The following is a 115,967-nucleotide window of genomic DNA, read 5'->3' on the forward strand; positions in this document are numbered from 1 at the left end:
CAGCGCACTGGTTGGACTATGGGAGGTAACTCCATAGTTGTGTGAGACTAAGACTAAGCTTTTTTATTCAACACAAGGGGCATCACTTGAGTTTCTGTTTGTTTATTCCCAACTGTTGTATTGAGTCTAAAACTGCATATATTTGCTTGCTTCCTGGGATCCCAAAGAGCATTGACTGCCTAGTTATCTTTGATTTTATATGTAGTTAGGAGTCTGTTTTCACTGTTATAGGTTCATAAAAGTAACATTCATTTTGTACGAAAGTGAAATTATGAAATAATAATAGGCGGTCTCAGCTAAGAATACTAATAATTGCTTTTTTTTATACTGGAAAGTCTGGCCCCTACAGTATCTGCTGAGAAAAATTCTGGCCTTCGACAAATGTAGTTGAGGACCCCTGCCTTCTCATGAATAGGCTACAATATGCTGTGAAGTGTAACATTTTCTAATTCGCAAAAAAATACCCAGTGTAGCTGCAGATCATTCGCAGTGATCATGTCCCCAGATGAATGTGGTTTTAATGTGGCTTATTTCCCTATAGTTGACACTATTGTCATGGCAACTGCCGGAGAGAGTGTTGTGTGTTGATGCTACCGAGTTCACACATTAACGCTACACTGGAGAATTTGATATCAGCTCCTGAATTGCAGAAGGTGTCTAGTTCTCTCTAGGACACAATTTCTACAACTGGCGTAAATGTATTTGTAAGAACATGTGTGAGTCAGAAATAAATATGGACTAACTGTCTGAGCCTCGTCTGTCTTGGTTTCATGCTGACCCATTCACTATAAATATGACATTCATTAATTGATTAAATGTTATTTTGTTATCAGCAATTGTTCTGGACCTCTGACCTTGAATGAAAATCAGATGCAGACCTTGAAGAAATAGGCTTGAGAATCCCTGCTGTAGAAGCTTTCAGTGCAGCTGCAGAGCTCATGTGCTTCCTGTGAATGAAATGCCACACTTTATGATTAAATGAAAAGTAAATTCAGGCTATACAGTTGCCTACTGAAACTACACCTGCCATGCTTGTTTTTGTTGATAATGCCACATTTGCACTTACTCACCTGCTTTGCATAGAGCACAGGAGAAATGACATTATATCACAATGCAGAAGAGAAATGCCAGGTGTAAATTCAAAGGGCGTGATCAGACTGTTCATTAACCACCATGTACTATCCTGAGTTACACTAGAGTTTTAGTGTGATATTGTCTGAATGAGTGGTCTTTTCCTCCATGAACTCTGTGGGGGAATTTACCTCTTCAGCCTCCAGAAAGCTGTATTGGCTGAACCCTCAGGGTCACAATGATTGATTGATTTTTCAGCCCTAATTAAACATTTAGAGCCAAAAGCTCCCTGTTGTTGAATGTAATTTTCTCTAAATTCAGAAGTGGCGGAGGCAAAGAAATCATTATTATTTGCACCAGAAACTTGGGCCATAACAATGAGGGGATGAGAGCAATTTAGCCAAATCCAGCCTGGCTTGCCCTTCATCAGACTGAGGATCGAAGGGAGACAGAGATGGTTGAGGAGGAAACAGGAGAAATCACAGAGGGGGGACTGTGTTAGAAAACACAGGTTTCAGCCCCAATGATGTTGCATTCATGCACATAGTAGTGCAGTGTAGTGTATTGTGTGGACTTCTGGATATTGTGCAGGATCAGTGGAAGTCTGCAGAGCCTCCACTTGGTAACCTTCATTAATAGGTTTGGGTTTTAGAGGGGAGGTGTATTGGCAGAGGAAAGATTCTTGAATTTTATCAGGAAAAGATGCAAAGACTATATGGCACGAAGGGTGAATGGCACAAATATAGCCATGGGGATCAGGTTTTGCTCAAAACTCAGAACTCAGAAGTTTCAGAACTCAGCTACTTGATTGAGATGTCCCATAAAAGGAAACCGACAAAAATCCATCATGTAAACTTATGCAAATCCTATCATTCTCATCCCTCTGCTTCCAGTGAATCTATTGTGTGTGGTAATTCCAACCTTCTAGCCAGTGTTGTGGACAACCAATTTCATGGATATTCGTAATGTTGCTGCTAAGGCTGCTGAGGTTAGCAGTAACATTATGAGTACCCCAATCTCTCTCTTCCTCTGTGTGTGTGTGTGTGTGTGTGTGTGTGTATATATATATATATGTATGTGTTATTAATAATTCAATTTGTGTATTCATTTTCTTATACTCACATGGGTGTTCAATGTCTATATTTAAATGAAAATGGAAAAGCTTTTTATTATATTAGTTAATTTTCAAAAACTTAAAGGAGGCATACTAAGGAAAGTTCACTTGTTCAGTGGTTGTGCAGACACATTTAAAATAGACACCCAGAGCAACTCCTCCATCCATCCAACACGTTCTAATTCCAACATCACACAAAGTTTGCCTGCAAAAGAGCCATTCTAATGCATGGATAATGAAGTGAAACTGTCGCAGTTTTGTCAGGTTTTGGCACCAAAACTACTTGCTTCCAAACTACTTGTTTAAGTATATGCATCAAAAGTACTTCGTTAGGTCCGGGCAAAAAGTCATGTCTTTGTTTGACCGATCATTCACCCCACCTCCCTCTTTATGGACTTTCTTGCTCTTTATACTACGTTACCTCGTTCTTGGCATCTAATATTTCCACTGATGGGTTTACAGTGTAATTAGTTGAAAGCCTGGTATATGACATACAGACACTAAAGGGTTGCGTGTGTATGAGGCACCGAGGGGCGTGACAAAGCACTGGCATTTGATGCCCTGGGAATGAGACCAGACTGGGGATTCAACAAGCCTTTCAGAATTGGCTCCCTTTCCTACGTGAAGTGCAGGCTCATCCTGACACAACTGCTCATCTGAGTATCCCCACCCACGCCTTAAGAACTACCTTTGCCATTTTCTTTCTCCCACGCGCCGGAACTGAGATCATTATGTTGAAGCTGAGAGCAACAACTGCTCTGCTGCCAGCTGCACAGACCAACATAATCTCTACATCGGCCCCAAGTATCAGAGAAGAGAAGAGCTGAGTGGATTAACTTTACTTTGGTTGAACTGTTTACCAACAACAGGAAAATTCTTATATGTGCACATAAATTGTTTTACCCCTGACTGCTTTCTGAATGATGGCGAGTATAAAGGATTAATGATGGTCCAAGATGGATTGATACTGACCTCAAACTTGGAAGCTCTAAGTTTTTTCATTTTATGTTGCTTTACAGTTTATTTTGCATGTTAGCCTGTTGAACCTAGTATTAGTATGTTGTGTGGCTAATCTGGTTGTTGTCTATGGTAGGGCCACACCTTTAACAATGTTGAAGTGTTTAATATTGAGGGACAGTTAATTGAAACTGTGGGAAGGTTGAATCTCATTTGAAGAGGATTAAAACCGAACCAAGTAGATTTTAGTGCCTAAAACTAACAGAAGTGTTTCGCAGTATTCATGTATTTATTATTGTTCTCAGCAAATTTGTTTTAAAAGTTGAACTGGACATTGCTAACTGGACGCTTGTATATTTACTATTGCTAATTTGACTACAGAGCCCTGCATCTTGAACAGTGATGCGAAAGGGTTTACCCAGTGCCTTAAAATGTGACGCCAAGGGGTCCTGACCAAGTGTCCTTATATGTGACGAGCTGAGACTGAAAACGTCTTGAAAAAACAAATGGTCAAACTGCAAGGAATTCCTTTGCTTGGCAATCATGTAACTTTGATGAGTCACTAACTGTCTCATAGCCTAAAGCTATACTGACCCACTGGATGTGTGTTATGCCGATGCCAATACAACCATTCAGATTCACAGATACATTTAACGTTACTATATATTAGCCATCTCCACTGCAGTTTCAGTATAAAATACATATAACAATACAGCCTTCGGTCCTTCCTCTTGTATTACATTGCATGTATTGCATTATGAACAACACAGAGCCTTAGAAAACTAGGCTTGGATTAATGAACTTTTGCTCAGAACTCCAGTTACAGTGTATTAACATTTATGGAATAGGTATGTCCTCAACTGGACAGGAGGAACTTTTATTTTATAAAAGATGTCTTGAGTAGGTGATGGCAATCATATCTGTTGATAGGGATATGTGACACATATGTATAATACTGTGTGTGCGCTAAAATAAGCTCTTTTCGTCCTTCGTCCTGACAGAGGAAGTCAAATATTCTATGTTAGCACTTTCTTCCTCCATTCTTGGTAAATATGATTTATGATTTTTTGCACCGGTATTATTACCAGAAATACCAACAGTTATGCAGCCGATCAAGTAAATGATCAACGTGGTCAAAGTCAGCAGTAAAATTTAGTAGAATGGAGTATTCACCTTTATCTGCACAGATAAGAATATCAATGTCTGATATCGTTGTTCATCCAAGGGGCTGCATTAATAACTGGGACAGTCCTGGAAGCGAATGAGAAATGTCAAGGGCTGATGTACCCAAATCATCAAACCACCTAACCTGGTCATTAATATCAGTGAAGTGAGCAGAGAAGACTTGTTAACTTATGTAACTTATGAGACTGTTTTAACCCCATATAAGAGTGTGGTGACGTGTAAATGTAAATGCAATAGACCTGAGCCGCGGTTTTGCCGATTGCATATTGTCCTTTTCAGAGCAGGTTAAGTCTTAGTAAGTAAAATGAACTGCAATAGCCTTTCCATATTCATTTTACTTTGATCATTAGACCACCAATACAAGTGTGTGAAAATGAAAATGCTAATTTTTGCTCAAATTCAACTCAATTCAGTTCTGTTTTATTTATAATAGTGCCAAATCACAACAAAGTTGTTTCAGTCAACTTTCCACATAGAGCTGGTACAGACCATAGTATTAATGTACAGAGACCGAACAATTCTCCCATGAGCAAGGACTTAACGACAGTGGTGACTAAAAATGGGTAAAAATCTGAAGCAGGACCAGGCTCTGGGTGGGCAGCCATCTGCCTCAACCAGTTGGTTATAAACGTAGAGGGGTAGGGAGAGTATGAGCGAGTCAGGGGAGAGAGAGAGATAGAGAGAGACGCAAACAATACATAGTATGTGGAAAATCATAATGGTATTGTGGAAGTATATTTTGTCAAGTTTGCATTATCATCTTAATATAGTGCTCTATGGGCTTGCATATATAAAGCTCAAGGATGGATTGAGACTGGCTGTCCATGATACAATTTCAAATTTGGAAGCTGTAAATTTTCCAGTGTTTTCTGTTGTATTAATGTTTATATTGTACACTGGCTTTGGTTGCCATTACCATATTGTTTAACTAATGTGGATACTCCCACAGGCATGGGGGATGTTAGACTAATGTTGTAATATTGAGGGACAGTCAAGAGAAACTGTGAATATTGGGTGTCAGTTGAAGCCAGACAACCCCTATTCCAAAAAAGTTGGGGCAGCGTGTAAAACATAAATGAAAACAGAATGAAATTATTTGCAAACAAACTATGTTTACCAACAACAGTTTTAAAATGTTCCCAAGCCCATGTAGTAATATCCTTTATATGTATTTCACCAAGTGGTGAATCTCGCACCATCCTTGCTTGTGACTGAGCCTTTCGAGGATGCCCATTTTAAACCCAATTATGATGCTACCACCTGTTACCAATGAATTTGTTTATCTGTGAAATATTCCAAACAGGTGTTGTTTGAGTGTTCCTCATCTTTCCAGGTCCCCTTTTGTTGCCCCTGTCCCAACTTGTTTGAAACGTGTTGTTAGCATCAAATTCAGAATAAGCATACAGTTCCAAAAATCAGTGAAACTGATGAGGTAAAACAGCAAATATATTCCCTTTGTACAACACTGTTTCCAAAAAAGTTGGGACACTACCTAAAATATGTATAGAGACACAATGTGATTCCTCACAAAACACTGAAACCCCATATTTAATTGCAAATAGGACAGAGACCATTTGGGAACTGAGGAGACCAATTGCTGTAATTTTGAAAGTGGAATGTTTTCCCATTCTTGCTTAATGTACGATTTCAGCTGCTCAACAGTTCAGGATGCGCTGAACATTTTCAATGGGTGACAAGTTGGGTCTGCAGTCAAGCCAGTTTAGCACCGAGGCTCTTTTACTACAGTGAAAGATTGAATAACTGCAAAATGTGGTTTGGCATTGCTTTTCTGAAATAAGCAAGACCTTCCCTGAAAAAGACGTCATCTACTTGGAAGCATATGTTGCTCCAAAACCTGCATATATCATACAGCATTAATGGTGCTTTCACAAATGTGCAGCTTACCCATCACATGTGCACTAGTGCACGCCATTACATTACGAATGCTGCCTTTTGAATTGCATGCTGATAACAAGCCGGATAGTAGTTCTTCTCTTTAGCTTGGAGGACATGACGTCCAGAATTTCTAATTTTTTCCACCTCACCCAAGTCCATCTTAAATGAGCTCGGGACCAGAGAAGGCAGCAGTACTTCTGGATCTGGTTTCCTCTTTGCATGGTAGACTGTCAGCCTGCATTTGTGGATGCAGCGATGAACTGTATTCACAGACAATGGAAATTTTTGGAAGTGTTCTGAGGCCATGCAGTGATGTTCACTACAGAGTCGTGTCTGTTTTCAGTGCAGTGACATCAAAGGGCTCGAAGATCATGGCCATCCAGTGTTGGATTTGGCCTTGTCCCTTGTGTCCTTGCACTTGTGCACTTGAGTTTTCTTCAGATTCTCTGAATCTTTTAATGACATTATGTATAGGAGACAATGAAATCCCCAAATTCTTTGCAATTTTACATTGAGAAACATTTTTCTTAAATTTTCAGAGTGGTGAACCCCTCCCCATCTTTACTTCACAAAGACTCAGCCTCTCTGGGATGACCTAATCCACTGTGAGTTGTTCCACCAGGTGTTTTTTTTTTCTTTTCCAGTCTGTTGTTGCCACTGTCTCAACTTTTTTTGAAGCGTGTTGCTGGCATCAAATTCTAGATGAGGATATTGTTTTCAAAAAATGTGAAGTTTCTCAGTTTTGACATTTGGTATGTTGTCTTTGTGCTATTTTCAATAAAATATGGGTTTTCAGTGTTTTGCAAATCATCACGTTCTGTTTCTATTTCACAGAGTCCGGATTTTTTTGGAAACAGGGTTGTACTGTATTCAGTTGAGAATATGTCAGAAAGACTGAGCATATTAGTTTACATAGTGTCCCAACCTTTTGAGACTTATTGTGGTGATATTCATGGTAGAGGAACCACACTTCTCATGATTCTCTGCCTGCCTGTGGGATCTGACCAATCAGGCTGGGATATTCGGGCAGTGGGCTGTAAAGAGAATAAAATGTGAGCATTTCAGGCAGAGGGTGAATTGAAGTTTGTAGGCTTAGACCCCGTTTATACGAAGACGATTGCGAATGAAAACGACAAAATATTTCATCGGAAGTGCCTTTCGTTTACACGGCGACGGCGCCGTCGAGGTCTGAAACCGCAAAAATCTGAAGATGCCTTCCAGAGTGCAGAGTTTTGAAGACGACTCGGGTTGCGTCTCCGTTTAAACGGCAAGAAGCGCAAAACCACGTCGCGTCACGTCACGTCGCATAGCAACTACACCTTACGTCACACTCAAAGCGCCAAGCCAGTAAAACAACAACAAACAATATGTCTGACTACGTGGATCCCACCGATGTTCAAGCTGTGCTAGCAGCTGTAGTCAACATACAAGAGTCATTTCAACAATTGTATAGAATGTATACGGATACTATAGGCGAACAGAGACGTGTATACAATTACATGTGTCAAATTTTGGATGCCCCAGCACGTTGTAGGCGCTCTATCACAGTACCACCTAGCGGCCTGGCATGCCTATCCAATCGAATTCGCCCACTTTTGCGTCTTCGTATAAACAAACAATTCCTGCTGAGAACGCTCGTCTAAGCGCGGATAAAAAATTGAAGACGACACGCCACTTTTACATCTTCTGTTTTCATCGCCTCCGTATAAACGTAGCATCAGACCCAAACAAAAATATGCATCGGGAAAATGAGCATAACATGCCATGTGCAGCTCTCTCCTCTTCATCTTTCCCTTGAGTTAATAAAAGCTTTGATAGACAGTTGAACATGGATGTGTTTCCTTGCCATAATATCAAAACCTAATATTTTAAGAAATAAATGAATACATTAACGCACATGCTCAAGTTTTTGACTGCTTTCATGGAAAGAATAGCCTTCTCATAACATAATGGTTTTGTTTGTTTGTTTGTTTTTATGTGTGTTTTTCAAAGATGTTCCGTCAGTGTGATGGTGATGGTATTTAGCTCTGCCAGACATAAACCTGAGATTTGTAAAGCTTTAAACCATTTAAAAAGTTGGAGGGAAAAAAATAATCAATGATGATTTAAGTTTTATTCAATTTGCTTGAAAGTGGTTGTGGTGTGTGTGTGTGTGTGTGTGTGTGTGTGTGTGTGCGTGCGTGCGTGCGTGTGTGCATGTGTGCATGTGTGCGTTCCATGTCTCATAGTATGAGGAATGTCTTCTAGTTAAACTGGCTGCCTTGTAACATTAACAAGACAAATCCTCAAATGACATGGGATGGATGGGAAATGGCCACCTGATCGGTTATACTGCCTCCTTAACAACATTACAGCAGTGTGAGTGGAACGATGCAATCAATCAACCCACAGCATGAGGGTACAGTGGCTGGAGATTTCTACAAGAACCAAACTGGAAAAAGGCAAAAAAATCATATTCACGTACTCAAGGGCTCACACAGTGACCGTTACTCTGCAAGACTCTGTGTGTGTGTGTGTGTGTGTGTGTGTGTGTGTGTGCGTGTGCGTGCATGCGTGGGTGTGCGTGTGTGTCCATGCATTACTCACATTGTGGGGTCATGAATCTGTTCACACAGTCACATTGCGTGGACTCACCATACTTGTGGGGACAAAATGCAGGTCCCCACAATGTAAATCATTCAATTTTAGGGCGAAGACTTGGGTTAATGTTAGGGTTAGGCAAGTCGTGGTTGTGGTTAGGGTAAATCTTCAGGAAATAAATGTAAGTCTATGTAATGTCCCCAAAGTGATGAAAAACTAACATATACATGTGTATAAACCGAGTGATGAAGTTTCGTTCGTTAGTTTGTTTCTGTAGCTCCTTTTCTTTTTCCTAATTTGTCAAACCACTGGCAGGAGGCCTTTTTAAAGCTGCTGATAATCAGTGTGTTTCAGCATTTGATCATCTACAGCAAAGGTGGTTTGTTTTGTTTGTTTGGGTGTGACCCCACTAATTGTATTTTGTCTCTACTCTTTCAGAGGCTGAGAGCCTAAAGTGGTGGTGGTATCCCCCTGCCTGTGTACTGATTTGATTTGAGCACCCCTGACTTGGACCTTCACCGTGTGTGTGTGTGTGTGTGTGTGTGTGTGTGCGCGCGCGCGCACATGACACACGTGTGATTGGGCTGACTCTTCTTCACCCCAGCTTTCCAATTACCATGTTTTTTCCAGTCTTGTCACTTAAAGTCTCTTTGACTTACCTCTGACTTACTGTCAGCAATCATCTAAATGGTTGATGACGACAGTACCTGACAAAGACCTCTGTCTAAATGTAAATCTACAGGGAGCTATTAGTACAGTGTGCAGATCTTCTGTTTGACTCTGGAAGGCCACAATCAAGCCAGGGTTGTCGTTTCTCACACTTTTGGTGCACACCTGTTCTCAAGCCATGTTTTGCATCTTTGTGGTGATGTTATGCTGCCGTAGGTTAACTATCTTTTTCTGACCTTGGTGTTTAAAAAACTCCAACCTTTCCTCTCAATCTGTTGATGATCTGATACATGGACAGTGAATTACTTTTCTACCGCTCTGTTGGTGAGTTTTTCAATGTTTTAATAAAAAAAAGAGTAAGATCCAAGAATGCTTCTGGTGCCTTGATTTGATGTATATATATATATATATATATATATTATTAAGACAAAGTCTGTCTTTACCCGCGCATCCCATTTCGGGGTTGCAGGGGGCTGGAGCCTATCCCAGCTAGCAATGGGCGAGAGGCGGGGTACACCCTGAACCGGTCGCCAGCCGATCGCAGGGCAACATACACAGCCACACAGACAGACAACTCACACACTCACACTCACACCTACAGACAATTTTAGAGACCAATTAACCTAACGAGCATGTTTTTGGTCTGTGGGAGGAAGCCGGAGTGCCCGGAGAGAACCCACGCATGCACGGGAAGAACATGCAAACTTCACACAGAAAGGCCCTGCCCGACCCCGGGTTCGAACCAGCAACCTTCTTGCTGTGAGGCACGCGCACTACCTGCTGCTCCACCGTGCCGCCCATAAATTAATTTATTTATTTATTTATTTATTTTTTTTTTTTTTTCAATTACAGTCTTTCAGCGTCTAGGCTTTTTTGCTAGTTATAAGAATTCTTGCTGACCCCATTGCCAGATTTTTTCCTTAATACAAGAAGATTTCCCTATATTTAGGAATATTTCACTTATTTCAAGTGGGGCTGTTTTTGCAGTGTGAAACCATGGTACAAGAATGCACCAGTAACTCTCTTGTTTTTAAATTGTGTGTGTATGAGATGAGATGCTGTGTCCACTCTCCTCCTACTACATGTGCAGGGTCGGTTTACTCAAATTGCAAAACTCCATCTGCTGGTCTGATGGGGGATGTTGACAATTTTCCCTAAACAACCCTTGAAAAATGCTTCTCTTATTCAGCAGCATGCTATGTTCATACATGGATTGTCTAATTCCAGGAAGTTCAAAGTTTTTGCAAGCTGATTTTCAAACCATAACCATTAACACCATAACAAGGCCGGGTCACAAATGCATTTAAAGTCACTTCATTTCAATTGAATTGCTGCGACCAGCAACACCAAAATGTCTCAGTATAATGTTTTCTGTAGTTTTAACTTAAATAATCAGTATCAACCTCCAGATTTGTATATCAGTTCCAAACCTCTAACCCTAACAGCTCAGGTCTGGATCCTGATGTTACCTCCCATCCCATCCACAAGCATCCCTGCTTTCACCTGCAGCTGATAGCATGTTATTACCTTTAGCCTGCTGGTCCAAAGCAAAGAGACAACCTTATCCATCTCAATCTCTTCCAGTGTGCTGCCATTATGGCCCTGATTATTAGAGCCCAAATTAAATTCGGACCGGATATTAGCAATACACAAGCTCTCGTCAACAGTGTCATTTCCCTGGCATATGTAGGACATTATCCAGAAAGCATTGCTGTCAGCCCAATTAATCCCCCGCCACTGCAAATTCACACACACGCAACCACAAAGTACATAAACACTTACACATACTTGCCGGGCTCAATACAGTCCAATGTTATGCCATCCTATGACTAGAAAACACAAAGAGCACAGCAGCCAGCCAAACAGTGTGAACAATGCTGCAGTGATTAGTGATTTGGGATTGTTTTTCAGGGCGTGTAAATTGAAAAATTCCAGCTGGTAAGCATGCAGAATTGATTCTGCGGAGGAGGCCAGGCTGATGTGTTTAGCAATTGTCCACACAAGCAAAATAATTCAATGGTAATAGGAATGGCAGCTCGAGAGGGAGGGGAAGAATTGCATTTAAGTGGAAAGAACATTGAGTCAACATTTCTGTCTTTGTTGTTGGAGAGTGGAGTGTACACTGTGGCTTTATGAGAATCTCTCTTTGCTTTATGCATGAATGTGTGTGTGTGTGTGTGTGTGTGTGTGTGTGTGTGTGTGTGTGTATGTGGGTGTCTGTGTGTCTGTGTCTGTGTGTGAGAGAAAGAGAGAGAGTGAGAGAGACAGAGAGGTTGGCCACATAGAGATGTACATTGTGTTTTCCCCCTCACGGAGCGCTTTGATGATAGATGAGTTGGGGCCAACTGTCTTTGGGCAGGTCAGTGCTCATATTTTTGTGCCAGCCTTCACTATCTTAATCAGGAGTTACACTTTTTTATTCAAATTCAAACTTACATAAATTGAATCTTTTTTTATGGTATGGGGAGCTCTACAGTTTTTCCACAAGGACACCCCCCCACCCCCCCACCACACACACACACACACACACACACACACACACACACACACACACACACACAATGACTCAGCAGCTATGATGACACAGAGCATTTGGCTTATGCACTAAGTGAGTAGGCACCTGCTCTTCGAGTGTATCCATGGTGGATATTCACCACAGACACACAGGATATCTAAAATTTGATTGTCTAGCTTCTCATGTTTCTTGACCTGTCACACTTCTTTTTGTTAATATCACATCCCAGATATGGGCAAATCACTGGGTGATTTATACATTTCTTTTTGATGATGATATCATTGCCCAAAACCTTAGAATAAAAATAAAGTTTAAGTTGTAGTAACCTTGAATGATCATTTAATGATTCCTCTCCTTCAAGGATAAATCTGGTGATAATAACTTCACAAAACAGTTGTCCCCTGGAGTTTTTAACAAACTCAAACTGGAGCAAAAAGTGCATTTATTGGGGAATATTTCCACCAGCAGATTAATCTACATTTGATTCTCAAGTGAGTATTTGTGGCAGCAGGATGGTGTGTGTAGGACTGAGTCAAAATAAACTACAATGTGTGTTCATGGTAATGAAAGAACATGTCACGCAGTGCAACAGTGTGGCTCACTGATGTGTTTTTAATGGTTTTTGGACAACAATGGATTCTGTGACACAGAAGAACAAGATAAATCAGCTTTTGGACACCCACACAACACTTGTTAATGGAATCAATTCAGTTTCTTTATATGGGGTTTGTTGAAATACATTTTATCAGCGCATTTATTCCTTTTAGTGAACAAAAATAAAAGGGGGGGGGGAATGTATGCAGCTATTTTGCAGCTGTGGTAGGAGAAGTGAATGACACCAACTGACTTGCAGTTTTTATTAAAAAGCCAATATTGGCTCTATGATTTTATCTTTCCAGTAAACCTTTGTGCAGACAGTGAGAAGACAATGCTTGGCTATATGCACCAGCCTGAGCCGGATGGTCTCTGATTACGTTAACAAATAGCATTCCCCACTCAAGTCAACAGAAAGGTTTTCAATGACAGCTAGCATGACAAAAGGTCAGCGGCAGGCTCAGCACTGCTAATTAAGTCCAATCGCTGAATGTCAGATCCACAAAGGGCAACGCTAATCCCAAGTCCTGCCTAAATAGGGATCTCTTGTGTGTGTGTGTGTGTGTGTGTGTCTTTGTATGTGTGTGTGTATGTGTGTGCGCGCATGCACGTAAGAGGATAGTTGAGACAGGGAGTGAGTTGATGGGCAGAGGTGCGTGTTTGGGGGAATACGATGCACTCAGGCAGTGTGGTGTGTACATTCAGTGTATATGTACTGCAAGAGCAGGGGGGCAGTTGAGCACTGAGGAGGTCTACTGAGGTCTTGATTAAATTACATTGAATTGATTCAAAATTCTGAAAAGGTGAATAAATAACCAAGGTGGATGGATTTATAACAGGTTAGAGTTGCAATATGACTTAATGTTATCATTTATTTTTCAGTTTCACTTCATTTACTAAGTCCATCCCATACATCTATAATGTCAGCCTATAGTTTTTGTATTTTTTTAATTTCATATGATTTTTTTACTCTCATTCATTCCACTTAGTGCATAAAGCTAATTTGAAGTTATACTTTTCTTTTTGCTGCCAATTTATTTATTTATTCAATACTTTATTATTAATGGGATTACTCCCAGTGTTGCAGTGTTCTGATTCATTTAAACAGAAAACCCTTAAAACATTATTTATGAAAGAATAATAAATAAGAACGAAGGAATCTTGAGTTCAAATGTTGGGCATCGGCCATTTCAGTCAGTGCCCCATTCAAGAGAAAATGTCCACAGTAGCCCTCATAGATATTATGGTGGGAGCAAAGGAGGAAGACAGGTGACATAGTTATGGCAACAAAGTTCACAGGGGCAGGTGGATGTTTGGTTCAACCAAACATCAGACCAAATCACAAAGGAAGCTGCCTCAGGACACTTTCCATTTAGAGCTGGTAAAAACCATACTCTTCATCTACAGAGACCCAACAATTCCCCCATGAGCAAGCGCTTGGTTGGGTCAGAGTGAATTTGGACTGGGACAAAGGAAAGCTGTCATTGTTTGGTCCTGGCATGAACACACACATACATACCTTCACACACACTCTCACTGAGAAGATGTTTCCACTCTTTTACAATCGTGATCCTCTGAAGATGTTATCACTGAAGGTCTGTGTGACAGTGGGAGTTAGAGGATGATTGCATTTATTTCTCACAGGGAAAAGAGACTGAATTTAACCTGTTAAGCTGCACCTGTTCCTACTGCTGTCTCATTATTCCATTGATATGTTCATTTTTGTTTGTTATTTTATTTCCTCTTTCTCTTTAGTTTGACAATATGCTTCTAGTTTCTATGGTCAACCTCTTCAGGAGTAAAGTTTTTTTTTTTTTTTTTTAATTTCTACCAGTTCTCCTAACCTTAACAAAGTCATTTTAACCTAAACAACAATCTTTCCCTTCACCTAACCAAGTCATTTTTGTGCCTAAACCTAACCAAACCTTAGCCACAGCATGGTCATATCACAAAACACATTTATATCTCCTACAGTGATTTCTAACAGTTTTGGAAGGCACCATATTGAACCTGAATGACATTCCGCCAGTTTTTTGTTTGTTTGTTTGTTTGTTTGTTTTTTCAAAAATAGTATATTTGCAGTTTACATAATACAATTGAAATTTGTTAAACACTTCATTCAACCCTTGCTGAAGAGAGCCAATAAAAACAAATGGGATGGTCAAAGTTGTCATCTTGACATTTGAGGTGTATTGATTGATTTATGATGTTAACTCATGCAAAGAAAAAGTCCATTTTAAAAGTTCCCAGCAGCTGCTTGTAACCTTTGAGTGATACAGTGAATTTAATTGTTTCATTCTGCAGTCTATAACTGGCTAACATTAACTAAGAAAGATGAAATAGCAGCAAAACATCCATTCATTCACTCTTCTGATGGTTTCTTTATTTGGGATGCATTTGCAAAGACACATTTCAAAGTCAGCACGATAAACTTGGCCAACTCGTGCTGCATCCACAATGCCTGCAGGAAATGAGAGCTTGCATAGCTACATTTTCATAGACTATTAATCCGTGTATCACCTAATACTAATGTTACTTAGCTAGATGTTTTGCTGACTGCTGTGTAATATTCTCAACATGGTCAAACTATCCATAAAGTCAGTCTAATATTTGACACATTTAATCGTGTGGTCAGTTAACATTGACTCATGTACGTAAACTTGCCACCATGGGAACAGTGGTTACATAACCTACAAAATGAGCCACAACTTAATCATGCACATGCGTAAGCACGCTCCGGTACTTAAACAAGTAGCACTACACCTACACCTGCACACAGACAAATGATGTTGCCCAGCTGGTATCAGAAAAGAAAATGCTGGAAGTATAGAAGTAGTTTATCATTTCATCTGGAGGACTTGTTGCCGAAAACATAAATCATTTCCTGGTTGTTCTCCACACTTCAAGCATGTTAGTTCAGGTCTTTTCTTCAGGTGATGGAATATCTATTGATATAATATTTAATAATGGTTTGAACATTCAGGTATATTTCATTCAATATTTCATTCTCAATATATTATCTGAGCTCAGATTCTGATTTCTTTGTTTGTATAGAATTACCATGGGCGTCATATAATTTTGCTCAAGATTTATTGTTCATTATGTATAAATAGAATTCAATGGGTGGGTGTTCTTGTTATTATCTACTAGTTATTTCTTCAATAGAAAATAAATACAAATTAACAAATTTATTAACTTCTGACTTTATCACATGGAAGCCTGAGCTCAGTTCATAAAATAATTAGATTCTAACTCTTTTTATTACTTGAATGCTTTAATTCATGAAAACCATTTGAACTAAAGTTTTTATTAACAAATAGACAAGCCATATCTATTTATTTATCTTTACACAAAATCTTAAGTCCAGGTCTTGCTATCTTTTTGTGGAGCTTTCAATTCCATCCTAGGATTTCCCCTCAGTGTTAGCACTGTTGTGATGTAACCTAAATCCCATCTTTCCAAGGTCCAGACTGAACTTTCATTCTCATTTTTTGTGTTCATACCTGAGTCTTTCATGGAAAGCTCACACAGTTGCCATCTGCTTCCAGTCTATGCTAAGATAGACTAACCACATCCTGACTTCATACTGAATGTACAGGCATGAGATTAATATGAATTTTAGTAAAGAAGGTGGACAGTGTGCACATCCAACTCCATTTGGGTACAGAACAAAAACAGGATAAAGGAAAATGTCTCATCTGTCTTGAGTCTTCTTCTTCTTCATTTTCTTCTTCTTTCTTCTACTTTCGTCTGCTCCCCTTCAGGGGTCAACACAGCAGATCCTCTGATCTCACTGGCAAACCGGGCCTCACCCAACACTGCATGGAAATCTGATTTTATGATTTGATTTGACAGAGGCTTTTTACACTGGTTGGTCTTCCTGACACAACCCTGCCAATATCCAGGCTAGGGACCAGCAATTAGGAATGCATTGGCTTGTACATCCCCAGTGGCTGGGGAGCAGCCGAAGTTCAGTGTCTCGCCCACAGACACATCTCATTCTCAGAGAGAAATACTAACAAGTATGTCCCAAAATGGGGAATTATTTCTTGAAAGGATTGTTTGACCAAATCATACTAACAAAACAAACTTTTTTTTTCTACTTCCCTCTTGTGGTATCTGTTCTTTCAGTTTTGACAGTTCTTGTCTTATTTATACAGGTTTTTAGAAGCAGTATCTGTCTCTTTTGTTAACACAACAATAACATCTCTTTCCAAAAACAATATTGTTATGAAACTCCCTGGCTAGATTGGTACCACCAGAGGTAATTGAGCAAATAGGTTGTTTTCTTTTTTGTCTTTTTTGTAATGGGTGAACTGACCCTTTGAAGCCACAGAATGGGACTCAAAGCCATGTATCACAATACGCTTTAGTCAAATTAACACATAGAGGGGAAAAGTATTTTTTGAATTTGATTAATTTTAAGAGGATCATATAATACTACATCTTCGGAAGTGATTAATGAGAGAGAAAGTTAAAATGTGAAGCTAGTATCCCTTCTTATGAACTAGTTATAAGGTCCTAATTGAGACAATAGCTAAAAATAGACTGGTTTCTCCTTGATCTCTTTTCCAACTTTTCTCCCCAGTGTAAATTCACAGATATAGCACTACCTAGCCCTGTGGAAAGACTTCGCGCCCACTGTGTGAACTTTAATCAGGGGTGAAGTGTTGACAGTATTTACTTTCTCCTGCTGTTTTTATCCAGAAATGCAGATTGGTAAATGCCTCGGCCTTCTCCCTCTTTCCTGACTGTGTTGAGGTCACCGTGGGAGGAACGTGTGCGTTGGTGCAATGTTTGATTAGCAAGTCTCTCTGGAGAAGTGTGTGCGTGTCTGTGAGTGTGTGTGTGACAGTGTGGCCACATGTAGCCTCTAATGAGCCCCAGTGGTGGCCCTCCAGTGGGCCTGCCTATTGATCATTAGCCTGCTGTCCACACTCTAATTTCCAACAAGAAAGCGGCAGTTGTAACGAGAGGCCGGTCAGATTGCCTCTTACTGAGTGTGTGTGTGTGTGTGTGTGTGTGTGTGTGTGTGTGTGTGTGTGTGTGTGTATGGTGGTGGTGGTGGTGGTGGTGGGGGGGGGGGGGGGGGTGTTACATTTAGCTACGTGTTCAGAGGGTGCAGTCTGATGTGGAATGTCAAGGAATGTTGATGTGTGTGATGCATGTGGCAAGACAGCAGGTTGCCTCTATGTTTAAACTCAGAAAACCAGAGGTTAGCAAGTTATGGGGGACCCATGCTGGTATTGTGGGCCAATACTGACTTTTACTTTCAGTATTTTAACATGGTGGAGTCACTGTCATCCACCCCATGTATGATGGAGCTGCCTCCCTGACCGCAGCTGCTTGGTATTATTCATTTGACACAGCAGAAATAAACAGAACTGTTGATAGCATGTTCATTTTAGAGCACTTCTCCTTAAGCTGAATAAACCATCTAAAAACCCAGAGGATAATAAAATGCATTGTAACATGAAAGGCTGATGTTTTGATAATGCAAGGTTTTCACGGACCATCAAGTTTCTCGATTAGTACTACACTACTGCATATACTGTATGTGTTATTCTCAGAACATACTTCTGTGCATAGCACAGTAGTACTATATATAAACTTGCATGAAATAAAGCAATTTAGAAGAACATTTTAGGTAAGGATTCTCCTATTATTTCAAACAAGTGCAGTGATGAAATCATCACTCAGTGTCACAGAGCATTCAGCCTCTTACTTACTTGTATTGCTGTATGTTTCCATGGACAGTAATTCCGCGCAGTCAAGGAGACCACACCACAGACCATCTTTGAACAGAGACAATAGTCATATGTGACCACCAGTTATCATGTGACAGAACATTCACTCTTAAGTCTTGAGATAACAGCTGAGCCAACCACATGTTATCTGGGCAAACTCCATTTGCTGATGAAGGCAGTGAGATGTTGTTAAAAGCTTGGTAAAAACCTTGCAGTGAGCCTTGAGGACATGATATTTTGTCAGTCTATAGATTCATGAATGCAACAGATTATAATGAAGATGCATGCATTATGTGTGGACATGTTTTCCTCATGAATGTCTTTGTCAACAATTCTAAAATGTCTAAAAACTTATGTTATCAATTAAAAACATTCTTGATAAGACAGTGTCCCGTAGATATTACATTTCATGACATCTGATTAAACACATTAACAAACACTTACAGTGTTATAACTATTTATACTGTTTATACACATGTACAAAGATTCATTCACAGCCGGGTTTCAAACTGGTCACTAACATTTAAAACTCATGAGAACATGTTGAGCATGAAGGTTCATTGTGGACCTTGGAAAAAGGACAAAAACTCTGTGTCCATCTTTTGTATTTGTTTCTGAGCTTTCAGTGATGTTTAATGGCTTTCATCAGCGAATGGAATTTTCTATGTTTTCATGGAGAGGGAAGCAAATAATTTACTAATTAATTAAATTATGTAACTAAGTTTAAGGTTTTATTATGAACTACATTAAATAAATACTTCACATGTCATATTAATATCAGATATGAAAACCTTATTTATCTGTTTACAACTGTGTTGGATTATTGCAGTGTTTCATCATCAGGTGTACCGTGGAAGATTATTCAGTTTCACCTGATTGGTGCTCTAAGGCTTAGATGTTACTTTGAGTGCCGTCTTTTCATTTTGTTTGTTGTTCTGTGCAGACTCCAGGTAGACAAGTGAGCACTTAAGGAGAAAGAGTGAAATATACTGAATATAAATGCTAAATAAGTGGTTTAGATTAAAGTGTTAATATTTACTGAATCCTAATTGTTAATTATTTAACAATTTATTTGTGCTTCTTTCACATTCTGACGGTTTCATTTCATATTTGTCAGCATTGAGCAGCAGTGCAGATGTTCACCTACACATGAATGCTTCTACATCATAGAAGACCAATGAAAACATCTCCTAAAGGTATTCATTGGTATTCATTTTCAACTTCAGTATTTATCTTCAGTCATGAAATATTCTTTTCAAAAGCTTATATAATAGCATCAGTATGATTTCATACTGTACGCACTTAACAGCTGCATAACAACAATGAAATATGCACATCACCAAACTCTTCATTATCATGAGAAATCTACATACCATATGCACACTGTATACAGCCCCGACCCCGACAGGTGCATACACACATTTACAGACACAAATGGACACACCTAGGAGCTGTTGCACAGAGATGCACAATACAAACATGCACACACACACACACACACACACACACAAATGCACCTGATTTCCATGACAATTAAAGCGGCTGTGTTGAATGCAGGAGAGTGTTTGCGCAGCAGGAGGCTAATGCAGATCCCTGCATGCTTGGCCAGGTGGCTACATCCTCCCCCTCTGCCACCCACACTGTGTGAGGAAGAGACAGACCGGGTGGGGGTTTATCAAAATGGTTGTCATTGTCTTTGAGCAGCGCAATGATAACCATAGATGCTATAATAAATGGACGGAGTCTGCAATGTCTGAAAACTGGTTGCAAAAAGAGGTCTGATATGTATGTAAGGTTAAGAGAAAATGACCATACTTCTGAGTAGATTTATTTCCTCAGTAAACATTTTCCAAGGTTTCTTCAATACAAAAGGTCTCATTTAGAGTAAAACAATAAATCAGGGTATTCTTCACAGCGTGGCCACCTTGTGACTGACAAGTCGCGAGCACTGGGTTCTCAGTCAGATCCAATCAGGATAGAGGTGTAGCAATGGGCACCCTCCCCAGCTCCACCTTCTCATCCACATATGGTCACTACTGTCTCTATCATTTTAAAATTTCAGACATAAGTCAGTAAAAGCATCTTAGTGTGATAACATATTTCACAGTGAAACAGAATATGTTGATACCACTTTCTGAGACTCTTTCAGTTTTTGATAGTATTAGAGACGTGTCTGAACTAGCCACTAGCTCCATACATGTACTAGCCTCTTTTGTCGACCTGGTGTTAAATCTGTGATGGAGCTTGCAGCTGAAAACAAAAATATTGAATGAATACAAGTTTTGAAAAAGACTGTCCTTATCTATGGAGTGAACCACATGACAGTGTTGTGCTGGCATCAACCTACAACTCAGGATCTCACTCAGGGAACAAAGGACAAAGAAACTGACTCTTGATCGATTGATCCCAAAAAAATACTCTGAGGCTCCAGGAAGCTCCAGCCAAGAGGAAGACCCACATCAGCTGACCAAGCTGCTACATGCGACTGAACACACCCAAAAACCCGAGACTGATCAGTGCAGGGAAAACCAAAGAGCTGGTTGTGGTGCAAGCGCTCTCCTCCTATACCAGCAAACATCCAGGGAATGGACATTGGAATGGCGTAATCTTACACCATCCAGTTTATTATTCGGCTGAACACCTGTATTGACTGACAACACAAATTGTACTATTGAAGAAAAGCCAGAGCAGACTCTACCTGCTGTGGAGACTTTTTTGGAGCTCAGAGGGCACTAATGAGGATCTTTTTTATCTCTGTGGTGGCACCAGTCATCTTCTGTGAACCTATCTGCTGGGGCAGCAGCATCTAAACTGCTGACAGATTGGGTTAAGAAGGCCAGCTCTGTCCTGGGATGCCCCCTCAACCCAGTGGAAGTAGTGGGAGAAAGAACAATGAAACTATCATCCTTGATGGAGAACATGCCCCACCCCATGGAGGACACTCTGACAGCTCCATCAGTGTCAGGCTGCTTCATCCACTGTGTGTGAAGAAGATATACCACAGGTCCTTCCTTCCTGCTGCTGTCAGACTTCACAACCAACAATGCTCCCAGTAGACCACACACACTGAAAGTGACAAACTCACTTGTGTATTATCAGTGTGTACTAAACTGTGCAATATCAATACAATAATTTTAATTCTGCAATTGTCTGTTTTACTTATTATAGTTTTTACTTACTTGTATTTTCTTTGGGATTAACAGAGGATTATTTTATCTTATTTTATGTTATTCACTTTTAGTTTATTTTATTTTACCTTAGATTAGTTTATCTTATCATTTCTAACCTTAAACATTACTGCTATGTGACAAATGAAAGCAAAAGTTCAATGTATCAACATTTTTATTAATGAGCACTGGAATTCAAATCTAATTTTTGAACCAATAGCCTATTATTGACATCTCAGTTTTTTCCAGTGGGACAGAGTTATATCATGGTGTCTGATTAAAACCCTGTATGCACTTTAATCTCTCATTACAGTATTCCAGTTCAAGTTATAAGGTCTGCCTATTGCTATCAGGACAATTTATATGCTTATAGGTGCAGGCAAAACAATTTCTGGGAGTTATTCCAGTAAGAGCTGTGCTGAGGCTTGCTGCTGTCCATGGCCCACTGTTTCACTCTGTAACTGGAGTTTCTGTGGATCATTCAGTCCTTATAGATGCTCCATTGCCCTCTGATCTCATAGAGAACAGTGAAGTGGAACCCAGAGGCCTCAGAGCTGAGTGATAAACCTTCCTTCATCTCATCCTGCCTCATTTTAGCATTCCAGCAGAGTACTAGACCCACTTTATCCACTGTGTGTCTAAGCCATCCAAGGCCACTGCCAGGAAGTGGACCAAATACCTTTTTGACATCCCTTTTGCTCATGTAATTTCCCTGCTGTGGGACTAATAAAGGATTAACTTATCTTATATGCTATAATATAGGTCATCCATCCATCTATCATCATCATTTCAAAATGTTCAGCACCACCAACCTGAGACAATTTTATAGGAATGGCTTCACATTTTGGTTTTATTTCTCATGACTTTACATCCATCTTTTTTTTTTTTTCTTTATTTCACTACTTATGTTCTGGATAAAAGTAATGGCAATTCTTATGACTTCATTTTTCAAATAAAAGTTCTCTGTTTCTGTTGAGTGCAAGCCCCACAGCCCTATTCCCCTGCAATGATACTTTAGGTTTATCTTATGTATCATTTGATTGGAAAACAGAAGAATTACTTTTACTAAAGTCAGCTCAAGGCCCAGCAGATAAGCAGATTTCCTCATAGGGGTTGAAATCTTAACTTCGAGGACAACTTAAGGAAGCCTCGACACATAGAATTGACCATATTTGGACAAGAGGGTGGAGCTGGGGAGGATAGAGGATAAAGAAGACACATCATGTTAGTGACTTGTCAGTCACAAGGCAAGCATCCCCCAATGCATACCCTACTGTCAGTGGTGTTGCTAGGGTCTCTTGGGGCTCCAAGCAAGAAATCCCTGGGGCCCCCACCCCACCCATGCACGCTGCAAAAATTTGGTTTTTGCACACATAAATGCACAATTTCGGGGACATTTGAGATATTTTGTCCTCATTTTTCATGGTTATATTGTAATATTCCCTTTTGAATCCATGTGGCTTTTTGTCTGTATTCTGGGGGAAAATGTTATCTTTCACCTGTATAGGCCCCCTTGTTACCATTTAGCACAGTTCAGTATGGCTCAGGACACTTGGCCATTTTGCAGGGTCTTCTGAAATCAAATCTTTTGGGCATGATACATCATCTTCCTCTTCAACTTTGGGTCTTGATGGAACTGAGGACGAAAAAAACAACAACAACAGGGTATATTTGTTATAAATAATCTTTAAAGAGCATGGGCTAAATACAGTTGTTATTGTTGTGCTGAAACACACCCAGTGGTTTGAAGCCCTACAGTTACTATTATTGTTGTTGTTGTTGTTGTTGTTATATGTTCTCAATGCAAGTAGAAACAATTGAACTCACGGTCGTCAGTATCAGTATTTGGAATTGACGCTTGATCATCTGTCTCTGTTGAATCTTCCTGCTAATGTAAGGCAGGAGGTAGGGGAGCTGTTGTTGTGCTGCTGGAGGTGGACGTTGACGGAACTGATACAAAAAACAAGAAGAACAACAACAGGGCATATAAGAATCTTTAAGGACAGGCATATGATTATGTATGTACACAGAACTTTCTACTACTACTACTACTACTTTAAACTACTGTCATAAAGAATATTTAGAGAGCATAGCATACATTATCAATTAAAGTGGAATACTGAACTTACAGTTTTCATTATCACTGTTGGGGCTCCAAGCAACTGCCTGGCTTGCCTGTGCGCAAGCCCCGCCCCTGCCTGATGTATTGTCTATTTTACTCAAAAGGGGATCATAATTTACAAAATGAACATCATGCTACTGACTTGAAACTAGTTAGACCATAAACTCATTAGGAAACTGTCTACCAAGGTAATATATCAAGTGAGAAGTAGTGTCATTTTCTCATAAGCTCACTTGTTTTTGCAGGCAGTGGAGGCACCCTCTGCTGGCCATTAAAAAGAATGTGGGTTTAAGACACTTCTGCATTGACCTCATTTTTCAGACTTGAAAGCTCCATCAACTATCTATGCAAATACAAAAGAAGTGCAAAAAGATTCTCTAGACAGCAAGTACTTACTCTAATGCTCACTTACTCAATACTCACATTTTCATCACTCACAGTGATGAAAAAGGCCTTTCTTGACATTTTGGGTGCCCAACAAGCAGCTTTCACAAGACCACAGACAAAGACAGTGTTAGGCAGGCAAGTATTGTGATGACTAAATGAATAGCTAAGAAGCTGAAACTTCATTCAGAAGGAGAAGCTATGAAGGAGTGCTTTGTTGTTGTTTGGAGACTGATAGCATTAGACAAAGTAAAATTGTTCCAACAACAACAAAAAAATAGTTTGTGCAAGTATCTCACCAAATTGGGGCTGAAACGATTCCCTGTGTAACTTGATTACAAAAAATCAAATCCTCGATGCAAGAAATTGCATTCGTTTAATCCGCACAGTTCTTGTGAAGAACTTTTCCTCCAGTGCAGGGCTTTCTGCCAGAAACATACACAGCTGATCGTGCTTCACACGGATGACTGTTGCTGTGGCACAACGAGTGTACGCAGTGGACACACGCAAAGAAGTTAAGTTAGTGGTGCTGATTTCAAAATAGAGACAGAGAGAGCAAACTGAGGGAGCCAAGAGAGGAGGCAGGGCAGAGAAAACGACAGAAAATGTCCAAAGTTTGGGATCATTTCAAATTGAAGAAAAATGAAAACTCTGTGGAGTGTGTCGATTGCAAATCTCAGCTAGCTTACCACAATAGCACAACGTCAAAGCACCCAGCATATGTGTCCACTCCACAGAGCGGACTAGACAGAAGGTATGGTGAATATCAAGGACAGAATATGATAGCTACTTAACACAAAGGCTAGTCAAGAATGTACGTTAACATTGTGGCTGTATGTAATGGCTAGTTAACAACGTTGCCTAACTTAGCTAACCAAGAAGTTTTGGTTTGTGCGCATACCCTTTTTAAAGTAATTTTATTATTTCTTGTTTGTTTGTTTTTGCATTTCAGAAAGGGGTTTCCTTAAGATCCAGGGTGATACATGGCCCTGAAGCCCACTAAATGGGTTCCGTTTTGATGGACAAATATGCAAATTTAAGCATACAAATGCAAATTTTTCTAAAAAGGAAACAAATCAGTTGTTTGTTTTTAGAGACCTGTCTTATTTCCTTTTTGTATATTCACAGTTGCTCTTTATTAAAGCAAAAGTATATCCTATTCAATTACTCAATAAATCCATCAAATAATTAGTAGAATAATCAATTACTAAAATAATGGATAGCTGCAGCTCTACACCAAAAGGTAGGAGGCTTACCTGTACTTAATTTACATCTTTACTTAATTTAGCATCTTTACTGATGCTGCTGTATTCTGAAATTTCCCCTCGCGGGACAAATAAAGGAATATTGATTGATTGATTGATTGATTAATAAAGAGCAACATCAGTCAATGTCATGCTTTTTGTAAAATATGCGACACAGATTTTAGTTTATCATACAGAGGGAAAAGCGATGTGAGCCAGCATGACATCTGCTAAGCATAAGAGGTATAGAAATATGCTCCAGCAGTAACTGTATTTATATTGTCTCTGCCATCCATTTTCATTATCAACCATTTGTTTCAGTTGCCAGTAGCCTCTCTCAAAGTCACAACTGAATCATAATGTGTAAGTGATGTGTACGTAGCCTTCAATTAATACATAAATAAACTGCTGATAAGTGCTGAATTTATATGTCCTTTTGTGTTTTCATTTCCATAATGCAGGGATGTTCACAGCATTTCAGGTAAATCAGGTATCTGATTCTGACCACCTAATTGTAGTCACTTAACAAATGACCCCAGTGGGTTTTTTTTTTTTTTTTTTTTTTTTTTTTTGCAATATCTTTGTCATTTAAATTTTTTATCATTTGATCTTCCATGTATTCCTCAAACAGGTTGTCTTTGACATGAGGCCATTTGGATTTGTATCTAATTGTTATATTTTTTAAGTAATTGCATTTTTTGTATCAGTACCACACTTTTCCATACGTGGGGTCAAAAATGACCCCAAGCATTTTCTTTGGAATTTCAAAGTTTAACCCTAGGAACCTTTGATTTTTATCAACTGTGACTGTCACGTATACATTTACTGTCAATCCACACATCTTATGCCAGCAGTCTCACCACCCTGAAGGTTATTTTTACACAGCAGCATACCTGGAAGTATAATCATCATTATTATCTCATAATATATGTGCTGTTATAAAATCTGAATTTATTTTCCACATCCATGAATTTTGTGCGATAGTGTTGCGTTATCATCATCAAATTACTACTTTGTAGTTAGCTACACTAGCTAACTAAGCTAACACTAAGCAAACTAAGCTAACTAAGCTAACACTAGGTAACCAAGCTAGCAAACATCATTACATTTGTTGTGTAGAGAAACAGACTCTTACTATGATATTTATAGCTTCCTGTAGTAAAATCTAACACATTAGGTGGCCTATTATACTATTATTGGTTACTCAATGATATCATAAGTGTGTGTGCGTGCACATGTATGTGTATGTGTGTGCATGTACTTATGCAGCTACATATTGATTCATAGTTTTGTGTGCCAATCAAAAAATCTTCCTTCATGTTCTCATCTAGAGTATCATGGCTGCTAGGATGCCTGCAAAGATTTCTTTGGACCTTGCCATTAAAATGATCCTGGAAGATGATGAACCCATCATGAGGTTTGACTCAGGATCTGACAGGCCATCTAGACATGCAGGGTCACAAAGACATCAACCAACCCCCCGTGAGCAATTAACATGTAAAATATGAAATCATTCTCATGTTGGGATCATTTTTGGATGTTTACCTTTTTTACCTTTCTCAAAGTTGTTTTACGATAAAATGTTAATTAAAAGTGATAAAGGAACATGTCAAACATGAAATAATTCTTTTGTTGACCAAAATATAATAAAAATAATCATCTTTGACAAGAAGGAAAAAAAATTCTTAGGTTTACAGCTTAAAAATGCATTTATTCTAATTGGGGTCATTTTTGACTCCACTCATGGAAGAGTGTAGCAGCAGTTAGCAGTTATCCTACAGATTTGTTGCCTCTCATTTGTTTGCACAGATCTCAGCAATTTAGTGAGTACAATGTTATCATATCCATTATTAATGATGGCCTGGGACTATGAGAATAAGACCAGGTTCCCTTAAAGTTCACTCATTAAGCTGCTCTCAAACTTTATCTCAGTATATGCAGGTCATGGTCAAGAATGGGTGAAGTTTTGATACATCTTTATCCTTTAACAAACTGTTACACATCTGTTTGAGTTAACTGTAGCTGGTTGTCTTGCATTTGCTCCCACATCATACTTGTATTTGTTATATCATATTTTGCGGTTGCATATAAGCTAATTTTCCCACAGGGATCACTGAGGCTTCAGTGTGTCCAACAGCAAAAAGAGAGCACTGAGCATTTTATTTATCATCTCCTGCTAGCCTTCCTCAAGACACTGGACGTTGACTCAGAGTCTGTGTTGCTGAATGAGCAGTGATCTAATGAGGTGAACTTCCCCGCAGCTTCCTAGCAGCTCCATGATACACTTCCTGCTCACTCTGTGTCATTTTAGACTCATATTTCAGAAGTACAACTGGAGTAACTGGAATTGACCCGGTTGGAGGTGACTAAGATGATTACTAGATAGGACAACAGATGAAATATACCTGAGTGAACTCGACGAGCTTGTGAATCTGACAGGAACAAAATAAAGCAACACAGCTGTATTGTATAATACACTGCACTGCTCCCTTAAATACAGGGTCGCAAATTTGGGAAAAACACATTTTCATGTCTTGATGGCAAAATCTTGATGTCTATCCACGCATACCCAAAGTAAATTGAAAGCAGTTCTTGAATCATTTGGAGTACATGCATGATTTTGGTGTCAACTGAAATGTAACACAATTTTATCCCCAGTAGTCAGAATCATTGTAAGTGCTTCTGGCATTGAGTAATAAAAGTTTGACACACTGAAGCAGAAGATTTTTATTTCTGCCAACATATTTTCTTGCAAATAAATACCTGCAGATGATTATATATGGGTCTTATTAACTGGAAAACACAATGAGACCAGAGCATTAAGCCTTACTGTTCAATAAAAATTGATATCAATACCACTAAAAAAGTGAATACTTTATGTGAATGCGTATGTTTTCCTAATGGTATGCGTTGGTGTTTTCCCCCAAAAAATGGCCATTTATTATATTTATAGATTCTGTCAATATTTACATTCAGGCAATCTATGTTTAGGCCATCTATTTTCACATGTGGGGTATCTGTACTCATACATAGACTATATATCTTTATGTTGAGGCCACTTACTATATTTATCATTTCAAAAAAATACAATTAGGTGGTCAGAATCAGATACCTGATTTACCTGAAATGCTGTGAACATCCCTGCATTATGGAAATGAAAACACAAAAGGACATATAAAGTCAGCATTTATCAGCAGTATATTCATGTATTAATTGAAGGCTATGTACACATCTGCAGCATTTTCTCATTTCCAGAATTTCATTGGTTATATAAAGCACCATTCATATATGCAATCGGTTGCAACTGGCTTGATCTTTACATAAAAGAAGAGAGGCCCTTCCTGTCAATGTTGCCTCTTGTTGGCTATTGTTGGCTGAAGCGATGACATGGAAAATTCTAACTGGTCAAGTGAGGTGACAATTAAGGAGTCTTTAGAGGTTATGATCCTGTTTTCCTGACTGACAAGTCTCTAAGTCTATCATAGTTACTGGTAAAAAAAAAAAAAAAAAACTCTTATTGCTGCAACACACACCGGACATGTTTTGAAGCGTCATATCAACTGCTGGTTGTACAGGCCAATTCAACAAGTACTCTAATCTAAAAAACAAAAAAGGTCATTTGTCATTGCCTTCCAAAATGATGAAGATTTTGTGACTGCTGCTACTGCCAGCAAGCTAACATGCTCATAATGGCAATACTAGCATGCTGATGTGAAGTAGGTATAATGTTTACCTTGTTCAACATAGCATAGAGTGTTAGCTTACTCACCCAAAGTACAGCAGAGCCTGTCAGAAAGGTATTTTTGCGGTATTTGGTCATATACCAAAGTCCTGGAAAAATGAAATATGTGGCCTGATGATGGTGTTAAATGAGAGGGACATGAATGCGCAAACAAAATGTAAACAACCCAGTAGTTACAGAGATATTCTCATGGTGGCACTAGAGAAATGGTCGGAGTCATTTAGGTACATCATCTGGGAATCATGTATGTCTGTTCAAATTTGCGCGACAATCCATCCAGAAAAAAACTTGGTTAAGGTGAAGAAACAATCATTGTCATGGTGAAAAGACAAACTACTATGTTAGAGAAAGATAATGGTCAACCAATCATGACCGTTACAAGTTACAGACATGTTTTATACTTGCTTGTGCCCATTCCTTCACCCCAACTTCCTGCCTAATGCCGCCTTAAATTGACTTATGATGATGAACAGAAGAAACATACCTCTCATTCTTTCCAATTTAGCCAGCCCACAGTGTGGTGCTGAGGGAGCAGGTCCAGCAAAGCAATGCAACTACCTCAGCCACACTGTCATGTGGAAATGTGTTGCATTGGCTAAACACACATGCAAGGACACATTTCTGGTGGATCATTTTGTAACTTCAACAGTATTTCTACTGTTTACCTTGCAATCTTTGTGACAAAAGCTAAAATAATTATGATAAGTTGTAAAATCTTGTCTGTGAGAATTTCACCTCTGTGCAGTGTTTTGCTTTAAACACATTAATCTGTTACTCCAACTCGATCAACTTCCTGGATCAGATTTCCCACACAGCCTCCTGCACTGTCAACAACCAGCTACTACCACTGTTGAAACTGAGACACAACAATCATAGTTCACTTCAAAGTTCAGTTTTGACAGTGAAAACAGCAACAGAAAACAGCAGTCATTTTTGTAGCTTTTCTGGATTTGTGGTCATATCACATGATCATCAGCAAATAGGGTTCACACAGTTGCTATGAAGTTGTAGATCAAATTTCTTTGTTTTCTTTTTTGTAGCGCTTTGAGGACTTTTCCGTGTTGGCTATCATGACAGTATGGCAACTGACGAAGATCATTTGACATAATCAAAAGCCTTTATTAGGTTAATAGCATCAGAGAAGTTTATTTTATTTATTTCTTTATTTTTTACATAACCTCTTTCAAGAGTGAACTTATGGCAAGTAAATAAAACACTAACAGAATCTTTTTGTTTACCTCAGTTGCACTGGTGATTCAGAACAAATACTGTTTCTGTGGAAAGAAAGAAAGTCTTAACACTCTGAAAAACCCATATAAAATAAGAATACAAAATGGAAAAAAAAATCAAATATATATACTGTATATAAACACACACACACACGCCTCGATAGAAATACTATCTCAGTTAAAGGACTGAATGAAGATGCAATATTGCACATTGACTGAACTCATTTTAAAAGGTGGAAATTGTGTGTTTTATTTGAAATTGACTGAGATATACTGTTTGTTTTTGTTGTATTTTTGAGACTGTGGACCTCTGTATTGATGAAATAACACTTGAATTTGGGGCACAAAATACAGGAAACAAAGGTGATCAATTTCAAAATTTTGTTAAATTCTGCTGAGCGAAGCTGTACTGAAAAGGAGCACTGTTACCTCATTTATTCTCTTGTATTTAGAGGACCTATATCTGTTACGGGTCCTCAGCCTTGGACCTGTTACACATTCATGGGGGCTTGTCCAGGATCGGCGACACCTGTTGATTGGGAACATCGTTGATCCAGTGATTCCTGAACCTGTGGACCAGTGTGTGACTCATCATTGGAGAAAGGGACTGCACGTACTCAGGGCATCTGACTGTTGCCAGAGTGAGTGAGGAACATGCAAACACTGCACTGTGGACACTTTCGGGTTTTTCTCTAATTGTAGGGAAGTGGGGGATGGCTTGAGGAGAATTGGGGGGGGGGGGGGGGGGCAGAGAAAGAAAGAGGGTGAGAGGGAGAGAGGAAAGGAAAGGAGAAAAGGATGCAATACAGGACATACACGTTGCTGTCCCCTCCCCCTCTCTTCTCCCTCTCATCTGCCCCTTCCCCACTTTATAAATAATGCAGAACGCGGCGCCCCCCGGTGTTGTGAAGTGTTTGTTAATGGCTGTGCTAATTGCAATAAACAGGAGTGGTGTTTGAGCCCTCTAACAGGCACAACACTCCTAATTAGGTTGGCTTGGCCTGATGGGACACTGGGTGAAGAGAGGAAGAGGGAGGGAGACAGAGAGAGGATGAAGGAAAGGACAGGACGAGAGGTCAGAGTGAAGGAGGAAAAGGAGATGGAAAGTGGGAGAATGGAGAGAGAATGTCGCATAGAGAGACACTTGTAGACAAGAGGGAGTAGATGAGGAGGAGGGGGACACTGAGAAGACAAAGAGGAAGAAGGAGAAGAGGAAGAGGACAATGTTGAGGGTGAGAGAGAGAGAGTCAGATGAAGGGGCTAATGTTTGAGAGGAGGAGGGGAGGAAAATAATGCCAGGAAGGAATCAGACAAAAGAGGAAGAGGAGAGGAGAGGTTAAGGAAGAGAAAGGTCACATCATATCTTCCTTCATGATCAGAGGTCTAATCTTGAAGGAACACTGGGAGGAGGAGGTGAACACAAGAAGCCCTGCTGCCCACAGACTGAAACTGCTAATCAATTAAAAGTGCAACTGGTGTATGTACCAAAACTTTATTATGCTAATAAAGCACAACAACACCAACGCACAGTAGTGTTATAAGCCTTTAGCTTTACATTATTCCAAAACAGATTTGTGAGGCTATTTATGCTCAGCACTTTTTTTAGAAATTGTGATTTATGGATTCATATTCTCTGATTAATTTCTATGTAGTAGCTTTGATTATTAGTGATGGAGTCCATCATTCATGTGGAGCAGGATTCAGACACACAAGGGAGTCATGGGAAACAATGCCTCATGTAATTCAGCATTACAGGCTGTAATTTTATCTCATTGATGGAAGCCTCCCCAGTCACTGATCACTCTCTGACAGCCATATCAGAGCAAAATGAAGTTATATCGCTAATGCTAACTCTACATTTCCTACTGCTGCTGCTTCTCATTAAAAGCATTCAACTGGCTTTTATTGTGAAGTGACTAAAAAAGCTATTTATTTTTCACCAAGGTGAGTGCTGACAGCTATTAATCCCGAAAAATCAGCCTACAAATAAACACATCATTTACCGTGTTTTCATTGGCAGATCTTTTTGATTTATGAAAAGGAGGAATCTTGTTGTAGTGAGAGCCAGCACTACACCAAGCTGAACAAGTTCTACTGTGCCATGCCCCATGTGGAAAACTACACAGACAGCAGCATGCAAAGAGCAGCATGAGGTCAAATTTCACTCACTCATAGCATGATCGTAAAGGGCCAATTAATGATGAGTCAGTGACAAAGCCCTCTAGTGGCTGTGATAATTATGGCAGGAGCAAAAGAGGACGTAGGTCCATAGATGGAGGAGGTCAGGTGGGTACATGGATGGATTACCAAAACATCGGCCTTTATTTACCATTTTGGACCAACAGTCAACATTTTTTAAACATGACCACAATTTTTCCATATGATCTGTTACAGATTTTGAAAGCTTAGATGAAGTTGTCTATTGTCAGATCAGAAAACACTATGTTATAAATGACATATTTTGTCATCTAATTTGGAGGAATTATTGGCACTTTGTTGTTTTTATGAAATGCTCTACTTTTGTGTATTTATTATTACTGACTGCTGTCTTTAAGCCAAATTGCCCCAATGGGCCTTAAAGTGTTCTTCTTCTTTCTTCTTTTCCTACAGGTGAATGTCTGAGCTTCACTCTGTAGAATTATGTATGTGCAGAGAAAAATAAAGCAATTACAAATCTACAGGTTACTCTGCTAATCTGGCTGTCTAGTTTTTGTGACAGGAGTCTGTGTTTTATGTAAAATCTATAATGTTTGTGAGTTGGGTCTGTTACAATGAAGTACATCTTGTGTCCAGCAGTTAAACCTGTGACATGTAAAATAGTTAACTATTCATATATGTGTAATGTGGTGATGTTCTTTTTCTGCAAAAACAATGTCAGACACACATTAGACTATTTTTATGTATGCCTTAATGTGTGTTAAGAACGCACATGCAAATACACAACAATAGATATTATCACACATGAAGCATAGGGGGCAACCCATTTTTACAACCTTGTGCACACATATATACACATAAATGACACACACTAACATGAAACATGTAAAATGAAAACAAAAAACTCACCATCTCATTCAAAAAAGTCGTACACAAATGAAGTGTCTGCGCCTACATACACAAGGCACTGTTACTCATACACAAGAACATCCTAACAGTGTGTGTTCGACATATCCACACAGTGTACAGCACTCCAGACTAATGATGTCTGAAGGCTTCTCATGTCTTTTGATGAGCGTGTTGCTCGGCTGCTAGCGCCTTGTGTTCCATTGAGTCCGAGCAGGTAGCATCACATGGCTTTTTGGCTGAGTGTTTGAACCCCGACTTTGATGTTTAGCAATCAGTGCAGCCTCAAAACTAAAGGCGACATGCTAATGTGAGCAGATGAAAAGCTGCAGGGTCCACTTATGCTGCATTCATGTCATATTGGGTTTACCATGAATACAACCTAAAACAATTTTCACACCAGCTTTTTGATGTGTGTAGTTTGAAACCAAGCACAAAGAGGCACACAGAGAAAGGTAGGTGTTTCAAAGGTAGAGTACAGGAACAAGACGATTTTGTAAACCATTATTCTTCTGCATAAAACTAGACATACCATTACATTTTCAAATAAAATGCAGTACTCAAATAATGGCTTAGGCTCAATAAAATGGAATGAAGGGTGAGCAGCATGAGCAAATAAATGTGGATTCCTAATAAATGTTAAAAAATGTGAATGGGAGGTGATGTTGCCCATACTACAAATTCAGTATAATGTACATTTCTACAGCACTAATTCCATCTGTACAACAGTCATGTTACACACACCATTCTGCTGCTGTTTTTACTCACAATTCCACTATTTTTGACTGACATATAGCCATAAGGTTAAAAAGACTATCTTTGGCGCAAAGTTATGTACGGAATAAACTAGCTCACAACACTTTGTGTATGGTCTGCATCCACATTAATTAAAACATCTTTTCACCCATCTATGTACATAATACATGTTTTACTGCTAATATAATTTAGAGTGAATTAGTTGTTACACAATAATAAGCCATTGTGGACAAGGTTCACATAACTGTTTTAGTCAGGTCCTCAGATGAGTCTTAATAAACATGATCTTCCTCACTGTGATCTGCCTGAACTTCCTGTCTGGTAGATGTTGAACATGTCTCTATCCACAGGTCAACAGCTGGTTTAGGGTCTAATGTCTCTGTGTTCATCTTTGGCAGGTGAATGTGCATCAGGGCTGAGAGACGAGTATGAGAGAGACGAGATCTGTACTTTTTTTTTTGGAGATGTGAGAATCTTCTTTCACATGTTGCCCTGGTCAATGGCATTGGAAGAGACACCTTGTTGATGTTGGAGTAACACTCTGGATTGATGACTCTAAGTGCATCCGTTCTCTCATAGTGGAGTCTCTGTCAAGTTTCCAGGTGTTTTTTTGTGACATTTTCCTATCTATCAAAAAGCATCCCTCAAAATTCAGAGAACTGCAACTTTGCTTTAAACACCCCACTGATAGTTCAAGTGAATAACATGTACCTAATGCTCAGAGTAACATTAACTAACCATTTTCTCGCTACTAAAACAGAGACAGCATGTTTCTGGCAAGCAAGAGTTATCTTCAGTCTAATGCATTAATAATGCCATACTATAACTAACAACAACAACAAAATTAACTTTTATTTAAATATAACTTATGTCAGGTGCACAATGACATTGCCTTGACTTCCATGCAAAACTTTGATGTATGTCCCTGCATGACTGGTGGCATCAGCCAGTATCAGAGCCCAATAGTCGCACCAATAGCAATAGTTAATAAAATATCTTATTAGTGCATATTAATTGGCCATACAAATTAATCACTAGTTTAAAGCCAGGGCAAATCTTGCAGCCACTTTTCAAAGAAACGTCTTCTCTACTGCTTGGGTTTGGTTTGACATTTCTTTGTAGGTGGCAGAACGTCAAAGCAGCCGCTTAATGTCAGTTGTTTTTTGGACAACTCTCTCATCAGGTTACTTCACTGAGTCAAATGTGTTGACAAGAAACACTTAGCGTAGCTGAGAAATGCCTTCTTCTGTTGAGTTTTATGGCAGCTGACATCCAAAAGTGTTGCGTTACCACTATCTGCTGGATTGTAACAGCTTCTCAGTGCAAACTATTTACAGTGTCTTCCCAAAGTAATCCCATGAAACAGTTATGCATTTCTGATCTTTGTCACACATGCATACCTGCATAACATACCAGTTATGTGCACCCCTGATTATAAACACATATAAACACAATAAAGCACAAATATCAACACATTCTGATCAGTCACCATGACTATTATAGCAGTAAGATGACTAGCAGATCGATTGCTATGTGAGAGAGCTGATCTAATTAGCCCAGCTATTTCCTTTTTGCTCAAAAATAATGTTATTATTGAGTAACAATAAAACTGCTGTGTCTAAACAATAAAGAAACATGTCCTCAAGTGAAATACAGTTTTCTTCACTGTTACATGAATAGGCCATGTCTGAAACAACTGGCTCATTCATCACTCCCATGAAGAATACTCATTTGTTAATTCCATAAAATATTGCTCACAGAGTGAGCAGTAAATGTTGTGTGTTTTACAGAGATGGAGCCTATCCCGCCCTGCTTAGGGTAAGAGGTGACATCACATCATAACAGGTGCGGGCAACATTACATCAGTGAAGCAGCAAGGACCCTGGACAAGAGACTGAATGAAGCCCAGAAACAGGTAAACATCATCTGTCTGTGAACACCAGACCAAAATCACTCCCAGCATCCACTGGGAAGAGTTCAAAGGTCATGGACCAGGAGTCAGTCTACAAATAGAGAGGAATCAAGGAGGACATTGACATCTGACACAGGAGACATCTTTGAACAGAGACAGGGGAAACCATCTCCACCCATATAAAACCACCTGTTGTCATGTGACTGAATATCCACACTGAGGTCGTGTGATGGCCCAGAGCCATTTCCTTTTCCTGAAGGAGGCCATGAGACACTGTTGAAAGCTCCAAAAAGGGCTTTTAAAAGCACCTTAAGTTGAAATTATTTTTTTCATTCATGTCATTTGAATTTCATTCAACAGTTAAGTCAAAGGACACATTAAGGACACGTAGCACAGCCTATGACAGATACTGATCTTTTTCATGACTGTTGATCCACAGGCACTAGATTTTTTAGTTACTTTTTTTTAAATTCACAAAAAATGAAAGAAAGAAAAAAAATCATCTCTTAGGTTGGAGCCAGCTTTCATTATTAACTTAATAGATTCATTTGTGACAACATATCACTACTGTAACATTTGTAATACATTAGCCCCAACAGTGGTTTTCATACAATGATTTTTTTAATCTCATGTACATAATAACAGTAATAGGGGGCGGCAGTGGCTCAGGAGGCAGAACAGTTGTCCACTTATCAGGGGGTCGGTGGTTTGATCCCTGGCCTGCAGTCTACATGGCAGAGTATCCTTGGGCCAGATACTGAACCGTAAATTGCTCCAGATGGTCAGTGTGTGAGCGTGCATGTGAATGGTTACAGCTCATAATTAGCAGGTGACACCTAGCCACCGGTTAATGAACATGAGTGTGTGTGAATGGGTGAATGCTGCCAACTGTCATAAAAAGCACTTTGAGTGGTTGTTAAGACTTGAAAAGTGAACATAAATGCAGATCATTTAATATTTCTAGAATATCTAAAATGAACTTGCCAAAATATTCTGATTCTAAAAATATTACATGTTATAAATTTGTTGATAATTTGTAATTATTATTTTAGTTGTTACACAGCTTCCCATGTTTGTTTATGTAAATCACTAGGAAGAGAACAAAAACATTTTACAGATTTATACTGTATGATCAATATGAATTTAATATTATTGATATTTTATGAATTTTGATTTAAATTGACTGAGATTTGTAGCCTAATGCTCATTTGAAGCGTGATATATGGATGTTTAGTATAGCAGGAGGTGTTATGTTGCTGCAGTTTAACATTTCAGGCAAATAAGGAAAATGTTTGTCTGAGAACAATTCTTGTTAAGGTCTGGACGTTGCCCTGTATGCAGCATTAATGTTCTTCATCAGTCACATGCCTGTTTAAATGCACTACTTGTGATTGTTTTTAGAGATGGTAACAGGTGTTTTATACTCTTGCTATGATTCTGTGGTTTGTGCTACAAAACTCAGGCTCTGTAGCACCAGTGGTATGTGCAAATAAAGTTAATGTACAGAACTGGTGTTTGTGTGTTTTTGTCCTCTGAAACATTCTAAAGATTAAACATGGCTGGATCCCCAAGATCAGCACTTTGTTTTCCTGAGTAATTAATGCCCATAAACATCACTACTCTGCGTGACTCTCTCTCTCCCTCTCTCTCTCTCTCTCTCTCTCTCTCTCTCTCTCTCTCTCTCTCTCTGTGTGTGTGTGTGTGTGTGTGTGTGTGTGTGTGTGTGTGTGTGACACAGGCAGGACTACAACATGCTCTGCCATAATGAGTCCTTCTGGATGCAGAAGAGCAGGGAGGAGACATGGAAGAAAGAAGAGGGTAGAAGAAAGGAAATGGAGAGGAGATAGACAGAGGCAAAAATAAGACAGGAATTAGATGGGTAAAGGAGGTAAGGGTGTGACCAACAAGAAAGGATGTAGAAGAGGAGCAGGTAGAGAAGGAAAAGAGAGTGGGAAGGCCAGGAATGATGGTGGCACACTAAGGAAGGGAGGAAGCTACTGAAGAATGGACAGGAAGGAGAATGGGAGCAGAAGGCATGCAAGAGTAATGGAGGAAGAAAAGTAAAGGCTTTAATTGAATGAGGAAGAAAAGAAAACAGCAGTTATCTACTCCCGTTCTCTAGAAAGTGGGAGTAGGACTGATGGAAAAGGAAGGAAAGAAACAGGCCTGATGTAAAAACGACGCTCCCACTGCAGCCCTGTTGTTTGATGAATTCTAATTTAGATGTATTGAGGGGCTGCTTACCCTGATGCATGATTCACAACATTGTTTGGATGTTCTAACATGCTGTAGCTTTTTCCACTGTCCATATTCACACAACTACTATGGCTAATATGACTTTTGTGTTTTAAGTAGTCCTACCCTTGAGCAAAGCAACACACTGCATCAAAAACACTGAGCAGCTGCTCTGTCTCTGTTGTTCCTGCTCAGCTAGCTTTACCACAGCTACCTGCTGTCTCCACTAGCTTCAGCAGAGAAGCTAATGATAATTGTAAATGTAATGATATTAGCGAACATGTCAAGAAAGCATTAAGTGGTCGACCGCTGGCATTATTCCTGGAACATACTCAATTCCTCTGACAGCAAGACGAAAAATAGCCAACTGAAAGTAACGTCGATATTACATCCACAGCGCTGATTAAGTTACGTTACCTTTCATAATAGATAACTTCACTGACAGAGACAGGACATTATTGAATGCAAGATGCTTTCTACTAACAGTAGTGCAACAGATTAAGTGGCTAAATCAACTGCTGAACAAGAGATATTTTTGGTGTTTCATCTATATCTGTGATTGTCGTTGACCATACTTATATTGCAGCACTTGACCCCCCAAATCTCAACAAATCTATCTGGATTTTTGTTATTGGAGTCTTTATTGCCGTTAGGGTTAAAAAAAAAAAAAAAAAACAAGTCCAAGGCTGCCTCTTAATCCATGTCACAGAATAGAGATTCCTGGTAATCTTGGTGCTCAAATGTCTGTGTCATGGATTATGAATCACCCTCTGGATTGACCAAAGAGGGGTCTGGAAGGAGGGAAGGGGTTGCTGCTAACAAAGGAGTAGTGAGGAACAAGGTACAATGAAATGATGAACAATTGGAAGAAAAAAGGTGATAGGATGAACAGAAAGGAAAGAAGAAACATGTGAAGAGGAGGTAGGAGTGAAGGTTACAAGAAGAAACAGAAGATGAAACCAGATACAGAGGAGAAAATAAGGAAAGATAGGAAATGAGCAAAGTAAACAGGGAAGATAGGAAAAGAGGAGGGAGGAAGATTGGAGGAGGAGTAGTCAGGAGGAGGCATGAAGGGAAGAGGAGAACAAGGAGAAGAGGTGAATGAAGGAAGGAAACAGGAAGAGAGGAAGAAGAACATGTGGATAAAGAGGACTAGTCTCTCTTTATCCACGCAAAGAGAGATTTTATATGTTCAATATTAACCCCCCTTAGCTATGTTTGGGAATGGAGATATCTTTATTACATTCACTCGTTAAATTCGTTTTAACTCATCTTTGTTAATGGCATTAATTCATTTGGCAGATCGAAAATAAATTCTTTGTCTGGGTGCTCTGAGTCACGCTGTGCCAAGTCTTATCAGCCGACATTCGATGCGTTCATGCAGAACTTTGTTATTAGGATCTGTGATGTGAGAGGTGGTGGTGAATCGTGGGGATGAATAATTCTCACAGTTGTTAATTATTTCCAGAGGGGATTTGGAACAAGAAGCCTGAAGGTTGGATAAAAAAAAATCGACAAGTTGACCTGTCGACCTGATGAAGTGAGGTGCATCGTCCCGCATAGTTCCCTGTGCTGTATGAGTGTATTTAGGCCTAGAGTGAGATTTCACTTCAGGCTCTAAACAGCTGCCTCCATAATATCAGAATGAAAGAGCCTGGCTCACAAAGCAACATAGTCAGTCTTAGTACGATAACCTGGATAACTGGCCAGCTGGATATCAACTGATGGAAGGGAAAATTGGTTTCCCTCTGATCCTACTACTAACTGATCATTACATTCTGTAATGTACATTCTGCTTACTCATGATAGAGATTACTCATCGTGGTACAGATTTTAGGTCATTTTGGGATGGAACCATATGGCAGACATCTTACCTGGATACACTTTTAAACTTTCTCTAACCGGAACCTATGGTGAAAGAGGTTTTTGCTGTCCAATCATTATATTTTTCCACCAATACACCAGCACTGTTTTTTATGTCTGAAATTAACATATAAGAACTATCTGAATGGCTAATATATATATATAATTTTTTTTTTCTCTTGCTGGATTTTGAAATCTTCTGAAATGAGATTTCAGAATGGCGAGCACTTCTTGCCGTTAACTGTGAACATCCCTGTATTATTTAGATCGAAACAGAAAAGGACATATGATTCCAGCACTAACTTTATTTATGTATTACTTGAAGGATATGTACACATCACTTCCACATTACGATTGAGTTGTAATTTTGAGAGAAGCGACTGGCAAAAGAGACAATGGGTAGCAGAGGGTGAATATGAAAATGGATGGCAGAGATATAAATACAGTCATTGGTGGAGTATGTTTCTCTGCCTCTCGGGTGCATTTATGATTGGCAGATTCATCACTTTTCACTCGGTGTGATACACTGAAATCTGTGTGGCATATTTTACAAAAAGCAAGTTTGACTGAAGTTGCTCTTCATTAAGTACGGGTAAGCTTCCTCCCATTTGGTGAGATACTTTGTCTTCTTCTCTTCTCTTTGTTTTATTGGTGGGTGCCATTTGAGTGAATGACTCCTTGTCAATGTATGTTACAGCTAATGTTCTACATACTGCCACCTGCTGTACTAATGGGCCTTTCTTTTTTTAAATAAAGGTCAGAAATACATGAGACAAAATTATCTTTTCAAACTCTCAAATATCGGTATTTGCTTCAAAAATCCATTATCACTCACGTTCTGTTTAAAAGCAAAAGCACTTTATGGAATGGGATGAAAACCCACATCTAGCTCAGTCACACATTAATGTCTTTTGGTGAGATAGATCCGAGGAAACAGGCTGGTCCTATTTACAAGGCTATAGAGGATTTCATGTGTTTAATTCAGCAACAACAGATCTTTACCTCACCATGCAACCATTTAGCTGCAAAACAATTTTACACCACTGTAGACATGTTTGATATTGTGAATGAATGAATGAAATGCGAATACAATGCCTGGAACTGTATTGGCCTCCAAGAACTCAGAGTTAAATTGAATATTATAGTTTCAGCAGACGGGTAAAGAGACAAACGCAACATATTGGAGGGAGAAGAAGTGAATAGAATAAAAAGTAAAGAGGTATGGGAATGAAGGGACAAAAGAATAAAGTAAAAATGAATCAAGACAGACAAAGGTCACAATGACTGGGGGGGGGGGGGGCAGGGCAGACAGACAGACAGATTTTAGAGACACAGAAAGCTTAATAGAGAGAAAGATGGAGAAAGTGGGTGGGGTAGAGAAAGACAATAAATAAAAGAATCAATGTTATTGTGATAGAGTACTGCTGCATACACAGGTAGCAGGTGGACAAGTGGATTGGGTTTAGATGCTTTCAGGCCCAAAGCTAATGGAGGGATTGGGGGTGGGGTGAGTATCATTAGAGAAACAGCAGTGGAAACACTCCTAATCCCCATGCTGTTGTGTCACTTTATTAATCCTCCCCTGTGATTTAAATTCTCTCCCATGTTCTGCATGCAAACAAATGCTGATTGTGGTATAACCTAAAATAAGACGTGCTTCATGGAGCTTTCACAGTGGCTCTGTGGTTGAAGGTGATGGTGTGTCCCACATCTCAACTGACTTCAATTTTAATTATTTTGGACTAAGTTGTTGAAGACCACGTTAACATCGTGGGCAATTTCAAAGTGGTTTAGGCCAGTTGAATCAAACTCTGGTTTGCTTTGCACCTTGGTACAATTTGTTTGAACAGATCTAAACACAGCAATTGTCTTAGATGTGGACCAAAACAACAAGATGGGACAACAAAAGCAGGCCTTCTTTTGATTATTAAGGCTGACCTTTGTCGTACCGAACGTTCACCCTCAAATTGTTTGCATTGTGAAATAGTTGCAGTTTCCCTCGGTTTAGGCAGCAAAACTGCTTGGTTAGGTTTGGGCAACAAAAGTAACGTTTAGGAAAAGATCACAGGTTAAATTAAGAATGTTACCATTACGTGCATGATGTAACTTGAATACTTCAGGTAACTCCAAATGGGTTAACGCTGACTCTCGATTTCACACGGTGAAAGTCCTGTTTTTGGTTGATCCATCCATCCATCTCTTCTTCCTCCAGATGCCGACTTTCTTGCTGTTTGCATCATGTCATTTGACTTCCGTCTTCACTCCTATACAGCCACAAGGTCACCGCCCAACAATAAACATAACTGTGGGTCATTATAACCTACTTGCAAGATAATATAATAATATTTTTGTACTGAGGACGGGCTCTTGCTTGTGGTGGGAATATGATCTAACAAGCACTTACACTGATTGAAATGTCAGTAATACTTCTGTTCACACAAAAACTTTGTGCACACAACTGAAGGAAGTACTGCACCTTCTGCTCCCCTGTGAACTCTTTACTACTTAGGAAGTGGGCCAAACACCCACCGGCATTGGTGCTGTTAAGATTCACAGCTGGTGAATATTACAGCTGCTCAGTGTTGCCAAACAGTCCTGAGAACAGCTATTACCACCTCATCACACAGTGACCATGCTGTTGTTCTGAAATGAAAAAAGCAGCTTTCCTGCCATCATCAACAGCAGTTCAACAATGTGGTGGATTCCTTTTAAGATGTTTTCCAGACTATCCCTGACCACATCAACTGTCTCCACATCATCCATACCCTTATTGGGAGTGGAGAGGGGTGGTGGGCAGGCAGCAGCTCAGTGATGTGTGAAGACCTCTAGATTCAGTTCACTGACAGAAGCAACCCCTCACTCAGGATGGGTGAGCTGATGGAACATCAGGAGCTGTTTCATGTTTGGAGCCACCATCTCAATACTCTAATCCTTCTGTGTTTTCTCAGAGCATGTTTGTCCATGTAACAGCTAGAATGAGAAATGTGTTTTGGCATTGGTGCTGTTATGTTAATGTTTAGAGTCAGCAAGTCACAGTTGCAGCAATAGCTGATGTTATAGCGATAGCAATAGCCACACAGCTACAGTAATGACCATTAACCACCACAATTGCTGCATCCATAGCTAACTACAGCTGCAGCCACTGAGATAGCCAGAGCAACAGAATGGCTAAAGCCACAGCATTGGGCACCTGCACTTGCATTATGGCCACATTCAGTGGCTATGGCTACAATCAGAGCTCAGCTTTCCTCATGAAATATGGTACAGACATTCATTGACATGGAGGCTCTGTTTTTAGCATTTTAACTCTTGGTTGAAGATACTTTGTGCCTGTGCTACAGTTTTCTATGGACACAAACTATGCAAATATATTATGAAACTGCAAGAAATTGGTTTTAAATTGCCAAAATGTTTCTGAAGATGCAACTTCCCCAGAGTGGGACCTCACTGCAAATGTTGGCTAATATGTCTACAGGGACACAAACATACACACACACACACACACACACACACACACACACACACACACACACACACACATGTGTAACAGCAGGTGAAGAATGACTATGTTTGAAGGAGTTGACAACTGCAGTCACATTTGCTAGAGTCCATGCATGTCAAATAAAGGCATTTTATACAGTACCTTTGTTTTACTGTACATGCATAATCTTTGAACAGTAAAATACTGTAGTGTACATACACATATTCAACCATATTGGCTTTTGGGGCATTCTAGGGAGTGTCAGTGTCAACCAACAAAGCATCTATTTATCCCAATTTCCAAGCCCATGCCCCCCAAATTAGCCTCACAAGGGATGTAGTCTGTATACTAACATGTCTTTGTACACATGCTTAGAGATATGTTTCCACATAGATATAGTGTGATCACACTTCAAATAATGAACTGATCATACTAACGTGTGTGTGTGTGTGTGTGTGCGTGCGTGCGTGCGTGCGTGTGTGTGTGTGTGTGTGTGTGTGTGTGTAAAACCTGATATATCTTATGTTGCAGTCACATGAATTCAGGCAGAGGATAGACGACAGTCAGACAACACCTCCTGGACAGCAGAGGAAAAACAAAAACGAAACACACATGACAATATGTTGCTATGGTGATATTGTAGTGTTTACAGAGAATGAGTAATAATTAGATTAAATATGAATTACTAATAATGCTTAGCTTCTAATTGTCCCGGTCACCCATGTCTTGTGTGAGGGAGCTCCGGTTCTGTCATGGAGGATGACAAAAAGTTTGAATTTTTTAATTGTTACCGTTGCTGATGTCCTCTGTCAGCCTCACCAAATTTTACCGTCCTGCTGTCTTCTACTGAAATGAAATCCGGGTTGCCATCTCCTGTCTGCCTGAAGTCATACGAGAGAGGCATTATTCCTCTATGCCATAAAGCTCCTCCACTGCTGTACAAAACCTATTAGAAAGACATCAGTGACTGTTGCACTAGGTGACATGTTCTTTCATTATTGTGAATACACACACACTTTATTTAAACAGTTTATTTTTACTCAATCCTAAATATACCATAATGCTGCCAGAAAAGCACTGCATGAGATCTGCTTTCAAATGTCTATATTCAACAGGAAGCAATGGTCTTTAGGACTCAGAACAAGGTGGGAAAGTAACAAATTGTTGGTTTGTCTTTCAGTGGGATTTGTTGACAGTAAGAAAGATACTAAATAATGCCTGCTATTCCTTAAAGCAAGATTATGTCACTCTTACTCAACAGCAGCCTCTGTGGCCACAAGTGACAATTACAGAATACTGCTAAATGTTAAATACAGTGGAATTATAGCATTGAGGGAGAGGTCTTAAAGTCAGTAATGTCAGTAACAATTTAATATTTACCTCGAATATGCTAACATTAGTCGCTATAAGCTACTGGTCATACCAGGGCTGTAGCAGTAAAAGTCATGAGTGCATTAAGGTGAGCAAAGTCAGTGTTGTGTCCCAGCAATAAATTTACATGCGACTACCAGAACATATGTTTCCACTGCAGCTCAGAGAGCCAACACATTCTGTAGAAACACAGAGAATTTTGTACTAAAAATATTGTGCCTTTGGACAATGCCCACTCAATTTGGGAATTTTATGTATAGCCACACCATGAAGGGATAGCCTCAGGGCTCCATGAACAAATAGTCATGAGATTATTGCATTAAGATTGAGTAGGAAAAAAGACCTGATTCTTTCCTTTAAAACAGGGGTAGAATGTCCGTAACCACCAGGTCCACAATGTTTATTCTAATGAGATATTATCATTAAATTGTATAAACTACATCCTGATTAAAAAACAAAAAGATCTCTGGGGAGCAAAATATTTCAATTTGTGCAAATCTATTCCATGTCCCCACTCCATTCTAAAATGTAGTAAGTGGGTGGCCACACTGGCAGCCCAGAAAGTCTCTCTGTTGTCTGTTGTCTTCTGTCTGCTGGGTTGTTTCTCAAAGTCATTGTGGTGGGCAGAGCAGAAGTACTGCAAAAGAAAACACTGATGCCCATGCGTCTGTGCCCATCACAGTGTGTTTTATTGAGGAAGTGAAAAGAATAGACCATACATCATAAATTATGATGAATTAAATAAACAAGGCTAAAAGCCTCTCTTGTGGCCCACAGACACTGCTAAACGATAGAACAGCACATAGAAATGTTGTGATATTCTAAAGCTAAACATATTGCAGGAAAGGTCACAGGGTCATTAAATCAAAGACCTATTCTGTTATGAAACAGAAATGTGCTAAACTAATCTTTATGAGGAATTCTGTCAGTTGGATTATGACATTTCTTGCATCCAAAGTTGACATTTTTCCTGAGAGTCGTTTCTGGTTAGGTTAAGAGAAGGACAGATTGCATCGTGTAATCAGACGTGTCCCGGTTGTTCATGTCTTTGCTGTCTTATACTTCTGACTGAGCATTCCTCTAAATATGAAACGCAGTAGTTAAAACAGTCTAGCAAAGCACTATATCATTGTGACAGCAGGATCAACAACATGGCTGCCATTCAGCCACCCAAAGTGTCAGGGAATAGACAAATCCTCAGTTCCAATGTCCAGTTCAGTCGTCTCCATCAGAATACAATTACAATTAGTCATTTAGCAGACACTGTTATCCAAAGCGACGCACATATGATTTCGCACACTGATGGCACAGCATCGGGGGCCCAGGGCTACTTTGGCATGTGGACTGCCAAGGCCAGGGATCGAACCACCACCTCCTGATTGGTGAATGGGCGCTCTACCTCCTGAGCCACAGCCGCCGACTAAATACTGGTCCAAACACTGCACACCTGCTGAGAATCAAAACAAACGTCTCATTTTGACAGATGTATTTAGGCCTATTGTGCTGGTCCATGTCTGAATAAAACACTATTTACCACCACATTATCATTATGTGGGCATGTAAGCAGAGGATGAAAAACAATGGTGGAGGAAAAAACACTAACACAAATATGAAACAATGTGTGAGGAGGGAAAAAAAAGTGGTGCCCTTCAACAGAAAAGCCCCTCTGGCCTGCATGTGGTCTTAATTAGAAGGCAAAGCTTTTTGACGGCAAATTGATTTTTAATTGTTCAGTCCCTGTATTCATCCAGGTGGCCGAGTTCCCCCATTTAATCTCTCTCTGCGTCTGTCTTTCTCTCTCTCTCTTTGAGTGGAACATGTTTGGAGCTGCCTGCCACTGTTAGCAGCAATTTCCTGAACAAGAGCAATTCATTCAGCATTAGACAGAAAGAGATGGAGAGGAAAAAAACATTGGAAACTGACAAAAACAAGAGTTGTGCCATAATTGTGAGTAATGCTTTTCTACTTTAGTCATTTTGGATGTGGTACAGGGCAAATAGTCACCGTGGATGTTTTCCATTTGCTTTGATTTTTTTTCCCCTTCCGTCTTAGCAATAAGCCACTCAGGCCTGTGCAGGCTAATGGCCATGACAGTGTGTAAAAGCAGTTTGACAGCAGTGATCTACGTAAGCCATTGTTGAAGGAGGCCTGGGGATTGGTTGATCTGATTATTATGCTGCTGCTGGTGGCTGTGCATGGATCCTGATACTGTGCCAGTTATCTGGTGAGTGGAGAACATGGGGAGTCTGTTTTAGCAGGGTTACACCAATAAATCCATTTGTCAATACTGGTCCTTTATAACAAATCAGCTGTGATACAAAGCTCCTCTCACATGATGAGGTTCCTCTATCATATCGACATGTAGTCAACGTGTTTATTATTAGGGAAAGGTTGAAGGAGAAATAAATAAATAAAACTGCATGTGTGTGTATGAGTATGTAAATAGTGTGTGTGATGAATGCCAAATTATGGTGTTCATATGTGTAGTTATTTTTTGCTTACAGTAGGTATTGCTATCAGTTGTGCTATCGTGCACGCGAGCAACGTAGTGTTATGGAGTGGCCAATATGTATGTAAATACTGCCACTCAAGACTGTGTGTTCACGTCGGACAGATGACAGCAGCCTACATCACTGCTATTACTAAAGCAAGCACAATAAAAGTGATTTTGTGACAATTACCACCTTGGTGGTATTCACTTCACTGCACCCACCAGCAAAAACATAAATCCGGGCCAATGGTTATATATATGTCAGATCAATCAATTCCATCATTTTGCTGTTGAAGGATTTTACTGCACAAACCTGTGATGAAACATGCCTCACTCTGTCTTAAAGGCACAGTCAGTACTGACCATATAATTTACTTGTATGTTCTCAGATGAAAAATACATATATAGATCACAATCTAGCATTTATTTGGTCTTTTTTTATTCCATTTTAACACACTGAACTAGCATGGATTAAGCTGTTTTTTCCTTGAAACCAACTTGGAGCTCATGTGAGTAAACATTTGTTTCATGAAACAAAATTACCAGTTCAATCAGGCTTACTTCTGTAAATCAGCCATGATCCTCAGGGGTGTTTGATAAAGACGGCTGAGAAAAGCAGGGTTTATTATTAGAAGCCCACCTTGAGAGACCCTAACAAACTGAAGCTGTTTCATAATAACAAGTCAGAACTGATGAGTTCAGACTAAGACAACTACAAGCGTGCTTAAAGAAGTGCAGCTCATTGAATATGAGCTTGAATATGGCTGATATATGACAATTTGCTCGTTAAATTTTGAAATTTCTTGTGTCAGAGTGTAAATGATGATGCCTGATTGTAGCACCAGATGAGAAGTCAGGGTGTCATCACAGACAGGACTTATCCTCTGAGGACCAGGAACATCCTCAACAGATTTTATCAAAGTTTTTCTGCGTATTCTTTTTTTTTTTTTTCATCGACCAAAATGCTCATCAGAGGGAAATTCTGCACGGACCCATTCTTTCAACAAGGTTCGACTAATCCAGATTGATATGTTCATCTTGGATGAAAATATCTTCAATAGCAGTGAGCTTTGACTGTGAAAAAGGACATTGCTGATCATTATTATATCATACTCCTATGTGCAATATCAATACTCCAGTCAGGAGTGCTATCATCCAATGTGCAATATTGGTATTTCCTCTGTGCCATGGTGTAAACTTGAAAACACTATATATTGTTACCACTCCCATATTTTACATTTCCCCATACTAGGTTGCTAGTTTCTGTATTCCCCCTCGTTTAAATTGTTCATATTTTTCAATATTTCTTGTTTATATTGTTTATATTGCTTGTTTGCTATTTAATGTCTTTTTACTGCTGCCCTCTATTTTTTGCTATCCACTTTGCTACTGCAATACTGGAAATTTCCCCACTGTGGGACTAATAAAGGAATATCTTATCTTATCTTATATGATAGCACTCATGATGGCTGACATGGCACAATGGCCACAGTGTTCAGAACCTTTTCCTGTTTCCTCAGTTCTACAACTCTGATTCCAAAAAAGTCAGGGCAAAAACAGAATACAGTAATTTTTACAAAGTGTTCCTGAGACCATGTAGTAATATCCTTCATACAATCAGGTGTTCACAAAGTGGCAAACCTCTCTCCATCCATCCACTATTTGAGATTAAAAGTGAGGGAAACATCAAAATCATATAGATAGGCCAACGAACTGACCCACATTGCCATCAATTGACCTCGTATGGCAATTTAAGATAGGGGAAAGGACAGTCCAATAAGATGTAAATGAAACAAAAACAGAAAAAAAGCAAGCATGATTCAGTGTTAAACTGATCACATAATACATTGTATAGACATCAAAATACTAAATACATAGAAATTGTCTAATGAATCAACAGGTCTCTGTCCTGTCTTAGCTTGAGAGCAGCAGAGCTTCACTGCCACAAACACTCCTCAGTTTTTACACTTCCATGTTAAAGCCAGCGCATTGACCGATTTGATTTCCACACCTGCTCAGAAGGAGCGCACAGCATCACAGTGAACCCAGACAAAACTCAGCCACCCGTATGGCAGCAAGCTCTCGTCATCATCACCATCAGAAGCAAGGAAACTAGACGTCTCTCTTCCCGTCTAACACTCACAAAGCACTAACAACACACCCTGCCCCTCCTCCCCCTCCATTCTCCTTGCTTTCACTGCAAAAGAAAAAGCAGCCACACTGAGCCTTGGAGGAGGTGAAGCTTTATTTTTAAAAATCAATCAGACAGACAAACTGGTATGAAATGGCAGGGAGATAATGCAATGGTGTGGCGTGGTGACCTTTAAACACAGCCTGCCGCTACATCCCAACCACTGAAAAACCCTGACCTTTGTAGAACCATTACAGAGGCCTCTAATCTGAAAGGTGGGGGACGGGGAGACACACACGCGCACACACACACACACACACACACACATAATTTGCACAGGCACACACACCACATACAAGCATGTATTGCCTCTGCTTCATGCATATGTACCACTAAAGACACCCACAGAAAGCATGCACCCATGTAGATGTGCACACTCACGTGCATGCATGAAAACAATTAACACAGACACACAGGGTACAAACATGCAATCAAACTGAAACATGCAGGCAAACACAAACACACACACACTTAGCAGCCTTCCTGTTGGCTGCAAAGGCCAGATGTGATAATGGCTTCCTGTATGTTAATGCTGCTGGCTGAAACGCCTCTGTTTGCTCCTCAGTATTCCGCTCAGGCAGCACTCGCATCGTTTTGAATTGCAAAATGCCAAAAGTGGAACGACACATTGTTTGTAATGCCATTGGCACTGTGCATTTAGAGAAAATACAGAAAAAATATCCCGTGGAGTGTTTGAATAGATAATTATGTGCGGCGCTGTGTGTGTGCATATGTGAGTGTGTACGTGCGCTGAGTGCAGACTGAACAATCTGACCCAGGCAAGTGGAAGACGAGCAGTAATTGTTACTGTAGAGGAGAGAATGGATCAATAAGTATTGATTATCTTCTGTCCATTAGGAATAATTGGTGATGTTTGAGCGAGCGACATGATGACACATCGACACAAGTGAGCTGGGAGTAAAACATCATTGATTCCAATGAAAATGCACAATTTGACAGTCAGTTTAGTTGATGCATCACAACTTGATCATCCACAGCTTTGCTTTATTGGGATCAATCAAAACAAGTGGAGACTCACTGTTTGGAATTCCCCCCCTACAAATCATAAAACCAGGGATTTTCTTCTTTTTTTCCCTTCCATGAAGATTATTTTGTTTTCTTGATATAAAAAAATGACATTTTAGCAATTTGAAGAACTACAACTACTCCCAATTGAATTTATCTACATTTCCAAACTAAATCCTTGATGGAGAGTTTTCTTTCTTTCTCAGAGGATGTATTTGTGTATTCTTTTAGTTTTAGTGGAGACACACACACACACACACACACACACACACACACACACATTGCACTTTAAAGCAGGCAAGATAATTGAGATATATTAAATTCTGGACGTGCCAATGAAGAGAACGACCATTGTACTGTTTGGAACAACATGAACTCTGCCTCAAAAAACACATGTAATATTACTTAGGCCTCAACTAACTCAACAAAATGCTTTTCTCTCAACTTCGTAATTTTTGTTTAAAAAAAAACACACACACAAGTGTCTTCCCCTCTATCTAATTTAGTTAATATGGAAATATCCTACTAGAAATTCCTATAGATTAAAAAAAAAAAAAAAAACAATAATTATTTTATTTTATTAATTAACTTTATAACATTAACTTCTGTCTAGTCGGATAAAGACTACATAAGAAAAACCTGTAAGACAAGGGGCAATTACAGAGGAATACCATAATGCCAATCTACAATACGCATGTCATATCCAGATGGAGCCATAATATTAATAATTGTATAATAGCCAGAATGCTCTGTATATAAAGCAAATAACATACAGCACTACATTACGACATTACTCATGCCTGGCGCACCACATCATGTAGAGCAAACCTTCCATGTACATTTTTTTTTAGTAACTTAAATATTAACACCATGCTTGTTGTTGTCTTTCTTTCTTTCTGTCTTTCTGTCCTCTATAAGCATGTGTATGTAACTGAAGAAAATGGGTTTAGAGCGAATTGAATATAGGATTGATTGTGTTTATTCAATGTTCTCTTTAAATAGCTTTTCTTTTCTTTTTTCCCTCTATAATTTCCTAGATTTTTCATTCTTTGAAGTTATGAGGCACTGGTGAGGACAGGGTGGGGTGTTGGAAAATGCCCCTATGGTGGGAGTGGGGTCGGGTTACATGTATATACACCCTGACAGTGTGTTTGTTTAAAGAATATCGAAAAAGTAATAAAAATTGGATCACAAAACCAAACAAAGGAAAATCTTTTTCTGGACACTTTTTGTCCTTGGGGAATAAATGAAGTGAAGAATCTCTGGCTCCTACAAAAGCAATTCTTATCCTAAGAATATGTGAAAATTGAAAAAGAATCTTTTTTTTTTTTTTTTTTCTTTCTGCAAGGTTTTTCTTCTTCTTTCAGGAATAAATTTCTGTGGAGTGGAGGAAAGGTGAAGTGCAGTCTGTGATCAATAGCCAGGATGCATCTACCAGGGGCAGACTGAGCTGCGACACACAGCATGGCTTGTGCAACAGTGACATCTTTTGGTCCGTCTTCTGCTGGTGGAGCTGAGGCTGTCTGTCAGTGCAGCCTGCCGTCCAGCCACACTACAGTAAATAGAGATTATGATCACATTATGCAAATGACTGTTCCATCTGTACACAGCAGCTTTGTGTTAGCCTGCACTCTCTCGTTGTATTCTGACAGTTATTTGAGTCCTCAAGGCTACAGAGAGTTTGACTGTGCAGCCATGTGTTGACAAGGCTGAAGCTGATACAAAGTCTTGCTCTGCAAATATGCAGGGATATATTATATTGTTTCAGGTGCAGCCTGCTGGCTGAGCATGAAATGAGCTTTCAGAAATGAGCTGCACATAACAGTCTGGACTTGGAAATGATCGGAGGTTAAGACTTGAAGTTTTTTGGAGGTTTTGGTTGCCTCTGATAATATTTTGTACATTTTTCACACATATGCTAATGCATTAAAGATCAGGTTCTTCAGTAATGGAAACATTCTAATGTCAAGCCAAGACATTTTGTATTTCATCAGCTATTGGTTGGTGGGTTCTGACCTTTAGGTCCAATGAAGAGAAATCTTAATGCTATTTTAGTCAGTGGTGTGCTGCTCTAACTTTGTGTCAACAGTTTGTGTTTGTTGCTTTCTTCATTCCTAACAAAGCCCCTGTGCACAAAACCAGGCACATAGCGAAGTATTTCTCCCAGTTTACTGTGAAACAACATGACTTGTCTTGACTGGGCTGAATGGGAATGCTGACTGAGAGCCAGGACTCATCCCCCACCACCAGTGTTGGACCTCAATATAGGTCACGTTGACACCTGACGTTCTGTTCGGTTGATACGGATCAAAGAAAATATCTAAAACAAGATACATTGCTACTATTGAGTTCTGGGCTGCTGTGTACTGTACTCACAATTCCTTATTACAAATGAACCAAGAAGTGTAACTATGACGTCACATGGACTGACAGGTAACTCATTCATTGGACAGTCATTGTGAATCATCACATGGGGAGAAACAACTTCTGGTGACCAACCCTGTTGTTCATAACTGAGTGAACTTGATTTGACTGTTGATTTGATACAAGTTTGGATTTTTCAGTCGTTCAGAGCAGATTTAACTGCAGCTGTTGTCAGAGCAGCAAATCTTTAAACCCAAACTGGCCAAAGTGCAACTTGACAGTTAACTGGAAGGTGGCCAGAGAGTTTTTCGGTCAAATCTTTTTTGCATCCATTTTCAGATGCAAATGACTATGATGATTTTAGATGTGAACATGAGAGTTTTTGTGAAACTCTTACAATCACTGTAATCATCACAATATTCACATCAGATCCACAATAAAAAGTTAAATACCTTTGTATGATAAAACACACAACAAAATCAAAAATGGAAATTAAGAATACAGATTTTTCATTTGAACAATAATATTTATAGTTCACCCTGTCTCTACCTCACCATCAATTACTGCATGTTGGAATATATGTATAATCTACAGAAAATGTCTGTAATAGAGATTATTTATCAAACACCATGGATGGTTCGATCATGTGATGATCTGCCTCAAGTCAGGGGTCTCAAAGATTAGGACCTCAGCAACAAAAAGGATCCGGCTCACTGTCTTTCAAACTCCCTAAAAAAACACTTAAGTTTTTAGCAGAATTCGCAGGACCCAAAGTACCTAGCTCAGACAGATGAGGCAGGAAAGTTTGAACAATTTAACGATTACAATGCAAAGATTGAGTTCAAACAAGGCAGAATCCAAAGTGACAGAGGATGAGTGGAGGCAGGTCCAGGTTCTTTGGTGAGAGCAGACCGACAGGGGAGGGCTGACAGCAGGTGAGGATTACACACCTGAGCACAGACAGGGAAACACAGGTCAGGAATGCAGGCAAGAGGAAAAAAGAAAAAAAAACAAAATACTAACAAGGTACTGAGCACTTTTCTTGAGACAATTTGACAAATAGTCAAAACTCTGGTGCTTAAATACTGTGTAGGCAGGTGAGTCTTGATTGCTTGATTGAGCGCAGATGTGCTCAGGAGGGGAGGAGGCTGAGCCCAACCTGTCGGCCACGCCCCTGCAATGACACAGGCAGGAGACAAAAGGAGGGGGGAAACACAGGAGCACACAAGGAGAAAGGAGAGGAGACTGCAGATCTCCACAAACATACTCAGATGTTCGAAGGGATAAAAGTGCAAGGCCTCTCTCTTCCCAAATTTCCTCTGCTTTATTAAAAACGTAGAACATGAAATAAACTGTCAAAACCTTCCCCATTGTAGTTTGTTTCAAAGTTTGTTGTTTTGGGGCACTTTGTGTCTTGTGTCTTAATGTCTGTTTCAACACTCTCTTTGAACCATTTCCACATTGCATTTTACATTACTTTTTCTTCAAGTGCATCTTTCCAGAACCTGTACTGGTCCCATGGCTACTATCACATCATCCAATTAAAATAACTTGAAGTTGCGCTTTGTTTTTCTCAGAGAGCAACACACATCCACATCATCTACATTTCACATCTAACTACTTCCAGTAGTTCTCATTCCAAAACATTTGACTCGTAGACTCTCTGGCTGCAGAAGCTTCCTGCATCCCCAACAACAACACCCTTCCCTGGCTTGGTCCCTCTGTCACCACAGAACCGGTGCTGCTGATCTACAAGGAAGATGCCTGGTCATGGATTACAGCTAAACCCAAGACATGGAAGTGTTCCACACCAGCTCCTTATGAGCCCTGGACCGTCATCAATGACAAGAAACAGAGTTGTGTCTATCCAGGTGGGTAACAAGTTTCTCCTCTGACAACAGGGAGTAATTGGCCAGACTAACGAAGCTGCAGACTCCTTCAAAATCAGGTGAAGCCCATTGGCTTGCAGCTACAGGTGCCTGAGAACCTCTTTGACACTCTTGGCCAACCAGCTCCAAGCCACCACTCACCCAAGACCTGTCGGCTTCACAACCCTGGTTACAAGTGACTCTATTATTGAGAATGTAAGAACAAGTTCTGCAAAAACTTGTTTGTTTCTGAGTGCCACTGTCCGTGATGTGGCTGATAAGGCTATTGAGATCCTTGCAAATGAGCCTGACATCGCAAAGATTATTATCCACACAATATTCATAAACAGCATTCTGAAACAATGAAAACTGACTTTTGAAAAGATCCATGAGCTAAATGTATGTGTCCAGTCCCATCCACCTCTCTGGCCAAAGTAAAGGACAGTTCAGCCTGCTACGGTCACTGCACACTTGGCTGTCATCACCCTGTGCTGCCCATGGTGTCTCCTACATTGACAATTTTAACCTCTTCTGGGAACGTATGCAGTTATTTACAAATAATGGCATTCATCCAGAGTGGTTAAAGGCAAAACTACTGTCCAGAAGCATTTCACAGGTGTTGCCCACACGTGTTCCCCTATCATGCAGCCAAAACAAGTCCACTCACTCTGACCAGTCCCATTACTATCAAAGCACCAGTCACTTATCCTCATCCCTCTTCTCTACTGGTCATGTGGAGCCAGAACCCTCGAGCAGCCTGGTAATTCTTCAAGTCCTGATATTGCTATTTCTAATAGGATAACCAATGGCCCTCTACTTTCATATGCCTCTTGGAACATAAATACCACCCAGTCCAGTTGCTACTTGGACAGCTTTGTTCTAACATCCCCACCTCTCAGAACAGTCTTTGAAAATAACCTTATGCATTGGTTCACCCTAAAATGTGTTGGACATGATCCAGCTCACTGTCAATAAACTGCACTTTTACAGTTTTGGGCTTAAGAACTTGCTGCTCTGACAAAGATAGACAGGAAGTATTTTCCTAATCCAACATTGAAGAAAATTGATGTTGAATTGCAATTAGTCATTTGTCACATCAAAGAGACGTACATATGAATCCACACACTGATGGTGCAGCATCTGGGGCAGTTTTGGAGTTCAGTATCTTGCACAAGGGTACTTCGGCATGTGGACTGCCGAGACCGGGGATCGAACCACCGACCTCCTGATTGGTGGACGACCACTCTACCTCCTGAACCACAGCCACCCCTTTTCACACTCTGTTATTGTTGTTCATGACAGGCATAAGCCTGAAATACACACACCTGCACACACACACAGGGCCTATAGATATGCATTAGTTGCAGAGATTTCAGAGTGATGTCAAGCAATTAGGACATTTATACCTTGCTCAAGGGCACCTTGTCAGTGCCCAGAAGGTGAACTGGCACCTCTCCAGCTATCAGGCCACACTCCATGCTGTGGTCTGTGCCGGACTTGAACCGGCCACCCTCCAGTTCCCAAGTGAAATACCAACTGAGTAACTCCAGATAAATTTTAGACCAGCTTCCATTGACCAAAAGGCCTACGTCCCTGATGTTCTACAATGTTCAATATGAACTCATCATTTCAATTTGCTTGGAGAGATATCCTATATATATATATATTAAAAAAAGATGATTACAGTTTCCTCATATTGACATCAAACTTAGTTTAGAGTCCAAACTTAAAAAAAAAATGCATAAAAAAGATGCCAAAGTATTCAAACTCACTTGCTTCCTGTTTCCTTATCATCAATATGGATCATAAGTGTATCTCACTCTTTTCATGGGTTTTCGGGCTTTAAGCATTCTTGAGCGTTGCATTTGACACTGTACAACATGCCTGCAGAAGATCCATGCAGCAGTTCAGGCTTTAGTGCACATATCTTACAAAAATGCTTTAATTAAGGGTATTGGCCTACTGTGTTATTCGTACCTGTTTTCACATATTAATTATGTGCATCTGGTTCAAGTTTGGAACACTCTCCTCTTTCTGTGTTGGAAAGCTCACATTCACTAACATCAGTTTTTGATGTAAACTCTGCTTCAACAGTCATTAACTGCAGCAGAAGGACCCTATGAGGGCCTGCATGGCACTGACTGGCTCTCTTCTTTGTTTTACGTTAATCTTTTTATTTATATAAATATTTGTCTACTGAAGGCAATATCACAGCACAGCATATCTCCGGGATGTTTATATTTCCATTGATTCGAATCTTGTGGAAAATTTACGAGCTTCTGGCCAACCCCGCTCTGTACTTCCCAGCGGAATAATGAAGGGAGTGATCGCTGCACTGATCCTTCCGCATCTGCGCTCTCAAGATTTCAGCTGCGTAAAGAGGAAAATCGCCAGCACTACACAGGAAGTACCTTGATTTTTCAGAAACGTAAAAGTGAATGAACAATGAACATGCTTCAGTGTCCGGCAAATGTATGATAGTTGAGATTTAAACAGTAAGACGAAGAACAAAAACAGGACACGTGTAAGGAATGCTTTTGTTGAATTAGGCCTAGTTTAATTTATAAATAAATAAAAAGCACAAGAGAAATCCTAACAGTCATTTCAAAAATATTCTGATCATTTTAATGATTTGAATTTTATTTATTAATATTTGATATTAATACAACTATTCAGCTGAATGGTTTCCAGTCAAAAGTCTCATTAAATATATTTGATGTTAGATGCAATAATACATTCAGACTGGAAAATATACAGAACAGTCTTTTTGTTTTTCCTGCCTAACCCTTACCCTAACCCTAATTAAAAACAGACAGAAATACCTTTTCTTCTGTGGAGCTGCAACTGACATTACCGCTCTGTTCAGACCCATGATTCCAAAATCAGCAGCCTTTCACAGCATTCATTATCAGAACTTTATTTTGAATGCTACATGTGCAGCGTTTTCTGTCCTTCCCAGTGTGTTGCTGTGTTGTTGACAATAAAAAAAAATATTGTTGAAAAATTCCGACAAATAAATGCTTTAGAATGTTTAAACCGACTCATATCCAAAGTGATTGCAGACGCGCTACTTTTATTTTGAAAAGTGTTACCGGAAGTATTGTTTTCGTTCGCTTTCGGTATCTTTCCAATGCTCTGAAGTTGTGTTGGAAGTTTACCTCCCAGGTTTGTCTGATGCGCCCAGTTCATTTAGAAAGTTTAGGAGAGCGATGAGTGGACTCACCGTCCCTGCGGACTTCTCGGAACACATGTTGGACCTGGACGAGGACGACGACCTGGAGGTTTTCAGCAAGGTAAAGTAAAGCTGCTTGAAAACAAGGCGAAAGCCTCCAACTCTCAGCTTCAGACAGTTCCATTGCCTTTCGTGCTACGTGGATTTGACCCTGGCACCAACATACCCGCTGTAACTGTCACTTGTCGAAGAACAGAGCGCTGATCAGACTTCTGCAGTCGGTGCAGAATGGAGTTGTAGTATGTGGTTCACATCGTGACCACAGCCTGTCCCGTAGAGAAGGCAGGAAACCAAATTTCCTGAATCAGCTGATGAGTCGACCTTAGGACCCGGCTGTCCTGTGTGATTTTTGCTCTAAGTTTTCTAGGGACAGACTGACGCCAAAATCCGTTTAGTTTTTGAATAATTTAATGTTTAGTTAAGGAAAACTACACCAGACACCCCCTTCAATCCGCCTTACCTCCAAAACATGAACCAATGCTTAGTTCAGTATGTTTAACTCTTAGCCCAGGTTCAACTTTTGCTCAAGAAAAAGCATGAGAGCTTAAATCATCAATTTCCGTTTGGTATTGAGTAGATGCTTAATAGTGGATTGTGTAATGGCCGAATTAAAATATTCCTCCTGAAGATTTGAGAGTCATGTTTTGCAGGTCATCCATAATGCACATAATCAAGGCCACATTATATTTTCAAAATTCTTTATGCAGTTTGGTGTAAGACTTTCTGCATGCCAGAAGGTTGCATGCACTTCTTACATGGCTTCTTATTTATCAAATCTACAACTACTTGTTAACTCAAACCTGTCCACATGTGGAGTGTATACTTCAATGTCATATTCTCAAATGTGTGAACATTGCACTAGAAAAATGAGAGGATCAGGGTGAAAATGGCTTTATTGTGTGTTTTGCTTTTTGTGTGTTTGTGCTGGGCTTGACGTAGGTCAAAATGTGAACAAAGGGAGGCCTCAAACAAATCTGGAACAGAACTGCAGCTTCAGTCGACTTAGTCACAAATCAGCAGTCAGACACAGGGCCACAGTCCTGAGACACTCATTGGTCACTTCACTAGACACACCTATACAGTGTGGTGCAATCCAGTAGTACATTTTTGCCATAAAGTTTACTTGAATGATGTCTAGAATGCTTAGTTTCGTTGACACTGTCACAGAGGTGTTAATTCAATGATATGTTTTAATTTTAGCATTGCGGTCATAGCAAGTGATGGTGTTTGGGACTGCATTATATTCAGAGGTGTTTCTAATATTCTGACCCCAACTTATACAGATGCAGGACAAAAAACAAACAAACAAACAAACCAACAAAAAACACTGGTAGTCCAGTGCAACACCACCTTTAGGTAGGACTATAGTAATAAACATAGAGTTAAATTCACACACTTCCAACAGTGTCAGCAATAGTGAACATTATAAGCTTTGTAAAGGCAGAGTTTATGAATTCTAACAGGGCTCTTGTGTTGAATAGCAGATAACAGATCACACAGGCGTACCTAATAAAGTGACCACTGAGTGTGGGTGGACAACAAATTTGGTTAGGAACTATAGAACTGTAGACCACTGTGAGGCTTGATGTGACAAGTGTTACGGTAAGATGACATTAAGTGGTGTTGTTGATGGCAACTGTGTTGTTGTCTCCTGGTTGGCAGGAGATGTGACAATGTCTGTTTGAAATATCACCTCACTGATACAGATGGACTATAATCAGTCAGGGAGGCCTATTTGGAAGGAGACCTCTCTAGAATTTTGAACAGCACAGTCAATTTTATATGGTGTTACTGAGTACATTAAAATGGAATGAATCACTGCCTTCAGTAAAACTGTTGCTGTTTTATATATTTTACTAGCAGTATCAATATCATCAAGCCAGAAGCAATTGCATAATAGCAGAATATGCTGCATGCAATGTGTAAATCCACCAGATCGAATGTCTGAAGAGGAAAAAGAAATGAAAAGATGAATAGAAATTTCAATACAGGCACACATACAAATATACTGTTAATAAGTACAGTTTGCAAACTGAATTGCACATTGATTCATATGCTCCATTTCTTTGTGTGTGCCTGCGGTCTGTTACGTTTAGGTAACTTCAACTGCTTGATTGGGCTCAGGAACAAATAATAGTCCCAACTATCCATGTCAACCTTTCAACAGGTTTGTCACACACTTCCCTCTTTTCTACAGACAGAAAACAGTGTAGTGAAAACAGTATTTTCATTAGGTTTCTGGGATGTAACGATTTACCGAATCTCGCAATAGAAATATAGCTCGATGCTGTTGTGGGACTGTGATGCTATCAACCATGACAGCAGAGGGTACAACCAACAAGACAGACACCCATCATTCTTTGTGTGCAAACAAAGCGCTGTTAAAAATCAAATCAGCGAGAGAATTATGGATGAACATGCTGATGACAAAAACAGATTGAGGATGCTCCATCGACTGTTAGATCTGATGTGTGGCAGCATTTTGGTTTTCCCGTTTCAAGAACTGACAATGGCGAGAAGGAAACTGACAAACGCAAAACAATTTGCAAAATACTGCTGGACGATGGTCAACTACACTATGGCAAACACAAGCCATTTGACACATCATCACCCAGAAAAGCTCAAACCACAACAACAACATATTGTGACAAAAAGCCTCATCTAGGCCAAAGGAGCCTGAAAGAACAGTCTGAGAACTGAAGAAATAACACTTAAGGCCGTTTTCTGTGGTCAACAATGATGGATTTCAGAGATTAGTAAACACGCTGGAGCCAAAGTATACAATTCCATCAAGACCACACTTTAGTCGAGCAGTGATAGCAGCTCTGTACCAAGAGACAAAAGCTTAAGAGACACAGAGCCTCGAAGAAGAGTTCATCTCAATAACCACAGATGGGTGAACTTCATGAGCTACTCAGAGCTATATTACAGTCACAGCTCCTGTTATGAGCAGCGAATGGGAAATGAAAAGTTGTGTCCTACGGACGCAGCCCCTTTTCCAATCACACACTGGACTCAACATAGCTTGCACACTTTAAACCTTGCTTACAAGCAGGTTTGAAGGAAAGCCGCTCCAGCCGTCTGCTTGGTCCAATGAGTCATGTAGCAGCATTTTTCACTGCAGTTCAGCTCAGCTGACCACCAAACTGTTAAACCTGCCAGCACATAAACCGAACATGGATGTGGTCACCCGATGGAACAGCTCTCTTAATAATTGTATTAAAGGACTAGCTGCTGCGTTGTTTTTGTTTTGAAATTGTACACAGTTCCATCATTCATCCCCAAAGACGACTCGTGCCAGTTTTTTGCACAAGCTGAAGTCATGACTGACTGCTTTTATTTTATTTCATGAAAGAAGAAAATTCATTTTTCCTTCTTTCTAGTTTTTTTCCTTTTTTTTTAAAATATCACAATAAATATCGTATCATGGAGTTTATTGAGGTTTTATCGTACCATGAGTTTTTGGTATCGTTACATCCCTATAAGGTTGCTTGTCAGAAAAATGTAAGCAGGTTGGTGCAACTTATAAGTATATTCATTATAAGTCAACCTATTGATTATTAGGCTGGCCCAAAATCCCTGGGGGCCCCTGGGAGGCCAGGCCTGTCCATCCAGGAATCTGACCCTCCCTGGAGAAATCAGTTAATACAGTATTCTTGTACAATTTGTTGAATAAAGGTATGTTCAAAATAAGTTTTCACTTTTTGTCCAGTGGACATAGGCTCAATGTTTGGGTTTATGTTAGCAGTGTACCCTTTAAAGCAAAAGACATAGAAACTGTAAAGCTAATATGCACTGTTACAATATTAGTTTCTTTATCACAAGTTATATCATCATTGTAATACTGAACAATGTTGTCACACATCACAGATTTTCCTCTTATCATCAGGCTGAATATGAGCTTTATTTAAATGTTTCTTTTGTATTCAACTGTCTTATGACATTAGTGTATAGAATATTTAGTTTTGTTGGAGGATAAAAGTCTCTCATATTGATAATATGCTCTAATGATCTGTAATTCACTTTACTGGTTTTTGAGTTGTGCTGGATAATGTCAGTCTCCAGCTAGCTTGGCTTACGTGTTATCAATTGTGCTAGCAGTTTTGTAGATTGCAGTCATGAAATGAGAACTAGCGCTGACATTACCACTAAGCAAACAACCACAGCGGGGATAAGTGCAGCCACCACTGTACCATCTCTTCTCCCCTTTCCCTCACAACCACCACTACCGGGGCCTGGGTTGGTGTATTCACCACCAGCAGCAACCCCAGAATGGTATGGCAGTTGTGCATCTTTCTCAGGTCCAGCCTGAGCTAAAGAAGTGTAGTAAGAAGGCCACAATCATAATATTGTCGCATCATTTTTTGTAAGTTGTTTTAGGGGCTGCAAGTGATGAACAGCTGCTTCAGTTTGGAATTTTTGCTCTTATGTTAGCATTTTCACTTTGAAATTGACATTTCATTGTATCACTGGTGTTTTGGAACCCGTCTTCCCTGCATTCCATTACTCTCATGCAAACACTCTGGACACACAGCCTGTCCTGAACTCCCTGCTCCACACACCTGGCGGAAATCTGCACTCTACTAAGTGTACTTAGTATTTTGGCTCCTGTATTGCATCGAAAATTCTTCAACTGTTATTGAAGAGTTGTGATTCCATCTTGAAGAAATAATATGGGTAACACCAAGACATGAGTGGCAGCTCTTGCAAGGTCTCCTAAGATTTTTGTGAAACTATTTAAAGCAGCAGTTTTCTGAGAAAAAGCTAAAAAAAAAAAAAAAATTCTACCAAACAACATATTGACAGTTCTAGACTAATTGGTGAACATAGTGGTACATTCAGCAGCTAACTGTTTCCCCCCGGAGTTGACAGAGACTAAATACAGAGCTAGAAGAGAGTGAGTATTAGACTTACGTGTGGACAAACACCACTCCAAATTAATGAGACTTTTTCTGGAACTGCTGGAAGTTGAAGTTTCTGTGTTATTTAGCCTACGCTTGTGCATTTAAGTAAGGGGGACGAAATAATAGAAACACCTATGAGTATAACACAATACAGTTCAACAGCACCCCAAACTGCAACGTCCAAAATGATCATACAGTTGAATCAGCATATTTCTTAAACTGCTTTATTGCAGGCCTGTTGTTTTAGACTATGACAGTTTCAGCTAGGTGAACCTAAAATGGCGACTGAGTGTGTACACAACTTGTTTTTTAATAACAGACTGAAACAGAGAGAACAGTTACAAGTGCCTGTTTGTTATCAGACCTGTGGACCCAGAAATAAATATATGAACTGCTTGACCTCAAATGTGATACATGAATGAATTTTAGTGCTAGTTCACGATTAAAGTTAGAACGTTGCTGGATGAATTGGGCAATGAAGAAAAGTTATTATGTCAATAATGGAAATTCTGCATGTGTCACTGCAGAGAGCAGATTAGCTCTCAGTTCAGTTTAAATTTTAATTTTTTGACATCTTCACATAATGAAGACCTTAGCAATGCATAGACAATGAGGCTAATGGTGGGCATCAGACACACAGTAAATGAACAAAGTAATAACTACTTGGCACCAAAGCTGTTACCAAAATGAAGGCAAAACATCAGAAAGATGTTACTTTATAGAATAGAAGATGAATCGAAACACTGCGTTCCATTGTTGCCACAGTTACTTACTGTAAATTGATATCAGAAAAGCTGACACTTATTCCTGGTTGGCTGGCAGATGTTCTTTATATGACAACATGAGGTCATAGAAAAAAGGTTCTGGTCAACACTACAACCTCAATTCTAAATCAATGTGCAAGGTAGAGCACATCATACAGCAGGTAACCATAGCAACAATTCTAATACCTTATTCTGCATGAATAATGGACTCAGTGGGGAAAATACAATCCCTTCTTTGTCTCTGCCTTTTGCAATATTTCCTTATATTAACACACCTGGTTATACATTTTTATCTACGTACACATGCACCAGAGACAGAGGGCAGGCTGGAATGACAGAAAAACAAACATCACATTATTTCACATACAAAGTGTTGATAATGTTTCAAAATCTTAATTTTAATCTTCAGTAGTATCATTTGCAGGACCTGATGAAAGATCATGTTTTGAATACTACTGATCTACAAATCACAGGTCTCAAATTACTTTTAATTCAACAGATTTTAGACAGCTGATACTATCAGCAATCATGTGTATATGTTACCTTTTGACCTTTTTTGCATTGTTATTACATTTTCAGCATGTTACATATCATGGAGCCCTAACTGTACCGTTTACAACAAGTAACCTCAGCAAACATAACATTTAATGCAAATGTGCACGTGCTGACTGAGAAAAGAACATGTGGAAAACCACTTGGGAAAGCTGTCTTTGAAAACCCCCACATAAGTAAAATTAGGTTGCTGAGTGACTACTGATGTCAGTGAGGTTGAAATTACAGTTAGTCCAGTCATACATATCATGGGTAGTATTTAAATAAATGTACCTATAGGGCTCTTCCTCACTTCTACTGAAACACATCAACACTATTACAATAACAACTGAGCTGCTACTGACATGATTCAAAGCTGAACCACCAATCTTAATACAGTTAGTTTTAGATTTGGACACATTTGGCTGAGGTTGTCCAACATGTTTTAAATGTAACACATATGCAGCAGGAAACCATATGGAGCTTTCACAACTTTCCACCATCTCCAGTCTAGTGTGCTGCACTTTACCATGATGTGTGTGGTACCTGTAAGCATAGGTAGGAAGTGCTGCTTCCTCCTTTCCTCAGGCTGTTACCATAACAACCAGTTCACCACAAAGACATGGCTGTTAGTCGTGGTCACTCTTTGCATATAATTTGGTTTAAATAACCTTTAGTTGTGTTCAGTAGAAGTTAGTACACCATGTGCTGCCATGTTCCGTTAACACACTGACAGTAAACTGTGCTGTGTTCGCGGTTTTTAGAAAAATTGACGAAGTGCTCTCTGCTGCACACTGTTTGTACGGTCAGATAATAACCGGACTGTCTGGGAGCGAGAAGTCATCATGTTTGTCGTCAGCTTTTGTAGTATGAAGCAGTGCAAGGGAGTGGGGCTCTGTCTGCTGACCTCAGCAGCTTTCTCAGCTGTTGTTGCAGAACACAGATCTGCAGGCAGCACACTTATGGTTCACTGCTGTTTGCATAAACTGGATCATTTGAATGTGACAAGTCCACTGTGAAAAGGCCTGTGCTTACAAATGAGTCAGACAGATGTTGCCATTAGATTTTATCTACATTTTCCGGGATGTCTGTTCATTCGTTTGGTGGGACCTGGTCTCATATGCCCTGTATTTGAGATTTTTTTTTTTTTTTTTTTTTACTTCATTAGTATCTGTCTTTTAGATAATCACCTGCTCCTAATATGTGTATACGCCTAACACTTAAATGTATTCTAAATGTACAATATCAGAATCCTATCCAGTTTGTAAAAAAGGTTTTTTGGAACTTGTCAGATGCAAATAGAACCTTCTAATCCTAAGAATCTGCTTCCTGCATGCAATTGTGAAGATTGTCTTTCAAAAAATGAAAAGAAACTTATTTTCAATGAACAGAAAAAATGAACTTGTTTTCAAATGTAGAATTAGTGTGTCTACATGTGTAAATTTAATGCTTTCTACAACATTTTTATGACATTTATTTCTCGTTTTAGCATTAATTATTACTCTCATTCAGCAAAGCATTGCAGGTTAAGTATGAAGGTCAGTGCTAAATATGAAGTAGGAAAGTTCCACTGGGACAACATGACTCCTGATGTCATGACATGTGATCAGCTGGTCTCACTCTTTGTGGTGGGAACCACAAAAACACTGTTGATTATACAAAGGTGTTGCTGAGTGGAGGTCATTTCCATTTGGTCTGACGTCAAGTGTCTGAAATCACTTAATTAGCGACATCTGATGTAATCTGCCGCTGGCCGCATTTGTTTTTAAAGACGAAAGTGATGGTCAGCGTTGGTTAAAACTGAGGAGCAGCAACGGGCAGCCAACAGCAGAGAAATTGGTATGTGTTGCTCATAATGTTGCTTCCATATCTCACCAGAGTTGGTGTTAAAAGCGAGAAAAATAGTAGCACTGGATGTAACTCCAGTTCTTTGAGTATGTACCTACCCCGCTACTATTTTTATAGAAACTAAAACTTTTTTCACATTAAAGACGGTATTGAAAAATCAAAGTCATGGAAGAACGTGACACCGGTGAACGTGACGAAACCGGTATACCACCCACCCCCTACTAAGTCTGAGCATGAGGTGTCAACTTGTAGTTTGAAAAGGTGCGTCAGATCATGAACATGACTGCATTCTGCTGACTCCACTAGCAAATACATTTCGCAAGGTCCTTGGAGTGACAGGGCAACCACTTGTGCAAGTGTAGACAAGTGGAATGGTAGCACCAGAGTGTAGGGTTTGGCCACGAATTGAGGTATGAAGGAGCAATTTGCTTCATTGCCTTGTAAACTGACATAAGGGTCTTGACCTGGTTGTGAGCTGCAACATGGAGCCAGTGTGGTTTTCTATGTGTATGTGTGTGTGTGTTACCTCATCAGCCTCATTGATTTTTGTAAATATATGCTTATTCTGAATTTGATGCTCGGAATAGGTCTTGAATATATGAGAATGGGGATTGAGGTTGTGACGTCATGCCCGGGCTAGCTTCTACTCCACTAGCTGTTACTCAATGCAGCCTCTCATTCAGCATTTCTTTCACCGTTTTTTGCAAAATAATGACTTGTGTTCAGGCCTCTCTGTTATGGAATGCCTGCATCCCCTCAACTCACCCATGGAGTGAGTTGAGGGTATGGGGGGCCTCTTGTCAAGCTGCAATGTTCAGCCCCCAAACATGTATGGCTTATGGGAGTTTTTTAAAGGCTGCTGAAAACAGAGAAATAGTGAATAAAAAAATGATGTTTCGTCTTTCTTCAAAGAACTACAGTTATTGTCCAGACATGTTGAGAGCCACGTGACATGCTGTTGAGAAATACTGTTCCATGGCAGTAATTTCTGTATTTAGTGTAGTTACAAATTATAATGGGATTTTGAATGAGGTTTCCTTACTTCTTGAGCAGAAGGAGGAAGTCCTGGTTTCACTTTGGCTGGATAAGTTGACACTGACTGAGTAAAATCTGATATCAGTATCAGCAATCCAGCATTCTAGTCTCTGTATAAGTCAAGTAAATCACATTCCCCAAAGGGTTTTCAGTAACTTCAGTTGATGTTAACCATGGAGGATGTTATTCATCTTTATTTGAAATACATGATCATTCTACTGGTAAAATTGTTTCTGCCACTGCTGATCTTTGACCTCTTTCTCTCAGTTGCTTGAAATCTTAACCTATAATCTTGAATCAAAGTTTATTTTCCTTCTGACCTTACTGCCATTAAGTTCTTTGAGTTAGAGAGTAGATAATGGCAACAGTTTCACTCACGCTGAATGCTCAGGACTGTCTGTGTGTAAGAGAGGGGATGGACTAATTGGGGATTAATCCAGTCCAATTTTTTACTGATCATATTTAGGCTCTATCAAATTCTTAGCCCACACACCATCTGGATCAGTTTGCAAATTGAAAATGCGCCCACAACCCCAGATGGCTCCCAGAGTTAGTAGTCAAAGATAAACTGGGTGTACCACTATTGGAAATTCTAACTTCTGAAAGTCAGAGCAGTCACCGGCTTCTGGAATGATAATCATATGCTCCGTAAAATGTTGTCCAGTTGTGTCTTTCCTTGCAATGAAAGGCAAATTTTGGATGGAGGCATAACAATTCTATTAATAACTGTAGTGTGTAGTATATTTTTGAATGATCTTAAACGAATCTTTACCATTTCTGTCCAAGAAGTCCAGCTGTCCAGCCAAAAAATACACCAATATTGTGGGGCTGCATCATGATTAATTGAAATATGATCAAAGTCTCAATTCAGACCTCTGACTTATTTTTTCGGTGACTATTCTACATGTCTAAATTTGCGGGAGACTTGTTGCTTAAAAGAAATGCTACATCCTTTTCCTTCAGCTGCATCAACATATGACAAATGTTCATTATACTGTCTGAAAGACTGTGCACAGGAAGGGGCAGGGAGGACATTGTTGTAAATAAATTTGATGTGTGAGAGAGACAGCAGAGTGAAATCCTATCATGGAAGAAATTTTCAATAAAAAGATAGTAGAAACAATAAAAATGTTAGCAATAGTGGGGAAGAACAAATATATTTAGTGTAGATAAAAACTGTGCTTATACTGTAAAAGGTTGTCCAGTCTACTGTGTGGATCTGGATTCAAAGAAGATGACAGTCAAAGACAATGACAATGACAGTCAAAAGTACCCTCATTACCCTGTTACCAAAAGATAAGTAGTGGTAGATTAGTACAGTGACCTGAAATGTCAGCAGACAGCCAGGAAAACTTGGGCTCACTATTTCTTGGCTCCAGTTTTTATTTCTCCACAAGCCAACCAGTGGAAAGAATGGAAAGTTATTATCCCAGTCAAGAAACAGTCCAGCACACAACTCCCCACAAAATGCAGAATTGTCGGTTTTACACTTGGGTTTTTGAATGGATTAGACAGTATAAATCCTCTTAATCACTGCACTTAAGAGGTTCTAGTAGATGAATTTTGTAACTTTAAGACAGAGCAAGGCTGACTGTTCCCCTGTTTCCAGTCTTAATTTAAGTCATAGATTTAATAGACAGACACGAAGGTGATGTCAATCTTCTCATCTAACTTTCTGCGCGAAAAAATATAAATGTTGAACTATTGCTTTAAATTAGGGGTGGGAAACCCTTTCTTATAAAGGGCCATTTACATTTTTAGAACATCCTTTGAGGGCCAAGCTAAATTAATGAACACATATGAAACCTCTGAGATGGCTGGAACAGCTTCTCTTGGCAAGGCGTCTGATCTCACATGGTAGTGATGATCATGATGCTTCTATAACTGGTTTTCCAGGTTTGGGCCAGTCAATCTTGAGCAGAACCGAGTCTTTTCAAGAGTTGATTTTGAAAGTACTGCTCAGGCAGTAGGTTGTCCCAAGCAGAAATGCAAATTTCAGTGCAGGTCTCCTCAGAATGGAAAAATCCTCATGATGTACGTATAGTTTATAATGTAGAACTCAAGCAGAGGGAGGTTGTTGTCACTAGCCTTGAGCTTGTAGTTGCTTTGCAGCTCATTGATTTTGTGTTGTAGGTTGTCAGGCACATCAGCTGCTTTCACATTAAACACACACACAACACAAACGGCACATGTTGAGTTTGTTTTGTTTACTTTTCATGTCCTGAAACCTCTCTCCAAATGCCTGAAGGAGTTTTCACACTCAGCAGCATATTCAGATGTCATAGCAGACTTTTGTTCTTCCAGAGTATGAAAATGCACGGTCTAACATCTTTCCAGTTGCACTTGCCACATTTTTAATTTCATTTCAAATGATTTAGCATTTGAAAGCAGAGAGCTGAGAAGCTGGCTGGAGCTTGAAGTCCAGCTCTGAGAGGTGCTTGGTAATGTCTACTATCAAGGCCAAATCACTGAGATGCATGACATATTTTCCTTCAATCTCCATTAATTGTTTGAGAGAAACTGGCACTTTGGATCAATTTTACTATGACTGGAGCTAGCAGCTCTGCACAATCCAGTTAAGCATGTTTTGAGCTGTAATGATTGGCCTTTTGTATGACCACAAACTAACTTTTGCACCATGGTATGCCTTTTACATTAACAAAAAAAAAACAGTTTCTCTTTAAAAGCCCAACACCCTGCATCTGCTTTACCGCATCACCATGATGCACTGATGTGGCATCAATGTAACCGCAACATGCCTGTTGCATTCAGGGACCACAGGGAAGGATGTGTTTGTCGACTGTTTTATGTTATTTTATCACAGAAAGAAAGAAATTGATATTAAGAATTTGAGTTGCTCAATTGTATTTGTGAACTGCCTTCTGGGACGGATCAAACAGTCTTGTGGGCCGCATGGCAACGGAGGCCAGACGGAAATTGAATTATTGGTCATCATTGGTCAACATCAATGTTGCAGCTAGAAGGTTTTGAACTCTAGCAAACCTTACTATTACGATCATTTTAACATGATTAATGGGCTGAAGCCCATTTGTAACTGTCATTGCACATGGTAAAGAATGTCACTTGAATTTACAAATCACTTCAACAGATTTGACTCAGAGTGCCGATCTGATATCGCTATATATAGATATACTCTTTTAACCCTAAACTTAAAACCTGCAAATCTCTCTGTGTAGAGCATTATGTTTAGGCTAACCAGAGACTGTAACTAGTTCTTAACCATAAGTGGAGGTGCTCATACAACATCCTTTTTAGGTTCTGATCATTTGAACAGTATTCCGTGGAAGGTATATTAAATTGTGTCAGTACAAGGCATCGTCAGAACAGCTGGTGTTAAGCACGGTCATAGAGAGGACAAAGGTGCAATGAATTATACAAATGGCAATAACAGCGCACACTTTGAGACCTCCTTTCGATGACATTCATGGTGTTGCACTCTGTTGTTCACATGAAAAGTGACAGAACTTTTGCTTGCTGCGAACATCACATCCTAACAGTGGCATCGTCTCATTGGTCTAGAACACATCTCTGGCAGATGAAAGTCCCATGCCCAACTCTCCCACCTCCATGGTCAACAACTACAGACTTGACGAGGATGAGGAGGAGCAGCAGCAGCAGGATGCCAACACCAAAGACCTCTTCATCACCATTGATAATCCAGAGAGCCATGTCACTGCCATCGAAACTTTCATCATGTACAGAGTCGTGACCAAGGTGAGGAGGTCTTGATGTACATGTCTGAATACATGTAGCTTGGTAAAATGGCCATATTTATCAAGACTCTCAGAGTAGTAAATCAGTGAAAACTAGCCAAATATATACATTTACACACTTTAGCCACACAAATGTCTCACTATTATTTACTTACAGTCTACAATGCAAATGGACTGTTGGTAATGATCATCATTAAGATTTAAGCCATTTATTAATTTTAGCATCATACTTATGCATGTATAACTGAAATAAGTTAGCAGAACTGCCCCTTAAACATTATCTTTTGATTGAAACCTCATGTTGAAGCAACAGATTTGTTTTGTCTGCTTCACTGTGCACAAAGCAGCACAGGAGAACAGTGTAAGGAGCTGCAAAGCTTTACAAAGCTGGTCTTGTTTCAAAAGGACCTAACTGTAAAAACTAACTATGGTGGAAATGAGGAGAAGGGGGACGGAACATTTGCAGAAAGGAGGTCAGAGCTTCGCCATGTGCGTTTCTTCACCCCTGTGTCTACACACCTGAGTGCTCTAGCCTCAAGTCTGGTGCTAAATGCTAACAAAAAGAAAAAGTCTTGAACCACACTCGGGCCTAACTTCCTCTGCTGCTCTCTACTGAGCTATGATTAGGACACACACCTTTAAATCTGATGTTTTCACATCACTAATGATAATGAAAGGCACCACCATTGACATCGCTAGTGTTAGAAGTAAAACATCATATAAACCAACTAACCTTCATGATTACCTCTCTGTCTAACTGAGGTAGGATTGTTTCAGTCCTAAAGTAGATTAACTTTTAGTGCAACTCCTAGGACAGATTCTGGGATACTTGATTAATATGGGCTCAGGTCTGTGTATCATTTGGACACTACCAGGTGTAGATGGTAACACTCTGAGCTACCAGAGATGAAGCTTCATGGTGTCTTGGTACCAATTTGTAACCTCTCCCTCCAGACCACGCGGAGTGAGTTTGACTCCAGTGAGTATGAGGTACGCCGGCGCTACCAGGACTTCCTGTGGCTCCGAAGTAGACTGGAGGAAAATCACCCAACACTCATCGTCCACGTATGTATCAGCACACATCATCATCTGCTAAATACATCTGTGGGCTGCTGCAGAGTCCAGTTTTTGAATGTTTCAACTCATTTACCACAAGTAACACATACTTAACATGACTGCCAGCAATTTTCCAAAACACTCAGTGGGGTTTTAGATTTATTAAAGTATTCTTCTTACCATCCTGGATTCCTTTGTTTTTTTCATTCATTCCCATATGGTATGAGAATCAACTTGTAGACACTGTAAACTTAAATAGTTATTAAGACAGGTTATAGGAATGCATACGAGTGATTACAAGTACATTAATCATATATGTATACATAATGCATCCTCTCCCATAATCATATATACACAGTCCATATACTGTATATACCAGGCTTCAACTGAGTATTGTTGTCTGTACAGTGTGAACAGAATCTGCTGATAGCAAAAGCAGAGTGACTTCATGACACAGATGTGCTGTAATGTAAACAAATGGGCTACAAGCTAAAAACATGGAGGTGTACTTAGGTTTAAAATGATCAAATTCACATTCAGAGATGCTCGTCCTCAGTAAGTGTTCATCAGTTTTTAGATTAGCTGTGCAGTGCAGAATAAAGCTGTGTGCGACTTCATAGAAGATAGGAATTAATGGTGTGAACTTAAGGATTGTCTCAAAAGTGTATGCTAATGGACCAATGGGAGTTAACATACATACATGTAGGTGTATGTACGAAGAGTATACATGGCAGTCAAAAATAATTTCATGCGGCAAATAAAGCAGAGTAAACAATTTCTAACAATTTATAGTACAGTCAGATGGAAATAAAGATATTTTTGCTACATAAACTGATACAGACAGTAGTTTTGTGTTCTTCCCTAACATGTGATTTACAGTCATTCACAGCAGAGACAACTGGCAGGTTTGTAACTACTTAACAGCAGAAGAGTAGTTTGTCGAGTTTAGAAGTGATGCTGCACACTAGTGTGGTGAACCCATATACTGCAAGCCAGATACACAGAGCAGCAGAGAAAGTTGCTGTTTCCATCAAAAGAGCCAAGTTAGATCTGTGTACATGTCCTGTTTGCAGTGTATTGCAGGTGGTCATTTAGTATTTTGGGTAGTTTTGGAACCTGTTGGACTGCTTGATATTGTAAACAGGACTATTTCTCTTAAGTGGCTGCTGTCTATGTACAATTCGTAGCATGTGGCGCTTGTGAAGAGACATGAAACAACAGGTTTTGTCACTATAAAAAGTTCCCATGAAATCAAAATTGATGTTTAAGTATTTTTTATCATATATGTCTCGTGCTATACATCTCCTATACTCCAGTTGGTGGCACAACAGTGTTGCTAAAGTAACTGCCAACTGCTGCTAAATGTAGCTACCATTAGCCAGTTAGCTCAGTTAGCCATGCAGCTAGCGGTGCTGTTAGCTGACTCGGCTCCTGGGTGCCAGAAGCCAAACCCAGTAAGAAAACCACTTGCAGTGTTTCGCACACATACACATTACTTAAGCAGGTCGCCCAGATATATTAATGACTAGCTGCTTGTTTCTACAGGTAACTATGCAGAAGCAAAGAGCACTCTGCTAACAGTTTCATGGGAACTTTTTTAAGCATCAGGTTAGAAAAACAATGTAAATATAATCCTTTTTTTTCCAGATCTGCCTTACACATATAGAAAGCCTGAATTTGTGTCTTGCTGTGTCCTCAGCCACTGCCTGAGAAGTTTGTGATGAAAGGCATGGTGGAACGTTTCAACGATGACTTCATCGAGACCAGGAGGAAAGCTCTGCACCGCTTTCTGAACAAGGTCTCTGAGCATCCCATACTGTCCTACAACCAGTACTTCAAAGTCTTCCTCACCGCACAGGTACATGCTATTACTATTTCTATTTTTACATGTGTAAGCCCATTCTCAGCACATCCCCACCTACTCACCTGGGCTTTCCTTACTTTACCTCCATGTAGCCTTTTTTTATGAGAGTGACATGGCTCCTTGAGGGACGTGGGCAGGGCGGAGTGTGTGTGCATAGTGAGGGACTCGTTGAGTGAGGGAGAGTGAAGAAGAACGGTCAAATAGTTCCCAGTGAATTTCGAATTTTGGCTTGAAATGCCCATCCTGAGTAAGGTTACAGTTTGCCCATCAATAAACACTGCAGCTCCTTAATACCCAAGAAGCCAGACTAGCTGCTTTCAGTCCTGATGCTAAGCTGACCATGTCCTCCAGCTCTGTACTTAACACAGGGACATGACATTGATACACTTCTTCTCAATCTCACTCTCAGAAAAAGTGAATCTTCCAAAATGTTGAGCTGCAGTATTCATGTCATGCTTATAATATTAAATCAAGCCTGCTGGACTTTTGAGAAGTTTTCTGCTAAGCTGCAGATATTAGCCGTTTGATATCATGGAGCCAAATAGTTGCAGCTCATCACAATTTTTTTTCAGTTTTATTCCTCAAAGCATTCATCTTATTTATGGTTTGTAGAAGCAAGGTTGTGTATGCATTTAGAACAGTATGAACATCTAGGAACTGGATCAGCTTTGACACAGAACGTTATTAAAGCCCTGGTCTGTGACTCCGGCAGGACCTATTGTCTCACAGGAAACAGGGTCCAGGCTTCCTGAGCAGGATGGGGGAGACAGTGAGGGCGGTAGCCAACTCGGTACGAGGCCTGAGGAACCGGCCCGAGGAGTTCACTCTGATGCAGGAGTATGTGGAGGACTTCAGCAGCAAGATCTGCTCCGTGGATAAAGTCACCCAGAGGATCATCAAGGAACAGAGAGGTACTCTAGCAGACACACTGAGAGGTCACCTACAGAAAAAAATGGTCTGCAAAGATTCATAAAAACTCAGTGAAATACTGTACTGTATCCATAGAAACCAAGCAAGGCTGAATGTTGAAAGAAAGAGTGACAACTTTGTACCATGAAACAAAAGACGTTATGAAAACAAGTTAAAACAAGTTCGACATTTACTAACATCTAAAATGTATTTCAGTAAATTTTTTTCAGTTTTGGATTTTCATTTCATGGACAATATTTCCCTAAATTCTTCACCAAACAACCAATCCTTTCTTTCCTATTGTGATAGTAGAAAGACAGCGACCTACTGGCAACACAGGTCAGCTGAGGAAAATAGAGGGTAAAAAAACGAAATTGGGAAATGAAAGTATTAGCAAAACTTTTGTGAGAAACTTACTTTATAAGAAGAAATCAATGTTTTCAATGTTGTGACAATGACAATGTCAGACGGCTGACTCTGTAACACAAAGCACACGGCCACAGCAGTGAGCAGTAACTGCAGGACCAGGCAGCTGATTCCAACTGTTAGGTACTTTTTGACAGCTATGTTTATTTTATAGACCTCGTCTCTAGTGTTCTCCCCATCACTCTCTCGTGGACTTATTCTCCAACAGCAGCAGGCAATGGACATTCATGTGTTTTGGGGGAATGGCTTTGGAGGGAGGCCTGAAGGGAAGGAATGGGGTTTTTTTTGGTGGGATACTTTAAAAATCCATCCAGTTTTGCTGGTTTCTCTGACATTACCAACCTCAGGATGAGGACACTAGATAAACACATCACAAATAGTTCACCAAGTTCACTGCTGTCCTCTGTGCTTCCAGAGTATCTGGATGAGCTGAAGCAGTACAGGCCCACCTATACCCAGTGGGCGGGGTCAGAGGAGGAGCTGGCGGAGCCACTGAAGGGTGTGGCCGGCTGTGTGGAACGGTGTAGCAAGGAAACAGAAGAACAGATCCACCATCTCTCTGAAGTCCTTGTTCCTGCCCTGCATGAGTACGTCCTCTGTGCTGAGACCCTGAAGGTGAGTCCAGAGCACACTGCTCACATCTGGAATATATTCAGTCTGACTTGAAGGTGTATGTAGTGAGTGAAAAAAGCCGTCATCGATGGAGCTCCAATACAACAACCGCAATTCCAAACAAAGTTGGGATGTTTTGTAAAACTTGCTAATCGTTTTGACATATACTCAATTGAAAACAGTACAGAGACAAAACATTTAATGCCTTAACATTGACTAAAAATTGGTTCATGTTCACAACTGCATGGTAGCATGGTAGTAAGAAAAATGTCCGGCTGTATTGGTATAGTGCGGTTGTTAAATGTAACCTGATAAACCTGTTACACCTCTATAAAACAGAATGTGATCATTTACTAATCCTTTTTGACATATACTCAACTGAAAACACTACAGAGACAATATAATTAATGTTTCAACTCACTTCACTGATTTTTGTAAATATATGTTTATTCTGAGTTTGATGCCAGCAAGACGTTTCAAACAAGTTTGGACAGGGAGAACAAAAGACTGGGAAAGTTGTGGGATGCTCCAAAAACACCTGTTCATGGATAAATCAAACCGCAAAGCTGCACCCCCCTCTCATTGTCCTCTAGATATATGACATAAATATGATAATTGTCCCTGTTTACTTTGTGAGATTAAGGTGGTCCTTAGAAGCAAAATAATTTCATATTCTGCACATAGTAACAAGTCAAGAAAAGAACAAAAACAAAGTTACTAAAATCAATAGCTGACTTGGATAAATGGTATACATTGACTCCATCTGCAAAACCATACAAAGAACAAGTTGAAATGCAGACAGAATTTAATCTCCTGTCAGCAAAGGCGGCAGAGAAATTATTACTCAAATCACAAGGCATCTTAACTATACATAGAGAAAAAGCAGCATGTCTCCTTCATCATCAGCTGAAGGGTAGTTAGCCTCACAAGTGATTACTCAAATAAGAAACACCTCAGGTCAAATGTTAACTGATCTGGGATCAGTGACACTCCTTTTACTCCTAACTACATAGAATGACAGAAATGCTTAAAAAAGAACTTTCACTTGCTGATGTTTCTTTCCTGGGACAGTTTGGCCTAGGGTTGCAGTTATGTTGTCTTGTTTTTTTGGTTTTTTTTTGTACTTTACTGTTTGCACATTTTGACTCATGACATCTTCTGTTGACCACTGTTGAAATCAGATTAACACACACACACACACACACACACACACACACACACACACACACCCTTTTGCCTGTGAAATGCATTCAGGTCTAAACTTGTAGCCAAACACTGATTGATTTCACTGAAATCTAGACATTTCCTAGACATGGATCCTTACAAGGGTCAGAATTTTCAACAAGACCTACTGGCAGTTCAGTCAGCATCATTTCTTTAAATGAGAGAGATGTTAGGATTAGAGTTGGGTTGTGTTTTTCCAATCCTTGAATAGCTATTCAGTTATAAAAAAAAAATCAAACAGTTCATCCAACTATGATTTTGTCTTAAAAAAACGCCTTGAACCTGTATGAGTATGACTTAGGTCATTGGGCATTGGGGGAAGTAGACGTCTCTTGCTTGTGTGAGAGTGAAGAGTACCTGCCCGTTATGCAGCCTCCATAAAGCACATGCTACAGGTAGTGAGTTATAATCCAAATCAGCTCAGGTTGCAGCGTTAGATGGCTGTGTGTTCACTGTTGCAGAGGAAATAAAGTTCCTGCTTACAAACGTCACCACAACCTCTCGTTACCATCCTTCATCGGCACTGCGATCTGCTCAGCTATTTAATAGCTCTGCTTCACTATCCGATCCAGCTAGTTACTAACTCTGAGCATGGCTAAATTAGGCTAAATAAACCAGTGCGCTCCCAGTTTACAGTAATACAGGTGAAGCTAGCTACTAGCAATTTACAAGTCAACAACTATGTACCGTTTTAAAAAAAAAAAGAAGCAAGTTTTATTGAAAGTAACTCTTTCCCGGTCTGTCTCAGGCTGTGGTGAGACGGAGAGACAACATCCAGGCTGAGTTTGAAGCCAAGAACGAGGCCTTGGCATCCAGAAAAGCTGACCAAGAAGCAGTAAGTGCAATTTTATATCTACACACACTGACATAAACTCAGACACACCCTCCTCTCCTCCCACCCGTGCGTCCCTCTGAGCCAGCAGAAGTGTTTGTGTGTCCTCCAGTCATCTTCCCAGAGATTAGATTTAATAAAGTGAAGCATGGAGAGGGGCCTCTCCCACAGGGCCACCCTCAGCTCATATTGGGGACGAAAAAGGGCTTCCTGGGAGGATTATCGAGATATCCAGGCTTGTCAGCTGGAAGTAAGTCCTCAGCTCAGTGGGCGTAAGAGCTGTCAATATTATTTCACACTGTAAGCCCAGCAGCTAATCGCGGTGTAATGAAAATTCCCATATCCTCTTTAGATGATGACTCGCTTCAAAATGTCAGGAGACAAAGGACGAAGAAGGAAAGTTTGGAAAGCAAAGGACAGAGCTATTTTTAGACACTTAACTTGAGGTGTTTGCATCTCTGTGCTGCTGTGTGAGTGTGTGTGTATGTGTATGTAGATTTGCAGGTGTGTATCCCCTTCACCAAGTTGATATCAAAATCCATCTGTGAGATTTTAATTAAGAAGCAGGACTGAGATGGTACCCCACAGACTTGTATTGTATTCTGCTTTAATTAGCAGTGTGTCTGTGTGGATGTGTTACTGGCATTGTGGGGACATAAATCTCTACACAGCCACATTGTGGGGGCGCGCTTTCCTTAAGGGGTCAAAATGGAAGTCCCTTTGTCATAAATCATTACATTTTAGGGTGAGGACTTGAGCTAAGGTTAGGATAAGTCTCCAAGAAATGAATGTAAGTCTATGTAATGTCCCCAGAAGTTATTGAAACACAACTCTGTGTGTGTGTGTGTGTGGGTGTGTGTGTGGGTGTGTGTGTGTGTTCAATTCAGTCCTCCAGCTTCTAATGCATATCAGTCTGCCTTTAACAGGTCTGCGGTAATGAGAATGGAAATGTCACATAGATTCCTTTGCTGCTGTTTCTAACAGCAATATTTGTCAAAGAAAAGATGTGAGCACACAGTGAGCTGAATGAAAGCCCAGGAAACACACCAGCTTTCATTCAACTTTTATCTGAAGGAGCTCCCTTGGGTGTCAGTCATTTGTTTGTTGTCTAGAAAAATGTTGAACAAGAACTGTATTTTAGTAAGTAGGGCTTGAGGTAAAGGTAAATAGAAATGGTGTTAACCGTTTCACCTCTAGGTTTCTTTGGAGTTGCTAAATGTCTTAGCTTGGCAGAGCATGTTGCTGGTACTGTATCTGTATTTACAGGAGAAATTCAGGAGTTCTATCCATATACATAGGCATTAAAAATCTATTCACACTGCAGCTGTAAATGTTTTTTTGCCCGTTATGTAGTTTGGATTTCATTAAAAAATGTTCAAGAAGCCAAAGATGTCAGATGCTATTGGTTGTTTAAGCACCCATGCAAGAACTCAACTGAAATAAAATACTCTCAGCGGCATAAAATCAGCAACGTTTTGATCGATGAATAGATGATCTGATCAAAGAATAAGTAAACAGGACTACCAATCTGACCAGATATTCGATGCTCGGCGATATAAACACATTTTGGTAAGTTCCTAAAAAGTATTAAGGTCCAATCACCAAATCGTCCCACTCGCAGCGTCTTCAGTCCATCTGTCCAGAGCAAGATACTGGATCTCTTCAACTACTGGACAGTTGGTGTGATGATTCCTACAGATTTTGGTGACCTCCTGGCCTTTCATCTAACAGCACACACTTTTGTCTGCGACAAGGCATCTTTCAGTGTACACATGGACACCTGATTGTTGTTTTAAGACAGAATTGAAAAATTGTGAACCATCCTTTAACCCTGTCTGATCTTTTCCTTTAAATGTGAGAGAAAAGGGCTCTTTATTTTTCTAATTCATTTCTGTCTGTTGGATCTGGGTAGGTTTTTGTTGGGTCATTGTGGACAATAATGAAATGCTAATAAAGGCTGTAACTGATAAAGGCTGCTCACAGGCCTTCAGACATGAGGTTGTTTTTGACCTCATGTGAGTCAGATCATGTTTTCTGACATAAATGGAAGGCACAGTCCATGACTGAGCTGTCTGAAACACAAAACATGTGACGTCTTTTGTTGTTATCTCTTTGTGTGTCAGTTTGTGTCTTCATAACAATGCAGGCAGTTCTTTCTGTCATCATATCTGGACTACAGACTGGTGTCAGTAATTCAGAACTGTCCATTGTAATATGATGAAAATTCAATTTTTCCGTTTTGTAAAGATTTATTTGATCTTTATTGGACAAAAACAAAGAACTTTTTATTAGTCAACTTTTCCAGTCAGACTGAATGTGTTTCTCTGACACAGCCAGGAGGGGGCAGTGTAGCCCTACCTCAGCAGCACACAGTGAGGAACCAGGTGTGTTTCTTTGAAGTATATTCCAGTATTGTTTTCTCAACATAAAGTTAAGTTTCTCTAAAGAGTTAGAATACCTGTACTCCCTCTGCAAATTTACTTTGTATAATTTGTAATGCAGGACTTTTATCTTTAAATGAATCATGTGCTAACACTATGTATGTACTTTAAGGACCTAATTACTTCTTCCAAAGCTACTGTAAATAAAAACAGAATTATTTATGTTAGTTTGGCCAAAGTGTTGTTATTTGGATTAAATTAAGTTGGTGTTGGAGACAAAGTGATTTCAGTACTGATTCCTGTTAATCTACTATGAGCAAGAATGTACAAGTCAAATATGGTCCTTATTGTGCATGTAAGTGTGACCCAGGCATGTACGGAAGCCAGGGAGTGTTCCTGGTATAAGATGTGTTCCATAATGTTTCCAATGTGAGTGATGTGCCATTGCTTAGACTGGCTGTTGGAGTGTTGATGGTTGCTATCTGTAAACACATGCCGCTCAAAGCAAGACCTTCATGGGTCAATGAAATGTTTTACATAAATGCTTTGCTCTTCTCAGTTTAATAAAAAATACTGTATAAATGTTGTTAATCTACCATAATTATTTGGGAAAATATAAAAAAGTAATTAGTATTAAAGTCTAACTAACTAACTATTTTTGTCAGTCACAGCACACACAAAAGGCAGACATTTATGTTGAATATTTTTTGGTTTCATGATGACACCCCCTCATTAATTTCATTAATTCAGCAGAATACCATCAGTGTTTATCTACGTGTGTATGATACCTTATTTTGTTACAACCAAATGGACTGTATTTATATAGCACTTTTCTAGTCTGATGACCACTCAAAGCGCTTTTACAGCACACGTCTGCATTCACCCATTCACACACACTTGCACAGCATCTAAGCCACCTGCTCATTATGAGCGTTATCCATTCATACACACTCACACACCAATGGCACAGCATCGGGAGCAATTTGGGGCTCATCTTGCCCAAGGATACTTCGAAACATAGACTGCCAAGGCCAGGGATCAAACCACCGACCTCCTGATAAGTGCGCTGCCGCCCTACCTCCTCAGCCACAGCTGCATATTTAGCAAATAAAACGGGAAAAAAAGCGATTAATGTGAACAGTGGTACTTCATTTAACCAATTTACTTGTCTCAAACGGACTGGGAAAAGGCCTTATCCAGCTTTCTGAGGCCAGGTTATGATGTTTACGTAAACCAGGATATGTCAAAAACCATAACTAGGATCATAACCAGTATGCATGTAAATGCACACAGGAGGACTCTGCAGAGAAATCCAATCTGCACCCAAGTTAGAATCAGTCTGTACAGTATAGTATTGTTTAAATAACTTTGTTTGTTCTGTGTTCTGTATATGACAAAATACTTTTCACATTCGTAGAGTGACTTGATACATACTGAATACATTTTTATTTTACAGTGTACACACTGTTTCATAGCTGAAGCTCACCTTGGCTTCTGCGTTACTACTGGAAACTTTGATGGGGGGGACAAGTAATGGTACAGACACACACACACACACACACACACAAACGCTAGATGCTATTCAGCCATAGCCATGAAAGGTGGCTGGATCAATATCACTGCAGTAACAAGCAAGCCACAGAGGTCTGCACAGTGTGTGTGTGTGTGTGTGTGTCTGTGTGTATGTGCATGCTGTGGGTAAGCCTATGTTAAGCATGCTTTGTTTATTGAACTTGAGTAAATGCCGTTGTCAGTCTAAATGTCAGACAGCTAATCCTTGCTCGGGCTCAATGAATCCAGCTGCATCCAGCAGCGTGATAATATCTCATTATCTGCATGGTGAGCAGAGGTAATATCATGTGTGCTCTGGACTCCCTGTATAGTCTCAGGCTAAATTTACTGTCCAGTTTTTTTATGTTTATGTTAGTTTTTTTTCTAATAATAACACTGGTTTGTTGTGAAACTAACTCATCAGTCACTGAGACTAAGGCTGCTTGATGCAGTGGGTGTTTGTTCAGTGTCTCTAGTAATTCTCAAATGGTTATCTAATGCTGCTTTAATGGTTTAGACATCACTAACTAATGAACCATAACACTGCGCAATAAAACATAATGTGCACTGTAATTTCCTCTTCTTATTCAGCTGCAGTGTAGTAACTTCATGTATTGAGGAGGAAAAATACCACACTAACTGAAATAGATTATTTATCTTTTTAAAATTGATGAGTAGGTTTGTAAGAGTGAAGTCACATACATTTAGACTCATAGGAGACTGCTCACTGTGACATGCTACAAGTAGCTGAATACATTCCATCATATTTTCATATTTAAGCTATTGTACAACTTTTTTTTGTCACAAGCAGTTTTTGCCATGGAGTCTCTTGATAATAAACAGATTTCTGGACAGGAAGCCAATCTGATCTCATTGCTTTCATGATCTCAAGGAACTGAATATTTTGCTTTTTGAGAATTGTCTAACATTAGATTTAACCACAAATGCCTAAATAGCCAGGCTGCTCGGCCACCTGGTGGAAGCTCTCAGGCCTTTTGCTTCGGTAACTCAGACTGTATCTGAGGAGAATTAAAGGTGCCCTGTAATAAAGCCTGCTTCGTACAGATGTCTTCCCTGTGCTGAGGATTAATATGCAAAACCCCTCAACCAAGGAACACAAGCTGGATCATGACTGGGCTGGGATCATGCTAAACTATTTTTAAAGCAATATTTATTGATTTTATGGCTCTTGGGAAGGCAGCAGAACAAGCTGTATAACCTGTGAACAGTTGTTTATTTCTACATCCAGCAAACACAGAGCAATATTAACATTCAGTTGGAGTGATCTTTGTGTCCACTTGATGAATATACATTCAATACTCACTCTCCTTTTAGCTGTCCTTAAAAAAAAAAATAATTAAATGGAAATATTGACTAGCGCAGCTTTAAGGAGGTATCAGTCATGTAGTCATAAATGATCGGGTTCTTTTCATTCATTTTGTTTTTCTCGAACTGTGTATGCTTTGGATTGTCCTGGGGTGAGATTCACCACTTGTGAAACGCATACATTAAGGAGTTTATTATGTGGGCTCGGGAACACTTCGTAAAACCATTTTGGGTCGTCCATACGTGTGTACGTCCATCAGCCTGTCCCATTCTTGTGAATGCAGTATCTCAGGGTTGCTTTGGGGGAATTTCTTCAAAATTGGCACAAACTAATCCAATTATCCTACAATTATTTGTTCAAAGGTCAGTGATCTCATGCTTTTGGCCATAACTCAAGAATGCTAAGATATTTATGACAAATAATAGGAAAAATGATGGAGTGATGCCATTTTATCTTCTTAAGGTCAAAGGTTAACTTCACTGTGACATCATACTGTTCCGCAGAAACACTTTTCTAGCCATTATTCAACACCATAACTCAGGAACAGAAAAAGAGATTGTGACCATATTTAACATTTTGGTAAGATACTGAAAAAGTGACACTGATCCAAAAACCACAAGCTCATTGGTTCTGCTGATATTGAGCTTCAGGTGATTGTCGTTGCACATTGTGATGAAGCTCCTCTGGATTCATCTGGAAAAATAGCATGTTTCTCTCTATAAATTATTCACTGGAATCAAACGTAATAATATGCATGTAAGAAGGAAGAGGAAAAATTATCATTGTCCGAGTTTATGACTAGAGTCACATGACTTTGACAAACAGCAAAGGTACCATCACTTTCTGTTTTGCAGTTGGAGTAGAGGATGGATAAAAGGTTGAGATTAGAGGATCAGAGTGGTCGAAAAGTGGAATACACGATGAGAACAACGGGGGCGGGCAAGGTCATGCATAGCCGTGTATGTAATCAAAAGGATTTGGAATTTATTCTGAATTTTTAAGGAAGTCAGTGGAGGGAAGCAAGAACAGGAATCTAGTTGATAAGAATGGAGTATTAACCTTTGTCTGTATGCGTAAGAATATAATCATTGCAGAAAATATAGCAAAGGTGTGTTTGTCAATCTAGATCAGCAGTTTGTTCTCTGGAAGTGTTCACTCATTGGTTTGTGTGTTTGACTGACAGCTGCAGGACGAGGTGGATAGTCTGGCGGACCGGATGGAGCTGGCCAACAATGCCCTGAAGGGAGACTGGTCCCGCTGGCAGAACAGCATGAGAACTGACCTCAAATCAGCCTTTATATCCACAGCTGAGAAGAACATAGAGTACTATGAGAAGGTAAGCTCAAGATTCAGACCACAGAACATTAAAGCTCTCCTCAAAAGCTTAGATATTTCTATCAAGGTAGACCAGGGTTTATGAACAGGGTTCTTGCGCCATTTTAAAAGTCAAATTTAATGCTTTTTAAGACATTTTTAAGACCTCAACAAAAATGTCATAACAATTTCTGTGGTAGAAAATACTCATTATTATTTTATTGTAAACACAATCTCACAGTTGGCATTTTCTTTCTTTTTTTTTCAATTTTTTTTCCATTGTGATGCAGAACAGAGCCAACATAACATACACAAGTTGCATTATGTTAAACAACACACTGCATTGCATTTAGGAACCATACACAATAATAAAACAACATTTAAAGCAGTCTCCGTCATGGCTCAGTAGGAGCCATTTGTTAATCCTGGAAAAAGACTTTTTTTCCAAATAAGGAGACAGAATAATAACACTTCCAACACTTAAAGCAGTCTCCATTGTAAATAAGTCCTCAAAACAGCCTGTCTCAAGCCAAAAGGTTGAAAACTAATGTACATAAATGTTTGAAAAACAAATCAACACAGAGGTCCATTGTTTTCTAACCTCCCAAATTCTCCTCAAGACATACTATGGCGTAGCTCTACCATTCTCCTCTCAATTTCACGGTCTAGGTCCATCAACTTCCCTCTCTTGTCCTTGCATCTTTTTCTCATGGAGTTGGATTTAGTGATGAGTTCTGCCATCTTGGTCCCTGCTGTATTCTCAGCCTTCTCTGCAAGGCTATCTGCATCCTTCTCTAGAGTTTCACACACAGTTGAGATTGTTCTTCTTTTCTTGCGTAGCTCTTCCAGCTCATTTTCAGCCCTTTTTCTCTTGTCCATCTGTTTTGTCTTTTCCTTTTTCTTCCTCTCACCTTCCAAGAAGATCCTGTACCGGTTGCGTGCAGTTGCACACTCATTTAGCAGCTCTTTAGTCAGTGGCACTTTGACCACTCCAAAGCTCCAAAGTTCTGCATATCCATTCATTGCCTTATGCAGGAAGCTGTCAACTCGTGATTTTCCATCCAATGCACTGAAGGTCATGAAATCCTCTCCTCTGGCCTCAGTGAAGAGGAACTTCTGAAATTGTTGTGCAGTCTCATCACTTGCATTTAGATAAAGACAAGCATGTTTGTAATAATTCCGGTTAAAACTATATTTTGTGGAAATCACAAGAGATTTATATTCAGTATACCCTGGAAAATGAATCTCAGATTTCCAACTTTATTTCAATCATTACATCTAAGAACATATATTAGGCCTACAGAAATTTGTTATAACTCATACTGGGCTTTATTTCCAATAAAATAAAATACAACTAAAAAGATGACCTGCAAAATAACAGGCTAGTATAGCTTGACATCTAAAATATGACAATTTCCCGATTAAATAACATCATCTTAGTCAAAGACATTGAGAAGACAGACACAATAACATTTAGAGCAGTGGTTCTCAAACTTTTTCATGTCAAGGACCCCTAAACTGACACAAATTAGAACACAAATCCCCATCTTTAAAGATTTTTGCGTTTAGATGTTTTAATACAAAAAGAGTATGAATCCCATTACCAAAATAGTCATACATTCTGTCACTGTGTTATTTATAGATGGAATTATAGTGAAAATAAATGATTCCCCTTTTTGCTGGGGACCTCCTGGGAACCACTGATTTAAAGAAGGTGCCCAAAGACTCCCTTTGCTAAACACAAGGTAACTGTTCACATTTCTAATATGTCTACACATATTACCCGCTGTGACTCCTCCTGACAATTTCTTGTCCTGCACAAGTTTCATGATGAGGGCCTTCATTTTTTGCAGGCACCTGTCTAGTTCAGTGCGCATCTTTTGGGGGTCCAGGCACATCATATTTTGGGACAGTGGGGTATTTCAGGGGGCACTTCAATAGAATGTTCTGACAAATTTTTGACAGAGCACTCTGGCTGTCTCACATGAACTGTAACACATCAGGCTCACTTCCACCACTCTGACTGCCTGACATTCCCTAACAAAAGCACAAAAGTGTCTCCTGGAACATCAAATAAACTCTCCCTATGTGTAACTTACACTACACAATATTCAACAAATCATGTTAATATGTTAACTGCTTTATGTCTAAACAATGAATCTAATCTCTTAATTTTTCAGCATAAATACTTCACTGGTGACTTTGCAGCTGATATAGCACATTGTTATCTAAGATAATAAAAGTTACCTTGAGGATAGCTGTGGCTCCCATGCCAATGTCTACTTGCTTGGGACTGACCCAAAGCTTTTGGTCCATCACATCAAGCTTGACCAGCTTCACTGGGGAAACATCAACCTGGACATCTCGCTTTATGAAGCGTCTGAGAAGGCTCTGAAAGTAGAATAGCACAGACATAATAATTATTATTAGAATCAAAATTGGAATAAGTATTTACAATACTTTCTACAAACATCAAAATGCTGACAACTCATTACTTTGTTTTATTATTCATGTCCTCTGTAAGTAACGGTGCTTGAATGACTAAACGATTAATACACTTTTAGTAGTCATTAGGCCTACCCTGATCAGATCCTCCAAATCCCTGCCAAGGAAGGGAATCATTGGGGCATCTGTCTGGTACTTGCTGAGAAATGGCTGAAAACTTCTTGAGATAGTCGTGAAGAAGTGCAACTTTGCCATGATAATGGGATCCATCCGGGCTTCGGCGATGGTGTCATATGATGATGACCTTGGATTGGGTAGCTTCTTGGCTTTGACTTGATCCACATAGGTGACAATATATGGCCAAATTTCAATGGCTCTCTCCACTGCTGGAAGGTTTTCCAGCTAACGACATCCACAAAATGGTAGAGGAAATGTATCACACTTGGTCACTGCCGTTAAGTCTTCCCTCCTTGCAAGTGCACAATGAAACAGGTAGTGCAGGGCTTTCAAGACTTTCTCAACTTGCCACACCGTGAAGCCATTCTTGAATGAGTTGTGCATCGTGTAAAGGCCACAACTCCCAATTGTTTGTAACTGGGCTCCACCACACTGCTCTCTGTGTTCGTCTTGTAAGAGTTCAACAAACCTCCAGTTAACACTGGACCCATCCATTGACAGTGAGAGCATGTTGTTTGGATTCAGCTCCTTTGTAATAAAAATATTACTACTACTAATAATAATAATAATAATGGTTGTGCTTATATAGTGGAGAGAGAGATCAAAAACATCCATCAAAACCCCTGACAACTTAATTGTGATGATCACAATTATTTTTTTATTATTTGAATATATACTATGATATAGTGTGTGTGTGTGTGTGTGTGTGTGTGTGTGTGTGTGCGTGTGTGTGTGTGCTTGTGTGTCCTATAAATTTAATGGTAAATTTTGCAAATTAGACTAATTATTTTCTATAGGTTTAGTAACTGGTAAAATCATGTATTCTGTGCTAAAATACCACATATCTACAACATAGCTGGATTCTGTATCTCTATGTACAGCTCATTAGCCCTTACGTGAATGACTGTTGCTATGGCAACACGTGACAACTGACGTTAACAGCTGTTACCTAGATTTGCCCTACTATCCCATCAACAACCCATAAAATCACACATCAGCATATTTAGACAAAAATCAACTACAACTACCAACAGTTACACACCCTAAACTCTGAGCTAATATGTTGTTACCTTTCAGGTTGTCAAAGTGATCACAGACTGTGGCCTGAATAGAATAGTATAGTATGCGATTTCAAACACAATCATAATGTTACTTACACTGGAGTGACCCATGAACTCCGATCCATAGTAGCGGGAGATGACGTGCTGTGTTCCCGCCTCATCTGTGCTCCAGAACCGCAAATGAAGATCCATTGGTTTAGTTTTTGTAGTTTTGTTCATGCTCTCGTCAAACATGACAACGTATGTCTTCTCACTGACGCTGCGTGATAGCTCCTTCTTGATGAATGAAGCGATGCCATATTTAGCGATGTATGCCGTTTTATTTTCCCCACAGGTGACTCGGCAACCTGGGAATCGGGGAACATAGCAGCAAAGACGGCACTTATGTCTTCGTTACATTTAAATGAAGTGTGCCTCACAACAGTATGGAGTACCCACAGTACCTCTGCCTTTTGGGTCTCTGGCGGTGCAATGAAGCTTCTCATAGCCGGCTGAGAGGTGGCGTCTGAACTAATGTTAGGTTGTGGTGGAGGCAAAGCAGGGATTAGCCTGGCCCCGCTAGCTGCTGCCACATACCGCTGGTGTTTTTCTCTTCTCATGTGCGATTGAAGAAAAAGTCTTTTTGCAGAATTTGCACATGGCATTGTTGTTGTTGTTTTCAGCAGGGGCCAACCACCTCTTAAATAAATCGTCTTCAATCCATTTTTCATTGAATTTACACTTCCCCATCTTTGCACGTCACACAGCCCGACGCTGACGGTACGTCGCTGACGTACCGTATAACATCTATTAATTGCTAAGTCTCCTATTTACTGCACGGTAAGTTAATGAAACAAATACACACTAGAAGTTTTACGGTGGGCCACAGCACATTAAACGCACCGTCTGGAAATTTAATACCTACAGCAAATTTACAGTAAATTTAAGACAATTTAAGACCTTAATTACCCAGATTTTAATTGAAAACATTTTAAGACTTTTTAAGGACCCGTGGGAACCCTGATGAACCCTGAAACCTCATCTTCCATTAATCAAAATTACAACCTGCATTTAAAAAATTTTTTCCCTTGATAAGATTCCCTTCGTACTTTAAAATGGCTTCAATGTTTGTCTACACCTTTGCTTTCAGGTAGTGTGTGTGGATCTATGAATATGCAAATAGTCCCCGCCTCTGTCTCCGTGCACCCATTTCTCATTTGGCAACTTTGCAACTGAAAGCAAAGCTAATCTCTGCTAGCATTTTGAAGATACTGTAGACTTACCATACAATATAAAAAAGCTACATCTGGCTACATCACTTCAGTGATGTACTTCAGGCAAAGCTACATCACTTCAGTTTCAAGGTGGAAATGCTCAACCATAACGTTCTCTGCTTATTTCACTCATTATATGTCTTGTAGCATATAAAAACATCACATAGACAAGTTAACAAGCTTAAAAACTTGATTTTCATATGAGTAGGTCTATAAAAAAAACATTTCAGACCCTGTTTAACATCCTTATTTGTCACAATCACCTGGAGATGTAAGTTAATTAGCCTGTGGGACTACCAGAGCCACCAGCTGAAGGTCAACATCAGGGACTGGAGTTGACTGTTGGACAGGACTCAGTGCAAGCTGATGTCTGTGAGGATTCCCAGTCATCCAGGTCATGGTTATCTAAGGAGGGTTTAATCAAGGACAACTGGACTTGGCTGTAGAAACCTGAAACATTTTGTCTCTCATCCAAGGGCCTCCCTCAGTTCTGACTGGTGTGAGTCCCAGATATTTAATATCTGTGGAGTCGTCATTATCATCGTTTACAATGATGATGATGTTGTTGTTCTTTTCTTTATTACTCGTAGTGCTGGTGTTCTTCCTGGATCTTGTAGCTGTTTTCATACAGGCCCAGTTGGAGTATCCATAAGCTTTAAGTGTATTCCTCAGATCTTTCTGCTTCTTCTCTTGGTCCTGAGCTAGTATGTGTTCCAGCAGCTGGTGAGACTCAAAGAGTAAGTATTGGTCTGAGTATCAGTTTCCTATGTACTCCAATGTGGACGTTCATGTCCTCTTCGGTGTGTACAGCACACCCCGAACAGGTCAAGCTGTTGTTCCTGACCTTCCCTCATGTGAACTTGATGTTACTGTTCACAGTTCATGTGTTCTGAGAAGGCTTGCCCCTCCCAGGTTTGCTTTTGACCTGTGTGTCATTCTCATATCTAAACGAGTCGCTTGATGTTGTTTTCATTCAGAGGAACAAGAGGGCCAACTCCTCAGGTCAAGACTCAGCAGTCATTAGAGATCAACAACCTACATATTTTGGACTGAGAGGACAGATGGTTTGAAAGAGTGAGAGAAAGTAAAGGAGGCTACTAACATAAAAATAGAGAAACCATCATTCAACAGGGGAGGAGGTCTACACCACTTATCCCCCATCTACAGTGCTGTCCTTTCATCCCTTCCCAGTAGATTTAGCAACTTTTCACGGTTAGAAGCATCTGGCTTTGACTCATATGGATTGGTCATGGGGAGTAATTAAGCCAGGTCCTTTTAACAGATGCTTTTTCACTCAGAAAAGAATACACATTTGACTGAGAATTTACTGCTAGTAACAAAAGCCTGGCTGGTTTTTAGATGAATCTTAGGAGGATGATTTAACCTGAGAGAAGAGGATGGAGATATTGATTCAGGGAAGTAGAGGAGTGGAAATGAGAGAGAGAGAAGTTGCAATATAGAAGAAACAATCCTTTATCCAGATTAACGAGCAAGCAGCCCAGCAGAGGCAGCAGGGAATTAGGCATTGGAAAAGAACAATGGAGCTACTTGGAAGAAGAGAGCATTACAGCAGGACGAGGATGAGACAATGAAGCTGTTATGGTAACAATCATTTACTCTTTTATTGGTTTTGTTAGTCATGCTAGACTCGAAGCATGCAGTTAGGATAGTGGTACGATTCCATTTGCCTTGGACGTATTTTGCTCCTGGACTCTGGAGCTCTGCCAGCAGAGGGTAGCAGTGCTTTACAGTTAATGCCCTTCAAACAACAGGCTTAGAGGCATTGTCAGCTGTTGTGTTTCCTGTGGAAGCTGTTGTTGCTTCGTCAACAGCTGTTGTTACTTCTTTTAAAGTATGCTGATTCTAAAAAAAAAAAAAACTTATTATACCTGTGTCTCATTTCCTGTTTAATCAGTAGATTTGCATGTCTGTGTCATGGCTGTTCTATTGAAGCTTGTGGTGACTCAGTTTTCCTTGACAGACTGCGCAGGTAGAGCTTCTGCTTGTCACTGATAGATGGTTTACAGCTTTATGGTACCACTTCTGTGCTGCCAGACACCCTCTGATTGTGGAAGTTCATCACTACTGAATTCTTTATGTTCAAATATTAATACAAATGAATCTATAGCACTGGAATATTTGACTTTGAACATCATCTGTTTGAATCTATTTACTATCCAAATTCAAAGTAATTTTAAGTTGTGCAAACTTAATGATCATAAAGTCACTTTTTTTGCAAACATGGAGCAGAGGGCCACAGGTTGGAATCAAACCTGTATTATGGACATTGCCTTGGTAAATGTGGCACAGGCACCGGAGTGTAATGTGTTAATTGAAGTGTAAAATAAATAAAATAAGCAACTATTTACCCCTCTTAAACTTGAACAGTGAATTTTGGAACCAATTTGGGTTTTAGACCTTGGGAGTGAGGACATTTTGGAAAGTGAAGACATTTTGGTCTGTCCTGTCTTTTGAACAGACCTTTAAAGGGCTATTTGAGGGTTAAGAGCTTTAGGTTACAATTGGGTTTAGGTTAGGGCTGGGTTACGGTTAAGCATGTAGTTGTGATGGTGAAGGTTAGGCCAAGGGGCTCGGGAATGCATTATATCAGTGAATGTTCTCTCAAGGATAGAAGATGATGGTGCAAACGTGTACATGTGTTTGTGTCCTGCACACTGCAGTATGGGACTAATATGTAAATCACACTCTCAACACAAATCACAGAATCACACAAATTTTATTTTTGAAACCAAAATTTAACTTAACTCTTTTAGCAGCATGCTGCAGGGGCAGGCTGTCTCTTCTGGCCTCTTCTTGCAGCATCCCTGACAAAAACCACTCATCACCCAGCACATTGGCCCCTGGCAAGCAAATGCAATAGAACAACTGAGTGCTCGTGTGTGTGCACATGGCTAAGCGTACATGTGAAAATGTGTATATAGAAGCAGCCCAAAGGCACTCTGCTTCTGAATATGAAAGCATTTCTAATACTGCTAGTGAAAAAAATGTGTTTGAAACTGAGCTTTTAAACATTGATTGTGCCAGATTTATGGATACGGCCATGGACATACACAACAATACACAGAAGTGAAGCTGCTTCCTGCATATGTATGAGTTATACCATGCATAAATTTAGCTCTTACTTTTGAACATCTCAGAAATGAAATATTAATGATTCTCAAAGGTGGTTAATTTGAGTACTCAGAAGTTAAGAATAGAACTGTGTGTGTTAATGTTGCATGGATAACTTCCATTTTTTGATTAGTTAATGAATGATAAACAGAAAAAAGAAATTCAAAGCATTAAACCATAACAGAGCTCGTAGCTGCTGTTAAAACTCTGCTGTTGAGACATTTATCTTTGTACTCTGTGTCAGCGTTGATCAGGTCCAGCTTTAGATGTCTCCATAAGCTGAAACAATGTGCAGGGAGCTGTAGTACATTAGATACTCAGTATATAGAGTATGGAGATTGTGACATATTTTTTGTCTTTCCAGACCAAAAATGCATTTGTTCCATGTCATAAGCTACTATTATACTAGAGCTAACACACTTTTGGATGGATATGTACCTTTAGCCTCAGTCTCTAGCATGATGTATTGCCTGCAGCCATCAATTGCACATTTAAAAAAAAAAAAAAAAAAAAAAAGACAGACTAGGAGGGCGGCACGGTGGCGCAGCAGGTAGTGCGCGTGCCTCACAGCAAGGAGGTCGCTGGTTTGATCTGTGTAAAGTTTGCATGTTCTTCCCGTGCATGCGTGGGTTCTCTCCCACAGACCAAAAACATGCTCAATAGGTTAATTGGTGACTCTAAATTGTCCGTAGGTGTGAGTGTGAGTGTGAATGGTTGTCTGTCTATGTTGCCCTGCGATCAGCTGGCGACCTGTTCAGGGTGTACCCCGCCTCTCGCCCATTGCTAGCTGGGATAGGCTCCAGCCCCCCGCAACCCCCGAAAGGGATACGCGGGTACAGAAGATGAATGAATGAATGAATGAATGAATGAATGAATGAAAAAGACTAGGAGAGTCAACTGTGTCATTGTTTCTGATAACATTAACAGCGGCTCACAGCGTGATAATAAGGCAGCAGTTAACACCTTTGATTTTCTTGTTGTGACGTGAAGATAATATATATAATACCTTATAAAGATGAACATGTTGACAAACAGCTGCCTATTTACACATCTGCCAAAATGAATATATATTATGGAGTCATGTTTGTGCCCTTCGTATGAATTTAAGTCTAATTTTCACTCTCATATTAGCTCTGCTTTGGTCTCTCCCAACTCCTGAGCTAACTATCTGTCTGGCTCCTAGGCTGCTGAATGCTCCGCTATGCCTGCTGTTGTTGCAGGAAAACAGATTAATCACTAAGACTGAACCAAAATACAAAATGTGCCTTAAAGGGAAAATGACCTAAAAATGCATTCAGTTGATTGTTCTATGATGTTCACAATTGCATACTAGCATGACAGTAAGAAAAAGGATGGTTGAACTCACCATGGCCAGCTGTATTGGTATTGAGCCATTGTTGTAAAATCGAAAGGCTCAGTCATTCACAAGGTGAGCGAGGTTCACTGCTCTGTGAACACATGATTGTGTAACAGATATTACTGTTTGGGCTTCATAAAGCCATTGTCAGTAAAACACATTTTGTTTGCAAGTGAAGTGCATTCTGTATTTATATTTACAACATGTCCCATTTTATTGTTATCATTATTATTATTATTGTTATTGAAGCAGGGTTATTTAAATTTAGTTCTTGGTGATTCCTACTTGACAGCTTCTTGGAAACCAGACTTTGTCTTTCTATTGTCCCTCTTCTTGTTTCTGCCAGCCAGCAGAGACTGGTAACCAATCCAGCCTTAAAAAAAAAAAAAAAGCTTCTTGTCTGAAGGCTAGTTGGAGACACACAGATCGATCGTGCTGTGCAGTGAATGTTCTAACTAACTAACTAATTTTTCACCATGTTCTCTACTTTTCTTAAGCAGCAGTGGCCTCTTCAAGAGTACTGGGGAAAGACAGAAACTTCATCACAATAATTCAATGTATTGATGATAAACTGCAAGCACTGAATGGTAATATGCAAGTTGTGTTCATTGCCTGCTTTGTTATTGTCTTTATAGTCCACTGAAATTAAAATGTTGGACATATACAGTGCTTAACAAATTTATTAGACCAACTGTCATAAAAAGGAGAAAACATAAATATTTCATAAATATTTCAAAAACTTGTTTACAACTAAAAATGTTATTGTTATTTATTTGGCAAATAACAAACTGAAAAGACTAAATAGTCCTTTTTCCCACATAATAACCAAAAAACTTAATGTTTTCTATGGCCTCCTTTGACCTTGATAACAGCTTGCATTCTTGCTGCCATTGTTTTTATGTGCTTTTCGACAGTCTCTTTTGTTATTGAGTTCCGAATAGTTTCTAGCTGTTCCCACAGACTTGCTTTAGATGAAACTTTCGTGTGATCAATCTTTGAATCCACTAAATCCTAAATTTGTTCAATAGGATACGGATCCGGACTTTGACTTGGCCAGTCCATCAGTTCTAGTACTCCAGATTCCTTTTTCTTGGTCAAATAGTCTCTGCACAGCTTTGAAGTATGCTTGGGGTCATTGTCTTGTTGGTATATGAACCCACGCCCAATCAGATTCAGTCCAGAAGGGATTCCATGATGCACTAAGACGTTGTGGTAGATGGTCTTGTTCATGATACCGTCGATTTTCACTAATTTGCCCACGCCGTTTCCACAAATGGAACCCCATACCATAATGGAATCTCCACCATGTTTCACTGTGGGTGCAATGCATCTGGCATCAAAACGTTCTCCAGCTTTTCTGTGGACATAAACACAACGATGCTGAAGAGTTCAAACCTGGACTTGTCCGTCCAGAGTACCTTCTTCCAGTCATCAACAGTCCAGTGATTGTGCTGCCTGTCAAATCTGAGGCGTTTTTGGATGTTTGCAGGCCTCAATAATGGCTTCTCAGCAGCTATTCTTCCCTTTAAGCTTTGTTCCGTCAGTCATCTGCTTATGGTCATTCTGGAGACTTTCTCAGACTCTCAGACTGAAGATTAGCAGTCATCTTCCTTCTGTCTCTAGTACTTAAATCTTGTGAGCTCTTGACCTTTTACCATTTTGAACAGGAATGAGGAATTTCAAACTGAATTCACCTTTTTATACCCAAATTTGAGCAGTCAGAAATTAATCAAGCATAACATTCAACCAGTAAAACTAATTTTTCTGTTCAGGAAAGTAAATAGCTATAATTTGACATGTTAATCAAGAAATAATAATGTGTTTTACTATTTTTTCAGTTTTTTGTAAATCGGCAAATTTGAAAATTCATGGATAACAACAATAATTATATTTTAGCATTAAAAACATCATTTCGGTTAAAGAGCTTCCACATATTGGTGTATTAACCATTACAGAAGCATAAAAAATGATTTTGGTAATTACCAATGCTGTTAATTTAGGGCAGCTGTTGCAAAAACCTTACTTTGGGTGGTGGTCTAATAAATTTGTTAAGCACTGTATATGGACATCCACTGAGGGTAAAAGTGCACTGATAATGCTTACATCAGTTTGCAAGCTAGATAGCCTGCTCAGTTCTAGCACACTGAAAAAAATGTATAATATCAAATGTCAACATCTTTCTGTTTAGAGGGTTTGATCCTAATCCCGCTTTAGCTCACATCAGACAATGGAGGCACTGCAAGATGCCATTTATTGTTTATGGCACCTCCAAACAGCAGTGTAGCACCACCCTCTGTGACTCGAGAAAAAGAAAAGCCATGCATAGAAACATATCACTGAGGAAATAATGTGCTTTGTTATGTTCCCATTGTAGTGACAATGTGACAAAAGAGCCAGCAGAGCTGAATATATGAAGTCCATGCTCAAAACAAATATGTCTGCAAGCTTCAGGCTTGTGATAGAGCAGAGAAAATCTGCTACTTTGACTCTGCATGTGTGAACGGGTTATTCTTCTACACCACTGCTAAGAAAATGTGTGTCCTTGGCTTGTAATCTACGGTTACCAGCACAAATGTGTTTGCATAGTCTCTCCATGCCCCTGCTGGCTCAGCTGTGAATCAAACACATACACTGGCCCGCCCACTTTGAGTCGCACAGGCTAACAGAGCATGTCTGATGTATCTCCAAAGACCTTTATGTTCCTTTACATAATAGAGAATATTAACGAAATGTTTAAAAATCACTTAGACATAACTTCTGTGACCTCAGTTGGAGCTCATCGTTTACTTATTTTAACTTGCATGAATGTATAAAAACACAAACATTCAATAAAAACCAGGGCAATCTCATGAGACTGACCTGAGGCTCGAGAACAGAAAAACCGACCTTTGAGTCCAGCACTGTCAGCTTTGGTCCTATTGGCCTCATGGTTCTGCTTGGCATGTCTCTGGTGTGAATGTGTGTAAATAAGGGCAGTGTGAAAATAGAGCATGCCTGATCAGCAAAGCCCTTGTGCAAAATATTCTGGTGAAGCATAAAATCGGGACATGAAAGATGATTTCATACCTTTTCCAAAGCAGAGTTATACCAGATTTAGACATTAAATTGACTCTCTTTCCAATGAGAGAATCCTTTTCTGTGGTATCATTCTGTCGTGAGTAACCTAAAATCATTGCTATTTTGCCCTGTATTATGTGAGAACAATTTGTCACTGAGTTCAAATTTCAAGGTCTGTTTGAACAGGATTTAGTTCTGTGTGGTTGCTTGGATGATTTTAATATTGCATATTCAGTGATTTCAGTCCCATCCAGAGCATGCGTGTTTAGGATTTCCTGACTCCTTCTCCCAGTATTAATTACAGCCCCAAATACCTGCTGGTTTTTGGCACACTTATCGGTCCTCTGAGAATTTATTCCAACTGGATAATACCCGGTGTTTCCCAGCGTATTCAGATGCTTTGCATGTGAAAGGCTGCAGTTCCTGTTATTGAGTTTTATGACTGTATACTGCTTTGAGTTGTGTGGGGTGTAATTAAAGACAATTAAAAAGATTATTGATAACCTAATGGTTATGCATTTCCACAGTCTGGCCTGCCAACAAAATATGGATTTTTTAATGCATATCACTTATGAATATTTGAAGTCATTGACTCTGTGACAACATTATGCTCTTTCCATCCCCCAAAGTATTATGGGAAATGTTAAATTTGGGGAAATTATGAGAATAGAGGGAGTGCCTTTATTTTGTCAGAGTCAGACAGTGTCAGACTTTGAAAACCGCTGGTCTAAGGTGTACTGTCATAGGCTGCCTTACTATAACCTTAGTGATAAGTAGTGAGCCGAGGAAGATGATGGCTATTTACCAAGGAACATGGTTAATATTTTCTCACCCATACCTCAATTAAGAATGCTCTTCGTGCCCAAGCAAAAACAGCTGATAACCACATAGATTGATTTCATCTCAGTGACTGATTTGGCAGAACTATTGAGTTGGACTGTACACAGCTAACCAAGAGCAATGAATTAAAAATGCATTCAGTCCTTTTATTTTCCTGACATTCCATAGCACACAATGAGCAAATAATAACTCTCTATTTAAAATGATGCCAAAGTATGACATTACATTTTGCTGTGTGCTGATATTGTTATTTAGGTGCAGATGAGGGCTTTGTAGCCATGGGGCCTGTGAATGATTTATTGGAGTGGAGCACGGAGAGATGGCCTGTAAGAATCTAATAAGACACCTGCACCTGGGAGGGTTTTATACCACCTTGGAAGGTTGTTGGGGAAAACTGGAGGAAATGGGAAATGGGGGGTGAGGATGAATGGTGGTGGACGGGGGAATCAAAGGAGAAAGAAATGGGAGGAGAGAAGGAGGCAAAGAGCACAAAGAACGCAGAATATGTGTCGAGGAGAATGCAACAGGAAGAAATAGGATGGGAAATAAGAGCGTTTGAAGTGAACTCAAACGGGGGCATATGTTTTTTTAAGAATGAAAACTGATGAATGACCAGTGTCATCTAGTGCTGATACATTTGTCAAACATTCACTTCCAGTTTGTCAAATGAGACAGTTTGGGACATTGTAATGTGCATTTTCAGACCAGGGGGTCTTGAAATTATAACTCAAAGATCTGATTTCTATTCAAGGTTAGAGGTCTGGAATGATACATTTGGAATGGAACTACATTTCCATTACTTGTAGAAATTGTGTATTCAAAAAAAAACATTCTGTGTCTGTAATTTAGGAGCTGAAAGCCAGTGCTAATGTGTGAACTTGACAGCAACAACACAACACTCTCTCAGCAGTTAATGTCGCCATGACAATATTAATCATAGGAGAATGAGCTACTTTAAAACCACATTCATCTGGGAATAAGATCATTGTAAATGATCTCCAGCTACACTATATATTTACAAAGTCACTAACAATTTATTAATTAATACAAATTTATTTCAAAATAGAAAACATTAGACTTCATTACATATGATAACCAATTCATGACTCAAATTCAGACATGGAAAATCCATAGTGATAACTAGATACTGAACGAGAAAATGCTCTCAGACCTCCACCAAGGAGGCAGTTAGTGCCTAATACAGATCCCACAGTTCAACTACCAATGAGTCCTTGTCTCAACAAAAACACTCCTCTTTGAGATCCCAGGAAGCAAACAAATATATGCAGTTTGAGACTCAAATAAACACTTTACCAACAAAAATAAATAAATAAAGTGATGCCTCTTGCATTTAACAAGCTTAGAGATCCTCTCACAACTTCAGAGTTATCTCCTGTAGTTCAGCCAGTGCGCTGCCGTTGGCTCAAGAGAATTTCCAGCCTGGGTGCCAAGGGGTTTGATGTTATATCCATTGAGTAGAAAGAATGGAGCAGAGTGGGTGAGGACATAGAGAGGGAAGTGCAGCACATCCTCCGCAAAGAGTGGATGATGAGAATCCAATCTAGACTTTTGGGCATTTAGTATTAATACCATAACACAGCAGTGACTTGGAAATTAGACAGTGATATTTTGATGAGTGAATAAAGGTAAGGCTCATGTTTTTACTACACCTTTAACTGTTGAAAACGTTGAACCCTCTAAAACTGGTGGCATTTTGTAATATAAGATAAGACAAGATATAACTTTATTAATCCCACATCAGGGAAATTATGGTGTTAGAGGCCGCAGTAGTAGCAAGAATAAAGAATAAAGAGATGCAGAAAAAACAAGTGCAAAATAAAAAGGAATACAAAATGAAAATCAACTCTAAGTATATATGTACATTAAATACATTTTTTTTTATTATTTAAAAAAATAGAGTTGCTTTTGTGCTCAGTTTCTCAATGTAGAATTTTGGATTGTACTAAGGCCCCCACCGTCTCATGCAAGGGGTGAGAGGGGTTGTCCATGATTGATGTCAGCTTGGCTAACATCTTCCTCTCACCCCCCTTCTTGATATTGTCTAGAGGGCAGTCCAGGACAGAGCCGAGCTCTGTTTGTTAATTCCTTTTCTCTCCCTCGCAGACCTTCCACAGCCCCAGCAGACCACTGCATAGAAAACTGTGGATACCACCACAGTGTCATAAAATATTTTTATTCTTTTTTTCCCAGGGGTAGAATCAAATCTCTTCAAGAGCCAATTCAGTTCATTTGCTCATTCCCAGTCTCCAAATTCTGGGCACCTCCCACTGTCACTGCTGTGGCCAGAGATGGTTTTCGGGCCTCTCAAAACTTCCCCTGATGGCACTCCTCCAGTTTCCTGCCTTTTTAGCTCCCTCTGCACCTTCCTCAGCTCATTTTGGTCCCCAGATCTAAAAATCTTCTTTTAATTCAGTGGGGCTTTCAGTTCTGGGGACACCGAGGGTTTGTTGTTTGGGAAACACCACACCTTCTTGGTAGGCACAGTGTTTTCCTTGCAAAAGTTAATGTTGTGCGTGATGCATGCTGTTAAACTGTCAATGTCCTCCCTGTGTGGACTACACAACAACTCAGTCAGTTGCGTCAAAGCTGAGGGACAGCTTTGACGCAACTGACTGAGTGCTTTTACTGGACTCATCTGACTATCTTCTCACATATCGTATGGTGGGCAGTTGTTTACTCACCAAACGTATGCATGCAGGGAGCAGATGAACCATGTTGTGATCAGAGCGGCCCAGTGGGGGGAGGGGGTGAAGAACTGTAAGCGTCCTTTGTGTTAGCATACAGTAAGTCCAAGGTTCTTTTGTGGTGTGGCATTTAACTTGCTGGGGGAAGGTGGGGAGCATGGAAGATTGAATTTTCCAGAGATGAGGAGGAATGGCCTGGGGGGTGTGATGTCTGCAGCTGTGAAACCACAGTTTGTAGGAGCTTGCATGCTGCTGCAGCATCAACCAACGGGGGAATGTACTGCAAATGTACTGCGTTATTGCGATGGCGTGTAAGAACTCCCTTGGGAGATGGTATGGCTAAATGCTAACAGCTAGCAGCTCTATGTTTCTCGTGCAGCGCTGCTCCTTTCCACTGATGTGTCCTGGGTTACACCATCTCTTGTTCACACACATAGCTATGCCCTCACACTTACTCTAACCACACTCTGTCACTCTCCTGTCGAATCGCAGGTGTTTAAAGCCATTCAAAGCAACATGTGATTCCAATGTGAGATCATTCAGCCACATCTCCGCTACAATCCCGGTCTGCAGTCTGGTTAGCGCTGTTAGCTCTTCCTTCTTATTAGGCTCACATTCCCCATAATAAGAGAGGGTATGGATGGTTTATACCATCTTTTCTTCTCACAGAACTTAGCTCCAGAAAAGAGTAAAAAGCAAATCACTAGTCTCACCAGCTGTAAGTCCAAACGTGCACATGACCAACCGAGACCAAGTGATGGAAGAAACACGAGTAAAGAAAAAAAAGCTGGAGCTGCTGTATGTAGCTGCCACTCTTATGGTGCTGTCTCCACAGGCTATATTACTGTATTGTTAATAAAGTAAAAAAGAAAAGAAAGAATAAAAACGGGTGGCACACATCTAACCCAGTGGGTCAGGAACCGCTACATCTAGAACTGCAGGAGCTCTCCAGCTCTGCTGATCGATCATATTGAGAAAGCTGCAAGCAGCATTACTGGAGGCGAAGCAATTGGCCTGTTCCGAAAAGGCACTTTTTTAATGGGCACTGCACTAATACTGCTAAACATGACAAAGAGACAAATTTAGTGGTACACCATATACTGGAGAGGTGTTAACCTTCTTTTCTGGTATGGATTTGGAAAACCTCCTGCTCACTGATAATTTTTTTCTATAATTTCAACAATATTAACCCTCTGTTGTAGTGATATGTCAATATACTGTATACTGCCCATTAGTAATACATGCTACAGTATATTGAGTCTACACTATGCTGTGATCAGATTGCTGTGTATGGACATAGCAGATTGAGTATCTGCTGATATTTGCAATTCTATTAGCATGTCTATATGCAGTTGTTTCTCAGTCTGCATATTGCCTTATTGTACTTAATAAACAGCAGTGCCTGATAAATTTAGCATTTACTGATATCAGAAAGCTGGTTTGAATGTGTCACTGCTTTCATTTTGAGAGATAGTTAGGGTTATTCGAAATGAGGTTGTATGTGATACTTATGCATATTCAGTGTATTACCAATAGTAAATAGTGGTTGGCATGCCCCTGGTTTGGAGAAATAGAGTAGAACTGGCATGACAGCAAGGCAGTATTGCTGTAGACAGAGTCGGCAGCAAAACATGTTTCATCCAAGAAAGGCCCACCTATGAGGAATCAATAGAAGTCTAAGTGTATGCTATATTTTTTCACCACTTTATTTTACTGTCAGACGGCACTATCCTTTGGAACTACAATTTCTCAACCACAGAACTTCTGTATTCCTATGTGCGACTGTGTCTCGCACTGTATTATACAGTCAGACTTTCAGCAGTTTGTGATGAAGACAACAATTGATTGATTAGGAGAGCAGCAAAGAAATGCCATATAGTTGTGGAGACAAAAACATACCTTTATGAACTAGAGTATACAGAAGAAAAACTTCTGCAGTTGGAGTCTGAATGGGCCGAAAGAGAGATAAGGGAAGCTTATGTGGAACCTGCATTTCTTCACTGGTTAGTTTTGTCAGTCCTTTCAGTTCTTTGTAAGTATTCAGTGCTCAGTGAGTGTCTATTTGGCTTATTTAGCTGCATGCACAGAGTGTTGTTTATATATATAATATAGTACCAGAGGAAAGGGCTGTCTGTCAAAATATTCATGTTCAAAATATAGCATACACTTGAACACCTTATTTTTTATGGCTAAAATTTTTCTGCTCCCCCTTTCCACAGCAGTACATTGCTTAGCCTCTGTGCCAGTACTCCTGTCTGCTTCTCCAAAGTGGGGGCATGCTGACTAATACAATGACTATGAATAAGTACCTCATGCTACCCCATTTTAAACGTCCCTTTAATCAATTACATTTATCCATGTGTGGTTACGGCTTGTCAGGTTCTTTCTTGAGTTGCTAGACAATATGGATTAAGTCAAAGTTCTAAACAGAGCTGATTGGATCAGTGGAAGAACATTCAGATGCATGTTTGTGTTCTGCATTCACTATGGATGGCAAAGACAGAGCCTTGTCAGCAATGCCATGGTTACCTCATAGCAACAGGGACTGAGACTGATATAAATAGAAGAATGTTGCTTATATTTCAGGTCAACAAATATTTTAGATTATTTCAACTGTCAGATTGGACTCACTGTTGAATGGAATGGCTATATTGTGGCGGAAGGTGCCAACATCTGTGCTAGTATACTGAAGAATGTGTATGCTGAGTATCAGAGTATCTCTCTGAATTGTGGGCATGTGAAATGGAAAATCTACTGATTGAACAATTACACAATCATGGCACACTGAAACTAAATCCAATGACTGATAAACTAAACTTGAAAATCTGTTTTTTTGTAACCTGCCACCCCTGCCACAAACAGGTTAATGTATCATTCTCACTCCACTGCCTATGAAGAGTTGTTGTTTATTAAGTTACCATGTAACTTCCACTGTTCTTGTGTTGTTCCATTGTTCAGCATGCCCTCACTGAATTTTATGACTGTATTTTAGGTCAGTTTTGTGAGCTGAATGTACAGGTCATTCAGACAATCCTGACAATTTCATTTTTTATTTTTTGTTCCAGATAAGGGTAAAATTGAACGTGGAACGATTTTCTTAACTCTAATGTGGTAGACTATTGCCTGTAATGCTATTTGTCCTTAGAAGTAACATATGCGAAACAATACCAGGGATGGGTAAGGCAGATGAGAATGAGAAGGGTTTATGGAACATGTGATCTTAAAGGTACCCCATGGATTTTGTTTACACTCCGTGTTTCTGATCAAAACATATTGTGTGTATTGTTGAGGTTGAACAAATATGTATAATACATTTTCTTTTTGTACAAAACATTCACAAAGGCATTTTTTGAATGCAGGATTTTTCTGTTCATGCCAGAGAAATCAGCATTGTCCATGAGAAATCTACATGGTTTTGTCACTCACATTACAGTGAGATACAAAAAGGTTGGGTAAGACCAATAGTGGCAAAAGCATGACTGTAGGGGTGTCAGGTTGCTTCAAGCGAAATGCTTGTCAGATCGTTGACAATGTCTGAACCCCCATTCACCTCTCCAACAATTTGTACAACTGTCTGATCAACAATGTGATAATCACAACCACTTTGTACAGTGATTACTCTTGCGATGTTCTGATGTTCATCTGGGGTAAAGCCTGGTTTATGCTTCTGCGTCGCGTCGACGCCGTACCTACGCCGTCGACGCAGACCCCTACGTGGACCCTATGCCGTAGCCTGACATGCACCTCCAAAAAATCCTGACTACGCGTCGCGTCGACGCGTCGTGACGTGAACATCGAGGACTGTGATTGGTCCGCTCAGAACGTAATTTCCGGTTCACTCGCAGCCCTATGGTCGCAGCACAACAACACCACCATTTTCAAAGTTTCTGTGGTGAGAGCTACGAGAAAAAATGGACCAAGCCGAAGAAAGAATCATCGAGGAGGTACGCAAGTACGACCACCGTCTCTGACCGGAAGAAAACCAAGGAATCCGACAAGAGCCCGCCGAAACCATACAAAGACACAGCCACACCCCCCTAGCGGCTTGGCGGTGAATTGCGGAGCAACGCATTCCCTCGACGCAGAACTATGAATGCTCAGTGATGGCGTCGGGTGTACGCCGTAGGTACGGCGTCGCCACGACGCAGAGGCATAAACCAGGCTTAAGGGAGACCTCTAGTAGTGACTACTAATGTAGTGTTTATTTTGTACTATTAGTCTTGCCGTAGTTTCAATGATACATGGTGAAGTAAACGGTCACTTCTTTTATCTCTTTTGAGATTTTAGGTGGCCAGAAAACATGTTTGCCTGTGAGTACAGACTCATACAGTCATTTTGACATTGAGTATTAAGAATACTAGTGTTGAAATCCTTTGTTAAAGAATCCAAGTTCGTTCGAAATGTGCATTTTGACCATATATGCTAACCGCTAGCATCATAATGGAATTTTTCCCATATACGTTAGCCATAAGCTAGCGCATTTGTTGCTATACGTTTAAAACAGCCAATATAACAATATCGTTATTCAACAACGTCTGTAACTGAATGAAATACTAAGAGATGTATTCTTTTATCTGTCTAGTTTTACAGTGCTTCCTGAGTAAAGTTTGGAAAGGATGAAAGCTGCTTCCTTCTTTATCTTGGGGAAACTGTTAGCTATCTGCTAATCTGCTTGCTGATGTAGCAAGCTAGGCCGCACCACACACACACACACACACACACAGAAGCAGGGGCAGAACAACCCTGGTGTCCAGAGTTGTAAAAGTAGACACTTCATGGAACTACTTTTCATATGAATATCCATGTGCAACACCATAAATGCCTTTGAGGAGAGATTGTTTCAGTGTTCTCCCTTGCATTCCCTGTTTGTGTGATTTATTACATCAAGACAACTAAGACACACAGAGACACAGAGTTGTTGGGATACAACCAGGAGGAGACCATGACAGGAGGCTTTTCACTATGGCCATACAGAACAGGTAGAAACATTTTTACTTCTGACATGGTTGGACAACAAGTCATACTGTGTTGTTTGACACACACTGAACACATAGTTGTAGCAGTGCTGTGAGGGTTAGGGTGAACAAAAAGCACATCTTTATATAGGAGGCCATGATTAAAGTAGAGAATATCACCAGTTGGAAACACACAGAACAGTTTGTCCTGATTACGTAGGACAGTGATTCTCAACTGGTCTGGCTTCAGGACCCACTATCACCCCTTAATGACAAGCCGCGACCCAAGCCACGACACAAATAGACAGCATTCCGCTGCATAAAAAAAAAAATCCCCTTCAAAATAGAAGCACAGGAAACTTTTTTTTCTTTTTCTTTTTTGTCCAGGCAAAGGCCCGTAATCCACTGAAAATGGGTCCATGACCCGCAACCTAGGACATCTTATTTGGTCCACCTGTGACGTTGCTAATAATCTGTCAGTGCACAGGAAAACTGTGTGCATACAGCAACTGGGAATAGGCTTTTTGTCTGTGAAGATTCTCCAGAAGAGTCATCCAGGGCATAGTTATCCAAGGAGGGTTGAATCAAGGGCTGCCGAACTCGATTGTAGAAACTTAAAAACATTTTGCCTCTCATCCAGGAGGTCAGGATTAAATACTTGGAACCCCCCATCAGCCAGTTAGAACTGAAGAAGCCCCTTGGATGAGAGGTGAACTGTTACAACCCCTAGCTCATGGTGGAAAAAGGGAAGCAACATAGACCAGTTGGAATTGGTTAAAGCAAAGTTATTTATTATAAAGGTAAGGAAAATGATGATTACAAACAAGACCTGAGGCAACACTAAAAGGAACTGGGCCAGCTAGTGCTGATAAATCAAAAAACAATCACAACCAAAAAAGGACTCTCTGAAACTAAAGCTAATTAACAAGAAACAATCCAAAACAAAACACTCTCTGATTAACTAGAATTTAACATAAACAACAAATCAGCACCTGTTATTCCTAATGTGACTAAACAGGGTCGTCACTACCTCCATGTACAATATCAGCATCAGAGTTGACACTGGCCCTGGCCCAGTCCTTCTCATAACTCGAAGTGCCTCTCACACCAACAGTACAGTCACACACAAAAGATACGTCTGGTGCGCCGCTCTACAGCCGCCCCGACTGCCAGTCCGCCCGAGGCTTTCTGCATCCAGTCCTCGATTGGCGCCTGGGGATTGGTGAACGGGCCTCAACCTTGCACCGATCCAGCGAGCAGACAGCCAAAGGTGGGAGGTGGGAGGCAGAGGGAGACCACACCTCCATGACGAGCCAATCTCCGATGCACAGCAGGTTGGGGGGGGGGGGGGGGGTCGGTGGCCATAACAGAAAGCCCAGTCAGCTAAACGTGGTTTTATATGATTGGAGGGGTTGATGATTGTTCCAGATCATATTTAATGGGATTAATTCATGTATATACCCCTGAGTTCTGAATGACTCATCAAAAATATTTCAATATTTTATGAAAAGAGAAGGTTTTTAAGATATTCAAACATGCTTGGTTATATTTGACATATGCCAAGTGATAGACAAATTACTGCAGGGAAACAGCATGGGAGTGTGGAAAATGTATTTTTTATGTCACTGTGTCTTTAAAGAGCACTTTGTTATCCAGTGAGCTGAAAGAAATCCAGACTACTCAGCCAGCTACAGAGCAAACCATGAATGCTTCCTCTGTGTGTAAACTGGAAATGAATCCATCTTGTTTCTACCAGCTCCTTCTGTTGTTGTCAGATTAATGTACTAAAATTTCCTTCTTTCTTGGCTTTCTCTGTAGTTATCCTTACACATGACTGTGCTGAGTCTACAGCCTGTTAAATCCAGGCTCCTTAGACAGATTTACTGCTCAACTGGAACATCTGAATCTGCTTTGTTAAAAACTCTTGGTGTTATATCTGCCTCTGGAGCCAGAAGCACCAGTTCTTTCAAAGTCATGCTGCACGGACAACATTTGGTACTAACTAATCACATTTCTTTTTAGATGAACAGGTTCAAGCATTTAAATATCATCCACAGGGTTAAAACAAAATCTAAATGCCTGTGAAGCTGAGAGTTATCATTGTCGTGTGCTCCGAAACTTTGGTCATGTCAGACCATTATGTTAACCTCTGCGCAGATAAAGAAAGTAACCTCTGTTCATGTTGTGTCTGAGCATTAAGCTAAAATAATGGGATGTTTATGAAGAGCACAAACTCAGCTGGTGACGGAACAAAAAAATCATGGAATAAATGGACAAATTCTCTGAAAGATCATCACTTATTTTTTGTTTCCCATCACAGTCTGCTGTGATTTACTTCTTTGCTTCATATTCCAACCAGGCTGAGGCAGAACAGGACAGATTTAAGGCCTGAACAGCCCCTGAACTTTTTAAGTTTTGTGAAGATTTTTAAATCAATTATTTCTTTTTGCTGTGTTCCAAAGAGGAAGAGAATCACATTAGATGTACATAATGTAATATAAATCATACATCCTGTGTCGTTTTTGGATTTTATGTGAGCAAATGCCATCGGATTTGTAGTCATTAATTTGTAAAACCTCAAAGCCTGCATACAGTTGCATGAAAACGTTTAGCCACCCCTGGTCAAAATTTATGTTATTGGAAATAGCTAAGTGAATAGAAAACTAACTGATCTCCATAATGCATAAAGTTAAGATGAAACATTCCCTTTACATTTTAAGCAAAATTAGTGCTTTATTTTTATTTTGTACGTTTGTGGAGTAAAAACGGAAAGGAGCACCAATCAGAAGTTTGGCAACCCAAGAGATTTGAACTCTTGCATAACTTTTATCAAGGTCTCAGACTTTAATCAACTTGGTGGGGCTATGGCTTGATCACAGTTCATCATTAGGAAAGGCCATGTGATGCAAATTTCAAAGATATATAAATACTCTGACTACTCAAACCTTGTCCCAACAATCAGCAGCCATGGGCTCCTCTAAGCAGCTGGTCTTTGAAAATATACTAAATACCCACAAAATAGGAGAAGGTCATAAGAAGACAGCAAAGCGTTTTCATTTTGCTGTTTCCTCAGTTCATAATGTTGTTAAGAAATGGCAGTAAACAGGAATGGTGGAGGTCAAGCTGAGATCTGAAAGAACAAGAAAGCTTTCAGAGAGAACTGCTCAAAGAAATGCTAGAAAGGTAAATCAAACCCCTGTTTGACTGAAAAAGATCTTCATGAAGATTTGGCAGACTCTGGAGTGGTGGGACACTGTTATGCTGTGCAGCAACACCTTCATGGAAGAGTAATTGTGTTATTCAAAGTAGTCATATTATATTCATATAGTGCTTTTCTAGTCTGATGACCACTCAACGCGTTTTTTTATAACACAGGTCTGCATTCACCCACTCACAAATATACACATTTGTGGGGCGGCTAAGCCACCTGCTCATTACGAGCGTTATCCACTCACACACTGATAGCACAGCATCAGGAGCAATTTGGGATTCAGTATCTTGCTCAAGGATACTTCAACATGTAGACTGCCAAGGCCAGGGATCTTACGTATGCCCTGACCCTCTAACTGAGGACACTTTGACCTAATCCCTTATTAAAATGTGAACTCGAGCAATCCTCCTTGAATTGGTCCAGTCTATGTCTGTGCAGTTTATCTGTAAGACCTTGGTAACTTCTGTAGTAAGAGCAGGGGGAGAGACTTCCTATCTCCTGTCTGCTAAAATGGTCTCTAAATATTATGTTAATGTGTCTCTGTGTGAGGTCTCTGTGTTGTCCAACCTTGAGACCTTTGGGCACCTAACTGTACAAAAGGCCTGTGATAGAAAATTCCCTCACACTGATAAGTGAATGACTACTCAGAGACAGACAGGATGAATATGAATAGATAACATATTTGTCTTCATCTTTTAGTAGCATAACTCAGCATTAGCTTCCTTCTGTCTCCTCTCCTTTTCTCTTCACTTTTTTGGGCCCTCCCATTGTTGTTTGACTTGACCAATGACATGTGCCAGTCTTGAGGAGGTGCTGTGGGTGCTATTGAGAGAAATTGGCTGTTAAATGGAGAGTTGACGGGCTGGGGCTCTGACTTACTGCCGCCTCTAAACAAACTGCTATTACCTTGGAAAACGTGATTGTGCTTTATTGATGTGTGCTGACAGAGTGGAACTTCAGTTCACAGATTAGCTTTTGATTGTCTGTGCCTGTTGTTGTGTGCTTGTCATTTTCACTTTCTGGTTGCATGGCTTCCTGCCTCTCCTGCTATCTAGATTAATTGCTTCATGCCATAAAAGTGTGATTCGCTTTGTCGAGTCCTCTGCGAACACACACACACACACACACACACACACACACAGACAATGGGAATCTCATGCCTCTGTCGGTGCAATAATGTGCCTTCACTGATGAGATGGCAAGGGAGTTAGAGGAAGACCGAGAAGAGAGACATATCCAAAGAGAAAGCAGAGAAAAGTGCTGGGATAGACATTTGGGAAAGCTCTGACAGAACATAGCTTCATATCTGATAGTGCTGACGAGAACCATGATGCTAAAAGTGGTCCAGCAGTAAAGACAATGATGTAAATAATAACCATGATGATTGTCTCTTGTTTTCCCAACTCCAACCTAAAATGTAAATGCAAAAAATACAGCAACTGAATATGAACAACATCAGTAAATAAGAATCAGCCACCTGTCGGGTAATGAATGTGATGCAGTGTATTTAAAGTAGTGGCAGTATCCTGGATTTCAGTGGAGAATCTTCTTTGTCTAATTCCTGTTTCTGCATAGATGGTCAAAAGAACTATGCATGCAGTGCGTGTGATGTAACCCACATAAGGAGTTGTTGGTTTTATGGCTCACTACCACCTTAGCAGTTACTAGAGCGAGAAGAAAATCCAAATTTGATGAAAGGGGAGAAAGCTTCTGTGGCTCTGAGGGAGCACAGAGTATCAAACACCATAGCTGACTGTGATAGCGATGACACCAAAGACCAGTGTTGGTATGAGTGGGAGTCTCTGGAGTCTCACAATAAGATTTCTTTCTTTGTTTTGTGCTTCGATTAAGATTTTATTCCCCATTCAAAACTGATTTAATACATGGAAAATGGGGCACTGTTTTCAGGCTCACTCCAGTTCACTTCTTGTCAATTCAGTCTCCAGCTTGTATGAGCACACTAAAATTGTCATTTACTAACCACCACTATTGGCTGTTCTGTTGTAGACTCAGAAGTTGTTCTGTGTGTTCTGTGGTGCTCCTCTTTGCTGTTATCATTGTTCTGTCTCCAGCAGTTGAGATGACCCTCTCTGCTCCAGCACTAGTACCAGGAACCCACCATTAGCCACAAAATGATATACAAGAAGGTCTTTTGAAAGAAAAAGACTTTGTCCCCTAACCCTAACCCTAACCCAACACTGCACGGATCCTGGTCGCTGCTAATCACTGATCTATCTGGCATCAAATCCACACACAATTTACTCATTGGTGTACAAAACAATACTACACAAAAACCCAAGATCGTGATATATAGAAAGTACTTTGCACATGTCTGGACCAATCATATAGTATGTGTGATTGACAAAAGATAACGTCTGCTGCACACAGCTGTAAACTACAGATGTTTTTCATTGCAGCATTGTAAATGCTATAAGACAGTGGTTGATCATTTTGTAAACTTAAGCTTTTGTTGTTTTTCAACGGATGTCTTTTACAGAAGCTATCTCCCCCTGCCTCCCCCTTTATTTGAACACTGCCAAAGGCTAGTGTTGGCTAGTAATGCCTTACTCAATGAAAGGACGTGCGAGTCAGTAACATGTAATGTGTAACATATTACACATTTTACAGTAACACCCTTTTCTTACCAGGAATTTGATGAAAAGTTCTTGTCAGTTTTGACTGGAAATGGGAGGAGATGGCTGGGTTTTACTAAAAGAGGAGGAAAACACTGTCTGGTAACACAGAAGTTGTCTTATTGACATGTTGTGTTTCCTTAGCTGCTAGCTAAGCATTGGTGAGTCTGGAATCAGTTGGTTTTGTTCAGACTTAGAGGGTGTCTGATCCTTAGAGCTTCACTGTGTGGGGCTAAGCTAGCTGTTGGGGGTAAGTTACTGACCCCAATGTCTTCATTTTCATTTCTGCATGTATTACATGCAGAAGAAGTAACATCTGTGTCTGAAGACTTTGGAGCTGTTTGTCAGAAGTCATGAAAGCCAGTGTAGTTATTGGGATGATGTATTTCTGACTTATTAAGAGGGGAGTGGGGAGAAGTGGCACTTTCAGCCTCAGTGCAGCTTAAGAAGAAGAAGAAGAATCAGAGGGACAATCCCCTTTATTGTCACACAACATACATGCGACCACGCCATGCAATTGGTGAAATTTATCTTCCGCATTTAACCCATCTTGGTCCTTGTTCCTCCGTGGCAGACCAAGAGCGGTGCCATCCAACCGGCGCCCGGGGACCCAGTTTCCTTTGTCACCATTGGTCAGGTGGTGATCTTCTTGCATGTTTTTAGTGGGGTTTTTTTTTATGGAGGATACCCCAGGTGAACACAGGGAGAACATGCAAACTCCACACAGAAAGGCCCCTTTTTCCTCGAGCAGCAAGCATCAAAGGCATGGTGGAGGACACGCCCCCGGTGCCCGCAGCGAGAATCGAACCCGGGACCTTCTAGCTGTGAGGCCACAGTGTTGCCACCATGCCACCGTGCCACCACTTCAAGCACTGTTGCCGTTTTCAGCTGTCATGGTTACTGGTGGGCTCTCAAAGGCTTTTTCACTTTGATGAGTGTATAGGCCTGAGAATCCTTCAAACCACAAAGGTTCTACAACATGTTTGGAGCAAAAGTCTTGGCCAATCACTGTGTAGTGGGAGTGGTTGTTAGAATTTCTCGCTGTTATTAGATAGTTCTTGTCCAAGATAGTCTGTAGCTGACTAAGCTACAGGCTGTCTTGGACAGCGTCTCACACCCACTTCATGATGTGCTGGTCAGGCACAAGAGTACTTTCAGTGAGAGACTCTTCCCACCAAAATGCACGACTGAACGGCGCAGGAAATCATTCCTGCCTGTGGCCATCAAATTGTACAACTCCTCCCTCTGAATGGCCCTTGTCTCAGCATTCAGCATATATGCATATATATTTGTTTAGTTAACTGTATATATATTTTGTTTTTTATATATATATTTTTTCTTTTTTTTTCTTTTAATTGCACTGCATGTTTTTCTCTTCTTTCTCTTCTATATCTCTCCTGTCTCTTCTTCATCTCTTCTATTTCTTCTATTCTTTTAAGGAGCATCTGAAACAAAAACAATTTCCCCCAGGGATCAATAAAGTATATCTGAATCTGAATCTGACTCTTTTCAGGCACTGTAAGACAAAAAATAAGCACTTTCTCTTAAGCATATTAAGGACTTGAACATTACAGGAAACCACCAAAACTTATATCAAGATGATGATGATGATGATGATGATGATGATGTGTCTTCTCTTTCAGTGCCTGGCTGTGTGGGAGTCATTCCTCCTGTCTCAGAGAGTGGAGCCCGGCGAGCAGAGAGATGGGGAAGGTGCCTCTTAATTTGTGGAAAGGATCAAAAGATGGAAATAGCATCCTCTTTCAAAACGACATAAAGCAAACCCTCTGTTGTCTGTCCAACACATCTAAACTATAGACTTTGAACCAATGTCCATTTACGCAAACATGCATCATGTACAAAACAAGCACACTCTGTCTTTATGTCTCTTTTTCTTTCTGTCTGGCCAAAGAGGTTAATCCCAGTCTCACCATTCCAGTGATGATTGTACAACACTGTGGTTCCAATGTCCAAAGGCCACATGTTTACACACCACCGTGTGCATTGCCAAAAGTTTAAAGAAGACTCCTGGCTGGTCTGGCTCTGTTTTGTGGTGCATTGTTTTTCATATAGTACAGTAACTGTACTCTGCGTAGATGATATAATGATACTGTCCTGTGTGGGTGGCAAGCAGCTGTGGCCAATAACACAGGATGCCACCTTAGAAGGGTATTGAATGCTCAGGTGTGTTAGTTCTCACCCCTCATCTCAGTAAAAAGTAAAAAATAACAATGCATTCAGGTGCCATTATTTCAGATTTCCATCTTTAATATCAGGAAGTTGGAGTGAACTGACAGAATAAGAGTTATAAGCTGTATTACAAATTTTAAAATACATAAGTATAAAAGGTCCGAAGTAATGTGGTAAAGCATATGGATTTGAAACCTTAGATGGAGGAATCAGATATAACACTGAGGCCATTAGCTACCTTTTAAAAATGCCACTGACTTACAGGAACATTACCAACAACACATCTGAAGTTATTTGTTAGTTAACCACTCAGTCAGGCAGCAGAGGAAGCCACCAAGAATGAACAGAATGGCAATTCTACAGTGTTGTTGAGATTAGTCTGCATGAGTTGGGTTCCAATCAGTTAAAACAAATGACCTGTTTAATTTTTTCCAAATGGATGTTTTTAGACTTCCAAAGGTTACTCATACCATACTGATACCAATGTACTACATCTGTAATACAAATGTCATGGAACCATATGACTGACATAATATCCAACCCTTAACCATTACAGCATTTGAGCCACGACCACTGTTTTTTTTCTAATCTTAACCAAACTACTTTCATGGAGCTCTGTTATGGACATGGTTCCAAGAGGCTTATTGAGTATATTAAGTGTGAAAGGCCATTTGTGATCTTGGCAACAGGACTTTGATCAACAAACTTTACCCAAGTCCACTTGCCAGCTTTTTTCCACGTTGGGATATGGTTGACATGTCTGGAAAAAGCTAGTAAATGGACGGTTAGGTGAGATTTTTTTTTTTTTTTTTTTTTTGAAATGTTGTCTGTGTATTGTTTTCCAGACAGTATCCTCAAGAGTGCTGGACAGCTTTAAGACTTGCATACCTGCACCTGCATACACAGTTGCATTCACATATGTTGGGATTTACCTGATTAAATTGATTGACTGTGAGCCCATACAGTCATGCAGACAAAGGCAGATGACAAAATTCAGACCTTAAGTCATGGCATTTTGGATCAGTGATGTTGGTCTCATCACAAATGTACATCACACCGAGCAGGCCCTGATTGGTCAGGGTCCAACATGAAGTCTGCCATGTTTTTCTGCCAAATCACAACAAGAGTTTGTCACCTGAGACAATGACCATCTAAAATATTGCATAGTCTGATTCCTGCAATTAAATGGTCAAACTCAATTAGTATAGCCACCTTTGACTGAAAGCAAGTTCAGGGCAGATTTTTGCAAAGAGAGCACACCAAAAAATAACAGTATAACATTCCATTACAAAATCGATTAAGAAATGCATTAAAGCTTGTGGTTAGAGCATGTAAGATCAGAATGGTATGAATAACGCAGAGTACTATTGATTTCCTGTTAAAATTTGAGCAGAGAAGCCTTAAAAGCTTTAAGAACTTCTCTTAAGAATGTTTGGTTGTTTGTACTGATAGAGATTTCACGTTTACATGTCTGATGAAGACTAGCTACAGGATCTGCAATGTCTTTGAAGCAGAATGCCTAAGTAATCTTTTTTATACTTATATAATCTTTTTTCTCTCTTCTGCTTTTATCATTATTGAATGTAAAAACAAAAAAAGTCTGAATAAAATTGATTTTGAGATGTTGACATAATAAAGACAGATCTAACACTAATAACTGTTTAAGCTTCTGTTTGGAGACTAAAAGGCTGGAGAAGTGAAGTGAAAAGCAAAGTTGTTGAATGTCTCTCTCAGGTATTCAGAATCAAACTGACTGACACTTTTCAGCTTTGTGCAGGCTGTTTATCCATAACAAGCATATTCTGTCTTCCCCAGTGTCAAAGTGTCTTACAAAGTTCTGTTGTTCATTATTCCGCGTTCACGACACACATATTGATTGAAATGAAAATGTTTTTGAAGTGCATGGGGACGAACTTGTCTTTTAAAATGCTGCTGAAAGAAATATTGCTGCTGAAGTTGTGCTTCAGACACAAACTTAGGGTTTATGCCAAACAGCTTTCAGGTGTAGAACCCCACAGTGAAGAGCAATTCAATGAAACATTTGTGCTTGACCCATTTCCGCTGTCAGGCTTCAGTGGAGTTTGTGTTGAATGATTTCTCTGGGATTGTTTCCATGTGTTTATAGCTATCTCACTGGTCATAATCTACTTTCAGCCTTTCTCTTCAACTGAATTCAGCTTTTAAAAGTTTTCCAAAAACTCCTGGAGTGAAAAAACATTGCTGAGCTTAGCTGAACTGAGAAATAAAACATCAGTTCAAAGATTTGTGGCTTTGTCCAGAAATGTGTGTTAGGTTTAGATTCACTCTCTGAAATAGTTACCCAAAGTCAATCTATTTTTATTTTTTATTTCTTTGGTAGAACAATATTTCTACAACATGCTGAACATATTGTTAAAGCTGCAGTACTTGATGAATTGATTTTTTTGGCCACTTGATGGCAGAAGAAGAAACGTACTTTTATTAGCACACATAGTTAGTCGTACCACAGCGAGAATCGAACCTGGGACCTTCTAGCTGTGAGGCAACAGTGTTGCCACCGTGCCACCCAGAACAAATTGAGCACATAACAT

General features: G+C 39.8%; 1 protein-coding gene across 1 annotated transcript; it reads left to right on the top strand.

Moving 5' to 3' along the window:
• Positions 1–57,961: 57,961 nt before the first annotated feature.
• On the top strand, positions 57,962–115,049 carry snx7 (sorting nexin 7). The gene is made up of 9 exons (XM_076760963.1): positions 57,962–58,130; positions 70,692–70,886; positions 71,840–71,950; positions 73,641–73,799; positions 74,518–74,716; positions 75,556–75,755; positions 77,725–77,811; positions 84,251–84,403; positions 112,851–115,049. Exons 1-9 carry the CDS (start codon positions 58,047–58,049, stop codon positions 112,929–112,931), a joined length of 1,269 nt encoding a protein of 422 aa, XP_076617078.1. The 5' UTR covers positions 57,962–58,046; the 3' UTR covers positions 112,932–115,049.
• The last annotated feature ends 918 nt before the right edge of the window (positions 115,050–115,967 follow it).

Source organism: Chaetodon auriga, chromosome 21 (genome assembly GCF_051107435.1).
Source record: "Chaetodon auriga isolate fChaAug3 chromosome 21, fChaAug3.hap1, whole genome shotgun sequence".
Lineage (NCBI taxonomy): Eukaryota > Metazoa > Chordata > Actinopteri > Chaetodontiformes > Chaetodontidae > Chaetodon > Chaetodon auriga.

Coding starts and splice junctions, on each gene's coding strand:
- snx7 (XM_076760963.1), top strand. CDS start 58,047: ATGAGTGGACTCACCGTCCCTGCGGACTTCTCGGAACACATGTTGGAC. Junction 58,131..70,691: donor ACCTGGAGGTTTTCAGCAAG/GTAAAGTAAAGC, acceptor TCATTGGTCTAG/AACACATCTCTGGCAGATGA. Junction 71,951..73,640: donor ACCCAACACTCATCGTCCAC/GTATGTATCAGC, acceptor CTGTGTCCTCAG/CCACTGCCTGAGAAGTTTGT.